Here is a 143783-nt window from a genome sequence, read left to right as displayed (position 1 = left end):
ACGGGGAGGGAGGGAGAGAGAGAGCAGGGGGAGGACGGGGAGGGAGGGAGAGAGAGAGCAGGGGGAGGACGGGGAGGGAGGGAGGGAGAGAGCAGGGGGAGGACGGGGAGGGAGGGAGAGAGAGAGCAGGGGGAGGACGGGGAGGGAGGGAGAGAGAGAGCAGGGGGAGGACGGGGAGGGAGGGAGAGAGCAGCGGGAGGACGGGGAGGGAGGGAGAGAGCAGCTGGAGGACGGGGAGGGAGAGAGAGAGCAGCGGGAGGACGGGGAGGGAGGGAGAGAGCAGCGGGAGGACGGGGAGGGAGGGAGAGAGCAGCGGGAGGACGGGGAGGGAGGGAGAGAGCAGCGGGAGGACGGGGAGGGAGGGAGAGAGCAGGGGGAGGACGGGGAGGGAGGGAGAGAGCAGGGGGAGGGCGGGGTGGGAGGGAGAGAGCAGGGGGAGGGCGGGGAGGGAGGGAGAGAGCAGGTTGAGGGCGGGGGAGTGGGAGAGAGCAGTGGATGGACAGGGAGGGAGAGAGCAGGGGTAGAGTAGTGGGGGGGAGGGCGGGGGAAAGAGAGAGAGAGCAGCAGGAGGATGGCAGGAGGAAAAGAGCAGGGATAGGACAGTGCGGAGAGGGAGAGAGCATGGGGAGGGAAAGAACGGGGGAACTGGTGTGGGAGAGAGAGAGCAGTGGAGGATAACAGGAAGGGAGAGAGCAGCGGGAGGACCTTGTGGGCGAGGGAGAGAACAGCGGGGTTAGAGGGAGCGGGGAGGGAGAGAGCAGGTGGTGGACTGGGGGGAGGGAGAGCAATGGAGGACGGGGGGTAGGGAGAGAGCAGCAGGAAGTCTTTACGGGGAGAAAGCAGCAGAAAGACAGAGGGGGAGGGTGAGAACAGCAATGGGACAGGGGAGAACAGTGCGGAGGGGGCACTGTGTGGACACTGCTTGAGGGACAGTGTGGAATGGGAGTGGTGTAGGGCCTCCTGCTGGCTGGTGAATAAACTAATCATCTCAAAGTGGAAAAGTAATGGAACCTCTTACTCAGGGAGAGAACATAAGGACTCTCCTCATGTGGAGGAGAAGGTGTCGACCTGGGTGCCTCCTTATTTCATGGGATCTGGATATTGCTGGCAAGGCAACTTATCTGTAATTGCCCTTGAACTGAGTGACTTGCTGTGCCATTTCAGGGGGCAGTTAAGAGCCAACCACATTGCTGTGGGCGTGGAGCCACATGTAGGCCAGATCGGTTAAGGCTGGCAGATTCCCCCCCTCCCCCCCCCCCCACCGGGGCATTAATGAATCAGTGGGGTTTTAACGATGACCAGCACTGGTTTCATGTGCAGAACTTGAGGCCTTAAGGGCCAATCAGGGTTGAGCTGCCTCTTTTAAATTTCAAACATTGCTTGGCAGTTAACTGTCTGTCAGCATCACTGGTGCATTCTCCTTGGCCATGCCTCTACCAGAGTCCACATGCCAACTACTAATCAGCACTCTCTTCACAAACAGTATAAATTATTGTTTTCCCCTTATATTTGGTATCCTTGCATATGTGTCCTGATGAGTGCTGGAGTGAAATCTTTGACATGTGTCCTTCCTTCCTCAGCAATGGTATCCATTCCTGGGATTGGTTTTTAAACACCAGATTTTATTAATTGCCTTTAAATTCTACCTACTACCATGGTAGCATTTGAACCCATGCCTCCAGAGCATTAGCCAGGAACTTTGGATTACTAGCCCAGTGACATTACCACTATGCCACTGTCTTCCCTGTGGTTTCCAAGCCCCTGAGGAGACAGTTCTCTCCCTATATCAGATATTTCACAACCTTGGGGCATCCAAAGTGCTTCCACACCAAAGTGGTACTCGTAGAATTTGTATTCATTGCTGTAAACGTAGGAAATATATCAACAAGACCCCAAAAACGGCAATGCCATAACGAACAGAGAATGCTTCAAATAATCAGCAATTCATGAAGCATCTGCTGTGTGTATGTGTGTGTGTGTGTGTATGTGTGTGAGGGGGGTGGGAGAGAGAGAGAGGTGAAGTTTCAGGTCCATACGAACAAGGAACAGGAGTAGGCCATTCGGCCCCGCGAGCCTGCTCTGCCATTTCATAAGATCATGGCTGACCTGATAGTAACTTCAAATCTGTATCCCACCTACCCCTTGATAACCTATTGTCCCGCCCACCTTGCTTGCCAGCAATCTATCCACAGCCTTTTTAAGAAGAGAGCCCCAAAGAGTCTCAACCCTCTGAGAAAAAAAAAAATTGCCTCTTCTCCGATTTAAATGGGTGACACCTTATTTTTAAACAGTGACCCCTTAGTTCTAGTTTCTCCCACAAGAGGAAACATCCTCTCCACATCCACCTTGTCAAGAACCGTCAGGATCTTGTGCGTTTCAATCAAATCGCTTCTCGCTCTTCTGAACTCTAGTGGATACAGGCCTGGCCTGTCCAACCTTTCCCCATAAGACAACCCACCCATTCCAGTTACTAGCCTGGTAAACCTCCTCTCAACTGCTTCCAACACATTTACATCCTTCCTTAAATAAGGTGACCAATACTATACACAGTACTCCCAAAGTGGTCTCACTAGTGCCCTGTACAACTGAAGCATAACCTCCCTACTTTTGTAATCGATTCCCCTCACAATAAATCATCACATGCTATTAGCTTTCCCAGTTACCTGCTGTACCTGCATACTAATGTTTTGCGATTCATGCACGAGGACACCCAGATCCTTAGTGCTCGCAGTGTTTTGTTCTTTTTCTTTCGAATTTCTAGCACCTGCGGTATTTTGCGTTTCTCATTTGTCTGTGATGTTAGCTGAATGGCATGACACGAGGAAGTTCTGAGGAACAAAGGGACCTTGGTGTGTGTGTGTCCACAGATCCCTTAGGGCGGAGGGAAATGTTAGTGGGGTGGTCAAAAAGGCAGATGGGACACTTGCCTTTATCAGTTGAGGCATAGATTACAAAAGTAGGGAGGTCATGTTGGACAAAAACTGAATTACCTGGAAAAACTCAGCAAGTTTGGCAGCATCGGCAGAGAAGAAAAAAGTTGACGGTTCAAGTCCTCATGACCCTTCAACAGAACTGTGTAATATTAGGGGAGAGGGGTGAAATATAAGCTGGTTTAAGGTGGTGGGGGTGTTTGGGGAGAGAAGTTGTGGGGGGGGGGTGTTGTGGTTGTAGGGACAAGCAAGCAGTGATAGGAGCAGATAATCAAAAGATGTCACAGACAAGAGAACAAAGGTGTTGAAGGTGGTGATATCTAAACGAATGTGCTAATTAAGAATGGATGGCAGGACACTCAAGGTACAGCTCTAGTGGGGGTGGAGTGGAAAGACTAACAGGGCATAAAAGATAAAGATTTAAAAATAATGGAAATAGGTGGGAAAAGAAAAATCTAAATAAATTATGGAAAAAACAAAAGGAATGGGAAGAAACGGATAGGGGGTGGGGATGGAGAAGGGAGTTCAAGATCTAAAGTTGTTGAATCCAATATTCAATCCGGAAGGCTATAAAGTGCCTAGTCGGAAGTTGAGGTGCTGTTCCTCCAGTTTGCGTTGGGCTTCACTGGAACAATGCAGCAAGCCAAGGACAGACATGGGCAAGAGAGCAGGGTGGAGTGTTAAAATGGCAAGCGACAGGGAGGTTTGGGTCTTTCTTGCGGACAGACTGCAGGTGTTCTGCAAAGCGATCGCCCAGTTTGCGTTTGGTCTCTTCAATGTAGAGGAGACCGCATTGAGAGCAACAAATGCAGTAGACGAAGTGAGGGGAAATGCAAGTGAAAGGCTGCTTCACTTGAAAGGAGTGTTTGGGCCCTTGGATGATGAGGAGAGAGGAAGTGAAGGGGCAGGTGTTGCATCTTTTGCATTTGCATTGGTAGGTACCGTAGGGGGGTTGAGGAGTAGGGGGTGATGGAGGAGTGGACCAGGGTGTCCTGGAGGGACGATCCCTACGGAATGCCGCCGAAGGGGTGAAGTAAAGATGTGTTTCGTGGTGGCATCATGCTGTAGTTGGCGGAAATGGCGGAGGATGATCCTTTGAATGCGGAGGCTGGTGGGGTGATAATTGAGGAGAAGGGGGACCCTCTCATGTTTCTGGGAGGGAGGAGAAGGCGTGAGGGCAGATGCGCGGGAGTTGGGCCGCACATGGTTGAGGGCCATGTCAACCACTGTGGGTGGAAAACCTCGGTTAAGGAAGAAGGAGGACATGTCAGAGGAACTGTTTTTGAAGGTAGCATCATCAGAACAGATGCGACGGAGGCAAAGGATCTGAGAAAATGGGATGGAGTCCTTACAGGAAGCGGGGTGTGAGGAGCTGTAGTCGAGGTAGCTGTGGGAGTCGGTAGGCTTGTAATGGATATTGGTGGACAGTCTATCACCAGAGATTGAGACAGAGAGGTCAAGGAAGGGAAGGGAAGTGTCAGAGATGGACCATGTGAAAATGATGGAGGGGTGGAGATTGGAAGCAAAATTAATAAATTTTTCCAGGTCCCGAAGAAACCATGAAGTAGCACTGAAGTAATCATCGATGTACCGGAGAGAGAGTTGTGGAAGGGGGCCGGAGTAGGACTGGAACAAGGAATGTTCCACATACCCCACAAAGAGACAGGCATAGCTGGGGCCCATGCGGGTACCCATAGCCACACTTTTTATTTGGAGGAAGTGAGAGGAGTTAAAGGAGAAATTGTTCCGTGTGAGAACAAGTTCAGCCAGACGGAGGAGAGTAGTGGTGGATGGGGATTGTTCGGGCCTCTGTTCGAGGAAAAAGATAAGGACCCTCAGACCATCCCGGTGGGGGATGGAGGTGTAGAGGGATTGGACGTCCATGGTGAAGAGGAGGCGGTTGGGGTCAGGGAACTGGAAATTGTTGATGTGACGTAAGGTGTCAGAGGAATCACGGATGTAGGTGGGAAGGGACTGGACAAGGGGAGAGAGAAGAGAGTCAAGATAACGAGAAATGAGTTCCATGGGGCAGGAACAGGCTGACGCGATCGGTTTGCCGGGACAGTCCTGTTTGTGGATTTTGGGTAGGAGGTAGAAGCGGGCTGTCCAAGGTTGGACGACTATCAGGTTGAAAGCTGTGGGAGGATGATCCGTAGAGGAGATGAGGTCAGTGATAGTCCTGGAAACAATGGCTTGATGTTCAGTGGTGGGGTCAGGGTCCATGGAGAGGTAGGAGGAAGTGTCTGCGAGTTGACGCTCAGCCTCCATGAGGTAGAGGTCAGTGCACCAGACAACAACAGCACCACCCTTGTCAGCGGGTTTGATGACAATGTTGGGGTTGGACCTGAGAGAACGGAGTTCAGTAAGTTCAGAGAGAGACAGATTAGAATGGGTGAGAGGAGCAGAGAAATTGAGACGACTAATGTCACGCCCTCCATTCTTAATTAGCACATTCATTTAGATAATATCACCACCTTCAACACCTCTTTGTTCTTTTGCCTGTAACATCTTTTGATTATCTGCTTCTATCACTGCTTGCTTTTCCCTACAACCACACCCCCCCCCACTTCTCTCCCCCCACCCCCACCACCTTAAACCGGTTAGTATTTCACCCCTCTCCTAATATTCACTCAGTTCTGTTGAAGGGTCATGAGGACTCGAAACGTCAACTTTTTTCTTCTCCGCCGATGCTGCCAGACCTGCTGAGTTTTTCCAGGTAATTTTGTTTTTGTTTTGGATTTCCAGCATCCGCAGTTTTTTGTTTTTATCTTAGGTCATGTTGGTGTTGTGCAGAACCTTGGTGAGGACACAGCTGGAGTACTGTGTGCAGTTCTGGTCGCCACATTATAGGAAGGATGTGATTGCACTGGAGGGGGTGCAGAGGAGATTCACCAGGATGTTGCCTGGGATGAAACGTTTAAGTTACAAAGAGAGGTTGGATAGACTTGGGTTGTTTTTGTTGGAGCAGAGAAGACTGAGGGGTGACCTGATCGAGGTGTACAAGATTATGAGGGGCATGGACATGGTGGATAGGGAGCAGCTGTTCCCCTTAGTTGAAGGGTCAATCACGAGGGGACACAAGTTCAAGGTGAGGGGCAGGAGGTTTAGGGGGGATGTGAGGAAAAGCTTTTTTTACCCAGAGGGTGGTGAGGGTCTGGAATGCGCTGCCTGGGAGGGTGCTGGAGGTGGGTTGCCTCACATCCTTTAAAAAGTACCTGGATGAGCACTTGGCACATCACAACATTCAAGGCTGTGGGCCAAGTGCTGGTAAATGGGATTAGGTAGGTAGGTCAAGTGTTTCTCACGTGTCGGTGCAGACTTGATGGGCCGAAGGGCATCTTTTGCACTGTGAGGTTCTGTGACGGATGATTGTTGAGAAACTTGCCTGCTCTTGATTCAAAGGTGCCGTCCTCACTGTGGTTGGAGTAACTTCTGCTTCTGAACCGTTTTCCTCCCTCCTCTGTTTTAATCGCAGGTCCCCAGGGAGCGCAGCATCCAGGCTGAAGGAGCTGCCGGCCGGGGAGTCCGGGAGCAAGGAGGAGCGCGGCGAGGGCAGCGTCCAGGGGAAACCGACGTGGGAGCCCCAGGAGGCCTCGGCCCTCAAGCTCCCGCCGCCGGAGCTGGAGGCAGGCCGGGGCCACGTGGGGGTCTTCGCCAACCCCTTTGCCCGGGAGCGCCACGAGCGCCTGAGCCTGCTGGAGAAGCACGTGAGGCTGACGGCCCCCGTCAGGACCGAGGAGGACGGGGGCCGGAAGATCTGCCTGGCCTACCGCAAGGATGGCCGCTGTCGCTACGGCAGCAACTGCAAGTTCGCCCACGACAGCGACCTGCCGACCTACAACCCCGAGTCGGGCGCCCCCAGGCCGCTGGCGGGGTCGCGGCCCCAGGAGAATGGCGGCGGCGGCGAGGAACCCAAGCCCAGGAGCGGCAAGAAGAGGCCAGGGCTGGGCCCCACCCTCAACCCCCCCAAGCGGAGCTTGAAGAACTACCAGGCCCAGCGAGCCAAGGAGGGGCCCGGCCTACTGTAGCAGGCTCAGCGACCAAGGGTTCCAGCCTTCCGTAACATGTCCAGCGTTAAGAGGGACCCGGCCTACTGTAGCAGGCTCAGCACCATAAGGGATCCAGCCGACCTATTTTAACAGACCCAGTGCCAGGAGGGCCCCAGCCTACTGGAACAGGCCCAGTGCCAGGAGGGCTTCGGCCCACTGGAACAGTCCCAGTTCCAGGAGGGTCCAGGCCAACTGGGACAGGCCCAGAATTAGGAGGGCCCCACCTTCTGTAACAAGCCTAGTTAGGAGGGCCCTGGCCTCCTGGAACAGGCCCAGAGATAGGAGGGGTCCCACGTGCTATAACAGGCCCAGTGCCAGGCGGGCCCCAGCCTATGAAACAGGCTCAGAATTAGGAGGGCCCCAGCCTGCTGGAACAGGCCCATTGCCAGGAGGGCCCTGGCCTACTGAAACAGGCCCAGAGTTAGGAGGGCCCTGGCCTACTCTAACAGACACCAATGCCAGAAGGACCCCAGCCTACTTCAGCAGGCCCAATGTCAGGAGAGGCCCGGCCTACTGCAACAGACCGAGTGGCAGGAGGCGCCCTTCCTCCTGGAACAGGCCCAGTACCAGGAGGATCTGGTTCCTGGATCAAACCAGTGCCAGCGGGGGCCTAGTGTAGTTTAACAAGCCCAGAGTTAGTGGACTTGCCCTTCTGGAACAGCCCGGTGCCAAGAGGGTCCCGCACTACTGGAACAGGCCCAGTGTTAGGAATGTTGGCCCAGCAGAAGAGGCCCAAGGAGAGACGTGGCCAATTCTACAGGCCTGGTGGCAGGAGGGCCCTGCGTTACTGAAACTGGCCCACCTGGCACCTGGTTGTGCCCAACCTAATGTAACAGGAGCCTGCCTGGGAGGACTATGATCACCACAGACAGCAGGAGGCAAATTTGACCCGACCTCCCATCTCCCTGACGACCTGGATTTGGCCGGTCATATTGCTCTCAAAGCTTGACCGCCTCCTCCCTTGAGTTTTGAGGGGCTTGGGCCTTGAGGTCCGTTTCATGCAAAACTATAATACGCTAGGACGGTTGGGACTCCCATTAAGCTCAGGTTCCCGTCCACCCACCCCTGCAGATAGAGGAGCAAAGGGGGTCAGGGTACAGAGGGATTAACTCCCCCCGGCCCTCGGGGAATCTTGGCATTGGCCAAATTCTCCTTGTTGGCCGCGGGTGTGAGGCTCTTTGTGGCGGAATAGCCTGCTGTTGCTTCACATCGACTGATGTGTGCAGGGTGGCTATGGAGGTGCAATGTTTCCGTGGCTGATCCCAGTCCACGGGAGAGAGCTGAGGCTGTTCCATTCCTGACTGTTCACCTCATTGCCCCTTCTGCTGTTAAAGGCCTGTGCCTCTGTATAATTTACTTATCTCTCATGTTGTGACTGAATAAACTGGTTAATTGGTGTGTTACTGCTCCATGTGACTGATTCTCCTGCCCTCACCGCGGTGTCTCCCCCTTCCTTTTGAAACTCTGCTGTTGCTTTGCATCTCCTCTCCCCTTCCCTTTCCTGTCTGTCTCCATCCTCCTCTCCCTCCCCACCTCTGTTTCCTCTCACCTCCCATCTCCCTCTCTCTCCCCCTTTGTCTGCATCCTCTTTCCACTCCCCACCCCTCTCCTATGTCTCTCTCTTCCCCCTCTGGCTGCCTGTTGTCTCTCTACTCCCTCCCGTCTCCTCTGTCTCTTTCCTCTCCCCTCTCAAGCTTTATGCCTGCCTGTCCTCTCTCCTCGCCTTTCAGTCTGTTTCTTCCTACACCCACCAACACCCCAATCCCATCCGCACCCCTCAAACACCACCTCCTTCGATCTGTAGCACTTCCCTCCCTCCCTCCCTCTTTCAGTCTGCTTTGTCCCTTCACCTTGCTGAGCCTCTCCTACTCTCACTTCAGCCTGAGTCTGCCCGCCCTGTCCCTCCGCTCCCACTCCCTATCTCAGCCCTCTCCCTCCCGAGTATGTCATTCTCCACCCGCCCCCAAGTTTATCTCCCCCCTGCCCCCACCGAGTCTGTCTCCACCCCCCCACCGAGTCTGTCTCCACCCCCCCACCGAGTCTGTCTCCACCCCCCCACCGAGTCTGTCTCCACCCCCCCCCCAACGATTCTGTCTCCACCCCCCCCCAACGATTCTGTCTCCACCCCCCCCCAACGATTCTGTCTCCACCCCACCCCCAACGATTCTGTCTCCACCCCACCCCCAACGATTCTGTCTCCACCCCACCCCCAACGATTCTGTCTCCATCCCCCCCCAACGATTCTGTCTCCATCCCCCCCCCAACGATTCTGTCTCCACCCCCCCCCAACGAGTCTGTCTCCCCTGCTCCCCCGCCCCCCGGGAGTCTGTCTTCCCCCACCCCCCCCGAGTTTGCCTCCTCCCCCCAAGTTCTTCTCCTCTCTCACTTCCCCCCCAAGTCTGTCTCCTTCCCCCTGCCACCACCCCCTCCCCCCCGAGTCTATCCCGCCCTAACCCATAGATGCCTCTCCTGCACCCATCTCACCCTGCTCCGTCCTAGACAAACCTTTGAAGGTAATGGGACACATTCAAATGGCTATTGAAAAGGTACGTGGAATATTTGGCTTCATAAATTGATGTATGTGCTTTCCATAAGTGATGCTAAACCAGTACAAAGCAGCGGATGCGACCTGGCTGGAGTATTGTGTTGAATTCTGAGCACCATACTTTCGGAATAATTTCAAGGCCTTAGCGTGGGTGGAGAGGAGAGTTAAAGAAATATTTTTTTTTTATATATAGTACTTTGACACCTGCAACTGTGTCAAAGTGCAGCCAGTTAAGTATTTTTGAAGTGGAGTCATTTTATAAGAGGCAGACCAGGCACACAGCAAGCTCCCAAGGCTGACAATGTGACAATGGCCGGTTAATCTGTTGGCCCGGCTGACTGAGTGATAAATATTGTCTAGGACAACAGGGGTAACTCTCCTCTTTGAAACAGCACCATATAATCTTTTTGCATCCACCCAGGCAAGCAGACAGGACCTCAATTTAACATCTCATCTGAGAGACAGCACCTCGGACAGTGCAGCACTTCTTAACAGAAACTAGGAGCAGGAGTCGGCCGTTTGGCCTTTCGAGTCTGCTCCGCCATTCATTATGATCACCCAACTCAATAGCCTGCTCCCGCTTTCTCCCCATACCCTTTGATCCCTTTCGCCCCAAAAGCTATATCTAACTCCTTCTTGAAAACATACAATGTTTTGGTCTCAACTACTTTCTGTAGTAACGAATTCCACAGGCTCACCACTCTGGGTGAAGAAATTTCTCCTCATCTCAGTCCATAATGGTCTACCCCATATGCTCTGACTGTGACCCCTGGTTCTGGACTCGCCCACCATCGGGAACATCTTTCCTGCATCTACCCTGTCTAGTCCTGTTAGAATTTTATACGTTTCTATGAGATCCCCTCTCATTCTTCTGAACTCCAGCGAATGTAATCCTAATCGACTCAATCTCTCCTCATATGTCAGTCCCACTATTCCAGGAATCAGTCAGGTAAACCTTCGCTGCACCCCCTCTATAGCAAGTACATCCTTCCTCAGATAAGGAGACGAAAACTGCACACAATATTCCAGGTGTGGTCTCACCAAGACCCTATACAATTGCAGCAAGACATCCCTGTGCCTGTACTCGAGTTGTCTAGCTATGATGGCCAACATACCATTTGCCTTCTTTACCGCCTGCTGCACCTGCATGTTTACCTTCAGAGTTAATGTTTCAAGTCCATGTGCCTGTTCTTCAGTACTGTGCTCAAGTTTCAGCCTTTTTAAAAGCCCTGGAGTGAGAGTTCAACGTAGATTTTTGTGACTCAGGTGAGAGCGCTATCAACCGAGCAGCGGCTGACATTAGCAGAATGATGAATTAAAAGCAGATAATGTTGGGGGGGGGGGGGGGGGGTGTAAAAAATAACACAGCAGACCAGGCAGTATCTCTGGCGAGAAAAAAAGGGTTAATGTTTTGAATCTAATGTGATTCTTCATCAGAAGTTCTGTTGAAGATCTGAAGAACAGTCATATGCCCTTGAAATGTTAACTCTGTTCTCCTCTCTGCACAAATGCTGCAAGACCTGCTGAGTTTTTCCGGCATTTTCTGGGTTTTTTTTGTTTCAGATTTCCAGCATCCGCAAAATTTCGCTTTGATTTTTCAACCAGCAAGATAAACCTGGGACAAAGGACTCCTGTAACTTGGAGAGACTGGAGAAGCTGAGATTTCTCTCCTGAGAGTGAAAAGCATGAAGGGCAAAACATGAAAGCGGTGTTCAAAATGATGAGGGGTTTTGATGGGGTAGTTATGGAGAAAGTGTTTCCACTGAAGGTGAGAGTTTGCATGATCTAGAACATACTGTCTGAAAGCATCGTGGCAGTAGATTTATTAGTAATTTTCAAAAGAGAATTGGAGAAATACCGGGATGGAACAAAAATTGCAGGTGCAAAGGAAATTGCATAGAGCCTTGGCGAGACCACACCTGGAGTATAGGGTGTTGTTTTAATCTCTTTACTTGAGGAAGGATATGCTGGCCGTAGAGGGTGTGTAACAAAGGTTCACCAGACTCACTCCTGGGATGGTGCGATTATCTTATGAACAGAGATTAAGGAAACTGAATTCTCTAGGATTCTAAAGAATGAGAGATGATCGGATTGAAGTGTACAAAGTTCTTTCAGGGTCCGACAGGGTAGATGCAGGAACGATTGCCCTACTGGCTAGTGCTTCCAGAATCAGGGGAAACAGTCTCAGAAAAAGTGGTAGGCCGTTTAGGACTGAGATGAGGAGGAATTTCTCCTCTCAGACGGTGCTGAATTTTTGGAATTCTCTGCTCCAGAGGGATATGGCAGCTCAGTCATTGAATATGCTCAAGACTGATATTGATAGATTTCTAGATACCAATGACATCAAGATATGCGGGGATGGTGTGGGAAGATGCTGTTGGTAGTTTCAAAATCAATAGTTTTAGTGTGCTGACCATTTTTGTAGTCTGAATCAATATGTTATTTAGCATTGTGAACTAACTCAAAACTTTCATGATCGTAGTGAGTTACATTAAGATGGGGAATGAATGGGGCATTTCCCGTTGTTCCTTATTTTTGAGTGGGTCATTGTATTAAGACATCAAATAAGGCTAGATACTACAAAAGTAATAAAAGGACAAAAATAAATGCTCTGTATCTAAACACAGATAGCATTCAAGAGAAAGCAAAGGAGCTGATAGCTCAAATAGAAATAAATAAGTATGATCTGATAGCCATTACAGAGACATGGCTACCGGATGACATAGATTGGGACCTGGATATTAGAGGGAACATGATGCTTAGGAAGGATAGGAAGTTAAGAAAAGGTGGAGGGGTGGCTCTGTTAATTATTGATGGTATGAGCACATTAGAAAGGGATGACCTAAGTTCAGGAAACCAGGATGTGGAAGCAGTTTGGGTTGACATGAGGAACATTTTCAGCTATCACTTCACGTCTTCAGCCTGATCAGTTGAAGAAAGTTGTGAGAGGTCTGTTTAATTGTTAAAAATTAAACTTTCTCCTCTTACTGTTAATTAAAGCTTTGCTTTTCACCTTCTTGTTACCTTTTAATGGTTCATAAATCTTTTGAATTTACCATTTAGTGTTCATTCTTGCCAGATGGTTAAGTTTCGTAGAACCTGATGATTGAACTCTCAGTTGGGGATTTATTGCAAATGACCCCAGAAATCAATTTACCAACGGCATTGAGGTAGAAAATCAACACCGTGGTTGATAGGTGGTGGAGCGGGCTCGAGAGGCTAAATGGCCTACTCCTGCTCCTGTGTTGCTTTATCCCTATGAAAGAGCCGGGCAGGGGAATGAAATGGGTAGCTCTACAAAAGAACCACTGCAGGCTCGATGGGCCTTTTTGTGCCTTATGATTGTATGATGCAAACTGGAACGTGGAGATGGAAGTTATTACAAGGTTGGGATCAGAGGCAGCCTTCTTGCCTCTAAGGCAAAAGCTTTTGTTTTGAAGTCCCATTGTGGACTTCAGGGTATAATCGAGGTCGATACTGCAGTGCAGTACTGAGGGGATGCTGCACAGCCAGATCTGTTGCCATTCAGATGATACATTAAACTGAGGCCCATCTTCCTCCTCAGCCGGGCATAAAAGACATTATTTTGAAGAAGAAGAGAGTTCTCACTGGTATCCTAGGCCCAATAAATTTCCCTCAGTTAACATCATTAAAAAGAGATTATCTAGTCATTACCACATGGATGTTTGTGAGATCTGAAAACATCCAATCTTGTCTGATCTCAGATGCCAAGCAGACTCAGGCCTGGTTAGTACTTGGATGGAATCTTGTGTGCAAATTGGCTGCTGCGTGTCCTACATTTCAACAGTGATTTTACAAAGTGCTTCTTTGTAAAGTGTTCGGGGCACCCTGTGGTTTTGAAAAGGTCTGCATAACTGAAGGCCTTTATTTTTAGTGAAGGGAAATGATTATTTTCCTGCTGCCTCAGTCACAATCTGATGGTCACAAACCTTTTCCTTTAAATCAAAGCCACTAAATATTTAGTTTGTTGTAACCCAGTGGACAAGCAAAAGATAACTGTCTGATGGATTCCTTCATTCTAAAGCAAAGGTGAAAACCCAAGGTTGAATCACGATTGGATTGTCACTCCGCTCCTGTTTTCTTACCTTAGGCTGGAGCTCCACATTTCTCCCTGGTCTTTTGACCCGGGCCTGCTGAGAAATGTGAAGTGTAGATGCTCCTGGAGTCCTGGAGATACAGGAAGGATGTTCCCAATGGTGGGGGAGTCCAGAACCAGGGGTCACAGTCTGAGGATATGGGGTAGACCATTTAGGACTGAGATGAGGTGAAATTTCTTCACCCAGAGACTGGTGGGCCTTTGGAATTCGGTACCACAGAAAGTAGTTGAGACAAAACATCGTATGCTTTCAAGAAGGAGTTAGGTATAGTTCTTGGGACTAAAGGGGTCAAAGGGTTTGGGGAGAAAGCAGGAGCAGGCTATTGAGTTGGATGATCAGCCATGATCATGATGAATGGTGGAGTAGGCTCGAAGGGCCGAATGGCCTACTCCTGCTCCTATTTTCTAAGTTTCTATGTTACCAAATGAGTGACCCTTATTTTTAAGCAGTGACCCCTAGTTCCAGATTCTCTCACAAGAGGAAACATCCTCTCCACATCCACACTGTGAAGACCCATCAGGACCTTAAAGGTTTCAGTTAAGTCACCTCTTACTCTTCTAAATTCCAGTGGATACAAGCCTAACCTGTCCAGCCTTTCCTTATAAGACAACTCTTCCATTCATGGTGTTAGTATAGTAAACCTTCTCTGAACTGCTTCTAACACATTTACATCTTTCTTTAAATAAGGAGACCAGTACTGTACACAATACTCCAGATGTGGTCTCACCAATGTCCTGCACAACTGAAACATGACCTCCCTACTTTTGTAATCAATTTCCCTCACAATAAATAACATTCTATTAACTTTCATAATTAACTGCTGTACCTGCATACTATCCTTTTCTGATTCATACACTAGGACACCCAGATCCCTCTGAATTTCAGAGCTCTGCAATATCTTACCATTTATCTCATAAGCTTGTTTATTATTCCTGCTAGAATGAATGATTTCACATTCCGTGGGGTCATAGAAGTCAACAGCACTGAAAAAGGCCCTTCGGCCCATCGAGTCTGCACTATTCAAACAAGTACCTAACTATATTAATCCCATTGTCCAGCACCAGGCCCATACCCTTGTATGCCATAGCATCGCAACTGCACATCCAAATACTTCTTAAATGTTATGAGGGTTTCTGCCTCTACCACCCTTTTAGGCAGTGAGTTCCAGATTCCCACCACCCTCTGGGTGAAAAAATCCTTTCTCACATCCCCTCGAAACCTCTTTCCCCTTACCTTGAATCTATGCACCCTGGTTATTGATCCCTTCACCAAGGGGAAAAGTTCCTTCCTGTCTACCCTATATATACCCCTTATAATTTTATACACCTCAATCGTGTCCCCCCTCAATCTCCTCTGCTCCGGGGAAAATAACCCCAGTATGTTGAATCTTTCCTCAGAACTAAAACTCTCCAGCCGAGGCAACATCCTGGTAAATCTCCTCTGTACTCTTTCTAGTGCAATCACATCCTTCCTATAATGCAGATTCCAGAACTGCTTGCAATACTCTAGCTGTGGCCTAACCAGCATTTTATACTGTTCTAGCAAACCCTCCCTGCTCTTATATTCTATGCCTCAGCTAACAAAGGCAAGTATCCCATATGCCTTCTTAACCACCTTATCTATCTGTCCCCGTACCTTAAGTGGACGTGCACACCAAGGTCCCTCTGATCCTTGGTACTTCCTGGGGTCCTACCATTCATCGTGTATTCTGGTGCCTTGTTTATCCTACCAAGTGCATCACCTCACACTTGTCTGGGTTAAATTCCATTTGCCACTGATCAGCCCATCCGACCAGCCCATCTATATCCTCCTCACTATTTACCACCCCACCAATTTTTGTGTCATCCACAAATCTACTGACCAACCCTCCTACATTCAAGTCTAAATTGTTTATATACACCACAAACAGCAAGGGACCGAACACCAATCCCTGTGGAACCCCACTGGACACAGGCATCCAGTCACAAAAACATCCATATACCAACACCCTCTGCTTTCTGCCACTTAGTCAATTCTGGATCAAATTTGCCAAATTGCCTTTGTTATCAGTCTCCCATGCGGGACCTTATCAAAAGCCTTGCTCAATTCCAAGTAGACCACATCAAATGCATTGCCCTCATCTATACACCTGGTCACCTCTTCGAAAATTTCAATCAAATTGGTCACAATGACCTCCCCTTAACAAAACCATACCGACTGTCCTTGATTAATCCCTGCCTTCCCAAGTGTAGATTAATTCTGTCCCTCAGAATTGCTTCCAATTGTTTCCCCACCACTGAGCTTCGACTGACTGGCCTGTAGTTCCCTGATTTATCCCTTCCTCCCTTCTTGAATAATGGTACCACATTAGCTGTCCTTTGGCACCTCTCCTGTGGCCAGAGAGGTATTGAATATTATTGCCAGTGCCTTGCTATCTCCTCCCTTCCCTCACTCAACAGCCTGGGATACATTTCATCCAGGCAAAGAGATTTATCTACTTTTAAGCCTGCCAGGCCACTTAGCACTTCCTCTCTTTCTATGCTAATTTATTTAATTATATCACAGTCCTTCTGCCTGATTTCCTTAGCCACGTCATCCCTCATGCCAACACAAAGTATTCATTTAGAACCCTAAACAAAAACAGAATTACCTGGAAAAACTCAGCAGGTCTGGCAGCATCGGCGGAGAAGAAAAGAGTTGACGTTTCGAGTCCTCATGACCCTTCGACAGAACTTGCGTTCGAGTCCAAGAAAGAGTTGAAATATAAGCTGGTTTAAGGTGTGTGTGTGGGGGGGGGGAGAGATAGAGAGACAAAGAGGTGGAGGGGGGGGGGGTGTGGTTGTAGGGACAAACAAGCAGTGATAGAAGCAGATCATCAAAAGATGTCAACGACAATAGTACAATAGAACACATAGGTGTTAAAATTAAAGTTGGTGATATTATCTAAATGAATGTGCTAATTAAGAATGGATGGTAGGGCACTCAAGGTATAGCTCTAGTGGGGTTTTTTTATATAATGGAAATAGGTGGGAAAAGGAAAATCTTTATAATTTATTGGAAAAAAAAGGGAAGGGGGAAACAGAAAGGGGGTGGGGATGGGGGAGGGAGCTTACGACCTAAAGTTGTTGAATTCAATATTCAGTCCGGAAGGCTGTAAAGTCCCTAGTCGGAAGATGAGGTGTTGTTCCTCCAGTTTGCGTTGGGCTTCACTGGAACAATGCAGCAAGCCAAGGACAGACATGTGGGCAAGAGAGCAGGGTGGAGTGTTGAAATGGCAAGCGACAGGGAGGTTTGGGTCATTCTTGCGGACAGACCGCAGGTGTTCTGCAAAGCGGTCGCCCAGTTTACGTTTGGTCTCTCCAATGTAGAGGAGACCACATTGGGAGCAACGAATGCAGTAGACTAAGTTGGGGGAAATGCAAGTGAAATGCTGCTTCACTTGAAAGGAGTGTTTGGGTCCTTGGACGGTGAGGAGAGAGGAAGTGAAGGGGCAGGTGTTGCATCTTTTGCGTGGGCATGGGGTGGTGGCATAGGAGGGGGTTGAGGAGTAGGGGGTGATGGAGGAGTGGACCAGGGTGTCGAACCCTACCTACATCTTCTGGCTCCACACAGAAATTACCACTATGGTCCTTAATGGGCCCTATTCTTTCCCTAGTTATCCTCTTACTCTCAATGTACTTTTGAAATAACTTTGGATTTTCCTTTATTTTACCTGCCAATGTTTTATCATGCCCCCTTTTTGCTCTCCTAATTTCCTTTTTAAGTTTCTCGCTACACATTCTATACTCCTCTTGGGCTTCCGCTGTTTTGAGCCCTCGGTATCTGCCATGAGCCTCCCTTTTACACTTTATTCAATCCTGTATATCCTTTGACATCCAGTGTTCCCTGGATTTGTTGGTTCCATCCTTTATCTTGACTGGAATATGTTGGCACTGCACTCTGCCTATTTCCTTCTTGAATGAAGCCCACTGCTCTGATACAGATTTACCTAAAAGTAACTGCTCCCAGTCCACACTGGCCAAATCATATCTGATCTTGTTAAAATTGGCCTTCCCACAATTTAGAACTCTGATTTCTGGCCCATCCTTGTCCTTTTCCATAACAGCTTTGAATCTAATGGAGTTATGATCACTATCTGCAAAATACTCCCCCATTGAAACCTCTATCACTTGCCCAGCTTCATTCCTTAAAATTAAGTCCAGGACCGTCCCGTCTATTATCGGACATTTTACGTACTGGCTTAAAAAGTTCACCCGGATGCTTTTTAAGAATTCTGCTCCCTCTAAATCTATCACACTATGACTAATCCAGTTAATGTGGGGGAAGTTGAAATCCCTCACTTTTACAACCCTATTATTTTTACACTTCTCTGAAATTTGACTACATATCTGCTCTTCTATTTCTCTCTGATTGTTTAGGGGCCTATTGTGCACTCCCAGCAATGTGATTGCTCCTTTTTTGTTTTTCAGTTCTACCCATATGGCTTCATTTGCAGAGCCTTCTAAGCTGTCATCCCTCCTTACTGCTGTAATTGATTCCTTGATCAATATTGCAATGCCCCCTCCTATTTTACCTCCTTCCTTGTCTCATCTGAAGACCTTGTATTCTGGAATATTGAGCTGCCAATCCTGCCCCTCTCTCAACAATGTCTCTGTGACAGCAGTGACATCATACTTCCATGCGCTAATTTGCACCCTCAAATCATCTGCCTTATTTGTTAGACACCTTGCATTGAAATAAAATGACAACCTTGCCAAACTCCCTTGTGCCTTAACTGACCTATAATTTCTGTACCTGCCAGACTTCTTTGCTCTCTCTTCTAATGTAGGCTGTGCATCTCCCTCTGCCGAACCTGCTCTCAGGATCCCATCCCCCTACCAATTTAGTTTAAATCTTCCCCAACAGCAGTAGCAAACCTCCCCGCAAGGAAATTGGTCCCATTCCACTTCAGGTGCAACCCATCCACCTTGTACAAGTCCCACTGCCCCTAGAAATGGTTCCAATGTCTGAGAAATCTAAAGCCCTCCCTCCTACACCATCTCTCCAGCCATGCATTCATCTGGACTAATCTCCTATTCCTATACTCACTAGCATGTAGCACTGGAAGTAATCCAGAAATTACTAACTTTGAGGTTCTGTTTTTTGATCTGTTTCCTAGCTCCCTAAATTCTGCTTGCAGGACCTCATCCTTCTTTCTACCTATATCATTGATACCAATTTGTACCACGATCTCTGTCTGTTTGCCCTCCCCCTTTAGAATGATCTGCATTCAAGGACATCCTTGATCCTGGCACCAGGGAGGCAACATACCATCCTGGAGTCACATCGGTGGCCTCAGAAATGCCTATCTGTTCCCCTTACTATCAAGTCTCCTACCATTCTCACTCTTCCGCTCTTCTGCCTCCCCCCTGTGCAGCTGAGCCACTCACAGTGCCATGAGTATGGCAGCACTTCCCAGAGGAACAGTCACTCTTGCTGTTTTCCAAAACAGAAAAATGGTTCTCGAATGCGATGAACCCTGGGGATTTCCTGACTACCTGCCTGACACCTTCTGACTGATTGCCACCCATTCCCTCTCTGTCCGCACTTCTGTATGCTGTGGAGTGACCATGTCTAAAAATGTGCTATCTACAAAACTCTTAGCCGCATGGATACACCTCAGTGCCCACAGCTGTTGCTCTAGCTCCAATGCTCAGAGATCAATTAGCTGCAGCTGGTGGAACTTCCTGCACATGTGGTTGCTCAGAGTGCAAGGAACATCCAGGACTTCCCACATGTTGCACGTGGTACATAACACGGGACTGAGCTGCTCTGCCATGCTTCTAGTTGGAAAAAAAACCCTTACTACATACAGTAAATACAGTGCAAAAAAGTTAAATTATTTATGAGCTTTAATTAACAACTATTATAATAATAACCTTACCATTCTTTAGCTTAATCTATTTTAAACTGGAGGAAAAAAAACTGGAGAAAAACACTTACCGACTACTCACCAATCAGCTCTCACCTACATGCTGATGTCACTTTTGGAAGCTAGCCCGCACTTGCGCTGGTTCTGATCTCTCCACTGCTCTCTTGTGCTGACTTGGGATGTCACTCTTGTTATTTTCAAGAAGAACTGACTGCAGGACGCTCTTCCCACACTGCTGCACTGCAATTCTGACTGGTGACGATGCTGACATTGGCCCACATTATACTCCATTTGCCAGATCTTTGCCAGCCAATCTTCTATCCATGGCAACATGTTACCCACTACACCATGAGCTTTTATTTTCTGCAACAACCTTTGATGTGACAATTTTTCAAATGTCTTCTGGAAATCTAAGTACAGTACCTCCACCAGTTCCCCTTTATCCACAGCACATGGGACTCATTAAAAGAACTCAAATAAATTGTTTAAATATGATTTCCCTTGAACAAAACCATGTTGATTCTGCCTGATTGCCTTCAACTTTCTGAGTGTCCTGCTAGAAGATCTTTAATAATAGCTTCCAACCTTTTCCATATGACAAATGTTAGGCTAACTGCCCTATAGTTTCCTGCTTACTGACTCCCTCTCTTTTTGAATAAAGGAGTTACATTTTCTCTTTTCCAATCTAATGGAACCTTCTTTGAATCTATGGAATTTTGGAAAATTAAAACAAGTGCATCAGCTATCTCACTAGACACTTCCTTTTAAGACCTTAGGGTGAAGTCCATCTGGACCTCAAGATTTGTAAGCCCACAGCCCCAGTAATTTGCTCGGTACCAATTACCTGGTGACTGTAATTTTCCCGAGTTCCTCCCTCACTTCCATTTCCTGATTTACAGCTATTTCCAGGATGTTACTTGTCTCCTCTATAGTGAAGACTAAAGCAATTGGCCTGTTTAATTCATCCGCCATCTCCCTACTTTCCATTATCAATTCCCCAGATGTGGTCTCTAAAGGACCAGCACTCACTGTGTTAACTCTTTTCTTATTTAATATCTATAGAAACTCTTACTACCTGCCTCTATATTACTAGCTAAATCTCTCTCTCATACTCTAAATTTTCCCTTATTAATCATTGTAATTCTTTGCTGTTTTTTATATTCTTTCCAGTCTTCTGGCCTGCCACCCACCTTTTCATAAATATAGGCTTTTTTCTTTAAGTTTGATACTGTCTTTAACTTTATCAGTTTACTACAGATGTTAGACCCTCCGCTTGGAATTTTCCTTTCTCATTGGAATTTATATATATTATGTGTATTCTAAAATATCCTTTTAAATGTCTATTAACCTATCCCTTAACCTCATTTGCCAGTTCACTTTAGCCAACTGTGCTTTCATGCCCTCATAATTGCCTTTATTTAAGTTTTAAATACTAGCAGATAATGGCAGATATGTAGCTTCACAGGAATGGTTGGAAGTGCCACCTAGCTCTCCAGCAGTTTCACTTCTCCCTGTTATGCTAGGTTGAAACTTGCAGTGTTCTTTGAAAATCATTCCACTCAACCTGAGATTTCTGCATCCAATTTTCACCAACAAGAGTCACATTGAGGACCCCTGTCCTCTAAATCTACAAGACCCTGTTTATTGTTCCCTTTGTTTTGAACAAAAAACAAACTTTCACCAGCATCTTGCTTGGTTGTTAACACAAAAGTGTCTTTATCTGCTTCATGGCAGCAGTATATTTTTGTCTGTGTGCTTCTCAAAATGCTTTTGTCTGTGAGACAACATGAAAAGGTGTTGTAACTGTCACTTGGCATTTCATTAGATTTCTGTCTGAGGTACTCCAAAATGGCAACCAAGTCACATGAACATGCTTCCAAGCTAATCCCTCTCAGAACTTTCTGTTTTGCCTTAAGTTAAAGAGGGTGTTTTAAAAATAACTCTTGCAAAATCCAGCATTCATGAACATCACAAAGAAAAAGGTTACATTCAAAGGAAACTGTATCGAAGACATGGGAGTAATCACAGATTCCAGGGATATTCCTCTTTTAGGAGAACGGTTTGATGGGAGATTATTCTTTTATTCATTCATGGGATGTGGGCACCGCTGGCTAGATCAGCATTTATTGCCCATCCCTAATTAGCATTGAGAAGGTAGTGATGAGCTGCCTTCTTGAACTGCTGCAGCCCGTGTGGTGTAGGTACACCCACAGTGCTGTTACGGAGCGACGTCTAGGATTTTCAACCAGCAACAGTGAAATAGCAGCAACATATTTCTAAATCAGGATGGTGAGTGGCTCGGAGGGGGAATTGTAGGTGGTGGTGTTCCAATGTGTCTGCTGCACTTTACCTTCCAGATGGTAGCTGTCGTTGGTTTGGAAGGTGTTGTTTAAGGAGCCTTGGTGAGTTCCTGCAGTGCATGCTGTAGATAATACTCACTGCTGCCGCAGATTCAGTGGTGGAAGGAGTGAATATTTGTAGATGGGGTGCTAATTAAGTGGGCTGCTTTGCCCTGAATGGTGTCAAGCTTCTTGAGTGTTATTGGAGCTGCACTCATCCAGGCAATTGGAGAGTATTCCATCACACTCCTGACTTGTGCCTTTTAGATGGTGGACAGGCGATGGGGGGTAAGGCGGTGAGTTACTTGCCACAGGATTCCAAACCTCTGACCTATTATTGTTTATATGGCAAGTCCAGTTCATTTTCTAGTCAATGGTAACCCTCCAGGATGTAAACAGTAGGAATTCAGCTATGCTAATGCGATTGAATGTCAAGGGGCAATGATTAGATTCTCTTGTTGGAAATACTCATTGCCTGGCACAAATGCTACTTGCCACTTGTCAGCCCAAGCTTGGGTATTGTCCAGGCCTTGTTGGATTTGGACAAGGACTGCTTCAACTGAGGTATCAAAACCCTCAATTTTGGACAGAGTAAATAGGCCAAAGTGATTCCACTGACAGGAGGCTCAATAAGCAAAGAACACCACCTTTGTCCTCTAACAACCAGAATGTGTGTGGAAACACCAGCACCTGCAAATTCCACTTCACACACCATCTTAGCTTAGACTTATCTTACCATTATTTTACTATTGCTGGCTCAAATCCCTGGAGCTTCCTAAAAGCACTGTGGGAGTACCTATACCACATGGACTGCAGTGGGTCAAGAAAGCAGCTCACCACCACCTTCAAGGGCAGTGAGGTATGGACAATAAATGCCAGTGACAGTCATATCTCAGGAACAACTATGCATGAAAAAAAAATCTTGATTAGGTTTCTATTTAATTTTCACTGCTCTATGGAGAACAATCCAAACTTCACAATGTCAATCATTGTCACTACATGGCAAGTGTGAACAAAATCAGGGTTCTACCCCTATTCTTGTGCAGACCCGAGTACTCAAACAGAAAAAAAAGAGGAGAGAAGAATTCTAAAAGCAGAGACAAGTGAGTTGAGGGGGATACAGGGAGGAACGAGGATACGAAGAATCAAGAGTGATATGGGTAAGAACTTGCTTCAACAAGAAACAAAACTTGTAAGGAAGGTCCAAGAAAGACAATTGTCATGGTTTTGGGCTTGTTTGAAGAATGGAAACATACTTACTTTCAAGGCCACACACACACATACACAAAGGATGTAGGTACTTGGTTGTGAGTTTTGAAAAATAGTGCAGGGTTTAGAATATAAGCAATCGAAGCAGATGTACACTAAAATAAGAACAAAATACTGCGAATGCTGGAAATCTGAAATAAAAACAGAAATGCTGGGAAAAAAAAACAGGTCTGTGGAGACAGAAGCAGAATTAACATTTTGAGTCGGTATGACTCTTCTTCAGAGCTCGTGCTGAGCTTTTCCAATGTTTTTGGTTTTTATTTCAGATGTCCAATATCCAGCCCCTCAAGCTTGCTCCACCATTCTGTAAGACTATGACTGAACTTTTACATTAACTCCACATTTTCACCCTATTGCTATCTCCTTTATGTGCAAAAATCAATTTTAGTTTCAAAATACTCATTGAGTATCCATATCCATCTGGGGTAGAGAAATACAAAATAGCAGGGGAGTGGGACAAATTGGGTAGGTCTTATAAGGAGCTGGCACAATGGGCCAAAATTCCTATTCCTGCATTGAATCTGTCCCTTAAGGTAGCAGAACAGGTAGGTAAGGTGGTTATGAAGGAATATGGGATACTTCCCTTTATTGACTGAGGCATAACATATAAGAGCAGGGAGGTTATGCTGGAACTGTATAAAACGCTGGTTAGGCCACAGCTAGAGTATTACATGCAGTTCTGGAATCCGCATTATAGGAGGGATGTGATCGCACTAGAGTGCAGAGAAGGTTTACAAGGATGTTGCCTGGGCTGGAGAATTTTAGTTATGAGAGGAAATTAGATAGACTGGGGTTATTCTCCTTGGAGCAGAGGAGATTGAGAAGGGACATGATTGAGGTGTATAAAATTATGAGAGGCATAGATAGGGTAGACAGGAAGGAACTTTTCCCCTTGGTGGAGGGATCAGTAACCAGGAGGCTTAGAGGGGATGTGAAGAATTTTTTCACCCAGACAGTGGTGGGAATCTGGAACTCACTGCCTGAAACCCAGGCAGAAACCCTCATAACATTTGATTATTTGGATGTGCACTTGCAATGCCATGGCATGCAAGGCTATGAGCTTAGTGCTGGAAAATGGGATTAGAATAGTTAGGTACTTGTTTGACTGGCACAGACTTGATGGGCTGAAGGGCCTTTTTCTGTGCTGTAGACCTCTTTAACAATTTTTTTTTCTAATGGTTTCTGGAAAATTCACACCTCATAGGTGAATTATGATTCTAAGATGGTTGAAGGAGCTGAGTCAGTTCAGAGCTAAAACTGCAGTGAATTTATTGAGCTGTATTGTTGGAGGAATTTAGTCAGTAAGATTTGGGAGCCACATAGCAAAATGGACAGACTCAGAGACACAGTTGGTGGGTGGTGGGGGGGGGGGGGGGGGGGGGCGGTGGTGGCGGTTTGTGTGAAGAGGGAAAGAGGAAGTGTCAGACACAAAGGCTAGAGGAAGACATTGTCTCTTCACATTCTGAGGCTGAGACTATGTCATACACACAGAATGGGCTGTTACACAAACACAATTGGCAAAAAGAAACACAAGGCCACACACAAACAACAGTAAGCGTGTAGCATAAACTCAGGGGAGGAGACAAGTTTGTAAATTTATAAACAAATTTATGAACAGATTTATGCGTTCAAGATCTCCTTTCATGACCCTAGGGCATCGCCAAAAAGAAAAGCTTTTCAGTGAAGAACTGCAGAACTGTTGTAATCTGGAAAGACTGCAGACAATTGATGCACACCAAGATTCCACAACCAGGATTAATGTTGGCTAAAACACAAAGGAGAATTACCCTATTCTAACTTGCAATAATGTCACAGGGTCTTTTACATCCACCTGAGAGGCCAGAGGTTCAGCATCTCACCCAAAAAACTAATCATTGAGATGCAATTTTGAAACTCATAAAAAATGTATTTCCATACTCTGTAACATTTTAGATTTCTTTTATTTTTTTTCCAAAAATCTACAATTGAAAGTTTGAAAACAGTCGGAAATGTGCCCACAAAAGGGTTATGTGCAGAATTGGCAGGTAGTGGTCATGGGTCCAGTGGCTGGGCCCAATCAGTCATTGTTTACATTCAGATTTCCTTCATCAGTCAGACTCCAAACCCATTCTATGCCTCACTCACCTGAACATTCATGCTTCCTGAGCAACTTGGGGAATCACCATATTAAGTCGAGGGGCACCTCAAAGGTGACTGATACTGAAGTGGTTCAAGTGTCTTGGAGGCAAAGGCTACAGATCAGTACAACTTGGAAACCGTAGAAATGAAGTAAGGTCAGAGCCTCACAAAGAGGATGGAAGCAAAGGGGACCAGGAAGGTGGAGTTCAGCTGTAATAGCTATTCTTCGACAGCAGCATCATATGAAACCTCCAAACAAAAACTAAACTTGAAGTGTTTCTGCCGCGTCTTTCAATTACAAATGTTGGCACAGACAGAACTGCAGCCTGTAGTTGTATGCTGAAACAGATACATTTCTAACATGGAAAGTACATGCAAACAGAATGCACACATGCAGAATGCACAGGAAACACAGGCATCGAGTACAGGAGGAAATGGATCATATACAAATGCTGAGAGTCCACAGAGACACAAAGAATACAGACACATGCAGTGTTCAGGCAGACAGAGAATACAGAGGCACTCAGAGATTACAGGTGCGCACACAGAACAGAGACACATAGAGCATCCAGCGATACAGACACAAGCGTTGAGTCCAGGCAGAGAGTACCAGAATATAGATGCACAGAGTACAGACAGCGAGTATTTGGAACACAGACATGCAGAGAATACAAGCTGAAAGTACATGGAACAGAGACAAATGGAAAGTGCAGGCAGACACATGCAGTGTACAGTCAGGCACACAGAAAGCATAGGCATATGCAGAGAACAGGTAGGCACAGAATTAGAAGAGAGTACACGCAAAGAGGGAAGAGAGGTGCATCCTGCAGGGGGCATATGCAGACAATATGGACACACAGGAGACACATATACATGCAGAGGCTCCAAGCAAACACAAACACATTCAGAGCACAGGAAATACAAACATACGTACAGCATACAGGTAGACAGACAATAAAGAGATGCAGAGAGTAAGGCACACACATTGAACAGGTAGCACAAGCAGACACAGGTAATACAGGCATGCAGAGTGTGGGTAGACATGCAGAATACAGGCAGGAAAACAAGGAGTGAGTACAAGTAGAGTGTAAAAAGAGAACACAAGCATATTTAGAGGATATAGACAGGTGCAGAATAATGCATGGAAAGAGAACTGGCAGACAGAGAACACAAACATGTAGAGAATTCAAGCAGACACATGTAATATAGTCACAGGCAGAGAATACACAATAGTCACATGTGGAGAGTACAGGTAGGCAAAAATAAATGGAGACCAGGCAGACAACAAATACAGATGTGTGAACAGTACAGGCAGATGGGAATACAAACATGTGGGGAACACAGTTGGGCATACAATGAACACATACATGCAGAATGCATAGCCAGACATACAAGGGTCACAGGCACATGCAGAGAGTACAGGCAAACATAATATAGACACATGCAGAGAGTACAGGCAGACAAATGAGGCACACAGATGCAGTGGAACCCGTAAAAAGACAACACAATGGAAGAAAATACTGTGTTTATTGCTCTTTTTTTTAATAGTTAATTATACAGATTTGTTTCTACTAAACAGTGCTCACAGTGGAGTCTAATGGTTTTCGTCTATGCAACCCATAACTTGAAACTGTAACAAAAACCCCCGTGAGATTTCCAACTCGGTATAAATCCAACTACATCCATCAACTCTTTCCAACAGTCTGACTACAGGCCCACTTAACTACAGGTATTTACACCATCAGGAGCAGAGAGAGCTCTGATCCAGCACAGCACAACTCTCAGGAACAAGCACACACACATGCACATACAGGCTCACCCTTGTGTGTGCACTTCCACACACATGCTCAGATAAACCTTTGCAAATTCTCACACACACGCACAGACACACCCACCTTCTCGTGCAGCCATTCACAATTACTGCCTTGCATGAAGTTGTGTTCACAGTTACTCCGATGCACAAGCCCTCTTTTAACTTCTCAGCCCCACGTTTACATTCACATTCACTGGTGCACAACTGCAACCTGGTGCCCTCGCCCATTTGTGCATTAGCCCAACTCGGTGCAGCACACATTTACACAAGCGTGCGCGTACATTCAGACCCACTGGTGTCGAGGTTCAGTCCTGTGCTCAAACGCAGTCACATGCTCTCAGACACCCTCACTTACGTGCACAGAGACACACACACAAACACACACATACACCCCCCACTGCCATGCACGAGGGAATATGCATTCCTGCAAGCGCTCGCACACTTTTAATTCCAGTAGCATGTCACTGCTTTCTTCCAGGGGAATGGAGAACGACGTGGGATGCCTGCGTTTTAATCCTCTCTCACACTGAGCTCATGAGTCAATCCAGCCTCCGAGGGCAGTCAGATCCCATGCATTTCCCCACAGCATTGAAGCGACAAAATGAAATGTGGATTGACGGCTGGATGAAATGTCCCTTTCCCCTTGATGTGATGGAGCTGCCTCCTAACCAACCTGCCCGTAATTGTCCTTTCGGTGGAAGGCAAAGGAAAGGGAGCCATCCCAGAACCCCAGCTCTTGTTCACACACACAAACCCCCAATTGATTCCCCCTCTCTGTGATGCAAGGAGGGGCGAGGGTGGTGTCACTAGCTAGTGATCAACAGCACAAATCCTGGCTGAATTCCTTCCTCTGTCTAACCCAGGGGGTCACTGGACAGCAGCGAGGAACAGGGACCCTGCTGCTTAGCCCGCTCCCGAGTCCTCCACCGCAACCCAATTCAGGCCGTACACAAGATGCCTTCCCTCTCTATTAACACAGGACACAGAAACACACCACCATATGCTGCAGCACTTTGTTGATGCTTCGGGGAATCATTCAGCCGCCTTGTGAATGCAGTGACAAACTTGCAACCCCTCCCCCCCACCCCCCCGGTCCACTTGCCCCCGCTGCACCCTTGCCTGAGCCCATTCAGTTTGCGGCGGTCCCCAACTGCTGGGCCTTGCGGCTGGGGGTCTTTCCTGGTGGGCATCACTGGGGGGGGGGGGGGGGGGGGGGTGCGTGGGGGTGCAATGCGAGTGACAGTTGGGGCAGGAGAGGGGGAGGGTGTCTGGGTTTGACTGAAGATGTCCCTCTCCCAATGTGTACACCAGTTCAGTTGAAATGAGGAGGGTGGCACTTTGTCTCGCTCTCTCTTTGTCTCTCTCTCCCGCTCCACCACCCGCACTTCGTCCTCCTCTTCGCTCCGACATTGTGGGGAAGGGGTGGAGAGGTTGCGAATGGCATGAGTCTATATCAGGATGCACTGGGAGGGTCTAGGACTGCACAACCTCCGCACTCTCCGCCAGCGCCTCAGCAATGACCAGCTCCGGGTGGCTCTTGCTCTTGTGGGCCACCACGCTGTCCTTCTTCTCAAACTTCTTCCCGCACATGTTGCAGGAGAACTGGTAGTTAGCGTCAGCATCGTGCTTCTTCATGTGCCAGTTCAGCGAGGCCTTCTGTCGGCAGGTAAAGCCACAGATCTCACACCTGGGGAAACAGAGAGAGAGAGAGAAAGTGGGTGAGGGAGACCATTAGTTTAACACCGAGCGAGGGGGGAGGTGGCGAGCGGGCGAGGGATACGGAGGGAGGGAGAGAGGGGGGGCAATGGAGGGAGGGAGGGATGCTGAATGGGGGTGTGGGATGGGGTGGCGGAGGGGAGCGAATGAGGTGCTCAGGAAGGGTGGAGAGGGGGAGCCAGAGGGGTGGGGGGCCAGGAGAGCCAGGGGAGTTGGAGTGGGGAGAGCGAGAGGGAAATAGTGTGACTGGGGGGGCGGGGGGAAAATAGTGTGACGGTGGGGTTGGGGGGGTGGGGGAGGTGAGACAGGTGGGGAGAGAGAGAGCAGGAAGAGTCGGGTTGGAAAAGAGATAGGCGAGCAAGTGTGTCGGTGAGCAGGACAGTGCTAGGAGGAGGAGGAGGAGGATGAGGGGATGGAGGGATTTTGAGAGTGGTTGGGAGGAAGACAGAGTTTGGACGAGGAAAGGGGTGGCAAGGAGTACCCTGGAGAGAGGACGGGTCAATCAAATTTATGCTGAGACTACCCCTCTGTGGGGGTGGAGAGAGGGCCTCTCATGGTGCTGCAGGGAAGGCCATTCCGGGAGTCTGTGGAGGCATAGTTTGGGGCGGATGGAGAGCCAGAGGACGTCTGAAAGCCAGAGGGACGTGTTACTGTATGAGAAGGGGCGGGGCAGCTGTTAGGGAGCCGAGGGGATGGTCAGGGAGACAGAGGGAAGTAGGATGGTGTGGAGGGGGAGGATCCGAGGGCTGGAGGTGTGAGCTGGGGGAAGGGGCGATTCTGAAGGTGCAGTGGGGAGGGGGGGGTAAGGAGCCGCAGAGGCGAGGGAAAGAGGGAGGGTCAGGGTGCCCGCGGGGAAGAGGGAGAGTCGGGTTGTCCGCGGGGAAGAGGGAGAGTCGGGGTGTCCGCGGGGAAGAGGGAGAGTCGGGGTGCCCGCGGGGAAGAGGGAGAGTCGGGGTGCCCGCGGGGAAGAGGGAGAGTCGGGGTGCCCGCGGGGAAGAGGGAGAGTCGGGGTGCCCGCGGGGAAGAGGGAGAGTCGGGGTGCCCGCGGGGAAGAGGGAGAGTCGGGGTGCCCTCGGGGAAGAGGGAGGGTCATGCAGGGGGCGGGGAAGAGGTGAAAGGACTTGGGGGAGGTACAGGTGAGGGGGAGACAGGGCACAAGAGGACAGAATGGGGAGGCTGGTTAGGGATAAAGACAGGTGTAGAAGTTTGGGGTGGGTGGAAGATGGGGATATAGAGGGGAAAATGGGAGCAGATAAGAGTGGAGGAATAAAAACGTGCATGGGGAACGGAAGGGAGAGGGTCTGTGGGGCCAGAAGCAGGGAGAGAGGATGGGTGAACCACTTCTGATCTCCAGGTCTAAAGGCCTCAGATACTTACTGTAGTGGCTTCTCTCCAGTGTGGATCATCCTGTGAACGGCCAAATTGTGAGAACTCTTAAAGGCACGGGCGCAGTACTCACAGATATAATCCCTCTGATCTGTCAGGCATAGAGAGAGAGGGTGATTAGGGACAGACAGACAGGTGGGAGAGGCAGACAGACAGATAGGGATACAGAGGCAGAGAATACACAAAAAAATGCTGTGCAAGAGTCTGTGGAATTGGGCGTAATATTTTAGCATGGGTAGAGAATTGGTTGAAGGACAGGAAACAGAGTCGGACTAAATGTGTCATTTTGAATTTTGTATGTTGTAACTCGCAAAAGTGCCACAACAATAAGTGCTGGGGCCTCAACTCGCTCCATTCGAAATGAATGGCTTGGCGAAGGGACCGAGGGTGTTGTATCCAAGTTTAATGATGATACAAAGCTAGGTGGGAACGTAGACTGAGGAGGGCACAAGGAGGCTGCAAAGGGGTGTAGGTAGGTCGAGAGAGCAAGGTGGTGGCAAATGGAGCAAAAGTGTGGGGAAGTGTAAGGAACAATAAAAAAAATGTAGTTTTAAATGGCGAGAAACTACTAAATGTTGGTGCTGAGGGGTTTTGGTGTCTTTACACAAGCAAGCTGACATGCAGTTGGCAAGCAGATAGAACCTAAGTAATCGGAGGAGTTGGCCTTCGGCCCATCGAGCCCACTCCACCATTCAATAAGATAATGATTGATCTGACTGCAACCTTAACTGCACTTTCTTGCCGATGGTCCATAACCCTCACCTCCCTTGTCCATCAAAAATCTAACTCAGCCTTAAATATATTCAACGGCGCAGACTCCACTGCTCTCTGAGTGTGAAGAAGAAGTTTCTCCTCATCTCTACCTTAAATGGGGGACTCCTTATCTTTAAACTGTGCCCCCTAGGTCTACATTCCCCCAAGAGTGGAAACATCCTCTCAGCATCTACCATGTCAAACCCCCTCAGATTCTTATATGTTTCAATAAGATCATTTCTTACTGTTCTAAACTCCAATGAGTATACGCCAAACCTTTCCTCACAAGACAACCCCTTCAGCCCAGGGATCAGCTTTGTGAATCTTCTATGAACTGCTTCCTTAAGTCAGGAGGCCAGAACTGTACATGCACTCCAGGTGCAGTTAGGGAGGTATATGGTATGCAGGCCTTAACTGCAGGACAGCTGGAGCACAAGAATTAACAAGTCTTGCTGCAGTTTTGGTCTCCATGTCTAAGGAAGGCTACCTGGTTTTTATGATGATGTGGGCCTCTGCAGGAGGCTGATGGAACATTCACCCAGCTCTTCTGGCACAAGTGCTTCAGCCTTGTCTTTTGCACGTGTTCGGTTTGGTTCCACCACCATTGAGGATAGGGAGACTTAAGGGGCATCGTCTTCCTGGAGGTCACTGAACGGTCAATCACCGTTCACAACTGGAAGTGGCAGGGCTGAAGAGCTTTGACCTGTTCTTTGAGCACGTGATTGTTTAGCTGCCGTTAGCAGGCTGCTTCAGCTACTTAGCATGCAGTCCTGTGTTGGTACCTTCATCAGCCTGGCAGTTCATTTTTAGCTATGTCTGATGTTGCTCTTGGCATCTACTACATATTTCACTGAACCTTGGTTACCTGACTTGATGGTAATGGGAGGATGAGGGATACATGAGACTATGAGGGTATTGATAATGGTGCAAACAATTCTGCTGCCCACAGTGCCTTATAGCTGCTGCGTTTTGAGCTGCAAGATCTGTTCTGTCCATTTTTTTTATTATTAATTCATGGGATGTGGGCTTTGCTGGCTGGGCCAGCATTTATTGCCCATCCCTAACTTCCCTTGAGAAGGTGGTGGTGGCAGTGAGCTGCCTTCTTGAGCCGCTGCAGTCCATGTGATGTAGGTACACCCACAGTGCTCTTAGGGAGTTCCAGGATTTTGACCCAGCGACAGTGAAGGAACGGCTGATATATTTCCAAGTCAGGATGCTGAGTAACATGGAGGGGACCTTCCAGGTGATGGTGTTCCCATCTATCTGCTGCCCTTGTCCTTCTAGATAGTAGTGGTCGCCTGGTTGAAAGGTGCCGTTGAAGGAGCCTTGGTGAATTCCTGCGCTGCAGCTTGTAGATGATAGACACTGCTGCTACTACACTTCAGTGGTGGAGGGAGTAAATGTTTGTGGGTGTGGTGTCAATCAAGCAGGTTGTTTTGTCATGGATGGTGTCAAGCTTCTTGAGTATTGTGGGAGCTGCACTCATCCAGGCAAGGGGAGAGTATTCGATCACACTCCTGACTTGTACCTTGTAGATGGTGGACAGACTTTGAGGAGTCTGCAGATGAGTTACTCGCCGCAAGATTCTTAGCCTCTGACCTGCTCTTGTAGCCATAGTATTTATATGGCTATTCCAGTTCAGTTTCTGGTCAATGGTAACCCCCAGGATGTTGATAGTGGAGGATTCAGCGATGGTAATGCTATTGAACATCAAGGGGTGATGACTGGATTCTCTCTTGTTGGAGATAGTCATTGCCTGACACTTGTGCAGCACGAATGTTGCTTACCACTTGTTAGCCCAAACCTGGATATTGTCCAGGTCTTTCTGCATTTGGACATGGGCTGCTTCATTCCCTGAGGAGTCACAAACGGTGAACATCTTGCAATCATCAGTGAACATCCCCACTTCTGACCTTATGATGGAAGGAAGGTCATTGATGAAGCAGCTGAAGATGGTTGGGCCGAGGCCACTACCCTGAGGAACTCCTACAGTGATGTTCCAGAGCAGAGATGACTGACTTCCAACAACCACAACCATCCTCCTTTGTGCCAGGTATGACTCCAACCACTGGAGAGTTTTCCCCTGATTCCCATTGACTCCAGTTTTGCTAGGGCTCCTTGATGGCACACTCGGTCAAAAGCGGCCTTCATGTCAAGGGCACTCATTCTCACCTCACCTCGGAAATTTGTTCTTTTGTCCATGTTTGAACCAAGGCTGTAATGAGGTCAGGAGCTGAGTGGCCCTGGCCGAACCCAAACTGGGTGTCAGTGAGCAGGTTATTGCGAAGCAAGTGCCCTTGATAGCACTGTTGATGGCCCCTTCCATTACTTTACTGATGATGGAGAGTAAGTAGACTGATGGGCTGGTAATTGGCTGGGTTGGATTTGACCTGCTTTGTGTGGACAGGACATACCTGGGCAATTTTCAACATAGTCGGGTGGATGCCAGTGTTGTAGCTGTACAGGAACAGCTTGGCTAGGGGCGCGGCAAGTTCTGGACCTCAAGTTTCCAGGACTATTGCCGGAATATAGTCAGGGCCCACAGCCTTTGCAGTATCCAGTGCCTTCAGCCGTTTCTTGACATCATATGGAGTAAATGAAATTGGCTGAAGACTGGCATCTGTAATGCTGGGGACCTCTGGAGGACGACCATCCACTTGGCACTTCTGGCTGAAGACTGTAGCAAATGTTTCAGCCTTAACTTTTGCACTGTTATGCTGGGCTCCTCCATCATCGAGGATGGGGATATCCGTGGAGCCTCCTCCTCCAGTGAGTTGCTTAATTGTCTACCACCATTCACAACTGGATGTGGCAGGACTGCAGAGCTTAGACCTGATCCGTTGGTTGTGGGACCACTTCGCCCTGTCGCTGACTTGCTGATTATGCTGTTTTGCACGCAAGTAGTGCTGTGTTCTAACTTCACCAGTTGACTTCTCATTTTTAAGTATGCCTGGCGCTGCTCCTGGCATGCCCTGCTGCACTCTTCATTGAACCAGGGTTGATCCCCTGGCTTGATAGCAATGGCAGAGTTGGGGATATGCCGGGCCATGAGGTTACACGCTGTGTTAGGGTATAATTATGGTGCTGCTGATGGCCTACAGCGTCTCAGGGACGCCCAGTCTTGAGTTGCTAGGTCTGTTCGAAATCTATCCCATTTAGCATGATGGTAGTGCCACACAACACGATGGAGGGTATCCTCAATGTGAAGGCGGGACTTTGTCTCCACAATGACTGTGCGGCGGTCACTCCTACCTATACAGTCATGGACAGATGCATCTGTGGCAGGCAGGTTGCTGAGGATGAGGGTAAGTATGTTTTTTCTTCTTGTTGGTTTCCTCACCATCTGCTACAGACCCAGTCTAGCAGCTATGTCGTTTAGGATTCGGCCAGCTCGGTCAGTAGCGGTGCTACGAAGTCACTCTTGGTGATAGGCATTGAAGTCCCCCACCCAGAGTATATTCTGCTCCCTTGCCACCCTCGGTACTTCCTCTAGGTGGTGTTCAACATGGAGGAGCACTGATTCATCAGCTGAAGGAGGGCGGTACGTGGTAATCAGCAGGAGGTTTCCTTGCCCAAATTTGACCTGATGCCATGAGACGTCGTGGGGTCCGGAGTCGATGTTGAGGACTCCCAGGGCAACTCCATCCTGACCGTATACAACTGTGCCACCACCTCTGCTGGGTCTGTCCTGCTGGTGGGACAGGACATACCCAGGGATAGTGATGTATGGGACAATATCTTTAAGGTATGATTCGGTAAGGATGTTTATGTCAGGCTGTTGCTTGACTAGTCTGAGAAGAGCTCTCCCAATTTTGGCACTAGCCCCCAGATGTTAGTAAGGTGAACTCTGCAGGGTCAATAGGGCTAAGATTGCCGTTGTCGTTTCCAATGCCTCGGTCGATGTTAGGTGGTCCATCCAGTTTCATTCTTTTTTTGTGGCTTTGGAGCAGTTTTTTACAACTGAATGGCTTGCTAGTCCATTTCAGAGTCAACCCCATTGCTGCGGGTCTGGAGTCACATGTACGCCAGGTAAGGATGGCAGATTTCCTTCCCTAAGGGACATTAGTGATCCAGGTGGGCTTTCACAACAATTGACAATGGTTTCATGGTCATCAACAGACTTTTAATTCGAGATTTTTACAGAATTCAAATTCCACCATCTGTCATCCCCAAAGCATTACCCTGGGTCTCTGGATTCCTAGTCCAGCGACAATACCACTACGCCATCACCTTCCCCTAGCACAGTGACAGTGCAACCATGAAGGAGAGTGCCCTCAGTGTGAAGACAGGACTTCATCTTCATAGTGGCTGTGGGGTAGCCATCCCTACCAATACCATCATGGGCAGAAGCATCTGCAACAGGTAGATTCAGGGGGATCCGTTCACGTTGGTTTTCCCTTCATGTTGATTCTCTCACGATATGCCACAGGCCAAATCTGACATGTATGTTCTTCAGGGTTCAGCCAGTTTGGTCAGTAGTCGTGCTACCTGGCCATTCTTGGTGATGGGTATTAAGTCCCCCACCCTTGTTACCCTCAGTACTTCTTCCAAGCGGCATTCAACATGGAGGAGCGCTGACTCACCAGCCGAGGGAGGGTGATAGGTGGCTTCCATGTCCATGTTTGACCTGATGCCGTGACGCTTCACGGGTCTGAAGTTAGGATGTACCTGGGGATGGTGACGGAGGTGCCTTGGGCATTGGCTGCAAGGTGAAATATAGTGAGCAATAATATGTCAGGCTGTTGCTTGACTAGCCTGAGAGACAGCTCTCCCAATTTTGACACAAGAATCCAGACATTAGTGAGGGGGCAGCTCGTTCATGTTGCAATCAACAGCCTGGGGGGGTTATCATTGACCAGAAACTGAATTGGGTTAGCCATATAAATATTGTGGCTACAAGAGCAGGTCAGAGGCTAAGAGTCCTGCGGTGAGTAACTCATCTCCTGACTCTTCAAAGCCTGTCCACCATTGACAAGGCACAAGTTAAGAATGTGATGGAGTACTCTCCACTTGCCTGGATGAGTGCAGCTCCAAAAACACTCAAGAAGCTCGAAACCATCCAGGACAAAGCACCCCATCTGCAAACATTCAATACCTCCACACTGTGGGTGTACCAGCACCACATGGACTGCAATGGTTCAAGGAGGCAGCTCACCACTACCTTCTCGAGGGCCATTAGGGATGGGCAATATATGACTGCCTAGCCAGCGTCGGTCACATCCCATGGATGAATTAAGAAAAAAATCCTGTCATAATGAAGGGCAAGTTCTAGTTGTATAAGGGCAGCTCTTACGAATTAGGGAAAGGCTTAAGTATATTCATAAGAATCGGTTTCCAGCTGTGATGGGGGAGGAAAAGGGAGTCCGTGTGCGTGTTGAGTTTGTTAGAATGTGTTATGATTATTGAAATGTATTGGACTAAAGTCTGCAACACGCGCTTTGCCATGTATACTTTGCTTTTGGACATAGAATCTGAATGCAGATCTGACGACAGGATTTGACACTGTATGCAGGCACAGACCATACAATGAACCCAGGCAACCCTTCCCCTTGCCCAACATCATCAGCCCCACCAATCGGCACACACCGATTGCTGGCACGTACCTGAGTGGTGCTTTGTGTGCCGTAGCAGCTGTTTCTGAAGTCGGAAGAGGCGCCCGCAGGAAGGGTGTGGACAGACGTACTTCTTCTTTAGCATGTGCTGATACCTCATGTGGTGCTGAAAGAAGATGACAGTCACCATCACCATCGCGAGGGATGAGATTAGTGTAACACAACCATCACGTGAGGAGGCTGATGTAGCCACAACCCACCAGCCCCCTGATGAGAGACTCGTATCACCCAATTCACTATCACACAGAAAGTAACTAGTATAACCACAACTCTCTATCTCATAGGGAGAGATTAGTGTAACCATGATTTACTTTTCAAAGGCAAAGACAGGTGTAACCATGATAAGGAGACTAGTGTCACCTCAATCACTGTCACATGAGTAACACTGCATGGTTATTCCTTTTTCTAGATCAGAGTGCTAGTGTACAGATTAACCCCATTCTCGGTGAAAATGACAGCTCAGAGTTAAACCCTATTCTAGATGTGACAGACTCCGTTTGAGGGACCAGTGTGGGGAGCTTGTGTAAGCTATTGGCTTAACAGATGATGCGCTAAAAGTTCTGCTGGTTGCACTGACCCTGGTTTCAAAGCTGGTCATTTTTTCTGGTGAGTCAGGTGCTAACTGAAAAGGGAACTGAACCTTCAGGTTTCTATGGAAACTGAAACTGAAAGAGAAAACCTCAGGTTTCTGGTGAAACTGAAGCTGGCTGAAATCAGGTAAAAGACACAAGACCATCTGAGCTCAGATAGTTCAGCAGTGCACTGCAGGGAGGCTGAAGAAAATAAAGGTTGGATCCAGGAGCTGGCAACAAGGTTGTTGCAGACATTTTTGTTCCTTAAAGTAATTGACTGACCGTACAGTGCACAGGGGTTGTCATCAGAGGATAAAGGTAATGCTGGTAGATCAATACCATCATGAGCGGAGCTGAGATGGTTCCGGAGAGGTGCGCCATTTTGGTGAAAACCATGCCCGTGGAACTTGGATTGGTTGGCAGCTGCTATCCGAAGAGGTTCGGTGGCTAAATCCACAATGAAGCGAAGCTGGAATTCTATCAAGGAAGTTCAGCTTTGAAGGGCTTTATGGCTGAAGTTGGTGCCAAATATGCTGAGTGGGCTACCTGTAAATCCCGAAAATCTATCTTTGATGTACGTGCTATTCAATGTGTAATTTATAATATATATTGACTGTGATTTGTCTGGCAATTCCTATTTAAATTATGTTGATTTTGGTTTGATTGTTCAAGCAAAAACTATAAAAAATGAAATCTTGACCATTAGCTTTGTCGTCGGTTTAATGTTCTCAGTGGAATCATACATAGATCAGGGTGACAGTGCACAGTTAAACCCTATTCTAGATCCAAGTCACAGTGCACAGTGTAGCTTTATCCTGGATTAGAGTAACCCTGTTACAAATCTGAGTGTCAATGCACAGTTTAACCCTGTCCTAGATCAAAGTAATATTGTTCAATCCCATTCTAGATCAGACTAACCAAGCCCAATTTAACCCGATTCTAGATCAGTATGGCACTGCACTGTTTAACCACATTCTAGATCAGCGTGACACTGCACTGTTTAAAATTATTCTATTTGGAATGACACTGCACCAGCTAACCCTATTCTGGATCAGACAAACAGAGCCCAGTTTAACCCCATGCTAGATCAGAGTGCCAGTGAACCGCATTCTAGATCAGTGTCACACTGCAGTTCAAACCTTTTCTAGATTAGAGTAACAGCGCACCGTTTAACACAATTCTAGATCAGATTGATACTGCAGTTTAACCCTATTCTGAGTCAGAGTGACACTGCACTGTTTAACCATACTCTAGATCAGAGCAACATTGCAGGTGAACCTCAATCTAGATGTGAATGGCACTGTACTATCTAATCCTATTCTAGATCAAACTAACAGAGAGTCCAGTTTAACACCACCTGAGTGACACAGCAATTTAACCATAGTCTAGGTCAGAGCCAAAACACAATTTGATCCTATTCTAGATCACAGCAGTACTGTACAATTTAAGAAAAGTAAAACCCTGCGATGCTGGAAACCTGAAATAAAAACAGTAAATGCTGGTCTGGCAGCATCCACCAGGAAAGAAATGGAGTTAACGTCCATGTCAAGGACTGAAGTTCTGGTTCAAGTTTAAGGAGCTCTGAAGAAAGGTCCTTGAGATGAAACATTAAGCCTAATCCTCTCTCCACAACGCTGCCAGAGGTGCTGAGTGTTTCCAACATTTTCTATTTACACTGTGCTGCTTAACCCCTTTTCTAGAGAATTGACAGTGCGCAGTTTAACCCTATTTTAGGTCGGAGTGGCAGCAGACAATTTAACTCCATTCTAGATCAGAGAGAGAGTATACAGTTTAACCACATTCTAGGTCAGAGGGTCAACACACAATTTAGCAGTATTTTAGGTCACCATAACACTGAAGAATTTAACCCTATTCTAGATCCAAGTTGCACAGTCTAGGTTAACCCTATTCTAAATGTAAGTAACACTGCACAGTCTAACCCGACTCTGGGTCAGGATGACACAGATGGTCAAGAGTCTGCAAAAGATACTTGATTTAAAAAAAAGGTGCATAAAAAGAATGAAGTGTGCCAAACGGATCAAGTTTGCACTGACCTGCAGATACCTTGGATTGGCGAGGATAGTTCCACAGCCTTCCATCTCACAGCGCACGTACTGGATAGGAGGCTTCTTCCTGAGACAGAGAAGGGAGCAGTTAGACGAGGGCATTCGCTCGCACCCCAGCTTCGTTTTACCGGAAGGCCCAGTTTCTCTTCCAGCCCGCACCCACTTCCCCCACCCTCCCCTTAACTAGAACCATCATGTTTTGTGACAAACTTCAACCAGTCTTATGTTGGAAGCAGAACTCCCCAATGGTGAAGCCTCCATAACCGGGTTATATATCAGTCACTGCCCCGCGCCCTGGTGCCAGACTTACCGCTTTTTGGGTTGGCGAGGGCCTCTGTCTTCTTTGGATCTCCGTGGCCTCCTGTCAAAGATTGAAGGGATGAGGCGTCAGCCACATAATTATGCAAACTACACATGGACAAGGAATCACAGGATCTTACATAGAAACTAGGAGCAGGATTAGGCCATTCAGCCCTTCGAGCCTGCTCCGCCATTCACTATCATGATGGCTAATCATCCAACTCAATAGCCTGCTCCCGCTTTCTCCCCATACCCTTTGATCCCTTTCGCCCCAAGAGCTATATCTAACCCCTTCTTGAAAACATACAATGTTTTAGTCCTAATTACTTTCTGTGGTAGCAAATTCCACAGGCTCACCACTCTCTGGGTGAAGAAATTTCTCCTCATCTCAGTCCTAAATGGTCTACCCCGTATCCTCAAACTGTGACCCCTAGTTGTGGACTCCCCCACCATCGGGAACATCCTTCCTGCATCTACCCTGTCTAGTCCTGTTAGAATTTTATAGGTTTCTATGAGATTTCCCTCCATTCTTCTGAACTCCAGTGAATATAATCCTAATCGACTCAATCTCTCCTCATATGTCAGTCCCGCTATCCCAGGAATCAGTCAGGTAAACCTTCGCTGCACTACCTCTATAGCAAGTACATCCTTCCTCAGATAAGGAGACCAAAACAGCACACAATATTCCAGGTGTGGTCTCACCAAGACCCTGTACAATTGCAGCAAGACATCCCTGTGCCTGTACTCGAATCCTCTGGCTATGAAGGCCAACATACCATTTGCCTTCTTTACCACCTGCTGCACCTGCATGCTTACCTTCAGTGACTGGTGCACAAGGACACCCAGGTCTCGTTGCACATTCCCCTCTCTCAATTTATAGCCATTCAGATAATAATCTGCCTTCCTGTTTTTACGACTGAAATGGATAACCTCACATCTATTAACATTATACTGCATCTGCCATGCATTTTCCCACTCACTCAGCTTGTCCAAATCACACTGAAGCATCTCTGCATCCTCCTCATAGCTCACCCTTCCACCCAGCTTTGTGTCATCTGCAAACTTAAAACACAGGGGTGGGTCAGTCGGCCCTTTGTGCCAGTGGAAGTGATATCCAGTTTAGTCCTCTTCAAGTACACGTCCAATTGCCTTTTCAATGTTCCGACTGAATCTGATTCCCACTTGCTGCGACTCTTGTTGGTGCAATCCAGATCTCAACAAGTCTCCACAGAAAGACATTTCCCATCACATTCCATTTCTTTTGCCAATTGTTTTAAACCCACAACCTGTAGTAATGACCCACTTGCCACAGCAAACTACTTGTCCTTATTTACTCTAACAAAACTCTTCATGATTTTGAACGCCTCAACCAAATCTCCCCTTAACCTACTCTGCCCTCAGGAGAACAATCCCAGCTTCTCCAGTCTCTGCGTAATTGAAGTCCCTCACCCCTGCCATGTGGCAAGAGCTTATGAAGCCACAGTTGTCGTATTATTGTACGGACTTGAAGCGTTGGAACAAGAAAAAATGTTCGGAAATTAAAGAATCCAAGCTGCAAAGTTGATTGAGAAGAACATCCAGGGAACAAAGGGTCAAGAATAAATGAAATGATCAGAAATAGGGCAAGAAACAGTTAACCGGAAGGGCCAACAAAGGCCAATTCAATTGGTTTTGTGCTCACTTTTAGAATGGACATGGTAGAAAACCTTTTGCAGCTTAATACAGGAGGTACATGAACAAAGAAGCTTTGGATAGGGAATTGGTGAGGGGGGAGGAAACAAAGTACTGGTAACGTGTTTGCACTCACATTGGCAGGATGCGTCCCCTAGGAATTTAGCAGGCAAAGTTGTTGTAATAAAGCCGTATAATTCAGCAGTCATGCCCCAGCCAGAGTACAATTCTGGGCACCAGCTTCAGGAGGGCTTCAAGGACTTGAAGATGGTGCAGAGAAAATATACTAGAACGGTACCAGAAATGGGGGACTTTCTGGTATGTTGAGAAACTGGGGCTGTTCTCCTTACAGTATAGAAGGTTAAGGAGATTTAATTGACCTGTCCATAATTGAGATGTTTTGACAGAGTAAATAATGAAAAGTTACCTCAACTGGCAGGAGAGTCAGTAACCAGGCTACTTTAAAGCTCTGAGCTCTGGTTAAGTAGCCATTTCCTTCGTCTCTCTCCCTAACTGAAGCTCTTTGTCCCAAACATCCTCTTGGCAAACTTTGTTTTTTGCCCTCTCTAGGGCCCTTGACCAATCTCCACTGAGGTACATGCATGCATGGCTGTGTGGCGATCTGAAAGGCATGGTGCGGTGCAGTGCAGTGCACAGCAGAGAAAAATCAGAGGGAACATCAGCCTACCCTGCCCCCTTTTACACAATCCTCTCCCTGAGGGCTGAATGATTTGTGAAGGTTCAGCAGCATTTCTTTGTTTCTTTTCTATCCAAGGCCGCGATTTGCAAATCCATGTACCCCAAACTGCCTCATCAACTTGCCTGTTTACCTTCACAGGTTTGTCAAAACCCTGACAGGGCCGCTCCACTCTTGCACTCCCTTGAAACAGCAGCAGTTTGGGAACTGTTCCGAATGCCCCAACATTCAGCTGATGTGGAAATGAAATCGGGCGGAGGATCGCTCAAAGGAGGAACAGAAGCAGAGGGGGGGAGAGGGCCAATATGAGGGGCAATGCAATGTTGTGCTCCTCACTCAAAGGGAAAAATGGTGGCTTCCTTTACCTTTTAGGAGGCTCCACCTGCTCGACCGTCTCCAGTTTCACTTTCTCCTTCCGTGGTTTCCTCTTCGGTTTCCCACGTTCTCTGAGGGTAAGAACAAATTGCAAATAAGAGCTCTCTCGAGAAAGTGAGGGGAGAATATCCAGGGCCAACAAACAGTCAGACAATCCCATTGCATGGCACAAAGGCGGGGAATTATGGGGTAGAGGAAAGGTAAGGAAGAGGAGAGAGAGCAAGCATGCAGAGGGGGGAGAGAGCTAGCGCGCACGGGCAGTGGGGGAGGAGAGAGAGCAAGTGTGTGTGGGAGGGGAGAGAGAGCAAGTGTGCATGGGTGGGGGGAAGAGAGAGCAAGTGTGAGTGGTGGAGAGGAGGGAGAGCAAGTGTGTGTGGGGGGGAGAAGGGGAAAGTGTGCGTGGGGGGGGAGAGCGCGCAAGTGTGTGTGTAGGGGGAGAGAGAGAGCAAGTGTGTGTAGGGGAGAGAGAAGGCGAGTGTGCATGGGGGAGAGAGAGCAAGTGTGTGTGGGGAGGGAAGAGAGAGCAAGTGCGCGTGGGGGGGAGAGAGCAAGCGTGGGTGGGGTGAGAGAGCAAGTGTGTGTGGGGGGGAAAGAGAGCAAGTGTGCGCTGGGGGGAGAGAAAGCAAGTGTATGGGGAGGGAAGAGAGAGCAAGTGCACGTAGGGGGGAGAGGGCAAGCGGGCATGGGGTGGGGAGAGAGAGCAAGTGTGTGTGTGTGGAGGGGAAGAGAGGGCAAGTGTGCGTGGGGGCGGAGAGAGCAAATGTGCGTGGGGGGAGAGAGGGCAAGTGTGCGTGTAGGGGTGGGGAGAGAGAGCACTGCCTGTGGGGGTAGCGAGAGCAAGTGCGCGCGTGGGGGGGGGAGAGAGAGCAAGTGCGCGCATGGTGAGGGAGAGAGAGCAAGTGTGTGCGCGGAGGGGGAAGAGAGAGAGCAAGTGTACGTGGGGGGGAAAGAGAGCAAGTGTGCGCGGGGGGGGAGAGAGAGCAAGTATGCATGTGGGGAGAGAGAGCAAGTGTGCATGGGGGAGAGAGAGATAGTGTGCATGGGGGGGAGAGAGAGCAAGTGTGTGTGTGGGGGAGAGAGCAAATGCGCGCGGGGGAGAGAGCTAGTGTGCGCGTTGGGGGGGTGAGAGAGCAAGTTTGCGTGGGGGGAAGGGACAAGTATGCTTGGGGAGAGGGAGGGAGAGCTAATGTGTGGGCAGGGGGAGCAAGCAAGTGTGCGCGGGGTGGAGAAACCAAGTGCGCGTGGTAGGGGGGAGAGACCAAGTGCGCGGGGTAGGGGGGAGAGACCAAGTGCGCGGGGTAGGGGGGAGAGACCAAGTGCGCGGGGTAGGGGGGAGAGACCAAGTGCGCGGGGTAGGGGGGAGAGACCAAGTGCGCGGGGTAGGGGGGAGAGACCAAGTGCGCGGGGTAGGGGGGAGAGACCAAGTGCGCGGGGTAGGGGGGAGAGACCAAGTGCGCGGGGTAGGGGGGAGAGACCAAGTGCGCGGGGTAGGGGGGAGAGACCAAGTGCGCGGGGTAGGGGGGAGAGACCAAGTGCGCGGGGTAGGGGGGAGAGACCAAGTGCGCGGGGTAGGGGGGAGAGACCAAGTGCGCGGGGTAGGGGGGAGAGACCAAGTGCGCGGGGTAGGGGGGAGAGACCAAGTGCGCGGGGTAGGGGGGAGAGACCAAGTGCGCGGGGTAGGGGGGAGAGACCAAGTGCGCGGGGTAGGGGGGAGAGACCAAGTGCGCGGGGTAGGGGGGAGAGACCAAGTGCGCGGGGTAGGGGGGAGAGACCAAGTGCGCGGGGTAGGGGGGAGAGACCAAGTGCGCGGGGTAGGGGGGAGAGACCAAGTGCGCGGGGTAGGGGGGAGAGACCAAGTGCGCGGGGTAGGGGGGAGAGACCAAGTGCGCGGGGTAGGGGGGAGAGACCAAGTGCGCGGGGTAGGGGGGAGAGACCAAGTGCGCGGGGTAGGGGGGACAGACCAAGTGCGCGGGGTAGGGGGGACAGACCAAGTGCGCGGGGTAGGGGGGAGAGACCAAGTGCGCGGGGTAGGGGGGAGAGACCAAGTGCGCGGGGTAGGGGGGAGAGACCAAGTGCGCGGGGTAGGGGGGAGAGACCAAGTGCGCGGGGTAGGGGGGAGAGACCAAGTGCGCGGGGTAGGGGGGAGAGACCAAGTGCGCGGGGTAGGGGGGAGAGACCAAGTGCGCGGGGTAGGGGGGAGAGACCAAGTGCGCGGGGTAGGGGGGAGAGACCAAGTGCGCGGGGTAGGGGGGACAGACCAAGTGCGCGGGGTAGGGGGGACAGACCAAGTGCGCGGGGTAGGGGGGACAGACCAAGTGCGCGGGGTAGGGGGGACAGACCAAGTGCGCGGGGTAGGGGGGACAGACCAAGTGCGCGGGGTAGGGGGGACAGACCAAGTGCGCGGGGTAGGGGGGACAGACCAAGTGCGCGGGGTAGGGGGGACAGACCAAGTGCGCGGGGTAGGGGGGACAGACCAAGTGCGCGGGGTAGGGGGGACAGACCAAGTGCGCGGGGTAGGGGGGACAGACCAAGTGCGCGGGGTAGGGGGGACAGACCAAGTGCGCGGGGTAGGGGGGACAGACCAAGTGCGCGGGGTGGGGGGACAGACCAAGTGCGCGGGGTAGGGGGGACAGACCAAGTGCGCGGGGTAGGGGGGACAGACCAAGTGCGCGTGGTAGGGGGGGAGACCAAGTGCGCGTGGTAGGGGGGAGAGACCAAGTGCGCGTGGTAGGGGGGAGAGACCAAGTGCGCGTGGTAGGGGGGAGAGACCAAGTGCGCGGGGTAGGGGCGAGAGACCAAGTGCACGTGGCAGGGGGAGAGACCAAGTGCGCGTGGCAGGGGGGAGAGACCAAATGCGCGTGGCAGGGGGAGAGACCAAGTGCGCGTGGCAGGGGGGAGAGACCAAGTGCGCGTGGCAGGGGGGAGAGACTAAGTGCGCGTGGCAGGGGGGAGAGACCAAGTGCGCGTGGCAGGGGGGAGAGACCAAGTGCGCGTGGCAGGGGGGAGAGACCAAGTGCGCGTGGTAGGGAGGTGAGACCAAGTGCTCGTGGTAGGGGGGAGAGAAAAAGTGCGCGTGGTAGGGGGGAGAGAAAAAGTGCGCGTGGTAGGGGGGAGAGAAAAAGTGCGCGTGGTAGGGGGGAGAGAAAAAGTGCGCGTGGTAGGGCGGAGAGAAAAAGTGCGCGTGGTAGGGGGGAGAGACCAAGTGCGCGTGGCAGGGGGGAGAGACCAAGTGCGCGTGGTAGGGGGGAGAGACCAAGCGCGCGTGGTAGGGGGAGAGAGACCAAGCGCGCGTGGTAGGGGGAGAGAGAGCAAGTGTGCGTGGGGGAGAGAGAGCTAGTGTGCGCGTTGGGGGGGTGAAAGAGCAAGTTTGCGTGGGGGGGAGGGACAAGTATTCTTGGGGAGAGGGAGGGAGAGCTAATGTGTGTGCAGGGGGAGCGAGCAAGTGTGCGCGGGGTGGAGAAACCAAGTGCGCGTGGGGGCGGGGGGAGAGACCAAGCGCGCGTGGTAGGGGGAGAGAGACCAAGCGCGCGTGGTAGGGGGAGAGAGAGCAAGTGTGCGTGGGGGAGAGAGAGCTAGTGTGCGCGTTGGGGCGGTGAAAGAGTAAGTTTGCGTGGGGGGGAGGGACAAGTATTCTTGGGGAGAGGGAGGGAGAGCTAATGTGTGTGCAGGGGGAGCGAGCAAGTGTGCGCGGGGTGGAGAAACCAAGTGCGCGTGGGGGCGGGGAGAGAGAGCGAGTGCGCGCGGTAGGGGGGAGAGAGAGCGAGTGCGCGCGGTAGGGGGGAGAGAGAGCGAGTGCGCGCGGTAGGGGGGAGAGAGAGCGAGTGCGCGCGGTAGGGGGGAGAGAGAGCGAGTGCGCGCGGTAGGGGGGAGAGAGAGCGAGTGCGCGCGGTAGGGGGGAGAGAGAGCGAGTGCGCGCGGTAGGGGGGAGAGAGAGCGAGTGCGCGCGGTAGGGGGGAGAGAGAGCGAGTGCGCGCGGTAGGGGGGAGAGAGAGCGAGTGCGCGCGGTAGGGGGGAGAGAGAGCGAGTGCGCGCGGTAGGGGGGAGAGAGAGCGAGTGCGCGCGGTAGGGGGGAGAGAGAGCGAGTGCGCGCGGTAGGGGGGAGAGAGAGCGAGTGCGCGCGGTAGGGGGGAGAGAGAGCGAGTGCGCGCGGTAGGGGGGGAGAGAGAGCGAGTGCGCGCGGTAGGGGGGGAGAGAGAGCGAGTGCGCGCGGTAGGGGGGAGAGAGAGCGAGTGCGCGCGGTAGGGGGGAGAGAGAGCGAGTGCGCGCGGTAGGGGGGGGAGAGCGAGTGCGCGCGGTAGGGGGGAGAGAGAGCGAGTGCGCGCGGTAGGGGGGAGAGAGAGCGAGTGCGCGCGGTAGGGGGGAGAGAGAGCGAGTGCGCGCGGTAGGGGGGAGAGAGAGCGAGTGCGCGCGGTAGGGGGGAGAGAGAGCGAGTGCGCGCGGTAGGGGGGAGAGAGAGCGAGTGCGCGCGGTAGGGGGGAGAGAGAGCGAGTGCGCGCGGTAGGGGGGAGAGAGAGCGAGTGCGCGCGGTAGGGGGGAGAGAGAGCGAGTGCGCGCGGTAGGGGGGAGAGAGAGCGAGTGCGCGCGGTAGGGGGGGAGAGAGAGCGAGTGCGCGCGGTAGGGGGGAGAGAGAGCGAGTGCGCGCGGTAGGGGGGAGAGAGAGCGAGTGCGCGCGGTAGGGGGAGAGAGAGCGAGTGCGCGCGGTAGGGGGGAGAGAGAGCGAGTGCGCGCGGTAGGGGGAGAGAGAGCGAGTGCGCGCGGTAGGGGGAGAGAGAGCGAGTGCGCGCGGTAGGGGGAGAGAGAGCGAGTGCGCGCGGTAGGGGGAGAGAGAGCGAGTGCGCGCGGTAGGGGGAGAGAGAGCGAGTGCGCGCGGTAGGGGGAGAGAGAGCGAGTGCGCGCGGGGGGAGAGAGAGCGAGTGCGCGCGGGGGGCAGACCGGAAAGTGGGCGCGGGGGGCAGACCGGAGGGTGGGCGCGGGGGGCCGGGCGGAGGGTGGGCGCGGGGGGCCGGGCGGAAGGTGGGCGCGGGGGGCCGGGCGGAAGGTGGGCGCGGGGGGCCGGGCGGAAGGTGGGCGCGGGGGGCCGGGCGGAAGGTGGGCGCGGGGGGCCGGGCGGAAGGTGGGCGCGGGGGGCCGGGCGGAAGGTGGGCGCGGGGGGCCGGGCGGAAGGTGGGCGCGGGGGCCTGAAAGAAAGTGGGCGCGGGGGCCAGACAGAAAGTGGGCGCGGGGGCCAGACAGAAAGTGGGCGCGGGGGCCAGACAGAAAGAGGGCGCGGGGGCCAGAGAGAAAGAGGGCGCGGGGGCCAGAGAGAAAGAGGGCGCGGGGGCCAGAGAGAAAGAGGGCGCGGGGCCCAGACAGAAAGTGGCCGCGGGGGCCAGACAGAAAGAGGGCGCGGGGGCCAGACAGAAAGTGGGCGCGGGGGGCAGACAGAAAGTGGGCGCGGGGGGCAGACAGAACGTGGGCGCGGGGGGCAGACAGAACGTGGGCGCGGGGGGGCCAGACAGAACGTGGGCGCGGGGGGGCCAGACAGAACGTGGGCGCGGGGGGGCCAGACAGAACGTGGGCGCGGGGGGGCCAGACAGAACGTGGGCGCGGGGGGGCCAGACAGAACGTGGGCGCGGGGGGGCCAGACAGAACGTGGGCGCGGGGGGGCCAGACAGAACGTGGGCGCGGGGGGGCCAGAGAGAAAGTGGGCGCGGGGGGGCCAGAGAGAAAGTGGGCGCGGGGGGGCCAGAGAGAAAGTGGGCGCGGGGGGGCCAGAGAGAAAGTGGGCGCGGGGGGGCCAGAGAGAAAGTGGGCGCGGGGGGGCCAGAGAGAAAGTGGGCGCGGGGGGGCCAGAGAGAAAGTGGGCGCGGGGGGGCCAGAGAGAAAGTGGGCGCGGGGGGGCCAGAGAGAAAGTGGGCGCGGGGGGGCCAGAGAGAAAGTGGGCGCGGGGGGGCCAGAGAGAAAGTGGGCGCGGGGGGGCCAGAGAGAAAGTGGGCGCGGGGGGGCCAGAGAGAAAGTGGGCGCGGGGGGGCCAGAGAGAAAGTGGGCGCGGGGGGGCCAGAGAGAAAGTGGGCGCGGGGGGGCCAGAGAGAAAGTGGGCGCGGGGGGGCCAGAGAGAAAGTGGGCGCGGGGGGGCCAGAGAGAAAGTGGGCGCGGGGGGGCCAGAGAGAAAGTGGGCGCGGGGGGGCCAGAGAGAAAGTGGGCGCGGGGGGGGCCAGAGAGAAAGTGGGCGCGGGGGGGCCAGAGAGAAAGTGGGCGCGGGGGGGCCAGAGAGAAAGTGGGCGCGGGGGGGCCAGAGAGAAAGTGGGCGCGGGGGGGCCAGAGAGAAAGTGGGCGCGGGGGGGCCAGAGAGAAAGTGGGCGCGGGGGGGCCAGAGAGAAAGTGGGCGCGGGGGGGGCCAGAGAGAAAGTGGGCGCGGGGGGGCCAGAGAGAAAGTGGGCGCGGGGGGGCCAGAGAGAAAGTGGGCGCGGGGGGGGCCAGAGAGAAAGTGGGCGCGGGGGGGCCAGAGAGAAAGTGGGCGCGGGGGGGGCCAGAGAGAAAGTGGGCGCGGGGGGGGCCAGAGAGAAAGTGGGCGCGGGGGGGCCAGAGAGAAAGTGGGCGCGGGGGGGCCAGAGAGAAAGTGGGCGCGGGGGGGCCAGAGAGAAAGTGGGCGCGGGGGGGCCAGAGAGAAAGTGGGCGCGGGGGGGCCAGAGAGAAAGTGGGCGCGGGGGGGCCAGAGAGAAAGTGGGCGCGGGGGGGCCAGAGAGAAAGTGGGCGCGGGGGGGCCAGAGAGAAAGTGGGCGCGGGGGGGCCAGAGAGAAAGTGGGCGCGGGGGGGCCAGAGAGAAAGTGGGCGCGGGGGGGCCAGAGAGAAAGTGGGCGCGGGGGGGCCAGAGAGAAAGTGGGCGCGGGGGGGCCAGAGAGAAAGTGGGCGCGGGGGGGCCAGAGAGAAAGTGGGCGCGGGGGGGCCAGAGAGAAAGTGGGCGCGGGGGGGCCAGAGAGAAAGTGGGCGCGGGGGGGCCAGAGAGAAAGTGGGCGCGGGGGGGCCAGAGAGAAAGTGGGCGCGGGGGGGCCAGAGAGAAAGTGGGCGCGGGGGGGCCAGAGAGAAAGTGGGCGCGGGGGGGGCCAGAGAGAAAGTGGGCGCGGGGGGGCCAGAGAGAAAGTGGGCGCGGGGGGGCCAGAGAGAAAGTGGGCGCGGGGGGGCCAGAGAGAAAGTGGGCGCGGGGGGGCCAGAGAGAAAGTGGGCGCGGGGGGGCCAGAGAGAAAGTGGGCGCGGGGGGGCCAGAGAGAAAGTGGGCGCGGGGGGGCCAGAGAGAAAGTGGGCGCGGGGGGGCCAGAGAGAAAGTGGGCGCGGGGGGGCCAGAGAGAAAGTGGGCGCGGGGGGGCCAGAGAGAAAGTGGGCGCGGGGGGGCCAGAGAGAAAGTGGGCGCGGGGGGGCCAGAGAGAAAGTGGGCGCGGGGGGGCCAGAGAGAAAGTGGGCGCGGGGGGGCCAGAGAGAAAGTGGGCGCGGGGGGGGCCAGAGAGAAAGTGGGCGCGGGGGGGCCAGAGAGAAAGTGGGCGCGGGGGGGCCAGAGAGAAAGTGGGCGCGGGGGGGCCAGAGAGAAAGTGGGCGCGGGGGGGCCAGAGAGAAAGTGGGCGCGGGGGGGCCAGAGAGAAAGTGGGCGCGGGGGGGCCAGAGAGAAAGTGGGCGCGGGGGGGCCAGAGAGAAAGTGGGCGCGGGGGGGCCAGAGAGAAAGTGGGCGCGGGGGGGCCAGAGAGAAAGTGGGCGCGGGGGGGCCAGAGAGAAAGTGGGCGCGGGGGGGCCAGAGAGAAAGTGGGCGCGGGGGGGCCAGAGAGAAAGTGGGCGCGGGGGGGCCAGAGAGAAAGTGGGCGCGGGGGGGCCAGAGAGAAAGTGGGCGCGGGGGGGCCAGAGAGAAAGTGGGCGCGGGGGGGCCAGAGAGAAAGTGGGCGCGGGGGGGCCAGAGAGAAAGTGGGCGCGGGGGGGCCAGAGAGAAAGTGGGCGCGGGGGGGCCAGAGAGAAAGTGGGCGCGGGGGGCCAGAGAGAAAGTGGGCGCGGGGGGGCCAGAGAGAAAGTGGGCGCGGGGGGGCCAGAGAGAAAGTGGGCGCGGGGGGGCCAGAGAGAAAGTGGGCGCGGGGGGGCCAGAGAGAAAGTGGGCGCGGGGGGGCCAGAGAGAAAGTGGGCGCGGGGGGGCCAGAGAGAAAGTGGGCGCGGGGGGGGCCAGAGAGAAAGTGGGCGCGGGGGGGCCAGAGAGAAAGTGGGCGCGGGGGGGCCAGAGAGAAAGTGGGCGCGGGGGGCCAGAGAGAAAGTGGGCGCGGGGGGGCCAGAGAGAAAGTGGGCGCGGGGGGGCCAGAGAGAAAGTGGGCGCGGGGGGGCCAGAGAGAAAGTGGGCGCGGGGGGGCCAGAGAGAAAGTGGGCGCGGGGGGGCCAGAGAGAAAGTGGGCGCGGGGGGGCCAGAGAGAAAGTGGGCGCGGGGGGGCCAGAGAGAAAGTGGGCGCGGGGGGGCCAGAGAGAAAGTGGGCGCGGGGGGGCCAGAGAGAAAGTGGGCGCGGGGGGGCCAGAGAGAAAGTGGGCGCGGGGGGGCCAGAGAGAAAGTGGGCGCGGGGGGGCCAGAGAGAAAGTGGGCGCGGGGGGGCCAGAGAGAAAGTGGGCGCGGGGGGGCCAGAGAGAAAGTGGGCGCGGGGGGGCCAGAGAGAAAGTGGGCGCGGGGGGGCCAGAGAGAAAGTGGGCGCGGGGGGGCCAGAGAGAAAGTGGGCGCGGGGGGGCCAGAGAGAAAGTGGGCGCGGGGGGGCCAGAGAGAAAGTGGGCGCGGGGGGGCCAGAGAGAAAGTGGGCGCGGGGGGGCCAGAGAGAAAGTGGGCGCGGGGGGGCCAGAGAGAAAGTGGGCGCGGGGGGGCCAGAGAGAAAGTGGGCGCGGGGGGGCCAGAGAGAAAGTGGGCGCGGGGGGGCCAGAGAGAAAGTGGGCGCGGGGGGGCCAGAGAGAAAGTGGGCGCGGGGGGGCCAGAGAGAAAGTGGGCGCGGGGGGGCCAGAGAGAAAGTGGGCGCGGGGGGGCCAGAGAGAAAGTGGGCGCGGGGGGGCCAGAGAGAAAGTGGGCGCGGGGGGGCCAGAGAGAAAGTGGGCGCGGGGGGGCCAGAGAGAAAGTGGGCGCGGGGGGGCCAGAGAGAAAGTGGGCGCGGGGGGGCCAGAGAGAAAGTGGGCGCGGGGGGGCCAGAGAGAAAGTGGGCGCGGGGGGGCCAGAGAGAAAGTGGGCGCGGGGGGGCCAGAGAGAAAGTGGGCGCGGGGGGGCCAGAGAGAAAGTGGGCGCGGGGGGGCCAGAGAGAAAGTGGGCGCGGGGGGGCCAGAGAGAAAGTGGGCGCGGGGGGGCCAGAGAGAAAGTGGGCGCGGGGGGGCCAGAGAGAAAGTGGGCGCGGGGGGGCCAGAGAGAAAGTGGGCGCGGGGGGGCCAGAGAGAAAGTGGGCGCGGGGGGGCCAGAGAGAAAGTGGGCGCGGGGGGGCCAGAGAGAAAGTGGGCGCGGGGGGGCCAGAGAGAAAGTGGGCGCGGGGGGGCCAGAGAGAAAGTGGGCGCGGGGGGGCCAGAGAGAAAGTGGGCGCGGGGGGGCCAGAGAGAAAGTGGGCGCGGGGGGGCCAGAGAGAAAGTGGGCGCGGGGGGGCCAGAGAGAAAGTGGGCGCGGGGGGGGCCAGAGAGAAAGTGGGCGCGGGGGGGCCAGAGAGAAAGTGGGCGCGGGGGGGCCAGAGAGAAAGTGGGCGCGGGGGGGCCAGAGAGAAAGTGGGCGCGGGGGGGCCAGAGAGAAAGTGGGCGCGGGGGGGGCCAGAGAGAAAGTGGGCGCGGGGGGGCCAGAGAGAAAGTGGGCGCGGGGGGGCCAGAGAGAAAGTGGGCGCGGGGGGGCCAGAGAGAAAGTGGGCGCGGGGGGGCCAGAGAGAAAGTGGGCGCGGGGGGGCCAGAGAGAAAGTGGGCGCGGGGGGGCCAGAGAGAAAGTGGGCGCGGGGGGGCCAGAGAGAAAGTGGGCGCGGGGGGGCCAGAGAGAAAGTGGGCGCGGGGGGGCCAGAGAGAAAGTGGGCGCGGGGGGGCCAGAGAGAAAGTGGGCGCGGGGGGGCCAGAGAGAAAGTGGGCGCGGGGGGGCCAGAGAGAAAGTGGGCGCGGGGGGGCCAGAGAGAAAGTGGGCGCGGGGGGGCCAGAGAGAAAGTGGGCGCGGGGGGGCCAGAGAGAAAGTGGGCGCGGGGGGGCCAGAGAGAAAGTGGGCGCGGGGGGGCCAGAGAGAAAGTGGGCGCGGGGGGGCCAGAGAGAAAGTGGGCGCGGGGGGGGCCAGAGAGAAAGTGGGCGCGGGGGGGCCAGAGAGAAAGTGGGCGCGGGGGGGCCAGAGAGAAAGTGGGCGCGGGGGGGCCAGAGAGAAAGTGGGCGCGGGGGGGCCAGAGAGAAAGTGGGCGCGGGGGGGCCAGAGAGAAAGTGGGCGCGGGGGGGCCAGAGAGAAAGTGGGCGCGGGGGGGCCAGAGAGAAAGTGGGCGCGGGGGGGCCAGAGAGAAAGTGGGCGCGGGGGGGCCAGAGAGAAAGTGGGCGCGGGGGGGCCAGAGAGAAAGTGGGCGCGGGGGGGCCAGAGAGAAAGTGGGCGCGGGGGGGCCAGAGAGAAAGTGGGCGCGGGGGGGCCAGAGAGAAAGTGGGCGCGGGGGGGCCAGAGAGAAAGTGGGCGCGGGGGGGCCAGAGAGAAAGTGGGCGCGGGGGGGCCAGAGAGAAAGTGGGCGCGGGGGGGGCCAGAGAGAAAGTGGGCGCGGGGGGGCCAGAGAGAAAGTGGGCGCGGGGGGGCCAGAGAGAAAGTGGGCGCGGGGGGGCCAGAGAGAAAGTGGGCGCGGGGGGGCCAGAGAGAAAGTGGGCGCGGGGGGGCCAGAGAGAAAGTGGGCGCGGGGGGGCCAGAGAGAAAGTGGGCGCGGGGGGGCCAGAGAGAAAGTGGGCGCGGGGGGGCCAGAGAGAAAGTGGGCGCGGGGGGGCCAGAGAGAAAGTGGGCGCGGGGGGGCCAGAGAGAAAGTGGGCGCGGGGGGGCCAGAGAGAAAGTGGGCGCGGGGGGGCCAGAGAGAAAGTGGGCGCGGGGGGGCCAGAGAGAAAGTGGGCGCGGGGGGGCCAGAGAGAAAGTGGGCGCGGGGGGGCCAGAGAGAAAGTGGGCGCGGGGGGGGCCAGAGAGAAAGTGGGCGCGGGGGGGCCAGAGAGAAAGTGGGCGCGGGGGGGCCAGACAGAAAGTGGGCGCGGGGGGGCCAGACAGAAAGTGGGCGCGGGGGGGCCAGACAGAAAGTGGGCGCGGGGGGGCCAGACAGAAAGTGGGCGCGGGGGGGCCAGACAGAAAGTGGGCGCGGGGGGGCCAGACAGAAAGTGGGCGCGGGGGGGCCAGACAGAAAGTGGGCGCGGGGGGGCCAGACAGAAAGTGGGCGCGGGGGGGCCAGACAGAAAGTGGGCGCGGGGGGGCCAGACAGAAAGTGGGCGCGGGGGGGCCAGACAGAAAGTGGGCGCGGGGGGGCCAGACAGAAAGTGGGCGCGGGGGGGCCAGACAGAAAGTGGGCGCGGGGGGGCCAGACAGAAAGTGGGCGCGGGGGGGCCAGACAGAAAGTGGGCGCGGGGGGGCCAGACAGAAAGTGGGCGCGGGGGGGCCAGACAGAAAGTGGGCGCGGGGGGGCCAGACAGAAAGTGGGCGCGGGGGGGCCAGACAGAAAGTGGGCGCGGGGGGGCCAGACAGAAAGTGGGCGCGGGGGGGCCAGACAGAAAGTGGGCGCGGGGGGGCCAGACAGAAAGTGGGCGCGGGGGGGCCAGACAGAAAGTGGGCGCGGGGGGGCCAGACAGAAAGTGGGCGCGGGGGGGGCCAGACAGAAAGTGGGCGCGGGGGGGGCCAGACAGAAAGTGGGCGCGGGGGGGCCAGACAGAAAGTGGGCGCGGGGGGGCCAGACAGAAAGTGGGCGCGGGGGGGCCAGACAGAAAGTGGGCGCGGGGGGGGCCAGACAGAAAGTGGGCGCGGGGGGGGCCAGACAGAAAGTGGGCGCGGGGGGGCCAGACAGAAAGTGGGCGCGGGGGGGCCAGACAGAAAGTGGGCGCGGGGGGGCCAGACAGAAAGTGGGCGCGGGGGGGCCAGACAGAAAGTGGGCGCGGGGGGGCCAGACAGAAAGTGGGCGCGGGGGGGCCAGACAGAAAGTGGGCGCGGGGGGGCCAGACAGAAAGTGGGCGCGGGGGGGCCAGACAGAAAGTGGGCGCGGGGGGGCCAGACAGAAAGTGGGCGCGGGGGGGCCAGACAGAAAGTGGGCGCGGGGGGGCCAGACAGAAAGTGGGCGCGGGGGGGCCAGACAGAAAGTGGGCGCGGGGGGGCCAGACAGAAAGTGGGCGCGGGGGGGCCAGACAGAAAGTGGGCGCGGGGGGGCCAGACAGAAAGTGGGCGCGGGGGGGCCAGACAGAAAGTGGGCGCGGGGGGGCCAGACAGAAAGTGGGCGCGGGGGGGCCAGACAGAAAGTGGGCGCGGGGGGGCCAGACAGAAAGTGGGCGCGGGGGGGCCAGACAGAAAGTGGGCGCGGGGGGGCCAGACAGAAAGTGGGCGCGGGGGGGGCCAGACAGAAAGTGGGCGCGGGGGGGCCAGACAGAAAGTGGGCGCGGGGGGGGCCAGACAGAAAGTGGGCGCGGGGGGGCCAGACAGAAAGTGGGCGCGGGGGGGCCAGACAGAAAGTGGGCGCGGGGGGGCCAGACAGAAAGTGGGCGCGGGGGGGCCAGACAGAAAGTGGGCGCGGGGGGGCCAGACAGAAAGTGGGCGCGGGGGGGCCAGACAGAAAGTGGGCGCGGGGGGGCCAGACAGAAAGTGGGCGCGGGGGGGCCAGACAGAAAGTGGGCGCGGGGGCGGAGAGAGAGCGAGTGCGCGCGGGGGCGGAGAGAGAGCGAGTGCGCGCGGGGGCGGAGAGAGAGCGAGTGCGCGCGGGGGCGGAGAGAGAGCGAGTGCGCGCGGGGGCGGAGAGAGAGCGAGTGCGCGCGGGGGCGGAGAGAGAGCGAGTGCGCGCGGGGGCGGAGAGAGAGCGAGTGCGCGCGGGGGCGGGGAGAGAGCGAGTGCGCGCGGGGGTGGAGAGAGAGCGAGTGCGCGCGGGGGTGGAGAGAGAGCGAGTGCGCGCGGGGGTGGAGAGAGAGCGAGTGCGCGCGGGGGTGGAGAGAGAGCGAGTGCGCGCGGGGGTGAGAGAGAGCGAGTGCGCGCGGGGGTGGAGAGAGAGCGAGTGCGCGCGGGGGTGGAGAGAGAGCGAGTGCGCGCGGGGGTGGAGAGAGAGCGAGTGCGCGCGGGGGGTGGAGAGAGAGCGAGTGCGCGCGGGGGTGGAGAGAGAGCGAGTGCGCGCGGGGGTGGAGAGAGAGCGAGTGCGCGCGGGGGTGGAGAGAGAGCGAGTGCGCGCGGGGGTGGAGAGAGAGCGAGTGCGCGCGGGGGTGGAGAGAGAGCGAGTGCGCGCGGGGGTGGAGAGAGAGCGAGTGCGCGCGGGGGTGGAGAGAGAGCGAGTGCGCGCGGGGGTGGAGAGAGAGCGAGTGCGCGCGGGGGTGGAGAGAGAGCGAGTGCGCGCGGGGGTGGAGAGAGAGCGAGTGCGCGCGGGGGTGGAGAGAGAGCGAGTGCGCGCGGGGGTGGAGAGAGAGCGAGTGCGCGCGGGGGTGGAGAGAGAGCGAGTGCGCGCGGGGGTGGAGAGAGAGCGAGTGCGCGCGGGGGTGGAGAGAGAGCGAGTGCGCGCGGGGGTGGAGAGAGAGCGAGTGCGCGCGGGGGTGGAGAGAGAGCGAGTGCGCGCGGGGGTGGAGAGAGAGCGAGTGCGCGCGGGGGTGGAGAGAGAGCGAGTGCGCGCGGGGGTGGAGAGAGAGCGAGTGCGCGCGGGGGTGGAGAGAGAGCGAGTGCGCGCGGGGGTGGAGAGAGAGCGAGTGCGCGCGGGGGTGGAGAGAGAGCGAGTGCGCGCGGGGGTGGAGAGAGAGCGAGTGCGCGCGGGGGTGGAGAGAGAGCGAGTGCGCGCGGGGGTGGAGAGAGAGCGAGTGCGCGCGGGGGTGGAGAGAGAGCGAGTGCGCGCGGGGGTGGAGAGAGAGCGAGTGCGCGCGGGGGGTGGAGAGAGAGCGAGTGCGCGCGGGGGTGGAGAGAGAGCGAGTGCGCGCGGGGGTGGAGAGAGAGCGAGTGCGCGCGGGGGTGGAGAGAGAGCGAGTGCGCGCGGGGGTGGAGAGAGAGCGAGTGCGCGCGGGGGTGGAGAGAGAGCGAGTGCGCGCGGGGGGTGGAGAGAGAGCGAGTGCGCGCGGGGGTGGAGAGAGAGCGAGTGCGCGCGGGGGTGGAGAGAGAGCGAGTGCGCGCGGGGGTGGAGAGAGAGCTAGTGCGCGCGGGGGGTGGAGAGAGAGCGAGTGCGCGCGGGGTTGGAGAGAGAGCGAGTGGCGCGCGGGGGTGGAGAGAGAGCGAGTGCGCGCGGGGGTGGAGAGAGAGGCGAGTGGCGCGCTGGGGGTGGAGAGAGAGCGAGTGCGCGCGGGGGTGGAGAGAGAGCGAGTGCGCGCGGGGGTGGAGAGAGAGCGAGTGCGCGCGGGGGTGGAGAGAGAGCGAGTGCGCGCCGGGGGTGGAGAGAGAGCGAGTGCGCGCGGGGGTGGAGAGAGAAGCGAGTGCGCGCGGGGGTGGAGAGAGAGCGATGTGGCCGCGCGGGGGTGGAGAGAGAGCGAGTGCGCGCGGGGGTGGAGAGAGAGCGAGTGCGCAGGCGGGGGTGGAGAGAGAGCGAGTGCGCGCGGGGGTGGAGAGAGAGCGCGTTAGTGCGCGCCGGGGGTGGAGAGAGAGCGAGTGCGCGCGGGGTGGAGAGAGAGCGAGTGCGCGCGGGGGTGGAGAGAGAGCGAGTGCGCGCGGGGGTGGAGAGAGAGCGAGTGCGCGCGGGGTGGAGAGAGAGCGAATGCGCGCGGGGTGGAGAGAGAGCGAATGCGCGCGGGGTGGAGAGAGAGCTAGTGCGCGCGGGGGGGAGAGAGAGCGAGTGCGCGTGGGGGGAGAGAGAACGAGTGCGCGCGGGGGGAGAGAGAACGAGTGCGCGCGGGGGGAGAGAGAACGAGTGCGCGCGGAGGGGGAGAGGGGGCGAGGGCGCGCGGCCAGGGAGAGGGGGCGAGGGCGCGCAGCCGGGGAGAGGGGGCGAGGGCGCGCGGCCGGGGAGAGGGGGCGAGGGCGCGCGGCCGGGGAGAGGGGGCGAGGGCGCGCGGCCGGTTAGAGGGGGCGAGGGCGCGCGGCCGGTTAGAGGGGGCGAGGGCGCGCGGCCGGGGAGAGGGGGAGAGGGGGCGAGGGCGCGCGGCCGGGGAGAGGGGGCGAGGGCGCGCGGCCGGGGAGAGGGGGCGAGGGCGCGCGGCCGGGGAGAGGGGGCGAGGGCGCGTGGTGGGGGGGAGAGAGCAAATGCGTGTGGTGGGGGGGAGAGAGAGCAAGTGGGCATGGGGGGGGTAGAGAGAGCAAGTGGGTGTGGGGGGGTTAGAGAGAGCAAGTGGGCGTGTGTGGTGTACAGAGAGCAAGTGGGCGTGGGGGCGGTAGAGAGAGCAAGTGGGCGTGGGGGCGGTAGAGAGAGCAAGTGGGCGTGGGGGGGTAGAGAGAGCAAGTGGGCATGGGGGCGGTAGAGAAAGCAAGTGGGCGCGTGGGGGGTAGAGAGAGCAAGTGGGCGCGTGGGGGATAGAGAGAGCAAGTGGGTGCGGGGGGATAGAGAGAGCAAGTGGGCGTGGGGGGGATAGAGAGAGCAAGTGGGCGCTGGGGGGGAGAGAGCAAGTTGGCGTGGTGGGGAGAGAGCAAGTGTGCGTGAGGGGGGAGATCATGTTTGCACGGGGTGGGGGGGAGAGAGCAAGTGTGCACGCTGGGGCGAGGGGAAATGCGCGTGGGGGGAGGAGAGAGCAAGTGCGCGTGGGAGGGGGAGAGGGGATGCGCACGCGTGGATCCTGGAAGCGAAGATGTGAATGGATGAGAGGATGGGCGTTGAATTGGGCAACAGGAGAGGTTTAGTTGGCAAGACAGAGGTGGAGGGAGGTGAGCGAATGGGATAGAGGAGGATGGGAGAAAAGTTGGAGTGGGAAATGGGGAAGGTAGGAAAAATAGGACAGGATTGGGGGAAGGGAGGAGTCGTGGGGCCTGCAGGCAGGGAGAAGGCTAGAAGATTTGAAAGATGTGGGCCAAGGAGGGGAGGGGGCAGGTACGGCGGGGCAGGTCAGAGGGCAGGCTCTGCCAGGGGTTTGCTCCCACCTCTGCCCCCGCCTTGTTACCTGTGCGGTGACGGTTCGTACATTTCATCTTTGGGATCATCGTGGAATGGAACGTCATCGTCCGTCTCCACCAACTCTGGCTCCTCTTCCTCACTGCAGAAACACACGAGGCCTCTGTCAGAGGGAATCACAGCAACCTATCCCCCTCCACCTGTCTCACCGCCCCACTGGAATTCCCACCCGCTCCAACAAAATCAGAGCCCACCCGTTTCACCATCACACCCCAGAATAACGCCCCATTCACCATCATACCCAGGAATAATCCATCCTTCATTGTCACTCCCCTGAATAAACCCCCCTCTTTCACCGTCACACCCCGGAATAACCACTCCACCCCACTACACTGTCACACTCTGGAATAACCACCCCCCCATTAACTGTAACACCCCGGTAAAAATCCCCTTCACTCCCGAATAAACCCCCGGTCCCTCAAGCTTCACTGTCACACCCCAGAGTAACTTCCTATTCACTATCACTCCCTGGAAGAAACCCTCCTCCACCTCCACACCCCATCTTCATACCCAAGAATAAGCCCCACTTCACCACTATACCACGGAATAACACCATAGCCCTCTTCAAACCACCACACCTAGCTCCCCACTGCCATACCCAGAGAGCTCCCTTTCCCCCATGTTGGACCCGATGCTCCCAACAGCCTCAAGGGAAAGGGTCCATAACATTTGCGGGAGGCTGGCTGGAAAAGGCTCGGGGGAAGGGTGTGGGGGTCTTGGCCACGGGCAGACCATGGCCCGGGCGGGGGGCGGGGGGGGGTGTCTGCCTCCTACCTGTGTTCCAGTTCCGGCTCTCTGATGGAATCGGGGAGACCAGCGGCAGCAGCTAACCCTGAGCAGAGGAGAGAGGAGAGGAGTGAAAAGAGGGGAAGAGAGGATAAGGCAGAACACAACAAAATAACATGGGGAACCACTTGCTCCTTCTTTGTGCCTGGGGAACATCAATTTCCTAAGGCACAGTGGAGAGGAAAATCTATCCAAGGCTATCATCTTGAGTAACGTTGTCTGGAGTTAGATCCAAGCTGGTGAAAGGCAACGATTTATTTCAAAGCAGTCACTAATAGATGGCGCTTAACACCTCCCCCCAACTTTCCCTCCCTCCCACACTGCTCCCTATTGTCTCATTTATATCTCAAATATTGTCTCATATATGCAAGGTGATTGAGCAGTGCGGCTTCAGAGCCTGGCACTCTGATGCAATCTTGCTCTTGGCTGGTATGTAAGTCAGAGGGTGACTTCCAGATTGGAAGCTGGAAAGCAACTCTGCTTGGATAAAGTTTGGGCCTCCCCCTGGCTTGGGCATTTGCACTGGTTCTAATTCCAAGTTCATCTTTGACTGGCCCCTGGTCTCTCAGCCAATGATTGGAATGCTAGACATCTGTGGGCTTGGCTTGCTTTCCTTAGAGCAGAGAAGACTGAGGGGCGAGCTGATCGAGGTGTACAAGATTATGAGGGGCATGGACAGGGTGGTTAGGGAGCAGCTGTTCCCCTTAGTTGAAGGGTCAGTCATGAGGGAACATAAGTTCAAGGTGAGGGGCAGGAGGTTTAGTGGGGGGTGAATGTGGGGCAAAACGTTTTTACCCAGAGAGTGGTGACGGTCTGGAGTGCGCTGCCTGCGAGGGTGGTGGAGGCGGGTTGCCTCACATCCTTTAAAAAGTACCTGGATGAGCACTTGGCACATCAAAATATTCAAGGCCAAGTGCTGGTAAATTAGATTAGGTAGGTAGGCCAGGTGTTTCTTGTGTCGGTGCAGACTCGATGGGCCGAAGGACCTCTTCTGCACTGTGTGATTCTGTGACCCAGATTCAAAGTGCAAGTGAAGCTAATAAATGCCCATTTAACATATGAAGGGAAAAAGTACATAATTTTTATGATTCTTTCATGGGATGTGGATGTTGCTTCCTGGGCCAGCATTTATAGTCCATCCCTAACTAGCCTCAAGAAGGTGGGGTGAGCTGCCTTCCTGAACCGCTGCAGTGCATGCAGTGCAGGTACACCCACAGTGCTGATAAGGAGGGCGCTCCAGGATTTTGACCCACTAACAGTGAAGGAATGACGATATATTTCCAAGTCAGGACGGTGTGCGACTTGGAGCGGAATTTGCAAGTGGAGGTGTCTCTATGCATCTGCTGCCCATGTCCCTCTACGTAGAGGCCACAAGTTTGGGAGGTATTGTTAAAGGAGCCTTGGGGAGCTGCTACAGTGGAGTGCCTGGTGTGTCTTGGTGGCTATGTTTGTGGTCGCCATGACGGATTGAACAAGTTCAGACTCCTGACAGCCACTTGGCATTGGAAACGTGCGATTGAGCACGTGTGGGCAGTGCATGCTAGGCCATGCCCACAGGTTGTGGTGAGGTTGCCCTTGATATTCGCAGCTCACCTGGTGTCCAATGCAAATATCTACTTAGGGACAGAGCAATTTTTAAAAAAGTTTATTCTTTCACAGGATTTGGGTGTCGCTTGCTAGGCCAGCATTTACATCCCGTTTCTAATTGCCATTGAGGGGGTGGTGGTGAGCCGTCTTCCTGAAAAGCTGCAACTCACTTGCTAAGTTTTGTTTAAGAAACTGTAAAATTGGAGAAGTCGCGAGACACAGACATACTTAATTGATTCTTTCACCGGGTGTGGGCGTCGCTGGCAAGGCCAGCATTTGTTGCCCACCCTTAATTGCCCATGAACTGAGTGGTTTTGCCACACCATATCAAGAGGGCCATTAAGAGCCAACCACATTGCTGTGGGCCTGGAGTCACATGTAGGATGGCAGATTTCCTTCCCTCAAGGACATTAGTGAACCAGATGTTTTTTTACGACAGCCAACTCAGCATTATTGAGCCTAGCTTTTCAATCCCAGATTATTAATTGAATTTAAATTCTACCAGCGGCCACGGTGAGATTTGAACCCTTGATCCCAGAGCATTAGCCTGGGCCTGTGGATTACCAGTCCGGTGACATTAACACTACACCACTGCCTCCCCCAACTCTGGAGTGAGAGTGTTTTAGTGCACCGACTGTGGAAAGAACCTGAACCGCCTCCCCCCACAGCCCCACCACTGACCCCCACCCCCCATGTCCACCTCCCCCTGCCCAACGACAACCAAGTCACATGCAGTTGGGGGAAAAAAGCCTAAGGGTTAGAATTAGGGTTATCCACACCGTCATTGTTTCAACTGCACTCACCAGCCAGCGAGATACTCTCGTCCTTCTGGTCAGGATCTGGCACCGACTCACAAATGAGCTGCATCGTTTCGGTCTCCATGTCAGGTTCCGTGTCGGCCGGCCGCTCTCTGGCCAGCTCCCGGCTGTTAACCACGTGCGTATGAATTTCTGGGGCAGGGTAGGCAGAGGGTGAGGCCTTCTCCCAGTAGTGGGGTTCCCACTGGGGCTCTGGGGTGGGGTCGGGCTCCGGCTCCTCGCACGCGTTCTTGGCTCTCCATCGCCCTCGGCCCGGTTTGGTCTTCATCAGAACCACGGGGGCTGTCTTCAGCACCGGGAGCTCCGGCAAGGGCTCTACTGGGGTTGGTAAGAGAGAAACCGTGAGAGAGAATGAGACAAGAGAGGGAGTGGGAGGAAAAGGAGAAACAGGGAGACAGAGAGAGGACAGCGGGTATGAGAAGGCGAAATGGAAGAACTGTGAGGTAGAGACAATGCAAAGGATTCGGAAGAAAATGAGATAGAAGGCAGGGAGAAGGAAGCACAGAGAAGAGTGAGAAAGAGAGTTTGAGAAAGATGGAGGAGGAGGAGGGGGAAGAGAAGGGGGGAAAGAGGAAGATCAAGAGCAGCAGGAGGTGGGTGGTGAGGGGAGTGTGCAAGAGACAGACTGTGGGAGAGCGAGACTGTGGAGGCAGTGGAAAGAGAGGAAGGAGGGAGACAGAAAGGAGGAGGTCAAAAAAAGAGAAATTGAGGAGGAGGGAAGGAGAGAGAGGGAGACAGGGAGGAGGAGTGTGCTTGACAGAGAGATTATGGGTGCGGAAGAGACAGTGAAGAGAGAAAGGAGAGAAGGTGAGAGAGAGGGAGACAGAAAAGAGAAAGAAAGAACAACTTGCATTTATATCACAATCACCCGGCACTTTATCGCCAATTAGGTACTTTTTAAAGTGTAGTCGCTACTGTAATGTACAAAACACAGTAGTAAATATGCGCTCAGCAAGTTCCCACAAACAGCAAGGTGTTAAATGACCAGATAATCCGTACTGTGAGATGGGTGATTGAGGGGTAAATGTTGGTGAGAACATTGGGGATAACTACACTCTTTTTCTTCAAAATAGGGTCATGGGATCCTTTACATCCACTCAGGGCAGATGGGCCTCGGTTTAACGTCTCATCTGAAAGACGACACCTCCGGCAGTGCAGTGCTCCCTCAGGGTTGCAATGGAGTTTCAGCCTTAATGTGTGCGTTCAAGCTACAGAGTGGGACTTGAACTGGAATTTTATGACTCAGAGGTGAGCGAGAGTGCTACCAACTGAGTGATGACTGACGCATTAACATAGAAGGGGAGAGGAGATGGAGAGCATGGGAGAGGCGTGGTGACAGAGAGAAGGGGAAAGAGAGGGTGATGGAGCTTGGGAAAGAGAAAGAGCGAAGATAGCAAGGGAAGAGAAAGAGGGAGAGAGAGCACGAGAGGGGAAAGGAAGAGAGTCAAAAAGTAAGAGACAGAGGGGAGTGGAAAGACAGAGGCGGAGAGGGAAACAAAGAACAGTGCGTGGAAAGAGAGTGTAAGCATACGAGAGAGGGAGAAGAAGAACGAGAGAGCTTGGGAAGCTCCAGTAACATTTCTACTAAGAACCAGAGAGAGCCAGACTGACAGAGCAGAGAAAGCAAAGGCAAAGAGGGCAGAAGAGCACAATAAATTGTCACTTTTGGAGTGGGATTGCTTTGAGGGGCTTGCAGTGAAGCAATGGACTGAGTGGCACCCTTCTGCGTTGCAACTTTGGATAAGTGCAGCATCAAGTGCAAATGATCAGCCTAGGCACATGCACTGAACTGATGATAATGCTGCAGCATCTCCTTAATTGCTGCTTTTACATGTTTTCGCCAAAAGACATCTGCAGTGAGCAAACACAGGGCAGCGGTGAGGCAGCGCCCTTGTGTGGCCACCCTGCAGTACTGCTGTCCTCCTATTCATGACACTGGTTACAGGGGGCGAACCGCCAGAAAATAGGCCATTCTGTGATCATATTACAAAGCGCCAATGCTCCATTGGGAATTTCTGCTAACAGGGTTTTTACAGATTTCCAGCATCTATGGTGTTTTGCTCTGGGACCTCCTGCACCCATTCAGTTGGGTGAAATGGGTAGGGTGGGTTGGTATAGGGAAGTTCAGGCTAGCCCACATCACAGAGGGAGGCCAGTCATGTACCTGTTTGCACTCTGAAGGAGCAATTCAACTGGTGTCATTCTCCCAGCTTCTCCACACATTACTTTTCAGGTAATAATCAATTTCCTCTTCAATTGAACCTGCCTCCATCACACTCCCAGGCAATACATTCCAGGCGCTGACCACTCACTACGTGAAAAAGCTTTTCCTCATGTTGCCATTTCTGCTTTTGCCAATTACTTTAAGTCTGTGTCCTCTGGTTCTTGGTCTTTCCAGCAATGGGAACAATTTCTCCCCATCTACCCTGTCCAGAGCCCTCATGATTTGAATACCTGTGTCAAATCTCCTCTCAACCTTCTCTTTGAGGAAAGTAGTCCCAACTGCTCCAACCTACGTAACTGGAGTTCCTCACCCTGAGAACCATTCGCGGGAATCTTTTGTGCAGTTCCCTCAATGCCTTCACATCTTTCGTGAAGTGTAGTGCCCAGGAATGAATGCAATACTCCAGCTGAGGCCCAAGCAGTGTTTTCTACAAGTTTAACATAACCTCCTTTCTTCTGAGCCTAGAATGCTGTATGCTTTATTAACCATTCTCTAAACCTGTCCTACACCTTCAATGATTTATGCACATGTACACCCAGGTCCCTCTGCTCCTGCAGCCCCTTTTGAATTGTACCCTGTATCTAATGCTGTCTCTCTGCGTTTTTCCTACAAGAATGAATCACTTCACACTTTTCTGCATTAAATGTCATGTGAGACCTGTCCACCCATTCCACCAAGCTGCCAATGTCTTTTTAAAGTTCTACGCTATCCTCCTCACAATTCACAATGCTTCTGAGGTTTGTATCATCCACAAGTTTTGAAATTGTGCCCTCTACACCAAGGCGCAAGTCATACATATTTCATTAAGAGCAAGAGTACTAACACTGACCCCTCTGACACTAAACTGAAATCTTTCATCCAGTCCAAAAAACATCCATTAACCACTACTCTCTGTTTCCTGTCATTAGCCAATTTCATATCCATGTTGCTATTGTCCCTTTTACTCCATGAGCTCTAATTTTGCCACAAGTCTGTTGTGTGGCACTTTATCAAATGTCTTGTGCAAAGCGATGTACTCTACATCAACAGCAATGCCCTCATCAACCCTCTCTGGTACTCCTCAAAAAATCTCAAGCAAGTTAGCTAAACATAATTTTCTGTTAAATTCATACTGGATTTCCTTAATTAAACTGCATGTACCCAAGCGATGATGTATTTTGTCCCACAACATGGTTTTTAGAAGGTTCCCCATCCCTAAGGTTAAACTGACTGGCCTGTAGTGCTGAGCTTAGCTTTACACCCTTTTTGGAACAAGGGTGTAATATTTGCAATTCTCCAGTCCTCTGGCACCACCCGAGTCTAAGGAAGGCTGGAAAATTATGGTCAGTGCCTGTCCTATTTCAGCTTGTGGATTGCCTTTAACATTAGCTGCCAGTCTACTTCCATAATTTTGTTATGCTTTTCTCATTTGCTTTTTGAATTCCCCTCAAACTTTCTAAATCTCAGTCTGGTTTTCAGTTGTATTAACCAGCTGACATCTGTCACATGTACATCATGTCCACTGGGCAAAGAAGAATAACTGCAAAGACTCCATGTGGACATGATTCGGGAAAGAAGGATAACTGCAGATTCCCACGCGAATGCTCCTGGGGAAAGAGGGATAACTCTGATTTCTCACAAGGACGTTATTTTGGGAAAGAGGGATCAGTGAACAGGCACCACATGGACTCTACTAGGGAAAGAGAGATAACTGCAGAGACTTCATATGGACAGTATCGGGGAAAGATTTGTGACTTTAAATTTTCAATTGGTCACTACTTCAGGAAGGAAGGGTAAATACAAATTCCCGCATGGACACTGTTGGGGAAAGAGGGATAAAGACAGATTCCCACATAAGCACCATCAGGAAAAGTGGGATTACTTCAAATTTCCACAAGGACACTACGGGGGAAACTTAATTCTTTGGCTAAGATTTTGATCACCTGGTCTAGTATCTCCTTATGTGGCTTGGTGTCAAACTTTGCTTTGTTATCCTCACCCCCTGTGAAGTGCCTTGCGACATTTCACTATGTTAAAAGGAATATATAAATGTCAGCTCAAGTTGCACATCCGTTTCTTTTCTCAGTCCTCCTGTGATAGGCGCAAATGAGGTTCCATTTGGTGACGCACTCGGGGCCTGGGGCAAGAAAGCAACTCAAAATTACAGGAAGCTATACGAATACATGAAGGAAAAAGGAATGGATGGAGCATAAGCAGCAGGATGGGCCTGTTAGGCCAAACGGCCTGTTTCTGGGCTGTGACTGTGAATCCTATGTAATATAAATCCTCATCTTTTAACCACGGAATCAGTGTTGACCTGGTCCAGGGAGCCGGCTAAAACTGGAAATTGCGAATGTCCGAGGAGTTTTCAGAGATCCATGTACAGAGGAGACTAAAATGTAGGGGCCACACACATAGCACAAAACAGGAAGGCTGATGAAACGCTTGCTTTCAGAACTAGTGGGCTAGAATATCAAGGGAAGGAAGCTTTGTAAACCTCTGGTTAGAGCAAACCTTGGGGACTGTGTTCAGTCCTGAGCAACGCACCTTAGAAAGAGCATAACAGCCTCAGAAAGACCAGAATGTCACTAGGATTCCAATGGTTAGATTATGAACGAATACATAAATTGGGAGCGGGGGGGGAAACTAGGCCAGGGGCGGGGAGGGGGCGCGAGGCCTTTCCAGCCGGTGGATGGATAAATATAAGAACAAGAGGACACAATCTTATAAATCAGAGTTAGGCCATTCATGAAGCATGTTAGGGCATTCTTTGTCTTGCAAAGGGTGGTAGAAGTGTGGAATGCACTCACCACACAAAAAGCAGTACACACAAAATCCATTAATCGTTTATATTCAGGAACGGAAAGATATTTGCTAGTCAACAATATTAAGGGATATGAAAACAAGGTGGGTGCATTGAACAGGAAAAATCAGCCACTGTCTTACGGAATGGCGCAACAGGCTAAAACGGGTCAAACGGCCGACCTTCTTCTTATGTCTAATGGTTACATGGAGTTACAATGCATTCTTAGCACAGGAACAGACCACTCGACCAGAAGAATCTCCCCCCATTCCATCTGCCTCACCTCAGCCTTTCAGCAGGTCTTTGTACTCAATTATCTCTTGTGCACTTGCTCAAATTCCTTTTGAAAGCATCTAAGCTGTTTACCTCAACTACCTTCTGTAGTAGAAAGTTGTACACTATGCGAGGAAATACATTTTCCGTGTTTCTGGGTCTTTTTTTTAAAGAGTGGCAGGTGGTGACCAGTGGGGTACCAAAGGGATCAGTGCTCGGGCCTCAGCTATTCATTATATGTATCAATGATTGGGATGTGGGGGCGAAATGTAATATTTCCAAATTCACTGACGGCACAAAACTCTGTTGGAATGTGAGCAATGAGGGTGTTAAGAGGCCTCAAGGCATTTTAGACAAGTTGAGTGAATGGGCAAATACATGGCAGAGGCAGTGGATGAGTGTGAAGTTACCCACATCAGTAGGAAAAACAAAATGGCATAGTATTATTTAAATGGTGATAGAGTGAGAAATGTTGATGGATAAAAGGGATCTGGGCGTCCTTGTGCACCAATGACTGAAAACAAGCAAGCAGGTGCAGCAAGCAGTTAAGGCAGCAAATGGTATGTTGGCCTTCATTGTGAGAGGATTTGAGTACAGGAGCAAGGTTGCCTTACTGCAGCTGTACAGGGCCTTGGTAAGACCACACAAGGAGTATTGTGTGCAGTTTTGGTCTCCTTACCTAAGAGAGAGAGGAGTTCACCAGACCAATTCCTGGGATGGCTGGATTGTCATATTGAGGAGAGATTGGGTCGACTAGGCCTGTATGCGCTGGAGTTGAAAAGAATTCGAAGGGATCTCATTGAAACGTATAAAATTCTGACAGGGCTGAACAGACTGGATGCAGGGATGATGTTTCATCCGGCTGGGTGGGGGGGGGGGGGGGAGGTGGGGGGAATATGGTTTGGAACAAGGGGTCAAAGTCTCAGCATACAGAGTAGGCCATTTAGGGCTGAGATAAGAACAACTTTTTTCACACATAAGGCGGTGAACCTGTGGAAGTCGCTACCACAGAAGGGTGTGGAGGCCAAGTCACTGAATGTACTTAAGCAGGATACAGATTTCTAGATTCTAAAGGCATCAAAGGGTATGGGGAGAGAGTGGGAGTATGGCACAGAGACAGAGGATCAGCCATGACCAGGTTGAATGGTGGAGCAGGCTTGAAGGGCCAAATGACCTACTGCTGCTACTAATTTCTATGCTTCCCAATTGGCTAAATTACTATCTTGGATTAATGGCCCCCAAGGTTTGAATTGTGCAACAAGGGGAACCATTTTCTCCACATCAACCCTGCTCAACCCATGTGCGATTTTAAATACCTCGACGAAATCTCCTCTTCTCCGAAGAAAAAAAGTCCCAACCTGTTCGAATCCAAGGGCAAGCGTTGAACACAGCCCCAATCCGAGGAACTACTGCAGTCCCAAAACTACACATCTTGTCACGATAATGAAGGAAAAAGCACTGGAAATATTGGGCTTTAAAAATATGACCTGAGTTTTTTTATAAAAATGCACACAAGCCACTGGCTGGAATGCTGCAGGGTGACCCCTTCAGAGGAAATGTAACTCCACCCTGTTGCCAGACAAGGTACTTCTAAAGACATCCAGAAACTGATTGCTCCCTCCGGTAGAGACAATGGGACATAATGTGAGATGAGTATCATCTCAAGAAATCCTGTGAGCAATGCCCAGACAGATAAGAGAATTCAGTTCTCGCTTGGAATGTACAAAGGAGGGGTTAAAAGTGAGACAAAAAGTTGCCCTGGTGTCTGTCTGTTGGGGGGTGTTCTGAGATAGGAAGTGCTGGAAGTTTGACTCAGAAGTAACAGTCACATATCATGCCCCTGCAACTCATCATTCTTCCAGTATCCCGATCTCTTTCCTTCTCCACTGAAGCCAACACGACTGAAACCTCAAAACCGACTATTTTGCCTATCGAAGTAAAGTCTACTGGAATCTCGAATCGTAACAATCTTCATTGGCTCAATCACCTATTCCCCACTAGTCAAAGACTGTAATAGGTGTATTCAATCACACAATCACACAGTGCAGAAGAGGCCCTTCGGCCCATCGAGTCTGCACCGACATGTGAGAAACACCTGACCTACCTAACCCCCTTTACTTGCACTTGGCCCATAGCCTTAAATGTTATGATGTGCCAAGTGCTCATCCAGGTACTTTTTTAAAGGATGTGAGGCTAACCCACCTCCACCACCCTCCCAGGCAGCGCATTCCAGACCGTCACCTCCCTCTGGGTAAAAAAGTTTTCCTCCCATTCCCCCTGCTGCCCCTCACCTTGAACTTATGCCCCACCATGACTGACCCTTCAACTAAATTTTTATTTTTAACCTGTCTGACCGTATATGCATGTGTTTTATCCTTTCTTGCCTTTAGTAGTTAATAAACTTACTCTTACCTTGAACTCAAGGAAAGTCTGACCAAATCGGCTCCTTCAAAACGAGAACAATTGGGTCTGAGGAAATGGTATTCGCAAAAGGAGCCGTTTTAGATTAAATCTTGTTGCAACCAACAGAGGGAGGGGTGCTGAATAAAGACAGGAAGCCAGTTCATCCCTCCTCACCCGAGGCACAACAATTTGGGGGATGTCCCAGCCAAACGGGGACAAACTGAGAGGTCTCACCTGGATCAACAACTTTGGGGAACCTCAGCTGGGGATAGGTGGTAACAACCCCCTTAGTACGCTGGCCTTAGAGACTTCTGATGTGTCGTGCAGACACGCTGCCCTACGCGCTGAACAGGCAGGGCTACTTTGTTTTTTCCATCGCCCCCTGCTGATGTGCTTCATGTGGGCCAGCCTCGCGTAAACCCCTCCACAGGCAGACCCCACCCCCACCAGCGTTTCACTTCCGAAAACCACCCGAAAAGCTCTAGAAAATTAAACCACAGGGACGACCAGAGAAACGGTGCCCCTAAGACTCTGTACAGATTCTGTAAGGAGCTGCTCCTCCAATCGCAGGTTGTTTCTCTTTTGTGCTTGCTGCTCTTAGTGAGCCTACAGGTGATGAGAGAGGCTGCCAGGTTGGGACAGAGAATGGGGGTGGGGGGGTTATGCAAAAGGGGAGATGGGGGATAGAAAAGGGGTACACACAGGGAGTGGGGGGGACGACTGCAAAGGGGTATACGATGGGGGAGACGGGGAGGTGGGGGAGCTGCCAATAGAGTAGCCTGTGGGCAGGGTGGGGAAGGGAATGGGGGGTGTGGGCAGCTGCTGCCAAGGCGAGAGGCTGTGGGTTTGGGCTGCCAAGGGGGAGACTGGGATGGATGGGGGATGAAAAGGGGGACAGAGGCTGCGAAGGAGCAAACACAGTTTTAAACTTGTCAAGACGGAATACTCAGCTAACTGGGTGCCAGGAAAGTCTGAAGTCACTGTGGTAATGAATTCTTCGCAAATGAACGTGAAGTTTCAAGCTTAAATAAGGCTGCATAAGGTCAGGAACTACTCTCAAACAAAACGTCTAATGGCTGCTATCGTAATGAAACTAGTAACTGGATAATTTAGCACTGAACAGTTTCATTTCATGAGAAAGATTTGCATTCTTGTATTATCACATCTCAAAGCTTTTCACATGCTGTGAATTACTTGAGGTTCAGTAACTGTGTTGGAGACAACCAAGCAGCTATTTTGCATGTGCGCAGATCTCGTACAGTAAAGATAAACAACTTGCAGTTCTGTAGTGACTTTTTCCTGACCTCAGGACTTCCCAAAGCGCTTTAGTCAATGAAATACTTTGGAAATGTAGTCACTGTTGTAATGAAGGAAATATAATGAGGTAAATAATCAATTAATTTAGGGGGAGTCTAGGACTAGGGAGCACAATCTAAAAATTAGAGCCATATCCTTCAGGGGTGAAATTCAGAAACATTTCTACACATAAAGGATGGTGGAAGCTTGGAGCTCTGTCTCGCAAACAGCAATTGATGCTAGATCAATGTTAATGCTAAAGCAATTGTTAAATATAAATTTGAGATCGAGATTGGACTCAATAAAAAAAAAACGTCGTAACTGCCTGGTTAAAATCTTCCAACTTTGTGTGTATGTGGCAGTAACGCATTTGCTGTGACCTCACCAGTCCATGGAAAGCGTGTTTATGGGGATGGCTTTGTCCGTCTACAACTGTGCGCCAGTTATTTTAAAAATGAAACTTCTGTTGCCAACTTATGCCCGTTGTCTTATGCATATTTCAATCTTGTGGGTAACGATGAAATTCATGCTTTTGTTGTGTGTTTTGGCTTTAGGTTTAGTGGAGGGGTGATGATTATTGAGGGTTTTTCCTTCAAACTCTGCTTCTGTGAGAATCTAAATACGCAGTATGTCAACACAAGTACAGAAAGAGCTGTCGTGACTGCATCATCTATGAGGAGTTAGTAAGAATAAAATAGGAGCCCTTGAGAATCAAAAAAGTAGCCCCCATAAAATAAAATGATTTTGACTCACGCCCACTGGCACAGACCATCTCCCACGCAACTCGTACAGACCCCTCCCCCGCGCAACGTATGCAGTGCCACTCCCACCCCTTTCGAACAGGCCAGTTCCCGTTCACCTGCTGCACAGACAGAGGCATCCCACGCTGTAGCAAGCCAGCACCGTGTGCGGCTCACCGGAGCGGAGTGACCAGGTTTCTGGCCACAGGGGGCTAAACTGGCCGTTTTCAAGGTTTGAAGGCTGTGAGGGGCTGGACAGCTCAGTTTATTGAGAGTTGCAGTCCATTTAACACAGGCTTGCAAATCAGTTTGTGTTTACCAAGTGGTTCTTTTAAAGATGCAGTGAGCCCACGAGTCTGGGATTTGGTGGGGGGTGGGTGTAGTGGGGGGGTGGATTGGAGAGGGCGGGGAGGCCAATACGAGACAGGAATGGCATGGGTGAGAGAATGGGGCAGGAGGCTCTGGGGAGCCTGCACTATCAGGATGAAGCCTAACATGGGTTCGGAGGGGTGGGGGGAAAACGGGCGGGTAACGTACTTGGGTCGATTCCTTCCTCGGGCTCCTCTTCTTCTGAGCGCTCGTCCTTGCAGGGGACCACCTTCCAGCCGGGCTGGGGGCCCCTGCCTCCCGGCCCCTGCTCCTCCAGTTCACACTCCACGATGCGCAGGGAGGTGACGGAGTTGGACACGCAACCTCCGTCGCTCTCGTCTTCTTCCTCCTCCTCTTCCTCCTCCTCCTCCTCGTCCTCGGAGCTCAGGCCGCGTTCCGTCTCCTGCTCCGAGCCGGGGCCGCGCTCCACCTCCCGGGGCTCCGGTGCCCCTGCCGACGATCTGCCCGTCTGCACGGGCCGGCGCCGCCCTCTCCTCCTCGGGTCGCGGCCCGCTGCTTGCCAGCGGTAGGTGTGGCCGGCCTGGCACGCCCAGACCGCCACGGCGGCGGTGCCGCTGGGCGGCAGGTACCTCAGGCTGGGCGGGTGGTGGCAGCCCTGGCAGTGGCTGTGTGTCCAGCCCACCAGCTCCCCCAGGGCCTCGCCGCACGTGCGCAGGTCCAGCCGGCTCGCCGGCCCCTCGCCGTTTTCTGCGGAGGAGAACAAGACTCGAGATCACCGTGCTGGCACTTTAGGGGGGGGTGGGGGGTTGCCTCCCGGCAACGCCAGCTTCCTGAGGGCAGTACTTGGTGACACCATCAATCCCGTGCTGGCTGGCCGCAACGGTCCGTCCACTAGGTGCAGCAGGATCTGACCTCAGGGGCCAGAGGCCAACCAGCTCCAAAGACCCAGACAAACCCCCAACGGAGGGACTGACGCAATCTCTCACCCACCCACCCATCCACCCACCCACTCCTCCTCCTCCTCTCTTCCCTTGCACTGGCTTCCTTCGGCCCTGAAACCTTCAAAGGTCTCTGCCCTCCTCCCATTCTGGCCCGGATTTAAAAATCACCCCGCCACTCACTGGTCACTGCGCCTTCGGCTGTTAACCACCCAAACTTGGGTTTCCCCACTCCGAACCCCTCTTGCCTTATTTGAAACCCTCCTTAAAACCTGCCGCTTTGACCAAGCTCTCTGTTTTGGCCCGAGCATCTCGGTCGGGGGATCAATGCCAACTTTTCGGTCTGATCATGCTCCTGTGAATTTTTACGACATTATAGGGGATATGAAGGCAAATGGCAGAAATTGTCCACTCGATAACACGTCCACCCCCCCACCCCACCCCACACCACCCCCCCCCCACCTACACACTCCACCCACTGACCCGCTGCACCCTGCCACTTGCTCCCAACTGGTTCACCCCACACCCCCCTCATTCTCCACAGATCCTGTACCAATCCAATTCTCTGCCAACCTCACAGACTCTGCTCCCAGTGGCATTCACCATACCCAGTGCGTTGGCTCCCTGAGATAGTCACTAGCCCCCCACAGACCAGGCGCGGTTTCCACAGTTCCAACTCCGCCTCTACAGCCTTGCCCCTGCGCTATGTGCCCGTCCCTCCAGCCCCGCATGGTTTCCGCCTTGTCTGCACAGCCTCCTGCGATTCCTGCCACATGCCCTGCAATTCAAGCCCTGTCTCCCCAGCCCTGCCACCTGTGATTTGGGCCCTGACCCCACAGCTCCATGCGATTCCCACTCCACATCCACAGCACAGGCCCTCCTGCGATTCCCACCCTATTTTCATAACCCAGACCCCTGCGATTCCCGCCCCATATCCACAACTCAGCCGCCTGCGATTCCTGCCCCATATCCACAACTCAGCCGCCTGCGATTCCCGCCCCATATCCACAACTCAGCCGCCTGCGATTCCTGCCCCATATCCAGAACCCAGCCGCCTGAGATTCCCACCCTATGTCCACAACTCAGCCCACCCCATGATTCCCATCCCATATACACAACCCAGCCCCCTGTGATTCCCATCCCATATCCACAACCCAGCCTCCTGCAATTCCTGCCCCATATCCACAACACAGTCCCCTGCCATTCCCTTCCCATATCCACAACACAGCCCCCTGCGATTCCCATTCCATATCCACAACACAGCCTCCTGCGATTCCCATCCCGTATCCACAACACAGCCCCCTGCGATTCCCATCCCATATCCACAACACAGCCCCCCGCGATTTCCACCCCATATCCACAACACAGCCCCCTGCGATTCCCATCCCATATCCACAACACAGACCCCTGTGATTCCCATCCTGTATCCACAACACAGCCCCCTGTGATTCCCATCCCATATCCACAACACAGCCCCCCGCGATTCCCATCCCATATCCACAACCCAGCCTCCTGCGATTCCCATCCCATATCCACAACACAGCCCCCTGCGATTCCCATCCCATATCCACAACACAGCCCCCTGTGATTCCCATCCTGTATCCACAACACAGCCCCCTGATTCCCATCCTGTACCCACAACACAGTCCCCTGTGATTCCCATCCCATATCCACAACACAGCCCCGTGATTCCCGCCCCAGATTAACAACACAGCCCCCTGCGATTCCCGCCCCATATCCACAACACAGTCCCCTGTGATTCCCATCACATATCCACAACACAGCCCTGTGATTCCCGCCCCAGATTCACAACACAGCCCCCTGCGATTCCCGCCCTATATCCACAACACAGCCCCCTGTGATTCCCATCCTGTATCCACAACACAGCCCCCCGCGATTCCCATCCCGTATCCACAACACAGACCCCCGCGATTCCCATCCCATATCCACAACATAGCCCCCCGCGATTTCCGCCCCATATCCACAACACAGCCCCCTGCGATTCCCATCCCATATCCACAACACAGCCCCCTGTGATTCCCGCCCCATATCCACAACACAGTCCCCTGTGATTACCGCCCCATATTCACAACACAGCCCCCTGTGATTACCACCCCATATTCACAACCCAGCCCCCTGTGATTACCGCCCCATATTCACAACCCAGCCCCAAGTGATTCCCATCCCATATCCACAACACAGCCCCGTGATTCCCATCCCATATCCACAACACAGCCCCCTGTGATTCCCATCCCATATCCACAACACAGCCCCGTGATTACCGCCCCATATTCACAACCCAGCCCGCTGCAATTCCCGCCTCATCTCCACAGCCCCCTGTGATTCCTGCCCCACGCCCATAACCCTAATCCCATACAACCCTAGAAAAGCAAAGGTGTAGAAAGAGGCCATTCAGCCCATCGTGCCTGCGCCAGCCAATAAAGAAACTATCTGTTCATTTTAAGTCCACTTTCCAGCGCCTGGTCCATAGCCTCGCAGGTTACAGCAATTCAGATGCAGATCCAGGTACCTTTTAAATGAGTTGAGCGTTTCAGCCTCAACCACCGACTTAGGCAGTGAATTCCAAACACCCACCACCCTCTGGGTGAAAAAGCATTTCCTCATGTTCCCTCTAATACTTCTACCAGTCACCTAAAATTTATGCCCCCTGGTAAGAGATCCCTCAGCTAGGGGAAAAAAGGCTTTCCTGTCTGCCCTATCTAGGCCTCTCATAATTTTGTACACCTCAATTAGGTCACCCCTTGGCCGCCTCTGTTCCAAGGAAAACAACCCCAAACTCTCTAATCTTTCCTCATACATGTAATTTTCAAGCCCTGGCAACGTTCTTGTAAATCTCCTCTGTACTCCCTCCACAGCAAATATGTCCCTCTTGTAACGTGGTGATCAGAACTGCACAGAAAATTCCAGCAAAGGAATTCCCTTGCGATTCCCGTCCCGGCTCCATAGGCCCATCCCATGCAATTTCCGTACTGTCCCCGCGTTCTACGTGATCCCTGTCCTGCCCCGACAGGCCGTGCTCCCTCTGCTTCCTGCCTGGTCTGAGTAGCTCCCATGCTTCCTGCCCCGTGCCCACATCATTTCTGCAGCCCCAGAGGTGTCCAGCCTGGCTCCACAGCACTCCCATCGCTGCTATTCCCAGCCTGGCACCATGGTATTCCCCACCGCCACCATTCCCAGCCTGGCCCCATAGTATTCCCCACCGCCGCCATTCCTAGCCTGGCCCCATAGCATTCCCCACCGCCGCTATTCCCAGCCTGGCCCCATAGCATTCCCCACCGCCGCTATTCCCAGCCTGGCCCCATAGCATTCCCCACCGCCACCATTCCCAGCCTGGCCCCATAGCACTCCCCACCGCCACCATTCCCAGCCTGGCCCCATAGCATTCCCCACCGCCACCATTCCCAGCCTGGCCCCATAGCACTCCCCACCGCCGCCATTCCTAGCCTGGCCCCATAGCACTCCCCATCGCTGCTATTCCCAGCCTGGCCCCATAGCACTCCCCACCGCCACCATTCCTAGCCTGGCCCCATAGCATTCCCCACCGCCGCCATTCCTAGCCTGGCCCCATAGCACTCCCCACCGCCACCATTCCCAGCCTGGCCCCATAGCATTCCCCACCGCCGCTATTCCCAGCCTGGCCCCATAGCATTCCCCACCGCCGCTATTCCCAGCCTGGCCCCATAGCATTCCCCACCGCCGCCATTCCCAGCCTGGCCCCATAGCATTCCCCACCGCCAACATTCCCAGCCTGGCCCCATAGCACTCCCCACCGCCGCTATTCCCAGCCTGGCCCCATAGTATTCCCCACCGCCGCTATTCCCAGCCTGGCCCCATAGCATTCCCCACCGCCGCTATTCCCAGCCTGGCCCCATAGTATTCCCCACCGCCGCTATTCCCAGCCTGGCCCCATAGCATTCCCCACCGCCGCTATTCCCAGCCTGGCCCCATAGTATTCCCCACCGCCGCTATTCCCAGCCTGGCCCCATAGTATTCCCCACCGCCGCTATTCCCAGCCTGGCCCCATAGTATTCCCCACCGCCGCTATTCCCAGCCTGGCCCCATAACACCCCCCCCCACCGCTGCCATTCCCAGCCTGGCCCCATAACACCCCCCACCACCGCTGCCATTCCCGGCATGGCCCCATAACACCACCCCCCCACCGCTGCCATTCCCAGCCTGGCCCCATAACACCCCCCGCTACCGCTATTCCCAGCCTGGCCCCACAGCAGCCCCACTGCCGCTATTCCCAGCCGGACCCCATAGCCTCCTGCAACTGAGTTCCTGCCCCTCGTCCCCATAGCCCCTGCAATTTCCAAGCTGTCCTCACAGGTCCGTGATTCCCGCCCTGTCCCCACAGCCCTCTTCGCTTCCCGTTCCATGTCCCCACGGCACCCATGATTCCCAACCAATATCCACAGCCCAGTCCTCTGCAATTTCTGCCCCACGGCCGCTGTCAACTCCCTTCCCATGACCGCAAGGCCCCCAGCGATTCCTGTCCCACAGCTCCCCTTCCCACGGTCCTCACTCTGCCCCCACAGTCAATTTGTTTTTCTCCACACTCTTGCCTTTTCCGCACAGCCCCAGGTTGAATGTTATCCCCATAATCCATGTTTCCTACAATTCTCTCCTATCCCGCAGAGTCACTGGGCAGTGATGAGGAGCATGAACCTTGACTGCTTTGACTGATTGAACCTTGACTGATTTCCTATCTCTCTCATCCAAGTGCTGCTGGACAATGATTAAGAGCAGGTCGCCAAGCTGATGGTCCTCTCTGTCTAGCCCAGAGCTGCACGTAGCAACGTTTGTGAAGCCAGGACGTAACCCCCAGTGACCCCCCCTCCGGCAGTGAGAACACTCCAGCTCTCCGTACGGCTGTCCTCAAGCTGCAGGATTGATGGTGTCGCACCACGTCACGAGAGGTGCCTCGTACCGTTAAGTAAGCTGACATTCCGAGACACCCTCCGCCCGACCACAAAGTGAAATCGGGGAGCGTCCAGCAATCTCGAGCTGCGAACAGGCTCGCGTTATAAAGCTGCCACGCTCCGCGATTCCGGATGCAGGATTGAGAGTGCGGAGAATGGACACATGGGGCAATGTACGGTGGCGTGTGGGGAGGATGGGGTGGAGGAGGGGAGTGTGGGGGCTGGTGGGGGGTGGTGGTGGAGGATCGGGGCTGGATAAAATGGGTGTTTGGGGTCATTAGGGGATGGGGTCAAGCAAGTGCGAGCGTGATGGAGAATTAGGGCGAGGCACGAAATAGCAAGCGCCAATTTAAAAAGGGGGTCAGAGGGGCAACCCCCTCCGTTTCCAAATGTCCCAGTGAAACCTTAAATAAAACAAAACACAAATGAAATGCTCAAGTATTGCAATGGATACAAAAATCGAGACTAAAGTTCCATTCTCCAGCACTGTCATCCATCACCTCAAAGGACAACTAAAGCCCATATTCCAGAGTGTGCAGGGGGGTGGATACAGACGTTCAGGAATGTCGCTGCCCTAATTCCGAATCGGGATCCGTGCAAAGAAAGCCCTGTCCCTCCCATCTCCTCCATCATTTTCTGCACCCTTCCCCCAACCACCTCCGGCCCCCACACACACACACACTCCAGCCCAGGTTTTAGTTGTCCTTCAATAATCACAATAATTAACAACGTCAAAACACAAGGCTCAACACGACAAAAAGTGCCGACAAGATGGCGCTCGCTAGCTGAATGGTCTTGCTAGTGAGCGGTGACAACATTGACAGCGAGATGAGGTGAACAAGTGATGGATGCAGTTACTGGAGGGGATGGAAGACAAGCTCTGGGGTCCCATTGCCTGCAGCAGCTGTGGTCTCTGCCACCGCAGGACCCCGCTGAGCCATACAGGCAGAGCGCCGCTGCCCTCCGGTGGCACTGGGCTGGTAACGTGGCATTAAACCTCCCCTTGCGACCGCCTTCCTGCCTCCTCAGGACTGTCGGGAAGTTTCCTCAACCCTTGTAACTGCTCTGCCCAAAAGGCAAACGCACTTAAACTACAAGGGATTCGAGATGAGCAAGAGAAACGAGCGTGCTGATGAGACAGGAAGCATTTCAAGAGCAGCATCCACCAAAATTCATGAGTCACAGAAGCTGGTTAAATAAGTCCCAATCGCCTGCCTTATCACCAGAGCCTGAAATTCTTTTTTTTTCCTTTTTAAGTATTTATCCAATTCCCTTTTGAAAGTTCCTCTTCCACCCATTTAAGCAGTGTATTTGAGATCACACCCTAAGTTGTCAAAAAAAATCTCATCTGGCTTTTTGTCAATTTTCTTAAATCTGTCCACTCTGGTTATCCGTCCTCCTGCCAGTTTCTCCCTATTTACTCCAGTTAAACCCCTAAATATTTGGAGCATGTCCAGAAATTTTCCTTCACCTTCTATGTTCTAAGGTTCTCCAGTCTCACCAAGTAACTGAAACCCCTCATTCAGGTACCATTGCTCTGCACCCAATCCAAGTCAGGGGCAGATAGATTGGCTAACAAGGGGAGTCAAGGGTTAGCGGGGATAGGCAGAATATGGAGCTAAGGCCACAATCAGATCAGCTGATCTTATTGAATGGCTGAATTGCCTACTTCGGCTCCTATTCGTATGTTAGCATATTCCACCTAAAGCACTATGCCAGATTTTTGCCAGCTGAGGTTAAACCCATGATTCACTGAAGTGTTAGGATAACTTCCTCCTTTCTTGAACTCCTTGTCACCACTCATGAAGATCCTGTGCAGTCTCATAGGAGCCTTTTCAGCTTGTCCCACACCTTCATGGATTAGTGCTTGCAAACCCTCCAATTTATCTGCTCTGCACCTCCTTTACACAATTTTTACTCTTTCATTGATGTTTCCTCACCTCCTTCCTTCCTAACTGCATCACACACACCCGGTAGTGCTGGCTGATAATGTCATGGACCTCAAACTATGCGGCAGTCCCTGAGCAATAATGTCAAACAGTGCAGCCCATTATTTCAATTGGTTGGAGCACCTCCAGCGCACATTCCTGCCAACGTCTCATTTCCCAACAGAAGCTTGGGGCTTAATGGGGCTCTGCCGGACGCGGCACAATGGGGTCCAGTTAAATGCCAACCGGACCTGCTCCTCTACCCTGGTACGGCATTGTGGTGGTACAGGGTTGCAACCTGGGAGCCCTGCACAAGCAGTGCCAACCGACGCCAGCAGTCTGTGATCTCAGGAGCTGACTGGAAGTTGGGGGGGGTGGTGGTGGGGGGTAATGAATGGAACGTGAAGTTTGCTTACCTCTGTGGGCAGCACCGAACCGCTGCAGATCTCTGTAACAAGAACAAAGAACAAGAGTGACGACAGGTGAGGCAACAATCAGGCATGACTGAACACAAAATCAAAATACAGTGAATGGTGGAAATCGGAAATAAAAAAAAAATGCTGGAAACACTCCTAAACTGCCAGGATCTGCAGAGAGAGAAAAAGGAGTTCACGTTTCAAGTCAATAAGTTCTGATGGAAAGTTACTAACCTGAAACATTAACACTCTTCCCAGGAGTGGCCAGGCCTGCTGAATACTTCCAGCATTTTCTGTTGCAATAAAAAACTTGAACTTATAAAAAAAAAATGCACTTAACAAGTGAGTTATCGATACAAACATTCTTGACACCAAGCCATAGTGAGAGAAATCAAGGCGGAGGAGCAAAAGCAGAGCCCGAAGCGACAGGCATTAAAAGGCAGAGCGAGAGAGTAAAGGGGTCTTTCTCATTGTTGTAAAACACACCACACTGAGGGAGCGAAGAGATGCTGTTCATTGCTGTAAAAATCCAGCACAGCATAAGAGCGAAGGGATTTTACTCGAAGAGCTGCACAACACAGGGTCATTCTGCCTTGTGCCCTCTCTCTCTGCAAGACCTCTACAATCTGTCTCATGGCCCTCCTAATTCCCTGCATTTTGGCACTTTGTTCCCCCCATGATTATATATCCAACTCCATTTAGAAGGTTGGAATTGCATCTGCTGCCACCACTCGTTCATGCAGTGCTCACCAGGTCGCAACGACCTGCAGAGTTAAAAAGGAAAAGTTTCCTCCCTCTCTCGCCGCTTGGCTTCAATCTATGTCCTCTGGTTATCGATGTTCCCGCCAACCAAACTAGTTTCTCTCTGTCTCCTTTGTCAAAACCCTTGATAATTGTGAACAAATCGAAAATAAAAAACCTCTCCATGATCTGCTGAGCTCTCACGGGGAACTCAAGAGATAGTGCATTCTGCCTCTTAATAAGACAACGGCTGATCTTCGACCTCCGCGTTGCTTCGCCACCTGACCCCCACATCCCTCGAAGTTTAAAAGTCTATAAACCACAGGCAAGCAACGTTCTGAACAACTGAGCATCTGGGGACCCCCCGGGGTAGGAACGCCAAAGATTCACAGCCCTCTGAGTGAGGGAGTTTTTACTCACTCTTAGGTCTAACCGACACCCTGATCTGCTCCCTAGGTTTCTCTCTCCCGCCAGGGGAAACAAGTCTCCTAGCATCGACATTCCCAAATCCGTTATGTTTCAATAGGATCAACAATCCCAGCTTCTCCTGTCGCCCCGGACAGCTGAAGCTCCTCATGCCTGGCACCATTTTCTAGTGAAGCTCCTCTGCCGCAACATCCTTACTCTAGCTGAGGCCTAACCAACGATGGGTAAGGGTTCCGTGTCACCTTGCTTCTTTAAGATGTGCCTCCATCTATGAAGCCAAGGATCCCCTTTGCTTTGTGAACAGCTCCACAAACTTAGCCTACTGTCTTCAATGAGTAAATGAAGATCTCATTTATCAAATCCCTTGAAAACCGTGCCTTTTAAGTTGTATCGCCAATAGTCATTTTGCCCAACATAATGCATCACTTTACGCTTTGCAGAATTAAATTTTATCTGTCTGTCATGTTCTTATAAATGATAAGTCCTTGAGCTTATTTACTGTATAAGACACAAGGCACCAATCACTCATAGGGGATTGGATAAACACCTTGTGGGTTCATTTCTTAAGATCAGGCACATGAGGACAGTCTTATGTTGTTGTAAAGCTTTGAACACTGGGAGCAGTTTGCTCTGCTGCTTAAAGCAAAAATGAAAGTAAAACTGGAACACACAATACATACATCATCTCCCTTCTAGTGCTGGATGCAGACACATGCTCAAATACTTCAAGGAATACAACACTGTGTGCCCTTTCCTGCAGTGTGTCCCCTTGAAGTCTTTTACCATCTGTTCATCGCATTTAAAAGCGTTGTGGCACCTGCAAACTTTAAAATTCTATCTTGCGCACCTAATTCCGGGCCACTGATGTACATCAGAAAGAGCTGTGGTCCCAGCACTGACTGTTGGAGGACACTACTGAGCACATTGCTCCAGTCCAAAAACCAATCATTCACAACTACTGTCTGCTCTCTTAATTGATACAAGAAATTCTTTCCACTCAGCGAGTGGTTAAGGTTTGGAATGCACTGCCTGACAGTGGGTGGAGGCAGGTTCAAATGAATTATTCAGAAAGGAATGAGAGACAGCTATCTAAAGAGGAAGAATGTGCAGGGTTATGGGGAGAAGGCGGGAGAATGGCACAAAGTAAACTGCCTATTCAGACAGCTGGTGCAGACATGGGCAGAGCATTAAACAAGAAATTACTGGAGCCTGTAACAAAGGAAATGTAACAATTGTAGGGGATTTGAATCTTTATTTAGACTGGGGCAATCAAATCGGCAATAAGTCTAGAAAATGAGTTTGTACAACGTTTCCATGGCAGTTTCTTGGAGCAGTAAGCAATGGAACTGATTAGGGGCAAAGTTATATTAGATCTAGTATTGTGTAATGAAGCAGAGATAATTAGCAATGTCATAGTAAACGATCCATTGGGAAATAGTGACCATAACACCATTCAATTCCAAGTTTGAAAATGACATATTCCGATCTCAAACAAAAAGCTTAAACTTAATCAAAACAATTACATAGGTGTGAGGGGAAAACTGGCTAAGGTTAATTGGGCAAATAGACAAAAAGGTATGGAGATAAATGAACAGTGGAAAATATGTAAAGCAACAATTCAAAATGTTCAACAAAAATACATCCCTTGAAGAACAGTAGCTCAGCAAGAAGAACCCATCCATGACTCACTCAGGAAGGTTAAAAGAAGCGGCTTAGAATGTTGCAAAAAAAATGTAGCAAGTTAGAAGATGGGTGTTTTAGAAACCAGAAAAGGGCCACCAAAAATTTTAAGGAAAAAAAATAGAATGAGAGTAAACTAGCCAGGAGTATAAAAACAGGTTGTATGAGCTTTTATAAGTATGTAGAAATGAAGAAAGGAGCTTAAGGAAACATTAGTCCCCTAGAAGCAGAGACAACAGAAATTATCATGGGGATTGAGGGAATGGCAGAGGCACTGAACAAATATAGTGTGGCTCTCTTCACAGTAGAAGACACAAGTTTTATACCAGGAATAGGCGATAACCTTGGGGCTGAAAAGAGTAAAGAAATTAGGGAAATTAATAACAGCTGAGGTAAAGTACTGGAGAAACTTTGGGAACTAAAATCTGACAGATCACTGGGACCAGGTGGCCTGTACCCCCGAGAAGAGGTAGCTGCAGAGCTAGTGGATGTGCCGGCTACGATTTTCCAAAATTCCTTAGAGTAAGAAACAGTCCCATTAGATTGGAAGTTGGCAAATGTTACACCGCTTTTCAAGAAAGGAGGGAGAGAGGAAACAGAGAATTACAGGCTTGTTAGTCTATCAGTTGTTGGGAAAATGCTGGAATCTGTTCTTAAGGAAGGCTTAACAATGCACTTAGAAGAGCATAGTATGATTAGAATGGGAAAACAGGATTTTATGGACAAGAAATCCTGTTTGACAAATTTATTAAGAGCTTTTTGAGGATGTAATTAGTAGGGTAGATAAATGGGAAGCAGTAAATGTAGTATACCTGGATTTCCAAAAGCCATTTGATAAGGAGCCACATAAAAGATTAATGGGCAAAATAAGGGCTTATGGGGCTGGGGGCAATATATTTCCTCGGAGAGAGGATTGGTTAACGGGTAGAAAACAGAATGGACAAAAATGGGGCTTTTTCCAATTAGCAGGCAGTAAATATTGGAGTGCTGCAAGGCTCGGTGCTGGGGCCTCAATTATTTACAATCGATATAATGACTTAGATGAAGAGACAGAGAGTAATGTATCTAAGTTTGCTAATGATACCAAGATAGGTGGAAAGGCAAGCTGTGGGGAAGACATAAAAATGCTCCAATGAGATGCAGACAGGTTAGGTGAGTGGGCAACAAAATGGCAGATAGAGTATAATATAGGGAAGCGTGAAGTTATTGGCATTGGTCATGAGATTAAAAAGCCAGGCTATTTTTTTAAAAGGTGAGAAACTTATAAGTGTTGATGTTCAAAGAGACTTGGGTATGATTGTACAAGGATTGCAGAAAACTTTCATTCAGGTGCAGCAAGCAATTAGGAAGGCAAATGGCATGCTGACCTTTATTGCTTTGGGATTGGAAGACACAAATAAAGAAGTCTTGCTACAATTGCATAGGGTTTTGGTGAGACAGCATCTGGAGCACCGCGTGCAGTTTTGGTCTCCACATTTAAGAAGGGATATACTTAAATTGGAGGTGGTACAGCAAACGTTCACTAGATTGGTCCCTGGGATAAGGGCTGCTGTATGTTGAGAGGATGAGTAAATTGGACCTATATTCCCTGGAGTTTAGAAGAATGAGAGGTGATCTCATTGCAACCTACGAGGTTCTGAAGGGGTTTGATAGAGTGGATGCTGGGAAATCATTTCCGCTGATCGGGGAATCTAAAACACAGGGCCACAGTCTCAGGATAAGGGGCCAATCATTTAGGACTGAGATGACGAGAAATTTCTTCACTCAAAAGGTTGAGAGCCTTTGGAATTATCTGCCTCAGAGAGTTGTAGGTGCTCGTTGAATACATTTAAGGCTGGACAGAAAGTTTTGGTCTCTCAGGTGATGAAGAGATATGGGGAACAGGCAGGAAAATGGAGTTGAAGCCCAAGATCAGCCATGATTTTACTGAATGGCGGAACAGGCTTGCTGGGCTGTGTGATATGCTCCTGCTCTTATTTATATGTTATGATGGGCCAAATGGCCTCCTTCTGCGCTGTAACATTTGTAATTCTGTGCTTTCTGCCCATTTAACTATTTTATATCCTTGCAGACAGACACTGCTCCTTTAATCCAATGAGCTAATATTTTGCCGACATGTCTAACATGTGGCACTTGTCAAATGCCTTTTCAAAGGGCATACGCACAACAAGCGCAGTACGCTCACAAACCCTCCATTATTTCATTGCAGAGCTCGATGCAGTTCGTCAGATGAGGTTTGCCTTCAATAGCATCCAATGAGCTGACAGTGCCCAGCACATGAGCGAATGGGTCAGACGACAGGGCGAGTAAATCAGAGGGTAAAACATGACCTGGCTGCCTCAATGCTTTAACAACCTGTCCACGCACATGCCCATTCAGTGAGGTAGCTCCACACATAGCGGAAGCACTTCGATGGAAGAAGCCCGGGGATAGTCAATGGCTGGCTCTGCAGGTAGGGTCAATATCTGATCCTGAGCGCTGAGGACAATAATGGCACTCGCCCAAACAGAGGCGTGCAGGCCATCATCACTGAATAATTCAACAGCAACTTATATTTACATAGCGTCTTTCAACACATTCAATCATTCCAAGGCACTTCATGGGACCGTTACCAAAGGAAAAAGCGACAGTGAACCACACAAGAAGATTTTAGGACAGGTGAGCCAGGGGTTTGGGCATATTGGTCGGTTTTCACAGAGGAAGAGTGAGAGGTGGCGCTTTGGGGTGGGGTGGGGGAAATGAATGGCTTTAGACAGCAGCTGAATGGCTAATGGTAGAATGAATAAAATCAGCCATGCAGAAGAGGTCAGAATTACAGAATGCAAAGGTCTCAGAGAAATGTAGGGTTAGAGGTAGGGAGGGCTGAGGATTTTGAAAAAGAGAATGAGAACGTTAAAAGTTGAGCTGCGGCCAGAGTGGGAGCCAATGTCGTTCAGCGAGTACAGAGGGTGATGGGTGAATGGGTTCTGGTGCGAGTTAGGATACAGGCAGCAGTTTTTCATGAGCTGAAGTATATGGAGCTGAACTTTTCTTCGCTCTCTCTGGGTTGGGAGCCCAGTGTTTAGGCTGGCAAACAAGTGGTCCCTTTGATCTCTCTAGTACAATAGCTTATTTAAGGAACACTGGCCCTGTTGTTATCCCATGCAAGATCCCATTATTTTCTGGAACCACAGCTTTGGGCCCTCCTTTAAAGGAACAGTGCTCCTTTTGTCGGCCTGCTGGCTGGAGATTGCTGCCTCCTGATACCACGTTTTTTTGGTCTCCTTTAACAGGCTCTCTATTGTTCATCATCAGTTCTGTTGCATGCTGCCACACTTAAAGGCACAACCCAATTCTTACCACCTTCAAAAGGTGTACTCCTGAGTGTCTCTGTTTCTGCACCAAGGCATAAATAACCAGTGATTTATAAAACGTCCTTGCTCTCATTCTCTATCAAGTATTGGGAAAGAGCCACAAGTAGCCTCAGGGCCAAGCAACTCATCTTCATACCATACCCTACACTGATGATAATGGATGAGGAATAAAAGATGCTGCATTTCTTTAGCCCCTTTCACAACCTCAAGACATCCCAAAGTGTTTTACAGCTAGGGAATTCTTTTGAGGCCTAATCACTGGAGCAATGTGGATCCTTGCTGCAGTGAATTGACACACAGCAAGCTTCCACAAAACAGCAACTGGTGATGGCCAGGTCATCCATTTTAGCGATTTTGTTTGGGGGCAGGGATAAGTGTTGACCAAAGACACTCTGGACAAGTCCCGTGTTCCGATATCTGCAGTCATAATACTAAAAAACAATGCAAATAGGGCATCAGGAAATCTACAAGATTCCGTAAACTGCTTCAGTACAGCTTGTTAACTTGGCATAAAGACCTATCATCATTGTCCAATGGTCCACTCTGTAAATAAACAACTTACATTTAGATAGCATCTTTAATATGGTAAAATGCTCTTCACAGGAGTAGATCAGACAAAAATTTCTCACAAGAAAAAATTCTTGTCAAGGAGGTATCTCGAAAGGAGCAGTTTTTTTTATATTCATGCATGGGGTGTGAGCGTTGCCAGCAAGGCTAGCATTTATTGCCCATCCCAGATTGCTGTTGAGGCGGTGGTGAACTATGGCAATCCATGTGGTGTAGGTGCACCCACAGTGCTGTCAGGGAGGGAGCTACCAGATTTTAATCCAGTGACAGTGAAAGAACAGTCTTAAATGGAGCTGAGAGGGGCAGAGAGGTTCAAGAGGGGTGTTCGGAAGCCAAGGGCCACGGGAGCTGTGGTCTTGCTTGCCAATGGCGGAACAATGAAAATCAGGGATGGATCAGAAGCCGGAATTGGAGAAGTGCAAAGATTTCACAGGATTATAAGGCTGGAGGAGGTAACAGAGATGGGAAGGAGAAGAGCCATGGAGGGATGTGAAAACAAGGATGAGAATTATAAAATGAGATAGTGCCGGACTAGGATCCAATAGAGGTGGGTGAATGGTAAGAATTAGGACACGGACAGCAGTGTTTTGGGGTGGGCTCAAGAATATGTAGGATGCTAGTCAGAGAGCTGAGTATTAGAATAGTCCAGTCCAGAGGTAGAAAAGGCCTGACTGCAAAACCTGGGGATGATAAACATCTTGGAAAACATTGTGTAAGATTAAGTGCCACTTTTATGACTTTACAACAGCAACTCCACATCTGATGTACATATTCAAATGTGAAGTGCTTTGGGATGTTCTGAGGTCATAAAAGGTGCTGCAGAAATATAAATGCAACTTTTAATTTTCTAAAATAGAAAAAGAGATAAATTAACACTCCATGGGCCAATGAAGAACAGGTAGCATAGATTTCTAAAAGGTAGGGAGTGGCTGATTCAACTCTTGAAATAAAGGATTATCAAATAAGGAATTCCGTGGATGATGTGCACATGGACGGTGAAAGACAGAAATCATAGTTATGGTTGGTGGACATTCTTCTCACTGGAGAGATATTGACAGTGGCATCCCAGCTTGATGGATATAAAGGGCACAGCAATAACATCTGTTCACATAAACAAGGGGCATGGTTTACTGAGCAGAGGATGCCAAGCAAACTTCATGTTAGATGCAGAGTACAGCTCCCTCTACACTTCCTCCCATCAAACGTACTCAGCACAGGCACAGCACATATTTGGAATGGAGTAAAGTTCCGACTATACAAATAAACCCAAGAAACAGAAGCAGGAATAGATACCGAGTATGAGAGTAAGGTGCAGAGCAAAGTCCGATCATACGTCCCAGGGCAGTTACAGCATGGGGTTAGTTATAGAGTAAGTTTCCCTCTGCAGTGTCCCCTTCAAACACACCCAGGGCAGGTACGGCACAGGTTCGATCCAGAGTAAAACCCCCTTTACACTGCTGGAATATACACTCCAACATCGGGTACAGCACAGCCACTTGCATTTCTACAGCAAGTTTCAAGTAGAAAGCCTATCCTGAAATGCTTCACAGAGGTACTACCTTTCATTGAAAGGAGGTTGCCGTACAGAAATAATGAGCCCCTTCTGCAAGTATGCGGGGTTTTGGAGAAAACACGGAGTACTGTGTATAGCTTTGTTTCTTACCTAACGAAGGATATACTTGCCTTAGAGGTGGTGCTAAAGGTTCACTAACAGGTTCCTGGGATGAGTGGACAATCCTATGAGGAGAGATCAAGTAGAATGAGTGTATATACGCTTGTGTTTGAAAGAATGAGAGATGATGTCATTGAAAAGCATAAATTCTTGGAAGGCTTGGCAAGGTAGATGCCAAGAGTACTTTTCCCTGCTGGCTGGAGCCTCAAGAACTAGGGTGTAGCCTCAGGTTAACAAGTCAGCCATTTAGGAGTGAGGTGAGTAGAAATTTCTTTATTCTGAGGATTGTGTCTGCTCAGTCGTTGAGTATATTCAGGACTGAGGTTGTTATTTTTGGCCATGAAAGAGTTTTGTGGAGCGGATGGGAAAGTGAAATTAATGATCATTAAAACAGTAAATCGTCTAAAGCGGGGTAGGGGGTTGCACAACGGGGGGCCACTCCCTGATAATACATGTTAGGTACTCAATGCAACCTGCTCCTTGATACTACACTGTGGACTGCCTGTGAAGGGGGTGGCTGTTAACACAGGAACATAGAATTACGCAGGACATACAGCACAAAAAAAAACAGATCATTCAGCTTTGTGCCTATGCTCTCCAGAAACCACCTCCAACCTAATTTCTTCGAACCCAGCAACATAATCAGCACATACTTTCCTCTTTTAACACCCCTTGGCCCAAAATTGCACAAGCATAAATGAGACATCTACTACTTTTGGTCTGGCTGAGATCAGCAAACTCAGCCAAAAGCAAAGATTGTTGACAATTCTCCGGGTTTCATGGAGTCATAAATTGTTACAGGAGGTGGCCATTTGGCCCATCGTCTCAATGCCAGGTCTCTTCAATAGCAAATCAGCTAGCCCCACTTTTTTTCCTTTATTCTTTCCCAGGAGGTGGGCGTTGTGGGCATCAGCGCTGGGATTGCAATTATTTACAAGATATATTAATGGCATGGATGAGGGAAGTGAATGTACTATCCCCAAGTTTGTGGATAACACGAAAACAGGAGGGAGGGCAAGCAGTGAGGCTGACACAGTCTACAGAGGGATATAGGTTAACTGAGTGGGCAAAGACTTAGCAGATGGAATATAATGTGGGAAAATGTGAGTTTATGCACTTTGGCAGGAAGAATAGAGCAGCCGAATATTATTTAAATGGAGAAAGACTGCAGAAAGCTGCAGCACAGAGGGATTTTGGGGACCTCGAGCATGAATCCCAAAAAGCTAGCACACAAGTACAGTAGGTAACAGGGAAGACAAATGGAATGTTGGCCTTTATTTCAAAGGCAATGGAGTAGAAAAATATGGAAGTCTTGTTAAAAATATACAAGGCCACACCTAGAACACTGTGAACAGTTTTGATCCCCTTATCTAAGGGGAGATACACTGGCATTGGAGCAGTCCAGAGAAGGTTCATTAGCTTGATTTCGGGTATGGAGAGATTTTCTTATGAGGTGAGATTGAGTAGATTGGGCCTGTACTCATTGGAGTTTCGAAGAATGAGGGGCGACCTTGAAAGATATAAGATTCTTAGGGGGCTTGACAGGTTAGATGCTGAGAGGTTGTTTCCCCTTGTGGGAGAGTCTAGGGCCAGAGGGCATAATCTCAGAGTAAGGGGTCACCCATTTAAGACAGAGATGAGGAGGAATTTTTTCTCTTGGAGGGTAGCGACCATATGAAATTCTTTACTGCAGAGGACTGTTGAGGCTGGGTTGTTAAGTATATTCAATTCTGAGATAGACAGATTTCTAATCAGTAAGGGAATCAAGGGTTATGGGGAAAAGGCAGAAAAATGGATTTGTGGATCATCAGATCAGCCATGATCTCAATGAATGGCGGAGCAGACTCGATGAGCCAAATGGCCTACTTCTGCTCCTATGTCTTATGGCCAGCATTTGATACCCATCCTTAATTGCCCTTGAGCTGAATGGCTTCAAGCCATTTCAGAGCACAGTTAAGAGTCAACCACATTGCTGTGGGGTCAGGACTCACATTTACGCCTACCAGGTAAGGGTGGCAGATTTTCTTCCCTCAAGGGAACCAAATTGAAATCAAATGGGTTTTTAACAACAATCGGTGACAGTTTCACAGTTACCATTACTGAGGCTAGTTTTCAATTCCAGATTTTTTTTTTTATTAACTGAATTCAAGTTCCATCAAGCTGCTGTGATGGGGTTTAAACCCGTATCCCCCTGGTCTTTAGCCTGGGTTTCTGGATTACTAGTCCAGTGACATTACCACGACGCCAACATCTGCCACTTCCCTGCTCTTTCCCCGTTGCCTCGGGAACTCACCCCCACCTCCCCGCTCCCCACCCCCCACCCCCCCCCACCCACCTCCCCACCGCCACCCCCCCCCAACCCCACCCACAACCTGCCCAGGTGCTTATCCAATTCCCTTTTGAAAGCTTCCACTGCGCTCTGAGGCAATGCATTCCAGACCCTAAAAACATGCCACGCAAAAAAGATCTTTTCCTCATATTACCGTTGCTTCTTTTGCCAAGCACCTTAAATCTGCATCCTCGTGACTCTTGTGCCAACGGGATCAAGTTTCTTTTGAGCAATTCTGTCTGGGTCTCTCATGATTCTGAAGTTCCTTTCAAGCATCTCAAAGGAGAACATAACCAACTTGGCCATCTTTTCTCCATCTACTTGAAGTTCCTAATTCTTACTTGTATTATCGATCTGATATCAGCCATCATATACATTTTCCTGCTTCACCTGATGCTCGAGACATCCCAGAACTCTGGGTTTGGCTGCCCTTCTCGTGGGAATCTACCTTGACTGAGCCCAAACTATTTCCTCTTTAAAAGGCAGCCCATTGGTCCATAGGAAGATAGGACTTAGGAGTAAGCCATTCGGCCCTTCGACCCTGCTCCACCATTTGATCAGGTCATGGCTGATCTGGTTGTGGTCTCACCTCCACTTTCTTGTCTGTCCTCCATAACCCTCCACTCCCTTGCCTATTAAAAACCTATCCAACTCAGCCTTCAATATATTCAATGGCCCAGCCTCCACTGCTCTCTGCAAAGGAGAACTCTGCAGAATAATGACCCTCAGAGAAAAATAATTCTCATCTCCAATTTTAAATTCATATTCTTAAACTGCATCGCTGAGCTCTTGTCTCCCCTTCAAGTGGAAACATCCTCCTGGTATCCACCTTATCAAGTCACCTCGGGATCAATAAGATCATATCTCATTCCTCTGAACTCTAGCGGGTATAGGCCCAACCTGTTCAACCTTCCTTCATTAGGTAAGCCCTACATTTCAGGAATGAATCGAGTGAATCTCCTCTGAAGTGCTTCTGAAGCAACTTTATCCGTTTTCAAATAAGGAGGCCAAAACTGTAGATGGTACTCCAGCAGTGGCCTCGCCAAGACCCTGTACAGCTGCAGTAAAACTTCCCTACTTTCATATTCCATTCCCCTTGCAATAAACGCCTACATTCCTTTTGCCTTCCCAATCATTTTCTGTACTAACTTCCCATTTCACTTTTGCTTGGGACAGCTTGTTCTTGACTCACTGAAATTGGCCGACCTCCAGTTTTGTGTGTTTACTTCAGATTGTTCTTTGTCCTTTGCCATAGCTCACCTAAACCTTATGATGCTTTGATCACTGAGTCCTAGAAGTCCATTTCACTGACCCTTGATGGGCTTGACCTATGGCATTCCAAAGAAACACACACAGCAAAGTCTCCTTCCACCTTGGGCCAGAAACATTTTGAGATCAAGAAGATTCTGCTGTACATAGATAAATAAACTCTTCCCCTCTCTATCCTTTATCCTATTACATCCCCAGCCTACATTCAGATAATTGAAGGTCCTCATTATCATTCCAATGTAGATTCTGTATGTCGTTGTAATTTCCCTGCAGATTTGATCCTCCTTATTTGTCCCACATGTTGGTGGCCTACAGGAAAGATCCACTGGTGTAACAAAACTTTCATTGTTTGCGTGGCTTGTGCACACATGGGAAGGGAAGAACCCCTTTGGTGTGTTTGATAACTGATCACTCTTCAAAATTGCAACTCGCACACGTTTGATTTGAGCCTTCACTGATTCTCGTTCTCCGCCTGGTGCACTGTCTCAGAACACGACTGCTTGCCAGTTGCGAACTCAAGCGGTTTCCATTCTGAACCACCGCAGGGCCCCTAGACACTCAGGGCCCCCCGAGCAGCTCACCCATCACCGGAAGTGGTCTCTACTTACCGGATCTCCATCGGCTCCTCGCCCTCCGCGCCGCCAAAGGTGAACGAGATGCAGCTCCGTCGGCGGGGATATTCCGACTTGCGCCTGCGTTGTGCCGGGGAAGCCCCAGGCCGGTCACGGGCCAGGCCCTGGAGCACTTTCGGCGGAAGCTGCTCTTGGCCCCGCAGGCCGGCCACCGACACCAGCACTTTTCCCGGCTCGTCCATATCCTGGCTCCAGCCCTCCGAGCGCAGCCACACCAGCCCGCCAGCCTGCCTGTCGGTACGGTCCCAATCCACCTCCTGGCACAGCACGGCCTCCTCTACCCGCTGCTGCTGCTCGTCTACAATCAGGATCCTCCGGTTCTCGGAGAACTAGAGAGAAAGATATACAGACAGCCTGTTATCATTAGTGTGGGAGAGGCATGAATGCATGAAAGATCAATGGGCACATCAGTCAACCTAGTCACTGGGTACATCACATAGAGGGATATCACGAAACGCAGTCAGTGGATAGAATAGCTGGCCGTATTTATTCAGGCTCTCACACAGGTGTTGGTGAGTGGGGAAATATTGGGGTCACACAGAACCTAGAGTATCTTCCGCTTACTCTTGATCTCTGAGTGCATGTTCCTGAATCAATCAGAATTCCACGTGTACCCACACCAGAGTTTGGAAGATGCCCATGGTGTAAATTTACACTGCCACTCCTTGTCTTCTTCCATTGAGCTTCACTGTACCAGGCACCACAGGGTGTCCGAAAAAATCCATTCCCCATCAGTTCGGGTGCACGCCTGAAAGCAAACCTGCTCCTCGACTGAAGGTGAAGTTGGATCTTGCAGGGCAGTGAACAAGAAGCCGTGGCTCAGCCCAAACATTCTCGGCTTTGCACCAGAAGGTCATGTATTTATACAGCCACTCCGAAGACTTGGGGCCATAATTCAGGCTGACACTCCCCGGCAATGAGCCAAGGGAGTAACACACGATCAGAGGGTCGGTACGAACAGGCCAAAGACCTGCATTTATAAAGCACCTTTCATGACCAAAGGACTCCACAAAGTGCTTCAGAACCAATGAAGTACTTTTGAAATGTAGTTATTATCGTAATGTGTAGAACATGGCAGCAACATTGTGCACAGCAGACTCCCACAAGCAGTCATGTCAGAATAACCGGATAGCCTTCTTTACTAATGTTGATTGAGAGATAAATGCTGGCCAAGACACTGGTGATAGCCCCCCTTGCTGTTGGTCAAAATTGTGCCATGGAATTGCTCTGTTCCTCCAGACACGGCAGGCAGGGCTGTGGTTTCACATCCCTTAAGACGGAACCCTCCCTCAGCATTGCATTGACGTGTCAGCTTTTTGATTTTGGTGCTCAAGCCCGAACTGGAATGTGAATCCACAAACTCCTGACACAAAGTCAAGTGGACTACCTATTACGCCAATGTTTGACACTATCACTGACAGAGCACTGCCCTGCCATAGGGGCAGTGCACACCATCAGAGAAGTCGCGGCCCATCTTCCCTCTCAATTGGGCATCAAAGATCCCATGCTGCTATTTTGAGGAGCAGGGGAGTTTGTCCAAGAGCCCCAATCAATATATATTACTAAATCAACACCCAAAACGATTTAGGTTTTTTTGATTATCAGATTGGTGGAATGCTGCTGTGCCGTCATGTTTATAGTGACCCCTCAAAACCAAGGTCCAAGCATTATGCCATTCTGCCCCATCAAACTCCTACATCAGGAGTCCCCAAACTGGATCGTGACCCAGTAGCGAGACGAGATTTTGGGGTCGCGAACTCTGAGGCAGCCATGGTGGCCGTGGAGCCTGAACACAGTTTTGGCGACTGCAAGGCCCCTTTAAAAGTTCTTCTTTTCCTCTCTGTCAGTGGAAATGACTTAATTGTCTGTTCTCTGAGGCTCGATTGGTGCTACATGCACAAAAATAAAAACGTGGATCTGCACTTTCTTTAGGGAAAATCCAGCAGATTAATAACCCTATCCCAGTCAACCTTGGGTCTCCAACACACCCTGCCTCCCGCCGCTCAATAACCCTCTCCCTTGCACAATTTTCACTCTTGGGCCATGACGTCTGAGACATTAGAATGGGATCACACCAGGAAAAGGTTCAGGGGCCACTGTCTCCAATCCTACACACACTAAGTTTTTCTTGTAATGTGTCGGTGATTTTCTTAAGTGCGCATGGTGTGCATGTGTGGTAACTTTGAGGCCGACTTGTGGACAGCTAGCCTCTTGCTTTGTCTGAGCTCTCAGCTTACAGGGATCGCTGCCCAAGGCCAGCACAATTCACAACAGTTCCCCTATCACAGCTCCAAGACTCTCTCACTGTATTGCAGCCTTGAGACCCACAAATTGCATCACAGCACTCTCTTGACCCTCACACTGCGCGACTATGCAATTGTCACAGCCCTGAGATCCTCTCAATTTCTGGCAGCAGCCCACATGGGAGAATGGTCAAGAAGTTAAGAGCCCATGGGATCCAGGGCAATTTGGCAAATTGGATCCAAAATTGGCTTTGCGGAAGGAGGCAGGGGGTGATGGTTGAAGGGGCAGGAGGCAGAGGGTAATGGCCGAAGGCTGTTTTTGCAATTGGAAGCCTGTGACGAGTGGTGTATCGCAGGGGTCAGTGCTGGGCCTTTGGAGGTTTGTAGTGTACATTAATGATATAGGCGTGAATATAGGAGGTATGATCAATGAGTTCGCAGATGACATGAAAATTGATGGTGTTGTAAATAGTGAAGAGAAAAGCCTTAGTCTACAGGATCACATAGATGGGCTGGTAAGATGTGCAGTGCAAAGGGAATTTAATCCTGAGAAGTGTGAGTTGATGCACTTTGGGAAGACTAATGTGGCAAGGGAACACACAATGAATGGTAGGATCCTAGGAAGTACAGAGGATCAGAGGGACATTGGTGTATATGTCTATAGATCCCTGAAGGCAGCAGCACAGTAGGTTAAGAAGGCATATGGGATACTTGCCTTCATTAGCCAAGGCCAATATGAGAGCAGAGAGGTTATGTTGGAGCTGTATAAAAAGCCAGTTAGGCCATAGTTGGAGGACTGTGTTCACTTGTGGTCACCACACTATAGGAAGAATGTGATTGCACTAGAGAGGGTGCAGAGGAGGTGCACCAGGATGTTGCCTGGGCTGGAGCATTTCAGCTATGAAGAGAGACTGGATAGGCTAGAGTTGTTTTCCTTAGAGCAGAGTAGGCTGAGGGGGGACCCGATAGAGGTATACAAAATTATGAGGAAGGGCAGATAGGAAGAAACATTTCCCTTTAGTGGAGGTGTTAATAACCAGGGGGCATAGATTTAAGGTAAGGGGCAGGTGGTTCAGAAGGGATTTGAGGAAAAATTTTTTCACCTGGGGGCGGATGGAATCTGGAACACAATGCCTGAGGGGGAGGTAGAGGCAGGAACCCTTACAACATTTAAGTAGTATTTAGGTGAGTACATGAAATGCCATATCATACAGGGCTATGGGCCAAGTGCTGGAAAATGGGATTAGAACAGATAGGTACTTGATGCCCAGCATGGATACGATGGGCCTGTTTTTGTGCTCTATAACTCTACGACCGTGACTGAGCAGCCCCCATCACGGTACCGAGACCCGCACACAGCACGACGGTGCAATTGCCACAGCCTCTGATATCCTCATAGCGTTCACCAGTAGCCCCTCATCACAGCCCCGAGACCCTCACAGTGCACGACGATGCCCCCATCATAGCCGAGACCCTCACACTGCATGACAATGACCCCATCATAGCCCTGATACCCTCACACTGCACGACAATGACCCCATCATAGCCCTGATACCCTCACGCTGCACGACAATGACCCCATCATAGCCCTGATACTCTCACGCTGCACGACAATGACCCCATCATAGCCCTGATACCCTCACACTGCATTGCGATGCAATTCTCTCAGTCCCAAGATCCTCACAATATTCGAGAGCAGCCCTTCATCACAGCCCTGCGACCCTCACACTGTACGGCAGTGCTCCCATCACAGCCATGAGACCTCAACAGTGACCAACAGTCCCTCATCACAGCCATGAGACCTTCATCTTGTAGAATAGTGCTCTCCATCACAACCACAAGACCATCACCCTATAGAAAAGCACTCTCCATCACATGCCCGAGACCTTTACCCTGTAGAAAAGTGCTCCCCATCACAGCCCCGAGACCTTCACCGTGTAGAATAGCACCCTACATCACAGCCACAAGGTGCTCACACTGCATAACAGTGTTCTTCATCACAGCCCTGTGATCCTCACTCCTGTACAATAGCACCCTCTACCGCAGTCCTATGACCCTCACACTGTATGACCACCCTCATCTAAGCCGAGACCCTCACACTGTATGACCACCTTCATCACAGCCCAGAGACCCTCATACTGTACAATCGCACTCTCCATCACAGCTCCGAAACCGTAACACTATGAGAATCCCTCATAGAGAGATAGAAAATAGGAGTAGGTCATTTAGCGCTTCGAAGCTTCCTTGCCATTCAATATGATCATTTTGCTCCCCTATCTCAACGCGACACTCCCACTATCTCCCCAAGCTCCTCAATGTCTTTAGAGTCGAGAAATCTATTTCCTTCTTAAATACATTGTGATTTGCCCTCCACAGCCTGTGGTAGAGAATTCCACAGGTTCACCACCCTCTGAAGAAATTTCTCCTCGTCTTAGTCCTAAATGGCCTAATCCGTATTCTGAGGATGTGACCTCTTGTTCTAGACCACCCTCCCCGCAGCCAGAGGAAAACTCACCAATTATTCAGTCTGTCCTACTCTTTCAAAATGAACTCCAGCAAATACAGGCCTAGTGGACCCAATGTTTCCTCATACGACAATCCTGCCACCCCAGTAATCAGTCTAGTGAACCTTCACTGCACTCTCTCTTTGGCAAGTATATCCTTTCTTACATAAGGAAACCAAAACTGCATACAATGCTCCAGGTGTGGTCTCACCAGGGCGCTGTACAGCTGCAGCAAGACATCCTTGCTCCAGTACTCAGGTTGTCTCACAATGACAGCTAACATGTCATCTGCCTTCCCAACTGCTTGCTGCAGCTACATGCTTGCTGTCGGTGATTGGTGTACAAGGAGACCCAGGTGCCTTGTAGGTTAACATTTCTCATTCTATCACTATTTAAATAATATTCTGCCATTCTGTTTTGCCTATCAAACTGGATAACTTCACATTCATCCACGCTATACCGCATCTGCCATGTATCTGCCCACTCTCTCAACTTGTCTAATACACCTCGAAGCCTCAACATCCTCCTCACCACTCACATTCCCACCTTTGTCTCTTCAGCAAACTTGGAAATGTTACGGTTGGTTCTCTCATCCGAATCATTGATATATATTGTGAATAGCTGGGGTCCACGCATTGATCCTTGTGGTACGCCACTAGTCACCGCCTGCCATTCTGAAAAAGACCCATTTATACCGACTCTCTATTTCCAGTCTGCTAACCATTCTCAATCCATGCCAATATATCACCCCCTGCCCCATGTGCTTTAATTTTGCACACTAACCTCTTATATGGGACTTTATCAAAAGCCTTCTGAAAATCCAATTGCACCACACATACTAGTTCCCCCTTATCTATTTTGTTGGTTACATCCTCAAAAAATTCCACTTGGTGTGTCAAACATGATTTCCATTTCATAAATTTATGTTGACATTGTCTAATCGCACTGATATTTTCTAAGTGTCCTCTTATCACATCCTTTAGAATAGATTCTAGCATTTTCCCTACTGCTGTTAGGCTAGCCAATCTGAAATTCCCTGTTTGCTTCCCTGTTCCCTTCTCTTTAAATAGTGGGGTTACATTTGCCATCCTCCAATCTGCCGGGACTGTGCCAGAATTTATAGGACTTTGGAAGATGACAACCAACGCATTCACTATTTCTTTGGCCACCCCCTTAACAACCCGGGGATGTACATCAGGCCCTAGGAATTTATTGGCTTCGGTCCCATTAATTTCTCCAACACTATTTTTTATCCAATACTAATTTCCTTCAATTCCTCCTTCTCAGTCGTCCCTTGGTTTCCTAGCTTTTCTGGGAAATGATTTATGTCTTCCTCTATGAAAGCAGAACTAAAGCAGTTGTTTAATTGTTCTGCCAATTCAGTGTTCATAGGCTGTGGACATTGCTGGCCATGTCATCAGCTATTGCTCATCTCTAATTGCCTGTTGAGAAGGTGGCAGTGAGCCAGCTTTCTGAACTGCTGCAGTCCATGTGGTGTAGATGCACCCACAGTATTGATAGGGAGGGAGTTGAAGGATTTTGACCAAGCGACAGTAAAGGAATGACGAGATAGTTCCAAGTCAGGATGGTATGCGGCTTGGAGGGAACTCGCAGGTGGTGGTGTTCCTAAGCATCTGCTGCCCTTGCCCTTCTAGGTGGCTGAGGTCACGGATTTGGAAGGTTTTGTCGAAGGAGTCTTAGTATGTTGCTGCAGTGCATCTTGTACATGGTACACACCACTGGCATTGTGCGTTGGCAGTAGAGGGAGTGAACATTGAAGGCAGTGGATGGACTGCCAATCAAGTGGGCTTCTTTGTTTTGGGTGGTGTAGAGCTCTTCTCGAGTGCTGTTTGAACTACACTCATCCAGACAAGTAGAGAGTATTCCATTATGCTCCTGGCTTGTACCTTACAGACGGTGGGCAGATTTTGGGGAGTTAGGAGGCGACTTGTGCTCCACAGAATTCCCAGCCTCTGACCCGCTCTTGTAGCCACAGTATTTATACTGCTGGTCCAGTTCATCTTCTGGTCAATGGTAACCCCCAACACATTGATAGTGGGGGGAATTCAGCTAGTTCCATTGAACGCCAAGGGCAGATGGTTAGATTCTCCCTTGTTGGAGACAATCATTGCCTAGCACTTGTGTGGTGTGAATGAATACCAGGTTAAATCCATGAGATTTAGAGGAGAGGTGGAGAGACTTCACTAGAGATACAAGGGTATGGGATTTAACTCTAGGGCTAGTGGTGTTGGCAGAAACTATGTCACGATTAGTTTGGATAGATGGTTGAAAGGATAATGCAACAAGGCAGGTAAAATGGACCAGGACTATTGGCTGGCATGAAGGAGAAGTGCCAACGCCAAGCCAGTTGGGCCAAAACATCACTGGTATAACTTTTCTTTCAGAACATTAATCCTCACATCACTATAATGCTAACCCTGGCCCTTACAGCAATACTGGAAATTACGGAATACGCTCTGCTGTCTCCAAACAGTTTAATTATCCTGATGAATTACTCACAATACTACCATTTTTTTTTATTCATTTGGATGTCGCTGGCTGGGCCAGCATTTATTGCCCATCCTTAAGGTGGTGGTGAGTTGACTTCCTGAAACGCTGCAGTCCCTGTGGTGTAGGTACACCTACAGTGCTGTTAGGCAGGGAGTTCCAGGATTTTGACCCAGCGAAAGTGAAAGAATGGCAATATGTGCCCAAGTCAGGATGGTGGACGTCTTGGAGGGGAACTTCCAGATGATGGTGTTCCCATGTATTGTCCTTCTAGATGGTAGCAGTCGTGGGTTTGGAAGATGCTGCCTAAGGAGCCTTGGTGAGTTTCTGCAGTGCATCTTGTAGATAGTGCACACTGCTGCCACCTTGCGTCGGTGACGGAGGGAGTGAATGTTTGGGGACAGGGTGCCAATTAAATGGGTTGCTTTGCCCTGGATGATGTCAAACTTCTTGAGTATTTTGGGAGTTGCACTCATCCAGCAAGTGGAGAGTATTCAATTACACTGCCTTGTAGATGGTGGACAGGCTTTGGGGAGTCAGGTGGTGCGTAACTCACCGCAGGATTCCTAGCCTCTGACCTGCTCTTGTAGCTGCAATATTTTTATGGCTAGTCCAATTCGGTTTCTGGTCAATGGTAACCCTGAGGATGTGGGGAATTCAGCGATGGTAATGCCATTGAACGTCAGGGGGCGATGGTTAGATTCTCTCTTGTTGGAGATGGTCATTCCCTGGCACTTGTGTGACATAAATGCTACTTGCCACTTGTCAGCCCAATCCTGGATATTGTCTAGGACTTGCTGCATTTCGACATGGACTTCAGTAATTGCGAATGGTGAACATTGTGAAATCATCAGTGAGCATCCCCACTTCTGACCTTATGATGGAAGGAAGATCATTGATGAAGCAGCTGAAGATGGTTGGGCCTAGGGCACCACCCTGAGAAATTCCTGGAGTCATGTCCTGGAAGTGAGATGATTGACCTCCAACAATCATCTTCCTATGTGCTAGGTATGACTCCAACCGGTGGAGAGTTTGCCCCGTAATTCCCGTTGACTCCAGTTTTGCTAGGGTTCACTGATGCCACACTTGGTCAAATGCTGCCTTGATGTCAAGGACAGTCACTTTCACCTCACTTCTGGAGTTCAATTCTTTTGTCCATGTTTGAACTAGGGTTGTAATGAGGTCAGAAGCTGAGTGACCCAGGTAAAAACACAAATTGAGTGTCAGTGAGCAGGTTATTGCTAAGCAAATGCTGCTTGATAGCACTGTTGATGACCTCTTCCATCACTTTACTGATGATCGAGAGTAGACTGATGGAGTGGTAATTGGCCCGGTTGGATTTCTCTTGCTTTTTGTGTACAGGACATACCTAGGCAATTTTCCACATTGCCGGGTAGATGCCAGTGTTGTAGCTGTACTGAAACAGCTTGGCTAGGTGCATGGCAAGTTCTGGAGCACAAGTCTTCAGTGCTACTGGTGGAATATTGTCAGGGCCCATTGCCTTTGCATTATTTTGTGTCTACAGCCATTTCTTGATGTCACATGGAGCAAATCGAATTGGCTGCAGACTGGCATCTGGGATGCTGGGAACCTCCGGTGGACAAGACAGATCATCTACTCGACATTTCTGGCTGAAGATTGTAGCAAGTGCTTCAGCCTTACCTTTTGCAATGATGCACTTCGGCTCCTCTATCATTGAGGATGGAGATTTTTGTGGAGCCTCCTCCTCCAGCTGAGCTGTTTAATTGCCCATCACCATTCATGGCTGGATGTGGCAGGGCTGCAGAGCTGAGATCTAATCTGTTGTCGAATTGCTTTGTCCTATCTATCACTGGCTGTTTCGTATGCAAGTAGTCCTGTGTTGTAGCCTCACCGTGTTTACACCTCATTTTAGGTACGCCTGGTGCTGCTCCTGCACCCTTCATTGAACCAGGGTTGATGTCCTGACTTGGTGGTAATGGTAGAGTGGGAGATCTGCCGGGCCATGAGGTTACAGACTGTGGTTGAATGCAATTCAGCTGCTGCTGATTGCCCACAGCGCCTCATGTATGCCCAGTCTTGAGTTGCGAGATCTAAGCGAAATCTATCCGAATTAACATGGTGGTGGTGCCACACAACACCACAGAGGTTATCCTCAATGTGAAGACGGGACTTCGTCTCCACAAGAACTGTGCAGTGGTCACTTCCACCGATATGGTCATGGACAGATGCATCTACAGCAGGCAGGTTCGTGAGGATGAGGTCAAGTATATTTTTCCCTCTCGTTGGTTCCCTCACCGCCTGCCGCAGAACCTGTCTAGCAGCTATGTCCTTTAGGACTCAGCCTGCGGTGGTATTATCGAGCCACTCTTGGTGATGGACATGGAACTCCACCACCCAGAGTACATTCTGCGCCCCTACCACCCTCAGTGCTCCCTTTGAGTGGTGTTCAACATAGAGGAGAAATAATTCATCAGCTGGCCAGAGGAGTGGTGGGGAGGGGGCAGAGGGTGCTATGTGGTAATCCTTGCCCATGTTCGACCTGATTTCATGAGACTTCATGGGGTCCGGTGTCGATGTTGAGGACTCCAATGGCAACTCGTCCCGATTGTATACCACTGCGCCGACATCTCTGCCGGTGGGACAGGGCATACCCCGAGATGGCGATGGCTGTATCTGGGACATGTTCTGTTAGGTGTGATTCAGTGAGTATGACTGTCAGGCTGGCACAAGCCCCCAGATGTTACTTTGCAAGGTCGATAGGGCTGGGTTTTCCATGTCGTTTTCGGTGCCTAGGTGGTCTGTCCGGTGGTCTGAGGTTTCATTGTTAGACAATTTCAGGGAGGCATTTACGAGTCAACCACGTTCCTGTGGATCTGGAATCACATGTAGGCCAGGTGAGGATGGCAGATTTCCTTGGTTTCAAGGTTATCATTAGACCTTTTAATTCAAATTTCACCATCTGCTGTGGTGGGATTCAGACCCGGGTCCCGAGAGCATTAACGTGGGTCTCTGGATTACCAGGCCAGTGGCAATGCCACTACCTCCATGATTCCTCACATCAATACTGTGCGCTAATAATAGATTCTGTGGTATATATGAAGAGTTGGACTTGGGTAAACATGACCCCACTGTAAAATTGGTAGGTTGTACAAAACATAGTAAAGTATTAGATAGCAAGGAAGAGTTGAACAGGCTTCAGGAGGATGGGGAGAAAGAGAGACTGGCACAATGCGCTGACATATCACTGATGAAATTCAATACACAGAAGTGCGAAGTGAGAGATTTTGGAAGGAAGAATGAGAAGAAGCAATATCCAATAAATTTTACAGCGCCTGCAACAAAGACCAGGCAATGTACAGGACCTTGGGCTTCAGGAATAAGAGCAAAAAAAAAGTGAGGAAACTACTACTTAAAAACTTTACAAATCACTGGTCAGGACTAGCAGGAGTGTCAGGTCCCGTTACAGACACCATACTTTAGGAAGGATGGAAAAGCCTTGGAAATTTACGGGAATGGTACCAGGGATAAGGGACTTCAGTTAGTGTACTGGGACTGGAGCAGGTGGGAGATTCCCCTCAGGGTGGAGAAGGTTAAGGGGAAAACCAATAGAGGTGCTCAAACTTATGAAGGCTTTTGATAATAGTAAATAAGGAGAAAGTATTCAAGTCACCAAAGGGTTGGTAAACAGAGGTCACAGATTTAAAGAAACTGCCAAAAGAAACCAAGCAGAAATGAAGAAAATTTTCTTTGCAAACACAAGTGAGTTAAGAGGCGGAATATATTGCTTGAAGGGGACTCGAGGCTGGGGAACTGGAAAACTTCTCAAAAAAGAAGAAAATTGCAATGCGCTGGGGAAAGAGCCGGGGTGGGGGGTGAGTTATTCTTACAATAATCCAGCACAGGGTCAATGGGTGGGATGGCCACCTCCTGTGGTGTATAATTATGTAATTCTAACACTGACTGACTTTGCTCCTCACACACTGCCCTGACATGAGGGTAAAATCACCTCGCTCAATTACTCAGACTGTCGATCACACACTGTAATAATAAGTTATGATAAGTAATGACAGTGCTAATATTTACCCATTCGGTCTATTACTCACTGTCCCTCACACTGAGGGTCACTGGCAGTATTAACTTGTCCCTTATTGAGGGTAACTCACAAAATTAACCATTCCCTGTCCCTGACATTGAGGGCAACTGACAGTATTAATCTCCCTGCTCATAGAAATGTAACTACATATGAACATAAGAGAAGTAGGTCACTCGGCCCTTCGAGCCTGCTCTGCTATTCAATAAGATCATGGCTGATCTGGTTGCAACCTCCCGCCTGCCCCCAATAACTTTTCACCACCTTGTTTGTCAAGAATATATCTACCTCTGCCTTGAAAACATTCAAAGGCTTTGCCTCCACCTCCTTTTGAGTAAGGGTGTTCCAAAGACTCACTACCCTCAGGGAAAAAATTTATTCTCATCTCTGTTCTCAATGGATAACCCCTTATTTTTAAACAGTGACCCCCTAGTTCTAGATTCTTCCACAAGAAGAAACATCCTTGCCAAGGCCCGTAAGGATCGTATATGTTTCAATCAAGTCGGGAAGGCAGTGGCATCGTGGTATGTCACTGGACTACATGTTCTGGGGATCCAGGTTCAAACCCTACCATGGCAGATGGTGAAATCTGAATTCAATACTAAAAAAAAACATCTGGATTTAAAAGTCTGATGATGACCATGAAACCATTGCTGATTGCCGTAAAAACCCATCTGGTTCATAAGTGTCCTTCAGGGAATGAAATCTGACATCCTTACCTGGCCTGGCCTACATTGGCGGCAGACCCAAAGCAACGTGGTTCACTCTTATCTGCCCTCTGAACAATAAATACAGACCTAGTCAGCCCACATCCTATGAATGAATAAAAGTAAAAAAAAAGTCACCTCTTACTCTTCTAAAAACCTCCAGTGGATACAATTTTTCCTCATAAGGCAGTGAGCCCATTCTTGGTATTCACATAGTAAACCTTTTCTGAACTGCTTCCAATGCATTGACATCCTTCCTTAAATAAGACCATCATACTCAGTACGCAGTACTCTAGAAGTGGTACCACCTGTGTCCTATACAACTGAAGCATTATCTCCCTACTCTTAAATTCAAATCCCCTTGCAATAAGTGATAACATTCTGCTAGCTTTGCTAATTACTCGCTGTCCCAGCATATTAGCTTTTTGTGATTCATGCACTGGGACACCCAGATCCCTGCAATTTCTTACTGTTTACATAGTATGATTCTTCTTCTTCATTCTTCCTGTTGAAATGGACAATTGCACATTTTTCCACATTATACTCCATTTGCCAGAACTTTGCCCACTCAGCCTATGTCCTCTTGTAGCCTCCTTATGTCCTCTTCACAACTTACTTTCCTACCTATCTTTTTATTTCATCAGCAATTTGAGCAACCATACCTTCAGTCTCTTCATCCAAATCAGGGATATAAATTGTAAAAAGTTGAGGCCCAAGCATTGGTCCCTGAAGCATGCCACATGTTATATAATGCCAAGCAGAAAAAAAACCATTTATGGCTACCCTATGTTTCTTGTGAGCTAGCCAATCTTCTATCCATGCCAATTTGTTGACCCCACAGCACGAGCTTTTGTTTTCCGCAATAACCTTTGGCGTGGCACCTTTCAAATGCCTTCTGGAAACCTAAGTACAGCACATCCATCAGCTTCCCTTCACCTATAACACAGTGACTGACAGTATTAATCCTCCTGCTGTTCCTTACACTTTGAGTTACTGACAATATTAATATCCCACTGAAGTTAACTGAGTGTTAATCCTCCCTGCCCTCACTAAGGGCAGCTGACAGCATTAACACCATTGCCCCTCACACTGAGGGTAACTGACAGTATTAATAGCCCCATCCCTCACGCCGAGGGAAACTGACAGTATTAATTCCCCAGAAGTATCTCACACTGAGGTAACTAACTTACTCTCACAGACGGTAAGTGACAGCATAATAGCTCCAATCCCTCACACTGAGGGTAAGCAACAGTATTAATGTTCCAGTTACTCACATGGGTAACTGACGGTATTAATCACCAACACCACCACCCCCCCCCCCCCCCCCCCCCCCCCCCCCCCACCCCCACCCCATGGGTAAATGACAGTAATAATACTCACTGCCCTTCACACTGAGGTAACTGACAGTATTAATCCTCCTGCTGTGCCTCAGTATTAATACTCCCCTTCCCTCACACTGAGGGTAACGGACAATGTTAATACCCCCGGACCCTCACACAGTGGGTGACAGTATTAATACCCCTTAGCTCACAGGGGGTAACTGATAGTATTAATACTCCCTGCACCTCAAGAGGATAAGCGACAACATTAATACCCCCGTCCCTCACATGGAGGATAAGTCACAGTATTAATACCCCCTCTGTCTCATACTGAGGGTTATGTATTAATGTTAATTCCTCTTGCCCCATCCACTCAGCGTAAGCAACAGCATTAATCCCTCCTGCTCCTCACACTGAGGGTAAGCAACAGCATTAATCCCTCCTGCCCCTCACACTGAGGGTGACAGCATTAATCCCTCCTGCACCTCTGAGGATAAGCAACAGCATTAATACCTCCTGTCCCTCACACTGAGGGTAAGCGACAGCATTAATCCCTCTTGCCCCTCACACTGAGAGTAAGTGACAGCATTAATCCCTCTTGCCCCTCACACTGAGGGTAACTGACAGCATTATTATCTCCTGCCCCTCACACTGAGGGCAAGCAACAGCATTAATCCCTCCTGCCCCTCACACTGAGGGAAAGTGACAGCATTAATTCGCCCTTGCCCCTCACACTGAGGGTAAGTGACAGCATTAACCCCCCTTGCCCCTTACACTGAGGGTAAGCGACAGCATTAATCCCTCCTGCCCCTCAAACTGAGGGTAAGTGACAGCATTAATTCGCCCTTGCCCCTCACACTGAGGGTAAGTGACAGCATTAATCTCCCTTGCCCCTCACATTGTGGCTAAGTGACAGCATTAATTCCCCCATTGTCCCTCACACTGTGGGTAAGTGACAGCATTAATCGCCCCTTGTCCCTCACACTGTGGGTAAGTGACAGCATTAATCCCCCTTGTCCCTCACACTGTGGGTAAGTGACAGCATTAATCCCCCCTTGTCCCTCACACTGTGGGTAAGTGACAGCATTAATCCCCCTTTGTCCCTCACACTGAGGGTAAGTGACGGCATTAATCCCCCCTTGCCCCTCACACTGAGGGTAAGTGACAGCATTAATCCACCCTTGCCCCTCACACTGTGGGTGACAGCATTAATCCCCCCTTGCCCCTCACACTGTGGGTAAGTGACAGCATTAATCACCGTTTGCCCCTCACACTGTGGGTAAGTGACAGCATTAATCCCCCCTTGCCCCTCACACTGTGGGTAAGTGACACATTAATCCCCCCCATGCCCCTCACACTGTGGGCAAGTGACAGCATTAATCCCCCCTTGCCACTCACACTGTGGGTAAGTGACAGCATTAATCCCACCCTTGCCCCTCACACTGTGGGTAAGTGACAGCATTAATTCCCCCCTTGCCCCTCACACTGTGGGTAAGTGACAGCATTAATCCCCCCCTTGCCCCCTCACACTGAGGGTAAGTGACAGCATTAATCCCCCCCCTTGCCCCCTCACACTGAGGGTAACGGACGGTGTTAAATCCCCGCCGCCCTCACCTCGCGGTCTCCCACTGACCTGCTGCCGCTCTCTGCCCGAGGCCCCGTTCCTGCTCTGGGCCTGAGCCTGGGCCTGTGTGGCCGAGTAAAGGGGGCAGTCCGGTGGCTGCCCGGGCCGGGCCCCATCCTCCGACGGCTGCTGCTGCTGCTCCTCCTCCTCCTGCTGATGCTGCTGCTGGATTTCCACCTTCACCACCTCCTCCTCCTGTCGGTGCTGTTGTTGCTGCTCCTCTTCCAGCTCCTGTTTCACGGCGCAGGGCGCGGCCAGGCCCAGAGCTGGGCCCTGCTGCTGCTGCTGTTGTTGTTGTCTCCGCCTCCGCCGCCTCTCCTCCTCTTGCTGCTCCAGCCCCACAGCTCCGGGTCCCGGTCCCGGTCCTGGTCCTGGTCCTGCCCGGTGACACTGCGCCGCTGGCCCGCTCCGGTTCCCCGCCGCCGCCGCCATGTTAATCCCAGCCTGGGGGAGGGGGTGGGGGGAAAAGCAAACACACACACACAAAACGTCACAGCGCGCGGCCCCGAGTGCGCGCGCCCACGTTGACCAACCGCAATGAAGGGGCGCGCGCGCGCTCTCCAAACAAGCCCGTTTCTCTCCGCCTCACACGAGGCCCCCCCTCTTTACGCCGGTGGGGGGCGCGCACGGGCTGCTCGTCCTCGCGCATCCTGATTGACATCTCAGTCAGAAGGTAAACACCCTCCCTCAACCGCCACCACCGCAGCCGCCGCCGCGCGACGGTCACCGCCCCCGCGCTGTGTCGTCACCAGTCAACGACCGCACGTTGAATGACAGTCCGGCCCCGCCCCCTCCACGCCGACCCCTCCCCCCGCCCCTTCCGCGCACGCGTTTTCTTTCCAGGCCCGCTCGTTTCTTGACAATCGCCGCGCGTTGATTGACAGTTCGGCTCCGCTCGTTCCTCTTCCCTTCTGCACCACGCGCAAACGAAGGAACGTTGGTTCCACCCCCTTTCCCCCGCCCCCAATCCCTCCGTCCTCGCCCCCGCCCCCAGTCAACCCTGGACGGCCCACATGTTGAGTGACAGTTCGGCGCCGTCCCCACCCGCCCCCACATCACCGGCGCGCACGCGCTGCTGTTTCGCTCTCACCCGCTTGACAACAGCGGACAAGTGACCGACAGCTTCCCTCCTCCCCCACCCCACCATCCCCCTCCGAATCCTCCACACGCCGCTCGCGGGCTCGCAGACGCACAATCGACAGATTGGAGGATTGACAACTCGGCTCCGCCCCCGAACTTTCCTCCCCACCAACGAACTCGCGCTCCCACACAAGCGCACGCTTGTCACCGCCTCCGCTGGACAACCACACACAAGAGTGAGTGACAGCCTGGCTCCACCCCCTCCTTCCACCACCCCAGCTGAGCAACTGAGCAAGGAGCACTATCGAACCCTCCCTCGACTCCCCCTGGCGGTGGGCGGGTGAATGACAGCCAGGCCCATGAACCAGGCCTCCTGTCTCCCTGAGAGCCAGAGAGAGATTTTATTCTTTCATGAGATGTCGGCGTTGCTGGCAATTTATTTATTTATCTATTTATTGCCCATCCTCCTTTGCCATTGTGAAAGTGGTGGTGAGCTATCTGCTTGACCAGCTGTAGTCCAGGTGTTGTGGGAACACCCACAGTGATGTGTGTGCAGTTCTGGTCGCCACGTTACAGGAAGGATGTGATTGCACTGGAGAGGGTGCAGAGGAGATTCACCGGGATGTTGCCTGGGCTGGAGTGTTTCAACAATGAAGAGAGACTGGATAGGCTAGGGTAGTTTTCCTTCGAGCAGAGAAGGCTTAAGGTCGGACCTGATAGAGGTATACAAAATTATGAGTGGCATAGATAGGGTAGATAACAAGAAAACTTTCCCCTTAGCGGGGTGTCAATAACCAGGAGGCATAGATTTAAGGTAAGGGTTAGAAGATTTAGGGAAATTTGAGGAAAAATCGTTTCACCCAGAGGGTGGATGGCATCTGGAACACACTGCCTGAGGGGGTGCTGGAGGCAGGAACCCTCACAACATATAAGAAGTACTCAGCTGAGCACTTGAAATGCCATAGTACATAGGGCTATGGGCCAAGTGCTGGAAAATGGGATTAGAATAGATAGGTGCCTGATGGCTAGCAGAGGCATGATGGGCCAAAGGGCCTGTTTCTGTGCTGTATAGCTCTACGACTCTACAGCCCTGTTAGGGACGGAGTTGCAGGATTTTGATCCAGCACTAGCGAAGGAACGACAATTTATTTCCAAGTCAGGATGGTGAGTGGCCTGGGGGGTGGGGGGGGGGGGGGGGGGGGGGGGGGGGGGCGCGGCGGTGGGGTGGGGGGGGGGGTGCCGGAGGGGGGGTGTGGGGGCTTCCTGGTTGTGGCATTCCCATGCATCTGCTGCCCTTGTACTTCTAGATGGTAGAGTTCTCGGGTTTGGAAGGTGCTGTCAAAGGAGCCTTGGTGAGTTGCTGCAGTTTATCTTGTACATGGTGCACACAGCTGACACTGCGTCAGTGGTGGAGGGAGTGCAAGCTAATTGTGGTGGAGGAGGTGCCAATCAAGCTGGCTGCTTTTTTCCAGGATGGTGTTGAGCTTCTTGAGTGTTGTTGATGAGAGTGAGCTCTAGGCTCATTAGATCTGTTTTTTTAATTGATAATGCGCTAGAATGCAGCATCTGAGAGTGTGGTGGAGGTGAATTCAATCGAAGCATTCAAAAGGGAATGAAATACTTGTCTGAAGAGGAACAATGTGCAGGGTTATGGGAAGAACCCTCCAAGTGCATTGTTCATTCAGAGAGCCACTGCAGACAGGATGGACCAAATGGCCCCCTTCTGTGCTATAACAACCCTGTGATTCTGTGATCATTGCAGCATTAAATGACACTGTATCAGAAAGAATGAGAAAGGGTTGCATTTCTATTGGGTCTGAACATCAGGACCACCCAAAGCCATTCAAAGAATTCAAATGGACTGGATGCGTTAACTCTTTCTCTCTCCACAGATCTTGCCAGACCTGCTAAACGTTTGCAGTATTTTCTGTTTTTATTCCAAATAAGTCATCTTTGCTTCAAAATACCACAAGTTATTGAATGGCACTGCACTGTCCAGAATAAGTTTAACCATGTCATTTATTGGGTATGAATTATTCTTTAGAGTATCTTAATCATGCATGCCACATGATAGTTGCTTCATGACCAGTTCATACAGAGATACTGTAAATAATGCAGTACAATACATTCAATGCAGATAAACAGTTCTCTCTTTTTTTCTAGCCATGAAAATAAAGAGGCCTAGGAGTGGTTTTATTGGAATCTCTCCCTCCATTTTCCTGATATTTTGGATGTTGTTATGATCCTGGCCACACTACCGGTGTTGGGGGAGATCTGGTTAGGGACCAATGATGTATTGTTTGAAGTAAACAATGTGTTTTAAACACATGCTAATAGAATAGATCTACGAGATTCCATAGTTATAAACAAAAAATATTTACTATGCAAGTTCCAAAAGGTAAACCGATTCACAATATCTATCTTATATGCTAATATTCTGCTTAAGTATGGGGTACATGTGAATTAAGCAGCCCACTGAGGTTGAACATACCACATTACACAATAAATGGCAAATATGCCCAAACAGATGCCATAGATTTCTCAAATATCCATACAAATATTAGTCACAGTGTGAGTTAAACTTAATGAAAATCTGTCTCTCTCATGAGGGTGTCCAACCTTCACCTTCAAAAATCTTGTCTTTGAATTCTCTCCAAGGGTCACTCCAATATGGATGGCTTCAATGACAGGCCATAATCGCATGATTTTGATCTTACCTTCATAGATTACATTGCCCAGGATTTCCAATTACACTCAAGAATCAATTTATAAGCGCAATTCCAGGTCTTCGGCCATGCCAAGCAGAACAGCCCTGCTCCAAAGTGGTACCTTTGTCCCAATAGCATGCAGCACAGAGTCACGAACTTCCTGCTCCTTCTTTGGACACTCAGGGATTCTGCTCAGCTCACTTTGATTGCACGGGCTTTCCTCCGAGCCCACTACAATTGAAGTCTAATAACTGTAGCTCTTTTCACGACTTTTAAAACGTTATATGTGGCCTCTTCCTGTCACTTATCCCTGTTTGGGGCTTTCCTCTTCTAACCAATAAGTCTGATTGACTAAAGACTGCTCACTGACCCATGAACTGATCTGGTGACCTATCCAAAAGCTCTAAGAGGGTACCAATCTTGTTACTAAGGCAAGAGCAAATCTAATAAGGAGTGGGTCATCCTGCACCTTAAATGTTACAAGCTCCACAGACTAAAGGCTTACATAACATACAGTGATACAAGCTTAATGCGTTCTACAACAGTAATGTTCAAATTATCAAAGGCATTCATCACATTATTCACCATAAACAAAGACCAGCAACCACCTACAAGACAAAATGATCATTTAAATGTCTTAACTCCACTTCCCTGACATTCCCGCGCTTGGTTTGTTGATATCGGATTGATTTTATTTGTCGAGTTCTGCCCACGCGGTTTACATTAAGGAGGAAGAGCTTTAGTCTCTGTGGGAATTAAGGGACATGGGAAGAGGGCGGGAAAACGGAGTTGAAGATCAAGCTCAGCCGTGATGGTATTGAATGCCGGAGCAGGCTCGATGGGCCATGTGATGTGCCCGTGCTCCTATTTCTTGTGTCCTTATGGCTGGACAAACAGATGACGACAGCTCCCATTACCTGAGAGATGAAGAACTAAAAGACACCGATAAGACAACGAATATAAAATCTATTTAGAATTGATGGTGGAGAAACCTCTTCACGTGGTAAACTCTGAACTGGTGAAACTCACAGAGACAGAAACTATTTAAAAGTTAAAGGGGGAAATCAATGTGTGGAAGAATAAAAATAGGCAGGAGATGTTGATACAAGGCAGGCCAATAATGGGAACCATTTGCTTGGCTGGAGGGTAGAGGCCACAAGGTCTGGGTGGCCAGAATTCTGTTACCCTGTTATAAGAAAGTGACATTTCCGCGACCAGTCGATAGTTTAAGCCAATATCTGCACCAAAAAAGAGAAATCTAACCACATATTGATGACCCAAATGCCTGCTGCCTCCATCATTAGACACTGACCGGGAGATAGTACCCTCTTCTATCACTCCTGGAAACAATGGAGAGCGGCATCTGATGGGGAAGCCAGGTTCGTAACATTCACGCCAATATTACAGATAAACGATGAGCAATCACCATTTAACAATTACACCCTTCATTGTTTCAATATTAAAATAATCTACTGATGAATTCGACGGAATGCATTATTCTAGTAGCTGAATTGTAAGGCGATAAACGCTGACCGCCACGTTTTCGATTCCATAGTTGAACCGCAATCATTGTCTGTTCACTTTGAATCCGGGGTTGTTGAATACAAGGTTTTAGCAGGAAATTGATGTGTTCAGTCTTGGGCAGCATGGGACATGAAACGCACCAAATTATGGAAGTATTTTTCTGTTGGATGTTCATTTTCAAGATAACAAAACCTGTCCGTCTAACGACCCGATCGAGGTGCACAAAATTATGAGGCACGTGCACAGCGTCGATAGGGAGCAGCTGTTCTCCATAGTTGAAGAGTCAGTCCCGCGGGGACATAATTTCAAGGTGATGGGCAGGAAGTTTAGGGGGGAGATGTGAGGAAAAACTTTTTTTACCCAGAGGGTAACGGTCTGGAATGCGCTGCCAGGCAGGGTGGTGGAGACCGGTTGCCTCACATCCTCTAAAAAGTACCTGGATAAGCACTTGGCACGTCATAACATTCAAGGCTATTGGTCAAGAGCTGGTAAATGGGATTTGGTAGCTAGGTCAGGTGTTTCTCGCGTGTCGGTGCAGACTCGATAGGCCGAAGGGCCTCCTCTGCACTCTATGATTCTTGTGATTCTGTAACAGAAAGGCAGCCATTATATATGAAATCACAGGTTGTCATTGTGCTCTAGGAAGGGCGGGATGTTTTGATTTGATTTTCACATTTTCCACCGATGACAAATTAAACGTCCAAGGCTATTTCACGACGTTAATTAGTTCTTCCCTGAATTTGGCTTGTGGAGCAGCATAAATGCACGTGTTTACACAAGACTTCAAATGTGCGAACATATATATGCATACAATGGCAATATATCTCGGATCTGTATAGCCAAGCCCGAGATGTTCGAACGTGGTGCCGGCCCACTTGAACTACCACCGTTGGCAGACTCAACAATATAAAATTGGCCTACGCGGCGAACAGCAAAATGATGGCTTTCCTTCCGCTCTCCATGCCTGGATCGCGCTGATTCCCAACCCTGGGAGCCTGGAGGTTTCCTACGGGCAACATTGGTTACGACAATAATAAAAACAAAAAACTGCGGATGCTGGAAATCCAAAACAAAAACAGAGTTACCTGGAATTCCCTTCACCCACCTGGCGGCATTCCTTAGGGATCGTTCCCTCTGGGACACCCTGGTCCACTCCTCCATCACTCCCTACTCCTCAACCCCCACCTATGGCACCTCCCCATGTCCACGCAAAAGATGTAACACCTGCCCCTTCACTTCCTCTCTCCACACCGTCCAAGGGCCCAAACACTGCTTTCAAGTGAAGCAGCATTTCACTTGCATTTCCCCCAACTTAGTCTACTGCATTCGTTGCTCCCAATGCGGTCTCCTCTACATTGGAGAGACCAAACGTAAACTGGGTGACCGCTTTGCAGAACACCTGCGGTCTGTCTGCAAGAATGACCCAAACCTCCCTGTCACTTGCCATTTCAACACTCCACCCTGCTCTCTTGCCCACATGTCTGTCCTTGGCTTACTGCATTGTTCCAGTGAAGCCCAGCTGTGCTCTGGTGGCTGACTGTGGTCTGTGCATGCTCAGACAGCAAAGACATGCAGGCAGCAGCAAGAGAATAACTTAAGCAGTCCTCCCAGCTGCTGCCCAGAGAAATACAGGACAAGTGGATTTCCAGACAGTCCTCACACGAGAGAGTGGGACAGTAGGGCAAATTCCAGGAAATCCATGATAATTGGCCACCCTCGGACCACACTCGCCTCCACCAGGGTAGCCAACTGGCTCGTAATTTGGCTTTTCATCCTGCATCCTGCTAAGGCCTTCCCAGGATTCGTTTTGCCCCAGATTTCTTCCATCTCTGCAGGCTTTGTGTCTGCAAGCATGGCATGATGGGTTGGTGGTTTGTGTTCAGGGCTATGCAGCAGGTATCCAGCATCCGAGCATCAGACTCGGGGCATGTCGTGGGGCTGCGGCAGTAGTCCCATGCATGAATTTCACCCCACCACCCTTCCACCTCGGCGACCACCCCCTGCTCCCACGGTCTCACCAGCAACTCTAGCCACCATCACGCTGATCGGTGGGCCGTGGGGTGGGGGTGAGGGCAATTTTACTGTGATTCATCACCCTGCGATTGAATCTTTGGAGGCTTTTTTGAGCACTGAACTAAACTGCTTGTGACAAAATACTAAAATCATGGAACACTTACTTCTGAATTAACTCCAAGTGCATAACAATTTTATTTCTAGTGCATTTTTCTCTGTGTAGAAGCTATGAGATATTATAAACTGCATCTACATGTATGGTCACTCATATACAGGAATATGAAAAATGGTTTTCTACAACTTGTATTTTTGCTGCTTAACAGTAGAGGTATCAACCGGCTCAATATCTACCCCATCATGACAATTTTGGAAAAAAATGCCAATGTTGAATATGCGTTTCCTCCATGCACATTATTTATGCCTATAAAGCTTATGCTTACAGGTATGTTAGACTCAATGGAACCAATAAGATCCTGAAAAGGAGGGATGTGAAATAGCTTTGCATTGGAGACATGATTAATCAAGACATCTTGGCAGGTTTGGAAAGATCTGATTGGCATGGACGAGATGAGATAAAACTTTCATCATTGGAAAGGAAAGGAATTTCTTAAAATCACAGGTCTAGGGGAAAAGAGAGGTGTGTTGCACCCCACTAATGATTTGTGCACTGTTAAACAATCTACAGGATGCATGGCATAACATACTGTATCAGCCAAGACTTAGAAAAATCCATGGAATGGTATTGTTGATGTCACCTGATGTCTGAAACTTAGTCAAATTTTGTTGTGATTGCTAGAACTTAGAATATTTCCTCACAAACAAGCTCTGATCGCTTTTGATGTCAGTTGAATGCTTCTGAACATTTTGAAGGTAATTAAGTGATTTTGAATGATTGCAAATTATGTTGCCTGAGCGTGTTGATGTCAATTGATGACTAATGATTTCAACATCGACTTGAGATGTCAAATAATGGCTAAATGATCGCCTTTGAGTACAAATAATGTCAAATGATAGCTAAATGATCAGCAGGTCTGGCAGCATCGGCAGAGAAGAAAAGAGTTGAAGTTTCGAGTCCTCATGATGCTTCGACAGAACTTCTTCAAGTTCTGTCGAAGGGTCATGAGGACTTGAAACGTCAACTCTTTTCTTCTCCGCCGATGCTGCCAGGCCTGCTGAGTTTTTCCAGGTAATTCTGTTTTTGTTTTGGATTTCCAGCATCCGCAGTTTTTTTGTTTTTATGATAGCTAAATGATCACTTTTGTACACAAATGATGGCTAAATGATTGCTTTTGAGTGCAAATGATATCAAAATTATTGCTTTTTGGTGAAAATGATGGCTAAATACTCAATTTTAAGTGCAAATGATCACAAATGAGTACAAATAATTGCTGTTGAATGCAAATGATGGCAACATTTTCTGGCAGAAGCCTCTGTTTTTCCTTCCTTACCACCTCCGCGACCTTAAAGTACCTAACTATAAAATGTACAGTCCTACTCTCTACTATTACCCTACTATACTCTACTATAATGTGCAGTATAATGTGGATAAATGTGAGGTTTTCCACTTTGCTAGCAAAAACAGAAAAGCAAATTATTATCTGAATGGCTATAAATTGAGAGAGGGGAATGTGCAACGAGTCCTGGGTGTCCTTGTACACCAGTCACTGAAGGTAAGCGTGCAGGTGCAGCAGGCGGTAAAGAAGGCAAATGGTATGTTGGCCTTCATAACGAGAGGATTCAAGTACAGGAGCAGGGATGTCTTGCTGCAATTATACAGGGCCTTGGTGAGACCACACCTGAAATATTGTGTGCAGATTTGGTCTCCTTATCTGAGGAAGGATGTTCTTGCTATGGAGGGAGTGCAGCGAAGGTTTACCAGACTGATTCCTGGGATGGCGGGACTGACATATAAGGAGAGATTGAGCTGGTTAGGATTATATTCGCTGGAGTTCAGAAGAATTAGGGGGGAATCTCATAGAAACCTATAAAATTCTAATAGAACTAGACAGGGTGGATGCAGGAAGGATGTTCCCGATGGTGGAGGAGTCCAGAACCAGGGGTCACAGTCTGAGGATATGTGGTAGACCATTTAGGACTGAGATGAGGAGAAATCTCTTCACCCAGAGAGTGGTGAGCCTGTGAAATTCGCTACCACAGAAAGTAGTTGAGGCCAAAACATTGTATGTTTTCAAGAAGGAGTTAGATATAGCTCTTGGGGCGAAAGGGATCAAAGGATGTGGGGAGAAATCAGGAGCAGGTTATTGAGTTGAATGATCAGCCATGATCATAATGAATGGCGGACAGGCTCGAAGGGCCGAATGGACTACTCCTGCTCCTAGTTTCTATGTTTACCTACCCTTCCTATAAAATATATAGCCATATTCACTCACCCCATGAAACTATCCGATGTATACTACACATACATACTCTACTCCATGTTGCAATACACCACACTATACAATGCTTGTCCTACTCTGCACTACAAGAGCCTTTTTCTTTGTTTCTGCAGCAGACTCATCCTGGAATAAAAGTGGTGTAAACACATTAATATATACTGTTATATTTGAAACAACTTCAGTGTTTATGTTCCACAGTTGGCAATGATTTATTAATTTGGCCTTTGTTAATCCAGAGCACTTAATAATGCAGCACTGTATTGAACAGCATTTGTACCATTTTCTCTGTATATTTGACTTGCATATGACGCAGTATTTTTAAAATAACTTGCTATTGACTTATTTCTGTGTATACATAAAGTTCTGAATTTTCAGCTGATAAACCACCAGAGATTTAGAATTTTGAACATCTAAGCTGTAGAAAGGAATTAATAAATTCTACAAATCATATGATTTACAGCAAGACCTTTTAATGTGTCAGCCATTATATTTTATAATGGCACTGCCCTGATTAGCTTTCAGACTACATTGTGTAAAACTAAAGTTGCTAGATTGTTGCACATCTTCCAAAACCTTCAGTGTATTTCAGAACTCTCAATAAGTGGAATGTAGTTAAATGGCCTTCAGAATGGCTGATTATTCTCAGAAGAGCAATGTAGAAAGAAGATTTTGGGAAAAAATATGAAATGTTCAGTCATTTTTGATTATTGTAGAAAAGAAAAAAAATCAGTGGCAAAGTTCTATAGTTTTACACTTACATTGTGTTACCTTTCTATATTATCACATGGTGTATAGATAGTACTACCACTATGATCTGTGTTCTTTCTGCTGATGCTTCAGCTATGCCATCCTGCATTGTGTATCTATCACATAAGTATTGCAGCTTCACATCTTTCATGTATTTCAGTGCTGAGACTCTCCACAAAATACTGCTATAGTAAAAGTTCTGGAGGACCAGAGCAACTTGGACAGCAATTTTCTGATTTCCACATTTAATTACGTATGTGCAGTTGCCAGATATTGTGATAAAAACAAAAAAACTGCGGATGCTGGAAATCCAAAACAAAAACAGAATTACCTGGAAAAAGTCAGCAGGTCTGGCAGCATCGGCGGAGAAGAAAATAGTTGACGTTTCAAGTCCTCATGACCCTTCGACCGAGCTCTCAGTTCGGTCGAAGGGTCATGAGGACTCGAAACATCAACTCTTTTCTTCTCCACCGATGCTGCCAGACCTGCTGAGTTTTTCCAGGTAATTCTGTTTTTGTTTTGTGCCAGATATTGTTGTCTGATTTACGGTTACTAATGGTGAGCACAGATGCAGGCCATTGAGTTAACCACAAAAAGAAAGCAACATTTGTGTTTTTCTGTTACCATTTATAATTGTTTTGGTGGCTTTCCTGAATTCAGTGACTCATCCTCAGTAAGGTTCTGTGGACACTGGCAGCGTATAGTATCTCACCAAACTGACCAAACTTCATGACAATGAATACGGTCAGGCAGAATTGCCAGGAAGGCTCAATGGATAATGATCAACAGCTTGAATCCTGCTAATCTTATTTTTTGCCTCCCTAGCCTAAGGATGCTGAGGCTAAATGTAATGGCCCATGTATTTTCCTGGTTGAGATCAGCAAAATCAAATGAATGGATGAACCTAGAACCTACTTTGTTACTGCAGCAGGCCTACAAAGCCAAAATAAAATTAGAATTTTGTACTTAAATGCATTTCAATTCATTTGATTTTTTTTGCTAATCATACTAACTATATGATAAATCCTCTGAGGGCTCTTGTGTTTCACCAATTCTGGCCTCTTGCACATCCTCGATGTTAATTGCTCTAACGTCAGTGGCTGTGAATTTAGTTCCCTAAGCTCTAGAATTCCATCCCTAAGTTTCTTCAACTCTCTACAACTCTGTGCCTCTTTAAGACATTCCTTAGAGGCAACTCTTTGTCTAAGCTTTTGGTCACCTGTTGTAATATCTCGTTATATGATTTGGTGTCAAATTTTGTTTGAAAATGATCCTGTGAAGTGCCTTGGGACGTTTTGCTATGTTAAAGTACTATTTTGTTTTTAGAAAAATAATTGTTAATTAAAACAATCTGAATTATCTCAACACAGTTTCACAAAAAATTATTTCTTTTAGTTGTTTGGTAGAACAGCACTTGAGTATTGCTGAAAAAAGACATTTTCTCGAAGCTTTTCGTCTTGCTCAATCTTGGACAATCACAGGAATACCAATGTCAGTGCGATTTCTTTACAAATATTAGGCAAGCATTGATGAGATGGGCTTTCGAAACAAATAAATAATCGAACACGGAATATACTTCATGCATATTTTGTTTGGAAAGTAACAGAGTGTCTGGGATTCAGGATTGGGAATGATAAAAAAGAATGTCCCACACCCTGATGGAAACGCAGACGCTGAATGGCATAGGGGGTGAGTTTCGGCGGGGTGGGAGGTGGCAGCTGGTGGGGCGGGTGTGGCAGAGGTAGATGTGGGGCTTGTGGTTTGAGAGGAGTAGTGACTTTTGGATGAAAGCCCAAGATGAGTTATCCGTCAACCATCCATCATTCTTCTCCATCAAATTTGTTTCCACGGGAATCAACTTTAGATGCAAATGAAGCTACATTTATTCCACACCTGTGAGATTCGGGAAAGTCAGACAAATCATACATACATCTGATGAACTGAGAGTGCACATAGAAATAAATAATTAAGATTTGGCATCCATTACATGGCTGTAGGAGGACATGGATTGGGATGTGAATATTGAAAGATGCAGGATACTTCGGTAGGACAGGAAGCGAGGAAAAGATGGAGAGGTGGTTCTATTAACTAATGACGGTATTAGCACAATAGAGAGGGATGACCTAGGTTGAGGAAACCAGAATGTTGAAACTGTTTGGGTAGAGATGAGAAATGGTAATGGTAAGAAATCACTTGTGGGAGTCGTGTATAGGCCCCCTATCAGTTACCATAGGGTAGGGTTTGGCATAAAGGAAGAAATAATTGGAGCTTGTCAAGAAGGCATGGTGATAATCATGAAAGATTTTAACTTACATGTAGGCTGGAAAAGTCAGATGGTTAAATGTAGTGTAGATGAGGAGTTCATTGAATGTTTTCGATATAGTTTCTAAGAACAGCATGTTCTGGAGCCAGCCAGAGAGCAGTATATACTAGACCTCGTGTTGTGCAATTAGCTGGGAGTAATTAATGATCTCACAGTGGAGGTGCCCTAGGTAGCACTGACCATAATATAATTTAACTTTACATTCTGTTTGAGGGAGAGAAGAGTGGGTCTGAGACTAAGTTTTTAAACTTAAATAAGGGCAAATATGAGGGCATGAAGGCTGAGCTGGCTAAAGTAAATTGGAAAATTAGGTCAAGGGACAGTTCAGTAGACATGTGGTGGCTAATATTTAAAGGGGTATTTCAGAATGCACAAAATAGATACATTCCAATGAGAAAGAAAAGTCCAATGGATCACCTTCTGTGGTTAACGTGAAAGGTTAAAGATAGTATCAAAATTATAGAAAAAGCAGAAAATTGTGCAAAGATAGGTGGAAGGCCAGAAGATTGTACAGAATATAAGGAAAGCAAAGAATGTCTGAAAGACTAATAAGGAGGGAAAATATTGGAGTATGAGACAACAGAAGCTAAAAATATATAAAACAGATATCAAGAGTTTATATAACTATTTATAAAATAAAAAGGTTAGAACAGTGAGCGTTGGCATATAGAAAGTGAGATTGGAGAATTGATAATGGAAAACAAGAAGATTAAAGATGAATAGAACGGGTAATGTGCATCAGTTTTCACTACAGATGGTACAAGTAACATCCCAGAAGTAGCTATAAACCAGGAGATGGAAGTGGGTAAGGAAGTCAGGAAAATTAGAGTCACCAGAGAAGTGATACTTTGTAAATTGTTGGAGCTGCGGGCAGACAAGGGCCCCAGTCATAATAGACTTCATGCTAGGGTCTGAAAAACAAAAGGAAGAGTCTGGTCAGATAACTGACGCATTGGTTTTCATTTTGACAACTCCTTAGATTCGGGAAGGCCCGATTAGGTTGGAAGATAGCAAATGTAACTCCTTTATGGAAAAAGGGAGGGACAGAAAATGGGAAACTACAGGCCAGTTAGGTTAACATCTGATGTAGGGTAAATGTTAGAAGCTATTATTAAATAAGTTATAGCAGGGCACTTGGATAAGCTCTAAAATATCAGGTGGAATAAACATGGTTTTAGTGAATGGGAAAACGTGTTTTACCAACTTATTGGAGTTCTTTGAGGAAGTAACATGTGCTGCGGACAAAGAGGAACCAGTACTGTACTTAGATTTCCAGAAGGCATTTGGTAAAGTGCCCCATCAAAGTTTATTGTGGAAGGTGAAATCTCATGGTATGGGGGCAACAAATTGACATAGCAGGGTGCAGGGAGTTCACATAAATCTGTCATTTTCAGGTTGGCAAGATCTAGTGAGTGATGTACCAGAGGGGTGAGTGCTGCGTCCTCAACTGTTTACAATTTATATAAATAACTTGGATGAAGGGATTGAAGCAATGGTTGCCAAATTTGCTAATGATGAAAAGATAAATAGGAAATTAAGTTGTTAATAGGACATGAGAAGTCTACAAACAGATATATATAGGCTGAGTTAGTGAGCAAAGATTTGGCAGATGGCATATAATGTGGAAAAATGTGAAATTGTCCATTTTGGCAGGAAGAATAAAAGAGAAACATATCTAAATAGTGAGAGATTACACCTCCCTGAGGTGTAGAGGGATCTGGGTGTCCTTGAGCATGAATCACAAAAGGCTAGTATGCAAGTGCAGCAAGTAATTAGGAAAGCTAATAAAATGTTCTCATTTATTGAAAGGGGCATTGAATACAAAAATAGGGAGGCTATGCTTCAGCTGTACAGTGCACGAGTGAAAACACATTTGGAGTACTGTGCACAGTACTGATCACCTTATGTAAGGAAGAATGTAAATGCGTTGGAAGCAGTTCAGAGAAGGTTTATGAGGCTAATACCTGGAAGGATGGGTCATCTTATGAGGAAAGGTTGGACAGACTAGGCATGTATCCACTGGAGTTCAGAAGAGTAAGAAGTGATTTGATTGAAACATATAAGATCCCGAGGGGTGTTTAAAAGGTGGGTGTGGAGAGGATGTTTCATCTTGTCGAAGAATCTAGAACTAGGGGTCACTGCTTAGAAATAAGGGATCAGTCATTTAAAACTGAGATGAGGCAAAATTTTTTTCACTCAGAGAATCATGCGTCTTTGGAACTCTCTTCCTGAAAAGGTGTTGGTAGCAGAGACTTTGAATATTTTAAGGCAGAGGTGGATAGTTTCTTGGTGAGCAACGGGGTGATAGGTTATCGGCGGTAGGTAGGATGCAATTTCAGGTTACTATCGGATCAACTATGATCTTATTAAATGGCTGAATAGCCTAGTCCTGCTCCATGTTCATATGTTCATTCGGATGTTTGTATAGTGTATTCAACATGAGAAATATTCTAACGCACTGCACAGAAGCGTTATCAAGCAAAATTAGACATGCGGTCACTTAGGAGATATTAGCAAAGAGGTACATTTTAAGGAGCATCTCGGGACACAGGAAGTCAGGAGGTGGTCCTCATGGACAAAATCAGTTTGACCTGGGAATGATAGTGAAAGGAGAGAATTTGGAGAAATATGCGTGTTCAGAGCTATGGCAGTGGCAATTGTTATAAGTGCAGTTGTCTTTGAATTGGGGGGTATATTTTTTTTGCCCGCAGGGGCAGATACAAATGGTGCTAACTGCAGGGCATTGAATGGGAATGTGCATAGGGAGCGAGGAAAGGGAATGATTAGAGGTCTGTGACTGACACGATATGAGTTCCTACAAGGAACAGTGCAGTTATTAAAATTAAATACATATATGCAAACCATGGATGGTTCAATAACGTGTCAATTCTTGGCAAATGAATTCCCTTACATACACCTGAACACTCAATACTTTACTGTACTGAGAGCCAGTGAAACTTGCACAGTATGATCCACCGACCCAATTGTATAAGTTACCACCGCAGACCAAATGAGCAAGGGATGGACTTTTACAATTAATTCCTCTGGAGACCAAGATCACGATGATGACATTAGGTGCTAATAGCATTCAATCTAATTTTCAAACAATGGCTGGAAGGATATGAATTCAAATAAAACATTCAGGCTGGGAGAAGAACATTTGATATAGCACAAAATGCTGCACATTTGCTATTTCTAACGGGCGGGGTGGGAGGCAGGAGGGGGGTGCTGCTCGGGAACTGAGCGGGAGCAAGTGGAATCGTAAATGTTCTATAGAGGCGAGGGTTTTGGAACAGCAACAAATATTTCTAAAGATATTATTCAATGTTCCATGTGGATTGTACGTGACTGCAGTGAGTGGGATTATCAACTAAAAGTAGTCAGGCATCAACCATGCCAGTGAGATGACCAATAGTCGTTTAGCAGGGAGTGGAATGGAGTGTTGTCGAAAGAAAATAGACATGTCTCAGCTTTTTGTCTCCGCTCATCAGGACAATTAGCAAGAAAATACCAATCTAAGGGAAAACAACAAATGTATATTGTATGAGAAGAACGTGCTGATTTGTTGGCAAATGGGCTCTGATTCATTGAGCTGTTGTCATGGTTAATACATCAGTTGATGTGACTGCCAGTTAACTGTCAAGCATTCTTTGAAATTTCCTCCAGGCAGCTTGAATGTGATTGGTCAAGCCATTTCCCGGAGGAGTGAAGCAACGAATGGCTGTCACTTATTTTGTTTAGCTGAAACATGCGCAATGTGTGTAGGTGTTCTTACTGTCTGCAAACAAGCAGGGTTCAATGGATTAATATATGTATCTTCCAGTACATGCAAATCCAGTACACTGCCAGCCTGACTGACAATCTTAAATTGGCTGTCAGCATAATTCTTAGCACACTGAGGCTTATTTAACAAATGTTCTGTAATTGCAAGATCATATGTAATGTTGGACCCTGTGTTATGAATTTTGCAAGCACGGGCTGGCTGGGTATAATCTGTGCTTTGCCTGTTGCGAGGAGTAGAAGTGACATGCTTTGGAACATATGGCCTACATACCTAACATCACATTAGCACTGAAATTCATAGACCACGTTACTCATTTGTGTGATAGGCAGAACGTCATTTTGGCATGACAGCAGCATCCTGTTAGTGGTGAACACCACTCGTGTTGCAAATGCATTGTGAGCAAATGAAAGATGCTGCTCAAATGTTTGAGAGATCTTATCCTACCAGGGTAATCTGAGACAGACTGGGCACTTTTCAGCGTCGAAAGTGACGGCCTTTGGCCTGATCATGAGTTTGCCCAACATACGCGTGAAATGATCTGATCAGCATTGGCATTATCTCGTAGGATGCCTTTGATGTGGCCTATTGCAGCATCAAGCTTGCCTGGTCAGCATAAATATTTTGCTTTCCTAACACTGATATTCTTGCGAATTGTCCTGATGATTGCAAGACGAAAAGCTTCGATAAAATGCCTCTTTTTTTCAGCAATGAGATGACAGAAAGATCGCCACCATCTATGCAAGGGATCTTAGGAGTGGGAAAATAATTCTTGCATTGCCAGTGTTGCTCACATCCCATGAAAGAATAAAAGAAAACACATACACACATATTATTTGCTGCTCTGTGAACTATTTGGAGTGTCAAGGGATCGGCCTCGCCATCTCTCACTGCAGAGGGGAAAGCTGAGCACCTGCATCTCTCAATCTACCGACCAGTGGAGTCCCTTGCTTAAATGCACCAAATCATCCCGCTGGATAAATGACTCAGCAAGGAGGAGATTCTCATTCTGTTGCAGACCTCTATCAGGTCCCCTCAGCCTTCTCTGCTCTAAGGAAAACAACCCTAACCACAGCGTGTCTTCATAGCTGAAACACACCAGCCTAGGCAGCATCCTGATGAATCTCCTCTGCAGCCTCTCCAGTGCAATCAGAACCTTTCCATAGTGTGGCGACCATAACTGCACACAATCCTCCAGCAATGGCCTAACCAGCGTTTTATACAGCTCCACACAACCTCCTTGCTCTTATATTCTATGCCTCGGCTAATAAAGGCAAGCATCCCATATGCCTTCTTAATCACGTTATCTACCTGTGCAGCTGCCTGCAGGGATCTATGGATATGCACATCCAGGTTCCTCTGATCTTCTGTACAAAATTCAATTAGCCACTGCTCTGCACATCTTACCAGCCCATCTATATTGCCCTCTTTCCTCCTCAATAGTAACTACAGCACCAATTTACTGTCATCTGCCAACTTATTGATCATACCTCCTATATTCACGTCTAAATCATTATTGTACACTATAAACAGCAAGGTTCCCAGCACCAATCTCTGCGGTACACTACTTGTCACAGGCTTCCAGTCACAAAAGCAGCCTTCGACCATCACCCTCTGCATCCTACCACTAAACCAATTTTGGATCCAATTTGTCAAATTGCCCTGGAGCCCATGGGCTCTTGCCTTATTGACCATTCTGCCATGCGGGACCTTGTCAAAAGCCTTACTGAAGACCATGTTGACTACTTCAACTGCACTACCTTCATTGACACAACTAGGCACCTCCTCGAAAAATTAAATCAAATTTGTTGGACATGATCTCCCCCTGACAAAGCCATACTGGCTATCCCTGATTAATCCCTGCCTCTTCATGTGGAGATTCATCCTATTCCCTCAGAATATTTTCCAATAGTTCTCCCACCACTGAAGTTAAACTCACTGGTCTATAATTACATGATTTATCCCTGATACCCTTCTTGAATAATGGTACCACATTCAAGTTTGTGTCCTTTCCTCGGTATGTGGTGTCCTCTATGTGTCTAGTCACGTATATGTCCATTGTTGAGTTATTCAGCCTCTTTTGTGTTTCAAATATATTTCTCCTTGCGTCCAATCCTGTCTGTATACAGTCCTCTACGTGCATTTCTGTGCCCATTCCTTTGTGTATGAATTGCTGTGTGTTGGTTTTAGTCATGAGTGTATGCAGAATTGTATTTATTGAGTGACGTGAGTCTCCTAGGTGCATGACCAGGCCAGTGCATATTGATTCTTGCATATGTCCACTCCTGAGTGCGTCCATTCATGTGGTTGTCCAATTGACCTCTTGTTTCTCAGTCACGTTCTCTGTGTGGTCAATGTGGTAAGCCCAGAATTTTGAATGTCCAGTGTATGTGTTCATAGTCTCCGAATGTCTGATTCTGATTCTCCAGTCTGTACTTGTTCAGTCTTGCCCGTGTAGAAATAATTCGTGTGTCCAGTTTGTCTGTATACATTCTAAATTAACCCAGTTTATGTACGTCCTGTATATGGGTGTACAGCCTGTGTTTGGTCAGTCTCACACAGAGGCACATCTGGACGTCCAGTCGGTGTGTGCATGGTCTCGCTACTTTCTCTTTGTTGGTGCCATTCTTTGAGTCCAGTCTTGAGTGTGTGCCCAATATGTGTCTGTCCAATGTGTGTCCCATCCACTTGTGTCCAGTGAACTTATGCCAGTCAATTTTGCATATGTTCAGTCAACTGTTTCTGATCTGTCTCGTAAGTCTTTTGTGTGTGCTGTCAGTTGTATGTGTATGTATGTATTTGGCTCAGCGTGAAATCTGTCATTATGCAGATTATACGTTTGTCCAGTCCTTTGCGGGAAAGCTTGTGTTTTCCGTTCTGTTTTTCTCCTGCACATTCTTGTTTCAAATCCTCTATGTATGCCATCCGGTGCATGGGTAGAGTTGCATGTAGAGCCCTTCCAGTGCCCAGCACGGTGTGTACCCTATGTCTTATTTTAATTCTTTCTAGTCATGTGAGTACAATTTATTGTGTCTACCGGTCAAGGAGTGTCCAGTCTTCTCTGTTCAGTTATTTGTGTAATCATTCTGCCTATTTATTACTTTGTAGACAGCATTTTAGAGTCAAGCCCCGATATATATCCAGTCTCATCTTTTCTCCACGAAATTACAGGAAAAGATGCTGAAAAGAGTGTTGTTCTTTTTTGGCTGCCAAATGCCAGTAAAACTTCTGGCCTACAGGCACCTGGCCAGCAACGAAATGAGAAATTTATGAAAACAGTCATTTAAATGGGCGAAGGAAGGAATGGGTGCAGGGCACATAGGAACAATGAAGCATTAACAGGCAATGAAGGAGAAAGAAGCACAGAGGCACAACTGTACACCAGTGAGAAAGAAAGAGACGTTGAAAGGGAAATAGAGGGAGGAAGTTATCGGCAGGTATACTGAAAGAGATACATTGTGTGCCAACTTCGCAGACAGAGAGACAACATCTATTAATAAGCCAATTTCTTGACTAGGGTCCCTCGAACTACAGTTCAGAAAAATTCTAACACTTTAGGACATCTAGCACAGAGAGCTGAGATTGGGTGAGCAACTGAAGGTCCATCATACCTTGACTGACAGTCTGTCTGTCTCTCTGGCAGCATCTATTGTGCGAAAAGCAGAGTGAACATTTGGAGCCAATATGAATGACTCTTCTTTGAAGAGTCAAATTGGACTCAAAACGTGAACTCTGCTTTCTCTCTCCACAGATGTTGCCAGATCTGTTGTGTGTTCTCAGCACTTTTGTCTTTTATTTCAGATTTCCAGCATCCACAATATTTTGCATTTATCTTTGTCTTTCTGGCTACTTGGTTGGCACAGCTGACCGATACAAACCTAACTTTACCTATGCTTGCGGATTGGAATTAACTGAATGAATTGTGTTCAGCAAAGTGTTGAGCCGATCTGCCTTTGCTCTCTCTATCGGTCTATCTGCCTATCTCTCTCTCCCTCTCTCTGACATGCAAATGCTCACCAGCTTAGAGGAGACATAATGGATCCAATACAAAATGGCATAGAGTACCATCATATTGCTGGAAAATTGCTTGGCAACTTACTTACCCTTAAAAAGAGGAAAAAGTGAAGCGACCCCAGCACGGCCACAGCTGCTGCATATACTGACGTTTCGTGTTGTGGTCATTATTGAACATATTAGAAGCTGTTCCCCATCAGTTCTTAAAAGCCGAAACTCCATAATTAATATTATCATGGGGTCACAATTTGCAGTGTGAGATCGAGGTTGCTAATACTAATGTCAGAAGGTTTAACACCAGTAACTGTAGTGCAGCATAGCACTCTGCAATTCCAGACTAGGGTCGCCTTAAGTAAGTTAGAGTTGGTCCTCTAAATATAATGTTTGAATGTGGTCACCCTTATTAATCAGAAGTTCACCAGCAGTAATGTCAGAATTGGCTCGTTTTAGTAAAATTAGATTGCACGCCAATTTGGCAAGTGTTTTAACGGATTCATGCATTGTATTACATTGTTTCTATATCTTATCTATACACAAAATTTGGTCTCTTCCGAAAATGTTTAATTTATAATTCCAGATGCTGAGTCAAAACACTGAATGCAAAGTGTCAGCAATAATGGTCCCAGGACCAGCTCCTGTGGAATACCAGAGCACAGGTTTTGCCAATGTGAAGACCTGTACTTATTCACTACTCACACTTTCCTCTTTAACCAGCAGCTTGCTATCCATTGTGCTACACGTGGCATGATTCCCTTTGCTCTGAAGAGTTCGCTATGTGGTACCTTACTTGAGTTCCTTTTTTAAAAAAAATAAAATCCAAATATATTAGGTCTACTGCATTTCCCTTGTCTATCATTCGATAACCTCTTTAAAGTATTCAATGAAATTGACTGAGCATGGCACTCCCTTTCCAAAACCATGCAGTTTTTAAAAAATCACTTTTGGTTTCTAAATATTTGTCCAATCCCAAAATTTACAGAATGTAATTATATTATTTTACTCGGTCCTCCGGCTCTTTTATGTTAGTAATGAATGTTTAAATATATCTAGTAATGCTTCTGATATCTCTTCCCCAAATTATGTTAATTTGAGTGAATGCAATCTCATCAATCAAGCAATTTATCCTCACAAAGTTTTACCAATTATGCCACTCACTTCTAAATTAATTTCCTTGATATTCTTTCTAATTGAGCAAAATAATGCTTGTTTAATTCAACTAATGTGATTCCAATGTTATTCGTTTCCCTGTTAATTACTGAGGTATAGTAACTGTTCAATGATTCTGCCATTTCAATGCAATTACTTGTGAATTTCTCTTTGGCCTGCAATGGTGGCCCTATGGTTATTTTGTCCGTATAATACTGTTCTTAATTATGCAATAGTTGATGTTCGAGGTCAATTTAGCACCACTGGTCACTGCCAGAAATGCCAGAATAGGGTCACTATAATCAGTCTTAAAGTGCAGTCTTAACGGTAATGCAACAACAAATGCAGGGTTTTTATTCTGAATATGGAGCCTATATCACAGTGCAAAATAAGTTGAAAATGACTTGGCCACATTCAGGATAACTCAAGAGCCTACTGCAGTGGAAGAGATCGATGCCCTCTTCAGATTTCCTTGGAGGTGCAGAGATCACATTCCCTCTGATATTACTTTCCATTTCTTAATTTTAATGAATGAAATCACATGACAGGCACTGCATAATTTTTCCGTTGGCAGACGGGCCCAGTGAAGCAGTAGATTTACCTTTATTGCGAAAGAGACTCTAACTAAGGTTAATTGTTTTCTCACCTGTTCCTTTTTTCTCTCTCGGCGACAGGATGCTCTATAAATAGGGAGTACTTATTGCTCCCAGGTGCACTGCAGTTATGCAGAAAGCTGAAGAGAAGTCGTTCATGCTTCCAAAAGTGGAGCAGCCAAAAAATGTACAGATAAAGAATATTTACCATTCTGCTTCTGCAGATTTTGATGTTCCTGATGAGTCAGTGTCTCCGTTTTATTACAGCTGATGCCTATCAGGCGAATAACACTTATGTTACAGATTCAGAGAATGCCCTCATAACGCTGACCCACTGGAAGAAATTAGTGAATAAAAGTGGCAAACGCCCAGTCGGGGCTGCCGCAAACGAACTTTTTACGTCTGTAGGTCTTGCACACCAGACATTCCAGTTTTATTCCTCGCCTGATGTAAAGCGAGGCTACTTCCTCAAACGCTCCAACAGTTAATCAGCCATCAAAAAAGGTATTGCATAGTGTTCATTTTAAACATTAATTTATACCGTTGTTCTCTGCCTAATTTAAACGCATAATTCCACGGATTTGCAAATAGTACGGATGATGGTACAGAGATGCGAACATACGAATTAAGAGCACGAGTAGGTCTCTCGGCCAAGGATCATGGCTAATCTGATTGTAATCTAAATTCCACGTTCCTACATACTCTCTATAAGCTTTCACCCCGTTGCTTATCAAGAATCTACCTCTGCCTTCAAAAAAAATCCAAACGCCCTGCTTCGACCGCCTTTTGCCGAAGAGTGTTCCAAAGACTCACGGCCCTCTGACAGATTAAAAATAAATCTCCTCATCTCTGTCTTAAACGGACGACCCCTTATTTTGAAACAGTAACCCCCAATTCTAGATCCTCTCACGTGAGGAAGCATCCTCTCGACAACCACTGTGTCAAGAACCCTCAGGATCTTATGTTTCAATTAAGTTGCCTCATAATCCTCTAAACTCCAGCGGATACAAGACTAGCCTGTCCAATCTGTCCTCATAACACAGCCCTCCCATTCGAGGTATTAGTCTAGTAAACCTCCACTGAACTGATTCCAATGCATTTACATTCCATCTTAAATAAGGAGATCGATACCATACACAGGATTCGTGCTAGGAAGTTTCAGAAGGACATAGACACACTGCTGAAATGGATACACACATGACATCGTATTTAACGTGGACAATGGGAGGAGGAGCATGAAGGGACAGAATAATCCAAAAAAGGTACTACTTTGAGTCCATGCAAGAGAAGTGTAGCTTTCCGATTGCAATCTTTGAATTTGGCAGGGCAAACGGGTGAGACGGTTAATGAATCCTAAGAAAAATTGGACCTTCTGCATAGGGACAATGAATAAAAAGTCTTACGTATGACCTCTTAGAGGTTTTTTTTTCCCTCTTTATGATGGTGAGATGGCTTGATAAGGAAGAATTAGAAAAGATGTTTCAACTGCATGGGTTTCAACATGCGTTCAAATCTCACCACGGCTGCTGGTGGAATTTGGATTCAATTAACAGCATATGGAATTAAAGCTGATCTTAGTAAAAGCGGCCATGAAACCGTTGTCGATTGTCGCAAATTTTTTTTTGCTTCATTAATGTCCTTCGGGGGATGGAAGTCTGCCGTCCTTATCTCGTTTGGCCGATATGTGACCCAAGACCCACAGCAATGTGTTGACTCTGAAATGGTCCAGCAAGCCGTACAATTCAATGGCTGTAGGGATGGACAACAAATGGTGGCCTTGAGGGCGACGCCCATATCGCTTGAAAGAAGAAAGAAAGAAAAACCTTCCGGCTAATGACGAAATATGATGACAGAAACAACAACAATCAAAAACATATTCATTCTGTCAAGCGACTCTTACTAATCGTTCCTTTTTAGTATTGTTAGGTGTTTTTAAACAGCAGTACTTATCTATTAATTATTGTTACGCTTAATACGTACTTTTCTCTAATGACCACTGTAACTTTTACGTTAATAAACGATGTTTAACTTGATTACTTCATGAAAGTGGTAAAACATATTACTTCTCCATTCAGCCACAGTCAGAGCTGTAATGCTCTTGCAAGATCAATATCAGTAATGTTCAGGGCTATTCACTGACATTCATGTTAGAATAGTGTCATCGCCAGAGAAGAAAAATGTGAGAGTAAGATCACCAGAGGAAATTTCTCACAAATAATAAAAAAAAAAACTTTTTCACTAACGATTCTATTGCATTTTGGACCATGAACAATAATGATAGACTACGTTCAGAAGCAATGATGTTATAGTGCGGACATCCCCAGTAATATTAGAGTATAGCCAAGGTCAATAATATTACAAAGGAGACTACACCAATAATGACTAATTAAAATCATTGCAAGTAATGTTAGTGGAACTTATTTGCTGATGATATTAGAGGTGAGTAACTGAAGGCAATGTTGTCTGCTCAAAATTACATTAGTGTATGCAACGCAATGCGTTGTAAGATTTAACACCGGGAGTTGCTAGAAACCCACCACTCTGTAATTTCAGTGACTAAAACAATTGACTTATTTCTCTTCCCAAACCATCCCTTCAATGAAATCAATCCCGCATCAGTTGGCCTGAATGGAATGCGCTGAAAAGTGTCTGTAAAGAGCTAAATCTTCCCAAAGAGATGGGAGACAAACGTATGGAATATTTGGGGCAAATAATTAAACATTTTCTTCTATTAATTCCAGCCACTTAGACATACTCCTGAGGATTTCACCATCGTGGATGTCAGTCTTAAGGCCATCCGATTCATGGCACATGATATCAGAAAACGGGTGGACACGCAAGGTGCAGGACCATGGACCATCATGGGCCAGCTGAGGACTTGAGCTCCATATCTAGTTGCGCCCCAAAACCAAGCTATTCCAGCACAGTTACCAAACAAGCATCTATACGACAAGTGGAATATTGCATTTTGATGCCCTTTCCAGACACAGCAGAAAAATCCAAAGCTGTCAATTATCGTCCCCACAGTCTACTCTCAATTTGCAGTGAAGTAATAGATGTTGTCATTGGCAGTTGTACTGAGGCGTACTTACTCAATCAGTCTTCATCACCGCTGCTCAGTTCCACTCCTCATTACAGCCTTGGCCAAAACATGGGCTAAATAGTTAAATTCCAGAGGCAAGGCGAAAATAATTGCCTTTGGCATCAAGAAAGTATTTGACCGAGTGTGGCATCAAGGATTCCAAGCAAAACTGAAGTCATTATAAATCATGTAGAAAATTTACCTTTGGTTGGGATCATTATTCCCAGAAAGGAAGGCAGTTGTTATTGCTGAAGGCTAATAATCTTAGTTTTAACACATTGCTGCAAGGGTACCTAATGTTGGTGCCCTGGGCCCAACCACCTTTGGCTGGTTCTACAATCACCTTCCTACAAAATGCACTTAGAAATGCGGATGATAGCACAATGTTCATTATTATATACAATTCCACAGATAGTGAAATAGTCAGTGCCCATATGCAGTATGACTTGATTACCATTAAAGCTTGCACTGATAAATGGCAAAGGACATTTGCGCCACATAAGATCCAGGCAATAACCATTGCTAACAAGAAATAATCTGTCTCGTCCTGACAGTCAACGGCACTGCCACCATGAAACTTAGAGTCAAGACCCTGGCGGTTGCCATTGATGAACAACTAACTGGACCAGCCATATAAACTATGGCTACAAGAGAAGGCCAGACGTGGTGAATTCTGTGGCAAGCAAGTCACCTCCTGACTTCATAAAGCTTGCCTAACAACTGTAAGGCACAGGTCAGGTGTGTGATAGAATTTTCGCCACTTGCCTGGGATGAGTGAAGCTTGAAGAAATCTCAGGAAACTCCACGCCACCCAACACAAAGTAACCCATCTGACTTGCACCCCTTCTGCATCTTCAGTCTCTGCACAAAAGGCGCACAATGGAAATAGTGTGCAACATACACAAGATGCCTTGAAATAACTCAGCAAGCTTACCTCGAAAGCACCTTCCAAATTTGCGACAGCTACTACATTGAAGAACAATGGTAGAAGACTCATGGGAAAATAACCACTTATAATTTTCCATCCAAGCCAAACACCACCCTGTCTCGATTCTGAATTGCCCCTCCTTCACTGTGTTGGGATTTGGGGTATCAGAGTCAATTACCCGTTAAACCACTAATTATCAATGCCTGAAATGTTTCATTGTGTAACCCTTGTTGCTGATTGTCATTATACTTTATTTAGTATAAGTGCGAATTGATACAGACTAATGTCTGAGCAGTAGTATCAAAGTACAACAGGATTACCTTTATGCCCTAAGCAGAAGTGCCTTCTCCAGGTAACTACCCCTTGGTTGTGCCCTAGGTATCACTGTATCCGTTAATGTGACACATCATACCTCTACAATATGTGTGCTCGTGCAATCTGTTCTTACAATTTCTTTGGACACCCAAGCTCATGGAGGCTGATTCAGCTCAATCGCCACCTCCTCCTTAACCGAAACGCCCACTGCAAAATATATTTACCCATTTGCCTGTCCATGGCAGATCAACCTTTCAATAACTTTGGATTCCCACGCTCGATCAGGTACAAGAGAATCTAAGCATTAAATACCTGTGTCTGGCCAAAGCAAAATAAACAGGGTAACCTTGGGAGTCGGCTACGGTAACACGATTATACACACATGCGAGCCTGAGATTCTGCTAAGTTGTTTAACATTTAGTTCTCACGCACAAAGTTACTTGTTTGCAAACTATGTTAGATTTCTGCTCAAATGTCTAGCAGTATCCATTAGATTTTGAATAATAAAAGCCCCAATAACAACTGACCACCTAGTCTCCTGTCAGCCAATCTTACGGAGGTGTTTTACAAACAGAATTAAATATAAAGTTCAGTATAACGTCCATTATAACATGAAATAAAAAAAAAATAATGTTCAGCCGATCCTAATGACTAATTTTTTTTTGTTAATTAGCAGCACAGCATCATGTACGGAGTTTCTTGGATGCTTATGAATGTCGCTTGGGCAGAATCCCAGAACATCCACCACCACCACCCCCCCACAAACCCCCATGGGCAATTTGGAGGTAGCAACACCACATGGATTGCAGCAGTTCGAGAACAGACTCACGACTGCTTTCGCAAGGATAATTAAGGATGGGCAATAATTTCTAGTCTTGTCAGTGAAGCTCAAAATGCAAGAACGAAGGGCAGAGATACTGAAGGCTTCTGTTTTGTTTAAAGGTATGATATTTCCAACCTTATTTAACAGATTATTTTGTAGTCCCTACTAACATAAACTGCCTTCATTTTAGTGCCGACACTATGGACAGAATGGGCCATAACTTCATCAGAGTGGCAATCAGCATCAATGCGACTGTCCCCAATTCCTGTCTCATCCGACCTTCCGACTCAGGGCTGATGAGATGCTCGAAGCCCAGCGTCGCAGTCCAGCAGAGTCAGATAGGATAAGTATATGCCCCCATTTTACGGCATTAGTTGCTGTAAACCAGGAATGTTGAAAGTTTCGATTGAAATTGACAGGCCAGGGAGACATAGGTGCCTAAGTTATGTGGATAGGAGTTGGGGGAGGTGAGGTGGGGTGAGGGGGGTGCGGTATCAGAGTTCGGGTGGGGTGGAGGGGTGGGGCAGGGTGGTTAGAACATCGTGGGGATGGGACGATTGGACATCAGGGGAATGGGGGCTCAGGCAGCAGGAGTGGGGGGAGGGGGTTGGACAACAGGAGGGGCTCCCGCTACGGGAGAAAGCTGGGGGTCGGAAATCAGGGGATGGGCCTGGTGGGGATGTTTGGACATTGGGGAGGTTAGGCAGGTATCTGACACCGTGCGTAGGACGGGGGAGGGGATGGTATGAGGGCATTGGATGTCGGAGAGTGGGGAGTTGACATAGGAAGGGTTGGAGATCGGCGGACTGGGATGGGAATTGGGCATAGTGAGTGAAGGAGGGGTTTCAGGCTTCAGGACGGGCGTGTTGTGGGTGGATCGGGCGTCGGAGGGTGCAGGGGAGGTGGTGTGGTTTGAAATAGATGGGGGTGAGTGTTTGGACATGGCTGGCTGGGGGTTGTGGTGGGGCCGGACGGTGGACGGGGGTGGAGGGCGTCGGGCATCGGGGGAGGGGGAAAGGGGCTTGGTTGATGGTGCGGTCTGGGGGTGCCAACATCGGAGGGGGGTTGAGGGTGTCAGATATCTTCAGACAAGGTGGAGGAGGGGCGTGGGCTGTCGTTGGCGGTCGGAAGGGGCATCCTGTTGTGTCGGGAGAGGGTCTCTGGACGGCTGGGGTGGGGTGGTTTGGATTTGGTTCGTGCCAGGCCTTCATTGGTGGTTGGGGGTGATGGTGGGAGCCGGGATCTGGTTGGTTGAGGTCGGGCGAGGGCTGGGGGGATGTTAGTGGGGGGAGTCGGGCCTGCAGGAGTTGATGGGTCGGATCAGGTGGAGGAGTCAGGCCTTCCGGGGTGGCGTGATAGAGTCCGGCTGGTTCGGGGTGAATCCGATGGGGAACCGGGTATGGGTGGCTGGTGGGGAATACCATGTGGGAGGAGGTCTAGGTACTTGGGGGGGGGGGGGGGGGGGGGGGGGGCGGGGGGGGGGGTTGGAAGAGGGATGGGGAAAACCCCTGGGGGTGTGAGGTTGGGGGTTGGAGTCCCGTGGCAGGGACGGTGTGTGCGGTCTGTATACAACAGTCAGCCAGCAATTAGAAGAGGTTGTAATACTTCTAACCTTTCCTGAGTAACGATTCGAGTAACACAACTGGAACCATCCGAATTTTGCTATTTAAGTCTCATTTTCGGATGTCTCCCAGAGCAGAGCAATTGGCCAGAGGAAGATTGCACTTCTGGGAAATTGCCTTGGAAACCCGGGCCTTTGAAGTTTCGAGAGGGTTTCCCCAGCGCATCTAGGGCAGCTCCTCCTCCCAAGCTCTCTCCCTATCCTTTTCCCACCCATCCCCCCCATCCCCCAGCCCAAATCCGATGCTGTGGAGCTTGGAAGCCAAGGCCCAATTTCTGATGATTATTTGTATTGTAAACAGCAACCTTCTTGATTCTACGTCTCATAAAACGCGCATTTAAGAAGTCATGCGGGTAATTATAGCGAAAGCTGTCAATAACGGACACAAACTCTCCCGGGTGACCACGTTACTTCAGACAACGAGGCCTCAGTAAGGAGGAACGCAAGCGGAATATGTAAAATTGTCCGAGTGAAATGATGTAACCATCTGACCCACTGCCTTTAAACGAGGTCAACGGGAATGACTGCAGTGTGTCGCTCATATGTACTATATAACCAGCCGGTTTGGGAGAACGGTTGGAACTCGCCCAGCTGAGTTCCCAAATCGGTGCCAGAGATTGGATTGATCTGACCTGCCTCACTACACTCGGCTTAATCATTTTAATACGGCGGGAGGAGGCTGTTCGAATAGATTGCAATTCAAATGGGCAAAACATGTTTGCAACTGAGGGGGTCTGGACACCTACAAATGTCGGAAATTGTCAGTAAAATGGGCAGATATAAAACCTCGTATCGAATCTGAATAAGAACAACAGATAGGTTACAGGGCTTCAGTTTTCAAATCCGTCCAGCATTTGAGTCTTCCTGATCAATATGTCACGAAGCTTGTCCTCGAGTATCTCGGGATGCTTCCTTGAACTTTTTTGCCCGGGAACTCTGTGAAGCGTACAGTATATGGTGCTCAGCGATAAATAAAACAGACCATTCGCATCCATTTCATGGGAACGTTCATGCCCTCTGTGCTGAGTCTATGGTCCAGAACTTCTGGTCAAACTTCGCGCGTCTATTAAACGTTGGAATTTTTGAATCAGCAGGCTGTTCAATGTAGGTTCAGGAATAAGACATTCAAAGATATGTCACCGCTTCGAAAGATCAGGGTTCATTTCCATTTATTCGCCTTTAATCCATTTCCCAGTGCGCATGCGCCTGATTAAAAAGAACTGCTGATCATCTCACTTTGGAAAATTTCATATGTTCCAGAACTTGCAGCAAATCAGTGTGCTGGAAATGATACACTTTCATGTGTTTTCTGAGAAACAACGCTTCATGATTGCATATCTGGGTAGCCTGACTTTAACTTTCACGTTGTTCTCTTGTCCTGAATTATTTGACCTGAGGGAAGCGCTGTTTTGCATGCAACTGTCGAGCATGTTTTCATTGCCTAGTTAAGTACAGGAACTAAAGCATCTTCCCTGCATGGAAACCCACCACTTCAGAGCGCTCTTCATTTTGTGTTTTATTTTGATTCACCGGATGTGCCCACCTCGAACAGCCTTTGAGAAGGCGGAGATGATCCGCTCTGTTGACAACTCTACGGCGTGCCAAACATATCACAGGGCAGTTAAAAATCATGCAGATTTTTCGCGTCTAATATCAAATGCAGACCGAGGCTGGGCAATGAGGCAAATTCCCTTCCCTAACGGACATTAAAGAATGTTTTATTGCTGAGTGCAACTGGTTGTTACGTTGTCACAGTTACTGACGCTCGTTTTATAGACAGGTTTGCTCAATTCACTGAAGGTATTCCACAACTGACATGGTGGGCTTTGAATTCAAAGTCTTTGAATCATTTATCCAACCCCATAATATAACCACTATGCCGCCTTATCCTCAGTGAATTATTTACTTTTCAGAGTTAAAGTTTATTAATTCAACAGTGAATCTACATAGGAGGAATTTTTCGATTGAATATGCTTTTATTACAATGAAAAGCTCGCCCTTAAAGCTGCGATCGGTTCAAATAAACCAGGAATGGAATCTGTGGCAGGAAAGTTCACTTAAAGGCAAAATTTTGGAGGAAGTTTGACGTCCCTATTTCAGGTTGTGGCTCTGCTCGCGTGAATCCTTAATCGTAGTTCAAGAAGCACCTGGAAGATTAGAGATTTAGTAAACATGGATATTGAATGGTGTCCCTCTGAAATATTATTGCAATTTGCCCTAAATAAATTATCGTGTCAGGTACTTTCATCCGGGGAAGGCTATATTTATTATTGTTTAAAAATCACCTTGAATACAATTAACGTTCAAAATTCATACGACAATAGTCCATGAAAGACCTTCTATGTATGTAACAATGTTACGTGTGTATCTGGTGTAGATTTGCAATGATAAATGCAACTCTGGAAAGTCAGCATTCATTAACTTAGTAGCTGTGACAATTGATGTTTAGTGATTGTTCAACTCGGCGGTTAAATGCTTAACGTCCTCATCTGCAGATACGGTCTCCCCTCATCTCACGGAAGGGGAAAAAATCTGGTTTGTATGATAGATATGAGGAAATCGGTGTATCTATTTACTAAACTTCTCTGGAACAAGTAGAAATTGCAGCCTGTTCACAGTAAAAGTGATTTAAAAAAACCTTTAAAAACGGTTCGGTTTTGTTTCACCAGCAAGGGCACTACCAACCCCGAAGCAAATGAGCAATGTTTGCATTGAACTGGTGTGTGAAGACTGGCATCAGATTTCACACTGAGGATGGAGTTCTGAACCCCACAGTTCTAGGGTCAGATCGAATTCGCAGGATGTTACTTGTTAAAAGAAAAGAAGGAACTTCGACCTGATTCCAGGCAAGTAAATAGCTCACAAGATCGAGACGGATGTGATGAAAGACGAAAAAAGAACACGTCGTTGAGTCAAGATGAGTGTACATTCTCAGTTTGTTTCTGACTGGAATGTTCTCCCTTATCCTCACTTGCAGGCTTCAGTCCAGGACTTGCCTATTTAACTTTAAATTTGTAAAGCAACTTAACCGGGGCCAGAAATGCTTCACGGTGCCTGGGGATTGTCGAGTCCTGGCGATTCAAACACTTCCCTCAGGCTCCTTTCCGTTCCGTCCTATTTGATCATGAATTGAGCTGCTTCTGCCTCCATAAGCTCGTCCATTATAATAGTCAGCCGGTGGGTACTGCTGAAACAGTTGTCCATGATTTGTTACGTCAAAAATCCATACATCCCCTGTTCTTTGTGAAGCGCCTCGGACCCCCAGTGCAACCTGAAATTATTTAAAACTTTGTTGGTATTCACCTTAGCAACTTCAAGAGGCCCAAATTATGAAGTTCTCCCCTCTTCTTCCCCCCCACCACCGCCCCCCCACACCTCCCCCCCGCCCCCACCCACTAAACTGCTTAGGCTCTCAACCTCCTTTTCAGACAATCTTTAGGAATTGCCACTTTGAACAACTTTCGACACCTGCACTAATATCTCATCATGTAGCTCCGTGTCAAATCTTATTTCAATAATAAAACGCCTGAGAAGCGCCTCGGAGGCGTTTTGCGAAATTAAGAGCGCTGTATAAAAGCAAACTCTTTATTTGTGCGCTCGTGAAGCGACGAGAGGGGAGATCAGGGCTCCGTTAATTCTTGGTCAGAGAAAAAAATACATTTTGAGGCAGCTATTTCAATACAAATATGGTCTTGTTAACATAGTTTCAGGAAAGCTAATTCTCCGCATTCATCCCATTAAATCCATTTCCCCATTTTGTGATTTGAAATTCAGGAATCTGGATGGGAAAATCGGTCTTTCCAACTGTTTTCGCTGTAACATTCAGTGAGGCGTTTGGTGCCTGGTACATCTTTATTTGAAAAATAAACCAGCACCAATTCAGGCTGAACACATAGTTCGCTCGGATTACCTCTGTTCGTCGACGAGCTATGAAATCAGCTTTTGGTGAGACCAGGCTGGACTGATCCCGTACCAGCATCGCTGCAACTTCGGAGATGAATCCTCTCCCACTCAAAAAATACAACATTTAATTAATTGCTATTCGACGTGCCAATATTAGTTCCTGCCAATAAAAAACGGTCTAAATTAGGTGGGGTATGAAACAAGTTATATGTGCTTGTTTTCTATTTAAACCAGTTTATATTTTTCTTCCGTCAAACGGGTAAAGAAAGGAAGACAAAGCAATGCTTTTACAGATTAACAGCTTTTCAGAATCTTTTAGATGGAATACCGTGTCAAGGCGAAACCATCTTTCCCACGTGGAATCTTCCTAGTCAGTCCTTAAAAAATAACTTCTCAGTTTAACAACTGCTAAGTGGACCCTCATAACTGAACGTTATATTGAAATAAACCTATCCACATTACCCATATGCAAGCGAGTCTAATCAGTCAGCTACTTGTAGCAGTATTAATCTAACCCAAATATTTATCACGTCAACGTACACTTCCCAATTTTTTTTGAAATATCCATTACTTCTATCAATTCTCCCACAGTTTGCATTGTTCTACCTATACCGGCATTCACATGCCACCTCATCGAGAGTCCGAGACATATGTGATTTCGTACATCAAATATCCCAGTAAATTTGCGTTCACATTTCTCCAATGTCTCCATATACTGGGTGTCTGTGTGTGTGTGCGTGTGTGTGTGTTGTGGGTGTAGGCGGTGGGGGTGGAGGGTTGGGTGTGGTGGCGGAAGGACAGAGAGTCAAAGTGTGTAAATTAGTATGTGGGTGTGTCCTCAGTAAAATTTATCCTAGTCCTAATAACATTGCTGCAAATCTGTGCTCCATCCCATTGGATGTCCAGTAGTGAACGCAGCGTCCGAAATGCAGATCGGGTACCTGTACTGATGACACATATTTTCTGCACCTTTTTTTAAACTGTTGCCCTCTATAGATCAAGGCTAACATTCGATTTACCCTTTTGGGTTTTTTGGTCCTGTCCAATAGTATTTAATGAGTTGTGCACTTGGAAAGCTAAATATCGCCTCAAAAAGCGCCTAAAGGTTTGTCAAACATGATGTCCATTTCATAAATCGACGTTGACTCTGCCCATCCTACCATTATTTTCTAAGTGTCCAGATATTCGATCCTGTATAATGAATTCTGGCATTTTCCCTCCAAAAAATCATTTGGTAGTGCAGAACTTGAGTATTGCTCAAAAAAGAGTCACAACTAAACTTGTTGGCTTGAACTCGTCAGAACATTCACAAGAATGCCAGCATAAACGGAAAAAAAACTCGACAATTTATACTCTATGTGAAAAGAGTGCTGATTGGTTGGCAAGTGGCATTGCGATGGCGAATGCACCACTGATGGCGACTGACAGTTAACTGCCAAGCATATTTTGAATTTTAAACCACGCAGCCTGAACTTGATTGGTCAAGGCAATGCCCTGAGGAATGAGTCAGGAATGGCTGTCACGTACTTTGCTTGACTGAAGCAGTGGCAATATGTGTACATGTTTTTTCCTGTCTGCAAAGAACAAGGCCCTGTGTATTAATATATGTAGCTTCCAGTACAGGCAAATGCACCTCAATGCGAAAATCCTAAATTAGTTGTCAGTGTAATTCTTAGGACGTTGAGGGTTTTTTTTGCAAGTGTGGTCCAAACGCAGAATCACATCTAATGTTGGACACTTTTTTTGAGTTATGCAAGCAAGGACTGGTTGGGTACAGTCTCTACTCTGCCCCGTGCGAACAGCGGCTGGAACATGCTGTTTGATACGATCCCCCAGTCTTCCGGTGCGGCTTACCAGACAGATGAGTAAGGTGGTATATGAATATCAGTGCCAGTGTGATGCTAGGTATGTAGGCCGTACATCCCGACAGTACCAAATTGTATCAAACAGCATATTCCAGCCGCTATTCACAACGGGCGGGATACAAACCACATCCAATAAGCCCGTGTTTGAAAACTCAAAGAGAAATGTCAAACATTAGATATGATTCCGCGATTAGATAACATTTGCCAAATAATCAATTTCAGATTGTCAGTTCGGTTCGCAGTGTGGCGCATTTGCATGTACTGGAAGCTACATACACTAATACACAGGGCCCTGAAATTTGCAGACAGAAAGAACATGTACACACAATGCCCCTGTTTCCCTAAACATAATACGTGAAAGCCATTCGCTAACTTATTCCTCAGGGCAATGCTTTGACCAATATGGGTAATGCAGCGCAGTTTAAATTTCAAACTATGTTTGGCAGTTAACTGTCAGTCACCATTGGTTGTTCATTCTCCATGGTAACTCCACTTGCCAACCAATCATCACTCTTCACATACAGTATAAATTGTTGTTTTCTCCCTTATATTGGTATTCTTGAGTGTCCTGACGTGTGCAAGACGAAAAGTTGGGACTTGTTTCTTTTGTCAGCAATATTTTTCCTAATACTGATGATGTGCTAGCAGATCTTTCGATTCGTTTCCCGTTTTCCCTCTCCCTCCTTTCTTAAATGGTGGATTACATTTGTTACCCACCAGTAGGAGGTACAGATTTCTGCGTAATACACAAAAAATCATCCATTATCTCTACAACCACCTCTTTCAACAATTTGGAATGTAAACCATCAGGTCCAGGGATTTCTCAATATTCAGTCCCATTACTTTCTACAGCACTACTTGTTAAACTAATTACAATTTCTTTCAGTTCCCTTTTCCCAGCTAGTCAATTGGTTCTCTAGGATTCCTCGGATATTTATTGTACCTTTCTCGATGAAGACAGACTTCTTTTTATTTTCTCTGCCATTTCCTCATTCCCCATTATAAAGTCCCTGTTTCTGCCCATTACCTTTTTACTACTATTATTTATTCTTTCATGGGCTTTGAACGTCGCTGGCTAGGCCAGCATTTGTTGCCCATCCGCAATTTCCCTTGAGAAGGCGGTAGTGAGTCACCTTCATGAGCCCCTGCAGTCCATGTGGTGTAGGTACACTCACAGTGCTGTGTTGGAAAGGAGATCCAGGATATTGAACCAGCGATAGTGAAGGAATGTGGATATAGTTCCAAGTAAGTATGGTGTGTCTCTTTGTGGAGGACTTGGATTGAGCCCACGTTCCTCCTGGCTAACATCTTCCTTTTTTTATACTTACAATCCATTTTTAAATTTCTCGCTAATTTGCATTCATATTCGATTTTCTCATAATTTATCAGTTTCACGATCCTCCTTTGC

General features: G+C 49.5%; 2 protein-coding genes across 6 annotated transcripts in view; one reads left to right on the top strand and one right to left on the bottom strand.

Moving 5' to 3' along the window:
• Positions 1-8371, top strand: part of si:ch211-113e8.11 — an 11266-nt gene extending 2895 nt beyond the window's left edge. The window contains exon 2 of the mRNA XM_041173982.1: positions 6406-8371. Within this exon, the coding sequence (XP_041029916.1) occupies positions 6406-6958 (553 nt within the window). The 3' untranslated portion in view covers positions 6959-8371. The remainder of the gene's footprint in view (positions 1-6405) is intronic.
• Positions 8372-28285: 19914 nt separating this feature from the next.
• LOC121269419 (E3 ubiquitin-protein ligase ZFP91-like) lies at positions 28286-108141 on the bottom strand. 5 transcript variants are annotated; one of them, XM_041174036.1, is made up of 14 exons: positions 107523-108141; positions 92513-92865; positions 88318-88371; positions 79868-79899; positions 71850-72389; positions 61580-61912; positions 59178-59235; positions 58414-58485; positions 42210-42290; positions 39487-39537; positions 39165-39243; positions 36530-36644; positions 30165-30264; positions 28286-28758 (listed from the first exon to the last, which is right to left on the bottom strand). In XM_041174036.1, exons 1-14 carry the CDS (start codon positions 107943-107945, stop codon positions 28545-28547), a joined length of 2505 nt encoding a protein of 834 aa, XP_041029970.1. In that variant the 5' UTR covers positions 107946-108141; the 3' UTR covers positions 28286-28544. The 5 variants fall into 5 exon arrangements, with proteins under 5 accessions (XP_041029970.1, XP_041029969.1, XP_041029968.1 ...); XM_041174035.1 differs by having other exon boundaries at positions 58393-58485; positions 61580-61909; positions 107523-108139; XM_041174034.1 differs by having other exon boundaries at positions 58393-58485; positions 107523-108138.
• Positions 108142-143783: the final 35642 nt, after the last annotated feature.

This window comes from Carcharodon carcharias, chromosome 24 (genome assembly GCF_017639515.1).
Source record: "Carcharodon carcharias isolate sCarCar2 chromosome 24, sCarCar2.pri, whole genome shotgun sequence".
Lineage (NCBI taxonomy): Eukaryota > Metazoa > Chordata > Chondrichthyes > Lamniformes > Lamnidae > Carcharodon > Carcharodon carcharias.
Note: the sequence above shows the minus strand (reverse complement) of the source record. Positions and strands in the feature narration are given on the sequence as shown.

Bases quoted from the DNA above. Each gene is read 5' to 3' on its own strand.
- LOC121269419 (XM_041174034.1), bottom strand. From the start codon at position 107,945: ATGGCGGCGGCGGCGGGGAACCGGAGCGGGCCAGCGGCGCAGTGTCAC. The intron at 92,866-107,522 runs GTCAGTGGGAGA...CTTTCTCTCTAG, and splicing joins CGGGCAGAGAGCGGCAGCAG to TTCTCCGAGAACCGGAGGAT. The intron at 39,244-39,486 runs GTAAGTCTGGCA...TCTCTGTCTCAG, and splicing joins CCTCGCCAACCCAAAAAGCG to GAAGAAGCCTCCTATCCAGT.